The 118,041-nt window shown below is 43.8% G+C and overlaps 1 protein-coding gene across 1 annotated transcript; it reads left to right on the top strand.

The window, feature by feature from the left end:
* Positions 1–50,567: 50,567 nt before the first annotated feature.
* On the top strand, positions 50,568–110,551 carry LOC137376012 (coiled-coil domain-containing protein 69-like). The gene is made up of 9 exons (XM_068043920.1): positions 50,568–51,006; positions 75,249–75,315; positions 89,312–89,523; positions 91,054–91,153; positions 93,683–93,756; positions 101,514–101,615; positions 103,026–103,145; positions 103,270–103,367; positions 108,401–110,551. Exons 1-9 carry the CDS (start codon positions 50,959–50,961, stop codon positions 108,582–108,584), a joined length of 1,005 nt encoding a protein of 334 aa, XP_067900021.1. The 5' UTR covers positions 50,568–50,958; the 3' UTR covers positions 108,585–110,551.
* Positions 110,552–118,041: the final 7,490 nt, after the last annotated feature.

Consider the following 118,041-nt stretch of genomic DNA (forward strand, 5'->3'; position numbering starts at 1 on the left):
ATTGAACAGAAGATGGTTCTTCACCTCAGTGTTATTTTGCTGGCTATTCACTTGTTCTACCAAATAAGAACAGTAAGTATGCAATTAAAGAAACTGTATGTATTCTGTCAGAAACAATCTAAGGAATGTACTTGAAAGTTTGCACTTCAACAAAAAAGAACAGTCAAGGCCAAGGAAAGTCCATTCTGCTCATTGAAGCCTGTTTTTCTGGTATCCAAACTCTTCATTGTACCAACTGGCTGTATGTTTTTCTTTCTGCCACCCTGCCTGACAGATTACTTCAAGCATTTATCACTCTTTGGGGTTGATTTTGAATGCCTTGCCTGGTGTTAAAGGCCTCAAAATAGGATTGGTAGTGATGGGGCCAGCTCCCTTTTCAAAGGGTCCGGTCACCAAAATGCCCAGCTGTTTTTAGACAATTAGGCCCCTTTTTAATGGAAATTGGGGGTCCTATGGCATAAATAGGACCCTGATCACCATATTAGGCAGGAACTGATTTTGGCAGATGGAACAAAGTTCCATTAGCGATGGGAGTGAAGAGGCCTTCTAATGGTAAATCATGAATTATTTTTGTGGGTCCCAGAGAAGCAGGAGTACCACCTCATGACCCCTGTCCCTGCACAGTGGCGCAGTGGTTAGCAACGCAGCCTCACAGCTCCAGCGACCCAGGTTCAATTCTGGGTATTGCCTGTGTGGAGTTTGCAAGTTCTCCCTGTGTCTGCGTGGGTTTTCTCCGGGTGCTCCGGTTTCCTCCCACAAGGCAAAAGACTTGCAGGTTGGTAGGTAAATTGGCCATTATAAATTGCCCCTAGTATAGGTAGGTGGTAGGGAAATATAGGGACAGGTGGGGATGTGGTAGGAATATGGGATTAGTGTAGGATTAGTATAAATGGGTGGTTGATGGTCGGCACAGACTCGGTGGGCCAAAGGGCCTGTTTCAGTGCTGTATCTATAAACTAAACTAAACTAAACTCTGCCACCCCTCCACTCTGACATTACCTTGTTGTCAACTCCAGCCTGATTTTCAACTTAAGCTACGTTGGGATGCCTGTTTGCCTCTCTGCAGCTCATCTGCCAAACTTAAGTGGGACCAGAGCCTCAAAATCATGAGAGCTTCTTTGTCGTGACAATGGCCAGCTGGCCAATGCTGTCCCAAAGGTCAAGAGTTATCCTTTTGAGCAAAGAAGTTCTTCCTCCATTTTATGAAGTTATATTCCTGGCCCAGAGCTTCACACAGCATGAATGCTTAGTGGTAACTTAGTTGTGGAGGTCAGGACACTCGAGATGATTAAAATCGATGCATGTAAAATGTTACTAGCCACACTGAGTGCCTCACTTAAATCCCCCATGGTTGCTCCTATCCAAAGTTCTGCAGTTGGAGTACTAAGTCATAAATCGTATATCAATATCCCTATTCAATTCAATTTTTAACCAATTTGACTTTGTGTCCTCGAGCCTGATTTCCCAATTGATTTTGAAACAATATTTTGGATCTTGTTACGAGACAGTTCATAGCAGGCCATGTGGAACTCACTGCCTGAAAGGGTGGTAGAGGCAGAAATCCTCATCACTTTTAAAAAAGTACTTGTATATGCACTTGAAGTGCTGTAACCTACAAGGCGATCGACCAAGAGCTGGGAAGAGGGATTAGGCTGGCTGGCTCTTTTTCAGCCAGCACAGTCACAATGGACCAAATGCCCTCCTTCTGCGTCATAAATTTCTATGATACTAGGATTGGGTCAGCGATACTTTGTAAATATCCTGGCAAACAGATCTTCAACAGCTTTGTGACCTCTAAACGCTCCAACTCCAGCCCATTTCCCATGGTTATGATAATTTACATTTAGAAGGTGGCTGCCAGGGCCATTTAAGGCATTGCTGGCGCACCTGCCTGAGGGAATGGGATGGAAATTGACATGGGCGTTGCCATAGCACAGCCTGGCTTGCAGTGCCGACTGAAGATTGAAAATATTTTTTTTTTAATTGCTTAACCGCTCTTAACTCTCCTGCATCAGCTGAGATAATAGATCACAAACCTTCCACCTCCTTGGCAAGACTGTGCAAATGATCACAAAGGGACCAGCATTGCAATGGGTGATATATTTCCTTCATTAGCATGGCATTTAGAAGTTCCCACTCAAATATGAGTGAGCGTATTCAGCATCCGCCATCACTGCCTGGAGGAATTCCCTGAAGCAGGGGATCCCAGCACAGGGTCAGGAGCATGGGTCCTGGCTAACCTCCTTCCTTCCACCCTCCCCTCCCACCTCCAAAAGCTAGCATACTGCCTGAAAACAAGGTGGTTAAGGGGAGGTATTGGAAATTTGTTTGTGGTGCTTCACTGAAAATAAATGCTCTATATGTTTTTTATAGCTGAAAAAAGAGACATGCTGGTGAAGCTTTTCATCTTGCACTCATCAGGACTGATGCAAGAATGCCAAATTTCAAAGGGGAGCAACAATTTGCAAAATCATGCAGTACAAACTGTTTCTCCCCTTTGAACTTTGGCATTCTTGCGTCTGTCCTGATGAGTGCAAGATAAAAAGCTTCACCAGCATGTCTCTTTTTCAGTAATATTGAAGTTGTAGCTTACCAAATAACTATTTATATGTTTTACCTCATTTAGAACAGATACAATGTTCAATAGGTACAGGTAACCTGCATAACTTGGCTTTATCTAAACAGGTATCTGGTGCACTAGATCCTGTCTTGTCATAGTCAATTGATGGAAAAATTAGCCCATGGGTGTTTTATGTCTATTGCAATGCCTGCTGTGTATATCTTTCCCTATTGCAATTAATAATCTGCATTCCGTTCAGAATGAAATTGATATTCTGTACAGTTTTGCCCTTTTGGAATGAACATCATGTATGCCTTATCCTGCATCAGCATGGATATCTTTTACATGTCTTAATACATTACACAAAGCTTCCCTGATCATCAAATGAGCACATGTACAATTTGGTATAGTACAAAGTCATACAGACCAGAAAGTCCTAGATTAATTTCCTATTTAGTATTGAGACCACTGGTCTCAGTCAGGTCAACAGTTAGAGCTTCAGTATGAGCCTCTGAGCTCTTTGATAGCAAAGGGACAGATCAATCTCCATTTACTGAAATGCTACTCACTGACTGTGCATGTGTATGGGACTAGGCCCGATGCCCTCCAGAGTCAAATAGCCTGCTGACATTGCGTAGACTCACATATGAAGAATGGATATTTAGGTGACAAGCCAGAGGGTCGCCTATCTGTTGTTGTTCTTTGAGTGGGGAACATTAATGGGATCTAAAGGATAATGAAAAATGTGTTTAATATAAGATCTAGTCTCATTGTCTATGAAAAAGTAGCCAGCCAGAGACTGCCTTGCTGCATCGACTTGTAATCCATTTTTTAATGTCAGTCGTACAGCCTTACCTGGAAAAACTGCGATGGTGATGATCAGCCCATTACATTAAGGAACATTTCAATTCAGCCAGATCCTATTAAAATACCAGGAAAAATCTCAATCGAAGGCTCCGTCTATGTGAGTAAGTCCATTGCACTACCGATGGTAAGTGATAATTCATTGTGTAAACATCGACACATCTGACACCATTGTAAGGAGATCTGTCAGAAAGAGTTTCTGTTCTATGCTGATTGTCAGAGAAAGAAAGAACTTGCATTGATATAGCATCTTTCATGACCGCAGGCCATCTGAAAGCGCTTTACAGCCAATTACATACTTTTGACATGTAGTCACTGCTGTATTGTAGGAGCTACTGCTTAGGCTTTTTGAAAATGTGGATAGCTGTCTTCATACTGCTCAGCTAAGAGAACACATTATCAATTGAGTTCATTGCTTCTTGGTGCAATAGATAGAAGAAAGCAGATATGGATTAGCAATACAACTATTTCTTAAAACCAACAATCTTGAACATTCAAATAAAAGCAAAATACTGCGGATGCTGGAAATCTGAAATAAAAACAAGAAATGCTGGAATCACTCAGCAGGTCTGGCAGCATATGTGGAAAGAGAAGCAGAGTTAACGTTTCAGGTCAGTTCTGAAGAAGGGTCTGCTTCTCTTTCCACAGATGCTGCCAGACCTGCTGAGTGATTCCAGCATTTCTTGTTTTTATTTTAATCTTGAACATTCAACCAGTTCAGCTGGTTGCTTTTTGGCTTTTCTTCCCCCCAGTTGTCAATTATTCTTCTGCCTACAGAATCCAACAACCAACCATGTGGAAGTGAGCTTTGTTTCTTAAAGTTCATAAAACAAAGCCTTGATGATAAAACAGAGACTGTCTGCAATTTTGTACCAGAAAACGGTACATGCTGAACTATGCCATATCTTTGGGAAATTCTGGTATTCCAAGTCATCTCTCAACCATTTCAGTCTTATGAATCTGTCCTTTCCTTCATGCTGTTAGCTTTAGCACTCAAAAATCATTGCATTCTTTCGAGAATTACCCTACTCATTTTGTCTTTGGTCCCACCACATTTAGACATAACATTTCCTTCCAAAGTCCAATACTCTGTAAAAATGGGTCATCTTTCTGATGTAGAGTAACACAATTAATTGATATTTGATGCTATTCGTAAATATATTATCTCCCCTGCTTTCAGTTTCGTTCTGCACTGTACCATTCCCCGCTAGAAAGAATGGCCAAGTGATCTGCCCTAGTCTTCTCCAATACAGTCTGCTGGCAGATGTAATGATTTGCATCACACACTACTTACGTAATAACAGTCAATGCATTTGAAAAGAAAAGTCACTTATTGTGTGATGCGCTTTGTAATGTTTCAATTTAATGTGCTACATGAATGCAAGTATATTACTACCACTAAAGTGTCAGCTGTGGAACAGTTTGTAGCACTCTCACTTGAGTCAAAGGGTTGTGGGTTCACGTACAACTCCAGTCACTTGAGCACAAAATCTAGGCTGACACTCGAGTGTAGTACTGAGGGAGTGCTGCACTGTCAGAGGTGTTGTCTTTCTGATGAGGCATAGATTTTAAAAATCCCATGATGTTATTTTGAAGAAAAGCAGCGGAGTTCTCCCCGAGATTCTGGCCAATATTTATCCCTCGGCCAACATCACAGAAAACAAAAGCAAAATACTGTGAATGCTGGAAATTTGAAATAAAAACAGAGAATGCTGGGAATACTCAGTAGGTCAGGCAGGATTTGTGGAGAGAAAAACAGAGTTAACATTTCAGGTCAATGACCTGTTGCCAGAACAGGAAAAAAGTTAGAGATGTAACAGGTTTTAAGCAAGTACTGAGGCAGGGAAAGGTGGGGTGGGAGGGAGAGAGAACAAAAGGGAAGGCCTGCGATAGGGTGGCAGGCAGCAGAGATTAAATGACAAAAGCAATGATGGTGCAAGGCAAAAGAAGATGGCAATGCATCATCATCACTTTTGTCATTTAAATAATCCTATTTCCATCCTATCACTGACCTTCCCCTTTGTTCTTCTCCCCAGTATCTCTGCCTCTGTACTTGCTTAAATTCTGTTACATCTCTAACTTTTTGCGTTTCTGATGAAAGGTCATCGTCCTGAAACATTAACTCTGTTTCTCTCTCCCCCATTGCCCCCTTATCTGCTGAGCATTTCCAGCATTTTCTGTTTTTATCACGAAAAGCAGATTGTCTGAACATTGACACGTTGCTGTTTGTGGGAGCTTGCAGTGTGCAAATTGATTACTGTATTACTTATATTACAACAACGACTACCCTTCAAAGTACTTCATTGGCTGTAAAGTGCTTTGGGCTGTCCTGAGGTTGTGATAATCACTATATAAGTGTAGTCTTTCTTTTGTTAATGCATAGTGAGGTAACCATTGGTGCTTTATCTTGTAATTGTTTTAGGTTGAAATAACAGTCCGCAAGAAGCTTCTATTTTGGTGGAAACTTCCCTGTGTCGACTCTGACTGTATTTATGATTTATGTGAGCTGCTTCATCTTGGATCATCTTGTTCCATTAGCAGTGTAAGTTGCATCTCTCATACATTAATGCACATATTATCATTTGAGTATTGCTGAAAATAGAGACATGTTGTCGAAGCTTTTCATCTTACACTCATCAGGACAATCCACAAGAATACCAATGTAAGGGAAAACAACAACTTTATACTGTATGAGAAGAAAGTGTTGTTTGGTTGGCACGTGAACTCTGGTTGAGGCATTGCCATGAAGAATGCACCAGTTTATCATGACTGACAGTTAACTGACAAGCTTTGTTTGAAATCTAAATCAGGCTGCTTGACTCTGATTGGTCAAGGCATTGACCTGAGGAATGAACCAGCGAATGGCTGTCACTTATTTTGTTTAGCTGAAATAAGTGCAATGCTTGTACATGTTCTTTCTGTCTGCAAAGAACAGGGCGCTGTGTATTAATATATGTAACTTCGAGTACGCGCAAATGCACCGCACTGCGAACCCTACTGACAATCTTAAACTGGTTGTCAGCGTAATTCTTAACACACTGAGGATTGTTTAGCAAATGATGTCCAATCGTAGAATCACATCTAATGTTGAACACTGTGTTTTGGGTTTTGCAAGCATGGGGTGGTTGGGTGCTGCCTGTACCCAAAAAAAAATCTCCTATTACACAAATGAGTAATGTGATATATGAATTTTAATGCCAGTGTGATGCTAGGTATATAGGCCGTATGCCCCAAAGATTAGCGGATCATATCAAATAACATGTCCCTTCCGCTGTTCACAATAGGCAAGGGTACAGGCTGTACCCAACCACCCCATGCTTGCAAAACTCAAAGCACAGTGTCCAACATTAGATGTGATTCCGCGATTGGACAACATTTGCTAAATAACGCTCAGTGTGCTAAGAATTACGCAGACAACCAATTTAAGATTGTCAGTAGGGCTCGCAGTGTGGCGCCTTCACGTGTACCGGAAGCTACATATATTAATACAGAGGACCCTGTTCTTTGCAGACAGAAAGAACATGTACAAACATTGCACCTGTTTCCGCTAAACAAAATAAGTGACAGCCATTCGCTGGTTCAATCCTCAGGGCAATGCCTTGACCAAGCAGTCTGGTTTAAATGTGAAACAAAACTTGGCAGTTAACTGCCAGTCACCGTAAACTGGTGCATTCTCCATGGCAATGCCTCTACCAATCTGAGATCACTTGCCAACCAATCAGCACTCTCTTCTCATATAGTATAAAGTTGTTGTTTTCCTTTACATTCGTAGTCTTGCGGATTGTCCTAATGAGTGCAAGACGAAAAGCTTTGACAAAATTATGAGGGGCATTGATAGGTTAGATAGAAAATTTCTCCCTTCGCGGAGGGATCAATAACCAGGGGGCATAGATTTAAGGTAAGGGGCAGGAGGTTTAGGGGGGATTTGAGGAAAAATCTTTTCACCCAGAGGGTGGTTGGAATCTGGAAGGGGTGGTAGAGGCAGGAAGCCTCACAACATTTAAGAAGTATTTAGATGAGCACTTGAAATGACATAGCATACAAGGCTACGGGCCAAGTACTGGAAACTGGGATTAGAATATTTAGGTGCTTGATGGCTGGCACAGACACGATGGGCCGAAGGGCCTGTTTCTGTGCTGTATGACTCTATGACTCTAATATGTCTCTATTTTCAGCAATATTCAAATGTGATTTTAACTGAATCCTTAATAATAACTGTAACTGTGCAGAAAAACAACCTAGAAATTTCAGTCTAAACATTTTTCAATAGTTAACACTTTAAAATGGAAATAAATCTTTTTTCTCTTCAATGGCATCTCCAAACCATTTTGAATCTCAATTCTTTTAATCCTCATTGGGTGTCCTCCCGCTGTAGCTCACTAGCTCCTCCTGATGTAGTATTGGGTGACTCGGATGCCTGCTAACCCACAAGGAGGAAAGAACTTACAGTTATGTAGTGCTTTTCACAAACTCAACAGGTCTTAAAGTGCTTTAGAGCCAATTAAGTATTTTTGAAGTGTAGTCACTTCTTTAATGTAGGAAACACGGAGCCAATTTGCATTCAGCAAACACCCACAGACAATAATGAGATGATTTTTTTTGGTGATGTTGATTGAAGGATAAATATTGACTAAGTTACCGAAAATAACTCCCCTGCTCTTCAAAATAGTGCAATGGAAACTTTTACGTCCACCTGAGGGATCAGATGGGATTTAATGTTTCATCGAAAAGATGGCACCTCTGATCGTGCAACACTCCCTCAGTACTGCACCGGGAGTGTCAGCCTAGATTTAGTTTATGGGCTGTGGGAGTTAAGGAAACCCACCCACCATTTGGGGCAATCTATCCTATTGACTGGTATAAAGAAGGTTATGGCCATACATTCACTTTGTGGCCTGTCAGTCTATTAATCAGCCTCAATTTAAAAATTCTCATCCTTGTTTTCAAATCCCTCCATGGCCTCGACCCTATCTATCTCTGTAACCTTCTCCAGCACTACACCCCTCCAAGTCCAGCCTCTTGCACGTTCCCAATTTTAATTGCTTCACCATTGGCAGCCCTGCATTCAGCTGCTGAGGTCCTAAACTCTGGACTATCCTCCCTAAACCTCTCCACCTCTCTATTTTTCTTTCAACCTTTAATACACTAATTAAAAGCTACCTCTTTGACCAAGCTTTAGGTCATCTGCCATAATATCTCCTTAGGTGGCTTGGTGTTTCATAACGCTCCTTTGAGGTGCTTTTGGATGTTTTACTATGTTATAGGTGCTATATTAATGCAAGGTGTGGTTGCTGTTGTTGGAATTAGCATACCCTTTCCCTACTCACAATATTCTCCACGGGAAGAGTGTGAAGATATGGAAACAGCTATGCGGCAGAACCCTATCATTAATGCAAGTCTTATACTGCAAAGCTGCAGCCCGCATTCAATGTATGAGACTAGAAATATGGATGGTATTTTATTTAGGTGACAGGGGTCTTGACCAATGGCTGAAGATTCAGTGAAAGCCCCGCGTTGCCTCTTTTCGGGAAGGCATGCCACATGTGCCAATCAAGCACTTAACTGGACAGCAGCGGCACTTCCCCCTGATTAAGGACCCCAGCGACGGAAGTCCCGCCTGCTGAGAGCTGCTGGCCAATCAGAGGACCCACCTGAGGCCTAGGACCATCGAGGGACCCAGGCCACAGATGAATCACTGGGAGGGAGGGGTTTTCACAGGGTGGGGATAGTGGCGGAGGGGGTGCAGATGGGGTCAGCAGCAAGGGCAGGGGGATAGCCTGCAGTGGGTCCCCCCCCCACCCCCCACTTCCCGAGGAAAGGCCCCTGATCAGGCACTAAGTGCATTTGAATGAGGGCCCCCTTCCCCCGGCCAGGAACTGGCAAGTAACCCACATGGGTTTGCTTGTCATGCTCCCTGTATGGTGACAAGCCCACCCACTGCTGTGCTAATACTGGTGGCTGTGGGATGAGGCCCTTAATTGGGCATCAACTGCTCACTTAGGGCCTCAATTCGCAGCAGGGCAGGAAGGCCTTCCTGCCATGGACTTAATTGGGGTGGAGGTGGGAACGTGGCAGGGTCCTCACCTGTCACCATTCTGCCCGATTAAATGCTCTCCCCACCTTCAAACTCGCTGCAAGAGAGAGCATAAAATCCAGATTTCCCCTTTAATAACTATAATCGTATATCATATTGCCATTGCAGATCTCCAGTGCTACAATGCACAGAAGCCACCTCGCAACAGCAACTTGGGTTGAGGAATGAGCTCTGGTTGGCTCTCCTAAAATTACTCATCATTACTCTTTAGATAATGTCCCTGTTGAAGGCAACGCCAATAGTAATCCTTCTAATAAAACAGTGCCCAGTGACATTACGGTGTTCTGTAATAGCACACAGCGATCATAAATTATCCTTTGAATTCTCCACTACTGGTTATTGGGACTATAGTCCCTGTAATATCTCAGTCACACAAATTTAATGACCTTAAAGCAAAATGAAGTAATCCACCTGAATGTAGCAGGCTATAATAAGGGTAACGCACCATCAGCATCATTGACTACAACAATTTTATTCTGTATGTTGGATAGTTGAACTGGAGTGAATTGTCCTATCAATGGCATGATCTGTGTCCAATTCCAATCAGTTCCAGTAGGTGTCATGTGTGTAATGGAATATCTTTTATTTCAATAAGAAATGCTGGAAATACCCAGCAGGTCTGGCAGCATCCGTGGAGAGAGAAGCAGAGTTAACGTTTCGGGTCGGTAAGTTCCGAAGAAGGGTCTCTGACCCAAAACATTAACTCTGCTTCTCTCTCCACAGATGGTGCCAGACCTGCTGAGTATTTCCAGTATCTCTTGTTTTTATTTTAGATTTCCAGCACCCACAGTATTTTGCTTTTCTTTTATTTCAATGTTGTTCTTCCATCACTTGAGCTCTTCTGGCGATTAGACCAGTGGTTCTCAAAGTATGGTCAGCAGACCACTGGTAGTCTGCAATAGTCCTCCAGGTAGTCCGCAGCTGGTCCAAAATAAAAGTCACTGAAGCTGGTATTCGGCGAAAAAGTTTGGACTTTTGGCTACACGTATGGTCCTAGTATCCTGGACTCACCAACACAGCTCTGAAGAACCTGCTGTCATTCCTAATAACATACAACTGCAAGATCATACTTTTCAACACTTGTGGGGCTGTAAACAAAGACGAGGAACTGGCTGAATGTGGAGCCCGACATGAGACTGAAGTTCTCCAACTTAGAACCAGACATGACTTCATTGGTGTTTCATCAAAAGCAGGGCCATTCTTTCCATTAATTCTGAGTATTTTTGCAGGGGCAAGTGAAAGCAGGTTGGGTAGGACTGGTAGGTGATCCACAGGGTCTTGTGTGCTACCTAAGTGGTCCGCGGCCGAAAAAGTTTGAGAACCGCTGAATTACATGCTGGGAGTATAAGATATTTTAATTACCCTTACTCTGTACTCTGATCCTGTATGAGATTGAGATGCATTTCGCTGACTTGGTGATTTTATATTGCACACAACATTAATCCAGGCTGTGCTTATACTTTATTTTTAGCTCTGAATTCATTATATCTTTGTAATAAATCTACAAAAGCAAATGTAGACCTAATGGCACAATGAAGTGTTAACTATGCCTATCTCTATCTTGGCATTTCTCCGCAGATGAAGATTTTGGGAAGGTTGTAGTCATCGGTTGCAAGCCCACTGGTGGCTAGTCAGGCCTATCCGGCAGATTCTCCCACAGTGGGTACAAGTGAAGGTGTAGTCACTGCTGGGGGCAATTGGATCTATCCTTCTCTTCCTTTTCTCTTTCATGCTGGTTCTTCACTCAGTCTCAAAGGTGTCTGCAGCCCTCCTGATGTAGCATCTCCTGCGCTTCCCACTGGTGATGGTCGATGTGGCACACAGAGGTACTTCGTCAGCGACTCCTTGAAACGTTTGTACGGGGTCCCTCTGTTCCGTTTACCCTTGGTCAGCTGTCCATACAATTCAATCTTGGGCAGGCGACTGTCGTCCATCCAGGCAACATGACCCGTCCAATTCAGTTTGCTTTGCAGGAGGATGGCCTCGATGCTGATGATGTTGGCTGTTTCCAGGACTTCAATGTTTGTGATGCGGTCCAGCCAGCGGATCTTGAGGATGCTGCGGAGGCAGCGCTGGTGGAAGCGCTCTAGAAGGTGTACATGATGGTGGTCTAGGATACATGATTCTGCCCCTCCTTAAGGTCTTACCTTGCCTGCTGCAGCATCATGCTGAAAAAGATGGCGAATAAGTTCGGGGCCAGCACACATCCCTGCTTCATGCCATTGGAGATTGGGAAGGGACTCGAGAGGTCACTGTTTTGCATGACCTGTCCATACTGATTTTCAAGCAACTGCTTCATCATGACCAACTGTGCCTAGAGGAATGAAAACTCATCAAAGCAGGTGATCTTAGCAGTGGATTTGCATTGTGTTGGCTCCAGTCTAACACCCAGAGCATGATAGAATCTATTGCGTATCACGATGTTGGCATCAATGTTATCAAGGAGCACTCCAGCTTACTCCAAAACTGAGAACACCTTCTCAGTAATTCCATGGGATTCAGTGTGTACATTTGGGAGGAAGCCGTGCAGGAGCTACAACCTGCCTGGCACACTTCAGGCATTTTGAGGAATGTTGCCCCAGGATCCATGCTGCGAGGTGATCAGAAAAGAGTAGTGTAGTTTGGACCCAAGCAATGTCAGTTGATATGTGTCTCTTTAACTGGACAGCAGACCTGTAGAGTAAAAGCCAAGACATTCCTCTAACTTATCCATGCTGCTTCCCCCTACTCCCAAAGTGGTTAATATTAAAAAGGAAGAACAATCTCCTAAGCATGAATGTTGCATTCACACATAGCTTCAATCATGTACATGTATACAAGATATATGTGTATATTGTGCAGAATTACGACTGTACATTGTGGAAGTATCTGAACAGGCAGCCACACTGAATCTATGCATTGGTTGTAATCTTCTAAAATTCGCTAGATTCTGGAAAGGTCCCAGCAGATTGGAAAACCACATACGTAACACTCCTATTCAAGAAAGGAAGGAGACAGTAAGCAGGAAACAATAGATCACTTAGCCTAATGTCTGTCATTGGGAAAATGCAGGAATCCATTATTAATAGTAGCAGGATATTTAGAAAATCATAATACAATCAAGCAGAGTTAACATGGTTTTATGAAATGGAAATCGTGTTTGACAATAGCGTATTAGAATTCTTTGAGGATGTAACAAGCAGAGTGGATAAAGGGGAACCAGCAGATGTAGTTTATTTGGATTTCAAAGAGGCATTCGATAAGGTGCCACATAAAAGGTTGCTGCACAAGAGCTCATGTTATTGGGGGTAATATATTAACATGGACTGAGGATTGATGCTCGTTTTCTTGAGGCTGATGGTTAGGCCAAATTTGTTGCATGCAGCCGCAATCCTGTCCATGAGTCTCTGCAGACACTCTTCAGTGTGAAATGTTAATACAGCATCGTCAGCAAAGAGGAGTTCCCTGATGAGGACGTTCCGTACTTTGGTCTTCGCTCTTAGACGGGCAAGTTTGAACAACCTGCCACCAGATCTTGTGTGGAGGAAAATTCCTTCTTCTGAAGACTTGAACACATGTGAGAGCAGCAGTGAGAAGAAGATCCCAAACATTGTAGATGCGAGTACACAGCCCTGTTGCACACCACTCAGGATAGGAAAGGGGTCTGATGAGGCGCCGCTATGCTGAATTGTGCCTTTCATATTGTCATGGAATGACGTGTTGATACTTAGTAGCTTTGTTGGACATCCGACCTTTTCTAGTAGTCTGAAGAGACCACGTCTGCTGACGAGGTCAAAGGCTTTGATGAGATCAATGAAAGCACTGTAGAGGGGCATCTATTGGGTACGGCATTTCTCCTGTAGCTGGCGAAGGGAGAACAGCATGTCAATGGTGGATGTCTCTGCTCGAAAGCCACACTGTGCCTCAGGGTAGACACCAGAAGTCAGGACGTCAGAAATGCTCCATCCATCAATATTGGTGACCCCACTCTGGAAGTGGTTCAAGAGTTCACCTTCCTAGGCTCAACTATCACCAGTAACCTGTCTCTCGATGCAGAAATCAACAAGCGTATGGGAAAGGCTTCCACTGCTATGTCCAGACTGGCCAAGAGAGTGTGGGAAAATGGCGCACTGTCACGGAACACAAAAGTCCGAGTGTATCAAGCCTGTGTCCTCAGTACCTTGCTCTATGGCAGTGAGGCCTGGACAACGTATGTCAGCCAAGAGCGACGTCTCGATTCATTCATTCTTCGCTGCCTCCGGAGAATCCTTGGCGTCAGGTGGCAGGACCGTATCTCCAACACAGAAGTCCTCGAGGCGGCCAACATCCCCAGCATATACACCCTACTGAGCCAGCGACGCTTGAGATTGCTTGGCCATGTGAGCTGCATGGAAGTTGGCAGGATCCCCAAGGACACATTGTAGAGCGAGCTCATCACTGGTATCAGACCCACCGGCTGTCCATGTCTCCGCTTTAAAGACGTCTGCAAACGCGACATGAAGTCCTGTGACATTGATCACAAGTCGTGGGAGTCAGTTGCCAGCGATCGCCAGAGCTGGCGGGCAGCCATAAAGGCGGGGCTAAAGTGTGGCGAGTCAAAGAGACTTAGCAGTTGGCAGGAAAAAAGACAGAAGCACAAGGGGAGAGCCAACTGTGTAACAGCCCCGACAACCAATTTTATCTGCAGCACCTGTGGAAGAGTCTGTCACTCTAGAATTGGCCTTTATAGCCACTCCAGGCGCTGCTTCACAAACCACTGACCACCTCCAGGCGCTTACCCATTGTCTCTCGAGACAAGGAGGCCAAAGAAGAGGACAGAGGATTGGCTCACTAACAGTAAACAGAGAGTTGGGATAAATAGGACATTTTCAGGTTGCCAAGCTGTAACTCGTGGGATGCCATAACAATCAGTGCTGGGACCTCAACTATTTCCAATCTACATTAATGACTTGGATTAAGGGACCAAGTGTATTGCAGCCACATTTGTGGGGAAGCAAGTTGTGAGGAGGACACAAAGAGCTGCTTTTGTTCTGGTGACAGGGGTCCTGGCAGTGGGCCAGAAGGTGAGAAGAGACCATGCCTTGGCCCTCTGGCGGACCTCATTGCTATTTCACTGGGGGCAGGCAATTTAACTGTCTGCTGTCTGGGACACTATCCCTTTAAGGGACAAGCTCCCTCTTTCAAGAGCTGCCAGCCCATTGGAGGCCAGCAGCTCTGCAGTACCAGCAGCACCACCGGGAGTCTGCAAAGCGATATAGATAGGTTAAATAATTGGGCAAAATTTGTCAGGTGGAGTATAATGCAGGAAAATGTGAGGTTATCCACTTTGTTAGGAAGAATAGAAAAGTAAAATATTATTTAAATGGAGAGAGACTACAGAATGCTGTGGTAAAGATGGATGTGGGTGTCCTCAAACATGAAACATGAAAAGTTAGCATGCAGGTACAAGAAGTAACTAGGAAGGCAAATGGAATTTTGGCCTTTATTGCAATAGGAATGGGGTATAAAAGTAGGGAAGTCTTGCTACAGCTATACAGGGTGTTGGTGCAACCACACCTAGATTACTGCGAGAGAAGCAGAGACAACATTTCAGGTTTGTGACCTTTCTCTCTACAGGTGCTGCCTGACCTGCTGAATATTTCCAGCACTTTCTGTTTTTATTTCAGATTTACAGCATCTGCAGTATTTTGCTTTTATCCTACAGCACTGTGTACAGTTTTGGTTTCCTTATTTAAAGAGGGATATAGTTACATTGGAGACAGTTCATAGAAAGTTTACTAGGTTGATTGCTGCAATGAAGGGGTTGTTTTACGAGAAAAGGTTGAGCAGGTTAAGCCTACACTCAGAGTTTAGAAGAATGAGAGGTGATCTTATTGAAATATGTAAGATTCTGAACGGACTTGACAGGGTAGATGCTGAGAGGATGTTTCCTCTCATGGAGGAATCTAGAACTCGGGGCACAGTTTCAAAATAAGGGGTCTTCCATTTAAGTTGGGGATAAGGAGGACTTTCTTCTCTCAGAGGGTCGTTAGTGTTTGAAATTCTCTTCCTCAGAGAGCAGTGGAGGCTGGATCAAGGCTGACAGACAGATTCTTGAACTATAGGGGATTCAAGGTTTATAGGGAACAGGGAGGAAAGTGGAGTTGAGGCCAAGATCAGATTGGCCATGGCCTTATTGAATGGCCGAACAGGCTAGAGGGGCTGTGTGGACTATTCCTGCTCCTATTTATTATGTTCTTACGTTCATTCACATAGTGCGCTGATGATCTCAGCACATGTTAGCTGTAACTAGACCAACTCACTCGAAAATCTGCCCTGTACAAATCTGCTGTAGTATTCAGTGAAGGCAGATTCATTCATTAACGTGATTCCATCTAATCTAAGTCAGTAACGAAAATGGTTATGAGGGGAACTGACTTTCAGATCAGTGTGCATATACAGCCTCCTCTATGCAGTGCTTTGCAACAAATTCTTTATAGAAACCTTTCTAGCATATTTTATGAAACTTTCTAACTCCTTAGCAAAAGAAAGAATAAGGTAATAATTGACTGAAATCCTACTTCTGTGGTTTAGAGAATATTAATTTGTTTTACATTATGTAATATTAACATAGTTACTTATTGTCAGCCTTTAATATATAAAATGTTAAAATTAGCACTTGTCTGCAATAGCTCACAATCTGGATTCATAAAGAAAGAATTTTGCTCACATCAGTCTCTTGTATTTCAGGGATATTTGAATTTTCCACCAACAACATTTGATATTCCACAACAACCCCTCACAGCCTTTTGGACAGATGGCCAATACAGTGCAACAATTCATCTGAAGAGTGACAAAGAGAATGTCGGCTGCATTGAGTTGTACTTCAACATTGAAATGTAATTAGTATTAGTGATTAGCCATTGACTACTGTGCCTTCTGCTGCCTGGGTCTGAAACTCTGTAATTCCTCCTCTAAATCTCTGCACCTTGATACCTCACCCTCCTCATTTAAGACTCTCCTTAAAAACCTCCCTCTTTGACCAAGCATTTGGCCACCTGTCCTAATGTCCCCTTCTTTGGCTTGCATTCAATCTTTGTCTGATTTTGCTTCTACGAAGCACCTTGGGGCACACTATATAAATGAAAGTTGTTGTTGTAGTACAAGAGATAGAAAAGAAAGTGAAGTTGAAGCACCTGTGACCTGGAATCTTTGCTTGTCTCACTGTACTCTTAACAATAATCAATTTAGCATGACTCAATTGTTTCTGTGCTGGTCGACCTCCAATTCTTCACCCTTTGTTACATGCCAGCTCATTCAAAGCACGGCTGCCTGTACCCAATCCCGATCCATGACCTGCTCGCCCATCATCCTTGTCCTCATTCACCTACATTGGCTCCTGGTTCTCCAATATCTAACATTTAAAACTCTCATCCTTTTATTCAAATGCCTTCATGACTTTACCCTTACTTTTCTCTAACCTCCTCCAGCCATACAATCCCCCTCCCCTTGAACTTTGCACTCCTCTGACATGAGCCTCTTAAGTTTCAATGACAACTTGCATTTATATAATGCCTTTAGTGCAGTAAAACTTCCCAAGGTGCTTCACAGGAGTATTAGCAAAGAAAATTTGATGCCGAGCCACATAAGAATATATTAGAACAGATGGCCAAAAGCTTGGTCAAAGAGATAGTTTTAAATGAGTGTCTTAAAGACAGACAGAGATGTCTTGGGAGAAAGTTCCGGAGCTTAGTGCTTAGACAGCTGAAGGCATGCTGCCAATGTAGGGGTGAAGGAAACTGGGGATGCACAAGAGGCTAGAATTGGAGGAACACAGAGTTCTCAGACATTTGCAGGCTATTATCCCTTGTTCTCTTCACCCCATGATTAGTAACTATGCCTTGAGCTGCCAGGGTCTCACTCTCTGGAATACCCTCCTCCAAGTATTCATCACCTTTGAAGATCCTTTTTAAAACTCACCTCTGGCCAAGTTTTGACCACCGCTCCCAATATCTCTTTAATTGGCTCAGTATCTGTTTTTTGTGTATGCCTCTCTGAAGTGCTTTGGCTCACCCCTTAGCGTAAAATTCTGCATAAATGCAAGTTATGGTTATTGGCTAAGATTCTTTAAAATGTTGTTGTAAAATTATTAGAAATTGCTCTCAACTTAGTTTTACCTCCTAGATGAATTCACTTTAAATGTTTATATTCATTGTCTATTACTGCCTGCAATAAACGCATTTACATGCAATGTGGACAGATGTATATAGCTTTCTCCACTGGGTATATCATTTCATTAAAGTGGAAAACTAAACATATTAATCAAGTCACTGGCTCCTTGTGTGTTGGAGATCAATATGTTATGGGTCACTGCTAGTGCACTGTAACATTAAGGTCTGTATAATGACGACTGTATATGCTCTAGAGCTAAAGCTTCTGATGTTAATCCCAAATATTGTGCTGTTATGAAACCCTGAGTGAAAGATTCTGTATCTGTTGCACATTTTTAAAATTGGAATTGTTTTCCTTGGGCTTCCCTCTAAATGACAGATGGGCAATAGATCACTGCTCTCACGGATACAGGAGTGCTGCTTTGAAATGAATTACTATTGGTGGCAAATAAGTCCTGCCCACGGTCAGTGCTTATATATTGGTGATGCAGATTGAAAAGCAAATGTAGGAGTAATGATTATTCAAATCATTCATACAGCTACTTGGGCAAGACAAAGATCATTTTGAAATGCTTACCATACTGCAAAAAATACATTTAAGGCCAATAGAGTGAAAGCAAAACTGTGATAGCTTCAGGGAGCTGGAAAATAACATGTTATCTTTAGCAATGAATCAATAAGATTTGGCAAGAAAATTTGATTATATAGTTGGCTATCCACCCTCCTCTGTAAAAGTACCAAGCTTCTGTGGTAACAACTGTTTAATTTCTTGCCTTGAAAATTACACCTGAGCTACACTGAAGCAAAGAGAGATTAAAGATAACTGGGAAAGTGAGCAGAAATACTCCTGAACAATGTTCTTCATGGCCAATAACAATAGGGCTGTAATGAAACTTTGTGGAATACTGGCGATGTGCTGTAGATTACTCGAAGCTCCAACTGTTAAAATCTACGGATTGTAGAATGAAGAAAAGGCTGAGGGGTGTGAAGAATTCTTTCGTTATGAGGTCTGGGAATGAATGAGTTACAGTAGGAAATGTTGCAATGAGCCTCAATTTCAAAGCAGAGAGGATCAAGTGTGTGTTAGGAGGAACACAAGAGGATAACTCAAAGGACAAATGACCATCATAGTATTGAATAGTTACAGACAGAGAGGTTGGAGGTCAGAGGTGAAAGCAGGTTCGTCTATCAAAGGCAAGCCTTTTCTTGTGTCCTGTCTGGGAGAGGCAGAGAGGGGCTGGGGAGTCTTCCCAGCTATGTGTGAACACTCTGCTGTAAGGAATTCCTTAAGAATCTGTTCCAAATAAAGCATTTAGAACTAGACTCTGCAGTTGTTTTGAATCAGTTTGTTCTTTTGAAGGATTGTCGAAAAAATAGTGCATGTCTGTGTGCTCTGCAATTCTAAATATGCAATCCAAGTTTGATTCCACAACTGAAAGAAATGTGTCAGCTCTCCAAGCTAATTGATTTTCAGCACTCTGTTGAAATGACTTGGGACAGGGCTGTGTTCTATCAATCTGATTGAATGTTGGGAGCATGCAATTCCCAAACGACTAATTAAGTTCTCGAAAGCTAAGGGTCATCATGACCTTGGGGAGTGCACTGCAATGCATGATGGCTAATTTTTACTTATTGAAATAAAAGGTATTTAAGCAACAAAGTTTTAGAACCACACCACCACTAATTGGTGGTAATCAGTAACTTCTCAAATAATTCAGTACTTTTTGACTTCCAGCAAATTTATTAAGTTATTTGAGGTAAGAATGGCTGTTGCTGGCAATACTGCATTTGATTGCATTCCTCTGCTCGCTGCTTTAACAGAAGTACACCATATAAACACAAGTAAAATGTTCACCTATGATTTAATTTTTGAAATTGTGAGACTCTGGTCTGGAAATTTGGGAGTGGTGCATATCAGGGGCTCTGACCTCAGTATCCTGTTCTCCAATCTGTGTTCCAGTTGAACGCGACTCTGAGCCAGGAATGCAGTCTCACAATTTCATAGCTTTAGTATCGTAAGCTGAGGAGTAGCAGTATGTGATACCAGGACGTAAATGCTGAATTCATTCATCCGGAATTCTTTTCTTTGATTTTAACCTGTGTAGTTAAAACAGCAGAATTGTATACTATGTTTATGAAACCACATCCTGGGAGGGTTTAAGCTTTTTGTGTAAAATACAATTGCATATAAATAAAAAGAGTTAAATGAGAAAAGTAGGAAAAAAATAAAGGGTCAGCTTTCCAAAGAAAAAGAAAACAGCAAGGTCCCATGGCAGTATTTTGAAAAAGAGCAGGGGTGTTCTCCCCAGTGTCCTGGTCAATACTTATCCCTCAAGCAAGATCACTAAAACAGATTATCTGATCAATATCACATTGCTGGTTATGGGATCTTACTGTGTACAAATTCACTGCCACATTTCCTGCAATGGTGACTACACTTCAAAAGCACTTCATTGGCTGTAAAGCACTTTGGGAAGTCCTGAGGTCATGAAAGGCACTATATAATTGCTAGTCTTTTTCTTCTGTATCTTAATATAAGTCAATGCCTTCAAGAGGAGGGGAGAAAATGGGAAAAGTAGACTGCTAATACTTTGGCAGCTTTTTCTCAATTAAATTAAAAGGTAATTTTTAAATATCACAGCCAGGAGTGTGGAAAGACTTGCTCTGAATAAAGCTTTTAATCCATTTTAAACATTTCTATTTGTAGTTTCATTACATTTGACCTGTTTGCTAACAATTTAAAAATAAAGCTGTATTAATGTTATCTGCCAGATAGACGGTTTTAACCTTGTAGGAAAATAAATTTGTCTCTGAAATCAATCAACAAGTTAAACATTCCGAGCTCTAAAGAGACTCATAATCTGCTTCTAAATAACAGCTATTTGAACTGTCATCAGTAACATGTGGAAAATATTAAAGGTTTCTCCAGCCTGTTAGAGGAGACAGTACATATTGGCGATATGAGTCTGTGGGTGACCGTTAATAGACTAGTGACTGTTTAAGGAGCTAACAGTCCTGTGTTACTATTAGTGCTATGGAAAGAATTTAATCTTATGCCTGTCTCTCTGGAGGAGTAAGATACAATTGCACTATCAATATTGCTCCACCTACTCCGATAAAAGGAAGCAGATGCCAGGACTCCCATGCCGTCAGTCAGGATAACTGTTGCCTGCCATTAGTCACATGGTCACAGCCATTAGCAGATCTGCTACCTTTTACAGCCTGTGTGTCAGCCCACACCCAATCCAGGCTGGAATGCAGGGAGATGTTGGAGTGGCTCCAGCAGCTAAGAACTGTGCTGAATAGACACCAATTGATACCCTTGTGTAGTAGATGAAAGTGACTTTAGCCTGTAGCCAGCTTGCTCGTAACATGCCTTCCCTTAGTCATTGTTGCATTTTCATACCAGCAGTTAATAACCAGCAAAGATTATGAACAAAATGACGCAATAGGGCAAGCTATAAAAAGGAAGTTAAAACATTCCCAATTTTCATCACTGCACCATTGGTGGCCATGCCTTCAGCTGCCTAGACCATAAACTCTGGAATTCTCTCCCTAAACCTCTCCCTGCTCCTTTAAGGCACTCCTTAAAACGTACCTCTTTGGCTGAGCTTTTTGTCACCTGTCCTAATATCTCCCTATGTGGCTTATTGTCAAATTTGGTTTGATAACATTCCCGTGAAACATTTTGGGATGTTTTTGCTACATTCAAAATGCTATATAAATGGAAGTTGTTGTTGTTGTTTGTGCCTGCTCCAGTTAGTGGTACACTCTCAGGAAAGTTCTGGTACTTTATTTTCTCTCCATTGTTTTCATTTTCCCTCCTTTTGTGCGTTCCCACCCACACACACCGCCCCCCCACCGCCCGCCCCTCCCACCACACCCCCCTCCCCCACCAGATTACAAGAGTTGTCCAGTAAAATCCAACTCTTGGCTTCTGATGTTCATATTTACAGTGATTCTGTCATCCTGAGGTATGTTTCCATGGGAGGAAATGACTTCTCTGTATGTGTGATGCTCTGCTAAGCTGTCTGGCTGGCATAGCTTGTCAGGTGTACAATTCAGCTGTGTGGTACTGGTATGCAGGCAAGCTTTGTGAATGAGAAAAGCTGAGCATAGTCACAGCTGCAGTGCCAAGATCATGTGAACCTAATAAAACTAATTTTGTTTGTGTCATACTACTCGTTTCAAACATTTATAAGGATGAGGAAGCTACTGAATAGCTAGGATACTGGTAGAGGTGTGTATAGGATGTAGCAGACTGTGCTATTCTGAGTCTGATAGACTAGGGTAGTGATGACTGTAGCACTTTCTCAGAGAAGTGCTTTCAGGGGATGCGATCAGAACTAATGATGTATAGGAAAATGTATAGGTTGGAAATACCGATTGGAATTATCAAATACTTTGGCTTTTTCATCCTTCCTTTAACATCCCCACCGTATAACTTTAAAAATAACTTTCACTTCGCAGCTCATTGCATCTGACCCGAGTTGGCAGAAATAGCAATGACTGTGGGAACAAGTGAAATTCCAACAAACAAAGGAGGTTGTTAATGGCAACAGTCTGATCTCAAAATAGGTTGGCATACTGGATATACTCTGAAAATAGAATCACACACTGTACCTCCACTGTACAATCAGGTTGGGTTTTCGAGCAAGAGACAAACTAAGATGCACTGGGCTTTGAGAAAAATGTCACATACATACCTCATTATTTGGTGTGAGCATCACACATTCCTTAATGGGTTGTACATGAGAGTTATCTATTCTTCATGATTTTGAATGTATTGTTGATTCACTGGGACAAACCATTTTTTCTTCCTCCTCACCCACTCCACAAATCCCTTTTCCGTGAAGGTCTCTGGCACCTCGCAAAAATGGCCATTATTGGGGTGCAAACCTTGACAGTGAGTGGTGCCAAGTTATCCAATTGTGAAAAGCAGACAAGCTTGTCCTCATCCAGCACCCCACATGGTCACTTCCAGTGTTTGGGTGGCGAGAAACTGGAATCCTGCATGACTACCTTTTCTGATTGGCAGGATGTGACCACTGGAGCCCCGCAGGGGTCTGTGCTGGGGCCTCAACTTTTTACAATTTAGGTCAATGACTTTGATGAGGGGAGCAATGGCATGGTAGCTAAATTTGCGATGACACAAAGATAGGAAGGAAAGTATGTTGTGAAGTGGACATAAGGAGGTTGCAGACCGATATAGATAGGTTGAGTGAGTGGGCAAAAATCTGGCAGATGGAGTATAATGTGGGAAAATGTGAAGTTGTTCACTTTGACAGGCAGAATAAAAAAGCAGAGTATTACTTAAACGGGGAACAACTGCAGAATTCCAAGGTGCGGAGGGATCTAGGTGTTCTAGTGCAGGAGTCACAAAAAGTTAGTATGCAGCTACAGCAAGTAATAAAGAAGGCTAATGCAATGCTATCCTTTATTATGCGAGGAATTGAAAATAAAAGTAAGGATGTTATAAAAGTAACTTCAGTTATACAGGACATTGGTGAGACCACATCTCAAATGCCATGTACAGTTTTGCTTTCTTTATTTGAGGAAGGATGTGAATGCCTTGAAGACAGTTCAGAGGAGGTTTACTAGATTGATATCTGGAATGAGCAGGTTGTCTTATGAGGAAAGGTTGGACAGACTGGGCTTGTTTTCACTGGAGTTTAGAAGAGTGAGGGGAGACTTGATTGAAATATATAAGATCCTGAATGGTCTTGACAAGGTGGATGTGGAAATGATGTTTCCTCTTGTGGGTGAGTCCAGACCTAAGGGGCACGGTTTTAAAATTAGGGATCACCCTTTTAGGACAGAGACGAGGAGAATTTTTTTCTGTCAGACAGTTGTGCGACTTTGGAATTCTGTGCCTCAGACGGTGGAGTAAGTGGGGTCATTGAATATTTTTAAGGCAGTGGTAGATAAATTCTTGTTAGGCAAGGGAATCAAAGATTATCAGGGGTAGATGGGAGTGTGGAATTCGAGGCAGAAACAGATCAGCCATGACCTCATTGAATGGTGGAGCACGCTCAAGGGGCCGAACGGCCTACTTTTGCTCCTAATTCGTATGGTCATGTGGTCATATGATTTCCTCTTCTCTAGCACAGGGATACTATGAATTGTAGTAGCCCTATTGCTGCCCTGACCTGGCTGAGTTCAGCTAACTTAGCCCAGACAAGCGATCTTCATGGGACCTTCATGGTCTGTCTAGTCTACAGTGGAAGACTATGAGGGTGAAATTGGTTTATGCCAGTAACACAACAGAAGGTCATAGCCATAAGCACAAAATCCAGGCTGCCACATCAGTGCAGTACTGAGGGAGTGCTGCACTGTCAGAGTGCCATCCTTTGGATGAGACATCAATCCCTGTGTGCCCCCTCAGGTGGATGTAAAAATACTCTTGGCTCTATTTTGAAGAGCAGGGCAGTTATCCCCTGTGTCCTAGCTGAAAGTTATTCCTCGATCAACATCGCTTAAAAAAACGGATTATCCGGTCATTATCACAATACTGTTTGTGGGACCTTGCTCTGCACAAATTGATTACTGCATTTCATACATTACAAAAGCAACTACACTTCAAAATTATTTCAATATAGCTGTAAAGTAATTTGTGAGGTCCTGAGGTTGTGAAAAGCAGCACATAAATGCAAGTTTTGCTTTTTTTTTTAACAGCGAATCGGTAGCCTGTTATACATCAAAGTCAATGATAAAGAAAATCAAGAGCTGTGTAAAATGGAGGTGACCAATTTCACCCCTTTATCTCGGAGCCATTGGAATGCCCTTCCTGCCTATTTCATTTCCAGCTCCACCTTTCTCTATATTGCAGCTTAAGGTTCCCCCTATACACCCATGATTTGAATTAGACCATGGCAAAATTCCAAATGAAAATGAAAGTGGCTGCCTACACAGCCATGCTGCATGCTGGTGCAGCTTCTCCGCACTGCCATTGCAACAAAAGGAAGAGCAATGGAGAAACTAACAGAAAATGGCAGTACACAAGGCATGGAAATAAAGGCAGGAGCAGTCATTGAATGTGCAGGAGAGAGGATTGAGGCCTCGATAGGGGTGGCTGAGATTTCAGGCAGATGGGGAGGGAATGAGATAGGAGCTGAAATAGACAGCAACAACTGGGTTGACAGGACAAGGACAGACATCATGGGGCACGAATTCCTCTACTCAGTATCAGTAGTGACAATTGTGAACGAACTTGTGAAGATTTCCTGTGTTCTGTATTTGTAGCGAATCTCTAAACTTTTTCTTTGAAATGGCTAAGTGTGTTTACTCAAAAAATATCAAAAGTTGTTACTGTTCCCTATGAGCATCTAAAGACTCTTTGCAACTATAAAATTCGAATAATTGGGGTGGATTTTGACTTGTACAATAGTGTAAAACAGATGATAGCGAATCAACAACCTTCACAATTCCCTCCCTCATGGTTTTTATTTCCATTGACTCCAAGCTGAGCGTTTCTGCAAGTAAATTAAGGCACAGTGGCGCAGTGGTTAGCAACGCAGCCTCACAGCTCCAGTGACCCGGGTTCAATTCTGGGTACTGCCCGTGTGGAGTTTGCAAGTTCTCCCTGTGTCTGCGTGGGTTTTCTCCGGGTGCTCCGGTTTCCTCCCACAGCCAAAAGACTTGCAGGTTGGTAGGTAAATTGGCCATTATAAATTGCCCCTAGTATAGGTAGGTGTAAGGAAATATAGGAACAGGTGGGGATGTGGTTGGAATGTGGGATTAGTGTAGGATTAGTATAAATGGGTGGTTGATGGTCGGCACAGACTCGGTGGGCCGAAGGGCCTGTTTCAGTGCTGTATCTCTAAAACTAAAAAGTGAAGACAGGTAATGTTATGAAGTTTGAAGCAGGTGGACTTTAATATGGAGCATTTATGGGTGGGAAACTCATTTTGGGGTCAAACAGGAAGCTGCAGTTGCAAACCATTTGGTTCTACATGAGATAATGGACGGGGAGAGAAATGGAATAGGTGATGGGGGTATGGAGTTTGTGGCGGACACCAAAAATGATGGCCAACTGAGAAGAAGTATAATGGTGTGGAGGATGGTGTACTTGACTATGTGAAAAGCTGCAGGAACATTGGAAAGGATGAGTAGGGCTGGTGAAGCATGATCACAGTTACAAATTCACTTGTGACTTTCATTAGGGTTGTTTCAATGCTGTGGCACCTGATTCGAGAGATTCAACCATGGGGTTGTAGAAAGGTGGGCACAGATTTGGGATCTAGCAATTATTGAAGTATTTTCGAGAGGAAAGGGAGGTAGGAGATGGGGCAGTAGTTCACAAGAATAGAGGGGTCAAGGTTGGTTTTTTTGAGAATGTGGGAGTCAGCCGTTCAGTGGAAATGAGGTGAAGGGAGAATGATGTGAGTCTCAGAGATAAGACGAGCTTTAAAAGAAAGTGGGGAGAGATAGGAAAGTGGAGAATAATCTTGGTTTAGGATGGTGAGAACTTTGTGAAAGTTTTGACTCCGTAGGATTGGGGGGAGAATATGGATGAAGCAGCCGAATGGATGGTCTCAATTTTAGAGACAAAGAAGTCCTTGAGCTCCTCACACTTGCTGTTGGATGTGAGGCTGGAAAACAGGGAGAGGCATTACTGAGAGAAGTATGCATGTGAGGGATGTAATGTCCAAAATATTGGTATTGTTCATTTGTAAATGCTACGGGATTGTTGTATTTGTCTACTGTGCTTAAACTGGCAATGATCTACTTTAATACATAACCAATAAAGCAGGATTGTACCTGCTGCAGAGTGAATGTAATTACAAAACTGAACCTCTGTAGCTTGCAGCTTTTGTGTTTACTTTCTAATAAATGCCTCTACACACACAGCTATTATGGGAGGGAGTTTGCTGCTGAACATGTTCAGAGCTCATTGGCTATCTGGGTGATGCCAAAAGATTAGAAAATAGCTCTCAGTTGAGTCTGGAGAAAAAAAAGCCAGGTATTATCTTTGCTTTCTGAGGTGATTCTGCAATAGAGAGCAGCTTTAACAAGGCAAACAAGTGCTTGATGTGATCCAGATGGATCTAGCGATGGATGGCTAGACCAGTTGGCTGCAACCCTTGGCCTTGAAGGAGAAATGTTGGTGGGGACACACCAGGGTGAATGGTTAGGTTGCAAGAGTAAGAATTTTAAAGGGACAAGGGCATCAAAAGCAGAGGTGAGAGAATTGTTGCACAGATATGTGCTGTAGAAGGATTGTGGCAAATGGAAGGAAGAAAGGTAGACAGTTGGGAGTTTGAAAGTGCAGTTGTAAAGAAGCAAATGCAACAGGAAGTGGAGTTGAAAGGGGTGTAGGTGATGATGGATACAAGGAAGCTATCGATGAAGGCCTTGTCAATACTTAAGGTGATGGATGTAGAGCAGGGTTGTCCTACATACAGCCCACGGGCCAGGATCCTGCCCGCCAAATGTTTCCATGCGGCCTGTGGATGTAAACTATTTGCAGGGCCATTCCTCATCCTCACCGTGACTGGAGATGAGAAATTTCCCTTTGTCTTCTTCTGATAGACCAGCCTTTTAAAAAAATCACTGTCAGTTTCACAGCTGACAGCTGCTGACATCGGGAACAGTGTTTCCCAAACCTTGGGATTTTAGACAGATTCTGACTGTTTTTAAAAATAAAATGCCAGAGAACCCCAAGTCTGTTGGGAAATGGCTGTTCCCAATGTCAGCAGCTGTCAGCTATGAAACTGACAGCGCGATATGTTTTTAGAAAGAGCTGACCAACCATCTGCTGAGCATTCTGCTCTCTGCTGTGACAGAGACAGAGAGAGGGAGAGACAGAGAGAGGGAAAGAAGGGACAGAGAAAGGGGACAGAAAGAGAGGGGCAAAGAGAGAGAGAGAGAGAGAGGGGGGGGTGCAGAGAGACAGAGAAGGGACACAGAGAGAGAAAAAAGGGGGACAAAGAGAGAACAAAAGGGGGACGGAGAGGAGAGAGACAGAGAGAGAGGGGGGGGGAATAGAGAGGGAATGGAAAGACAGACAGGGGGTATAGAGAGAGAGCAGAGAACACTGAGCAGGAAGTGGGGAACAGTGATGGGGAACACTGAGCAGGGAGCGGGAAACACTGAGTGGGAACACTGAGCGGGAAATGGGGAGCACTGGAAACACAGGGGTGGAGAGAGAGGGGGAGAGATACAGAGAGAGGGTGGGTGGAGAGGGACAGAGTCCAGGGGATAAGGAGACAGAGAGAGAGGGGAGAAGGAGACAGAGATGGGGAGAGAGAGAGACAGACAGAGAAAGGGGGGGAGAGAGAGAGTCAAAAAGTCATATACTTATGGCACAGAAGGAGGTCATTCTGTCCTATGAACCCATGTCAGCTCTCCACGGAGCTATGCAGTCAGTCCCACTCCCTGGCTCGATCCCCGTAGCCCGGCAAGTCTATTTCTCTCAGGTGGCCATCCAACTTCCTCTTGAAGTCATTGATCATCTCCACTTCCACCACCCTTGTGGGCAGCAAGTTCCAGGTCATTATCATCCGCTGCATAAAAAAGTGCTTCTTCATATTCCCCCTGTATATTTTGCACAAAACTTTCAATCTGTGTTCCCCAGTCCTAGAGGGGAGGGGGATGGAGGGGAAAGAGAGAATAAGACACTCACACACAGAGCGCGGGGAGAGGGGGGAGAGAGATCAAGGTCTCTCCTGAAAGATGGACTTCTATCCAGAATACTCTGCATTGCTTCCTCAAGTGTGCGGGCAAAGATTGACTACTTATGCAAGCAAAAGCAATGTCGGGAATGCCACTAAATCAGTTTTCAATATAGTGACGAGAAAGTAAGTCAATAAATTTGACTTCTCATTTAAAGCTTCTTCACAAATGTGCACATTTGTTGTTGTTTTTATTAGTAAGATAAATTTTTAATGCCTTTATATTTTGTTATTTGCTCACCGGCCCCCTGGACCGAGCAAAAATCGTAATGCAGCCCTCCGCCCAAAAAGGTTGGTTAGAGAAATCAAGTAAGATCGAACGGTTAAAAGAGAGATTGTGTTTTCTAATATACCACTCTTCTTTTAATGAGCTAGACTCATTCTTTAATATGCCATCGCACAAAAATCTTTTTATTAGCCCAATTTCCCATGGAATATATATCATTTTTTAACTTTTGCTATTTTATGGCTAAAAAGCCCTCAAGCCCCCTTAAAGAATGTGTATGAGTAGTGCCAGGTGGTGAGACCATTCTGTCAGCACACTAGGTGGCAGCCATTTTCTTAGTTCTGACACATCTGGATGGCTCAATAATATGACTCAGGCAAAAAGCAATTTTTGTCAGAGTCATAGAGTTATACAGCACAAAAACAGGCCCTTCGGCCCATCGTGTCTGTACTGGCCATCAAGCACCTAACTATTCTTGTCCCATTTTCCAACACTTGGCCCATAGCCTTGTATGCTATGGTGTTTCAAGTGCTCATCTAAATACTTCTTAAATGTTGTGAGGGTTCCTGCCTCTACCACCACTTCATGCAGTGCGTTCCAGATTCCAACCACCCTCTGGGTGAAACTTTTTTCCTCAAATCCCCTCTAAACCTCCTACCCCTTACCTTTAAATCTATGCCCCCTGGTTATTGACCCCTCCGCTAAGGGAAAAAGTCTCTTCCTAACTAACCTATCAATGCCCCTCATAATTTTGTATACCTCAATCATGTCCTTCTTCATCCTTCCCTGTTCCAAGGAAAACAACCCTAGCCTTTTCAGTCTCTCTTCATAGCTGAAATGCTCTAGCCCAGTCAACATCCTGGTGAATTTCCTCTGCACCCTCTCCAGTGCAATCACATCCTTCCTATAGTGTGGTGCCCAGAACTGTACACAGTACTCCAGCTGTGGCCTAACTAGCGTTTTATACAGCTCCATCATAACCTCCCTGCTCTTATATTCTATGCGTCGGCTAATAAAGGCAAGTATCCCCTATGCTTTCCTAACCACCTTATCTACCTGTGTTGCTGCCTTCAGTGATCTATGGACAAATACACCAAGGTCCCTCTGACCTTCTGTACTTCCTAGGGTCCTACCATGCATTGTATATTCTCTTGCCTTGTTAGTCCTCCCAAAATGCATCACCTCAAACTTCTGAGGATTAAATTCCATTTGCCACAGCTCCGTCCATCTTACCAGCCCATCTATATTGTCCTGTAATCTAAGGCTTTCCTCCTCACTATTTACGACACCACCAATTTTCGTGTCATCTGCAAACTTACTTATCATACCTCCTATATTCATGTCTAAATCATTAATTTACACTACAAACAGCAAGGGTCCCAGCACCGATCCCTGTGGTACACCACTGGTCACAGGCTTCCACTCGCAAAAACAACCCTCGACCGTTACGCTCTGTTTCCTGCCACCAAGTCAATTCTGAATCCAATTTGCCAAATTGCCCTGGATCCCATGGGCTCTTACCTTCTTAACCAATCTCCCATGCAGGACCTTATCAAAAGCCTTACTGAAGTCCATGTAGACTACATCAACTGCCTTACCCTCATCTACACATCTAGTCACCTCCTCGAAAAATTCAATCAAGTTAGTTCGACATGATCGCCCCCTGACAAAGGCATGCTGACTATACCTCATTATTCCCTACCTCTCCAAGTGGAGATTAATCCTGTCCCTCAGAATTTTGTCCAATAGTTTCCCAACCACTGATGTTAGACTCACTGGCCTGTAATTACCTGGTCTATCCCTGCTACCCTTCTTGAATAATGGTACCACATTCGCTGTCCTCCAGTCCTCTGGCACCTCTCCCGTGGCCAGGGAGGATCTGAAAATTTGTGTCAGAGCCCCTGCTATCACTTCCCTTGCCTCACACAACAGCCTGGGATGCATCTCATCTGGGCCTGAGGAATTATCCACTTTTAAGCCCGCTAAAACAGCTAATACTTCCTCCCTTTCAATGCTAATATGTTCAAGTATATCACAATCCCCCTCCCTGATCGCTACACCTACATCATAATTCTCCACAGTGAAAACAGATGAAAAGGGAAGTACTTGGGGCAGTCGCTTGATCACAATGCATTAGCACCATCCTAAATATGGTGAAATATTACAGCCATGTTACGACACTCCAACTGTGCCCTGTCTGAGATCAGATCATTTCATCACTGACCGAGGATCAAGCTTGGAATCTTTCTGCTCTATATGGCTGTAACATTCAGTGCACGAATTTGCTGAGCTACAATTGTGTTTCTGGTAGCACCAGACGCTTAATGGTAATTGTGTTTGTTATCACTCTATAAGAGCAAAGTTCAAATGAACTTGTTTTGAATAGTATCCTGCACACAGAAGGTGCTCAACTTTGCCAAGTTGTAATGTTACACTAAACAATTCAGATGATTTCAAAAATTTCTGTAATACAAACCATCATTTGTCTTCAGGCCTGGTAACTAAGACAAACCAAAGTTCAGAACACAATGGTTCGAGACCCTGTTATCACTGCTAACTCCCATATTCTCTATAATACTGCAGCCAGCTAACAGTGGATGTGATACTTAACTCTTACTTATGCTTTAAAGAATGTTGAAGGAAAAGAGAGATAAAGAACAGCTAAGAAAGTCCAGCAAAAATAGAGTTAAAAGGGTTGGCTCTTTAAAATCCAGTTGTCGACTAGACTTCATCATGAAATAGGAGTCTGAATGGTTTACTTGTCATATAAAGTAGATTAAACCCATTACAATTACGTTGGCTGCTGATAGAAAGCAAGGTTGATACTTATGACAACTAGGGAAAATTTTGTAATAAAAACAAAGTTTTGGAAATATTCAGCAGGTCTGGCAGCATCTGTGGAGATAGAAACAGAGTTTAACATTTCAGGGCGATGACCTTTCATCAGAACTCGTGTTCCTTAACACCTGGAAAGAAGAGAGAAAGTTTTTTGTTAAAGCGTCAATTAAGACGAAGGATGAAATAAAACTGCGGAACAGGACAGCTTTGAGATAGGGTGAGGTCGGTGCTGCTGGAGAGAGAGGTCGATTGTATGCATGTGGCGATGCATGGCACTGAGTGTGGATCTCAGGATGCAGCGAGAGCAGCAGTCTGAGGAATGTTGTATGTCTCGGAGATACCTGTAATCCTGGGTGGATTCAAAACATGAAGGATGGAACTTCAATTGGAATCCACGTGGAATAAGTCGGAGCTGGAGACAGTCACTGAGGAAGACGATGTGGCTGTGAAAACAAGTTTTGGTGGACACCTTATTGAACACCAGGAGGGAAATGGAAAGCAATGTAGATGAACAAGATAAAAGAGACAAATGGAAATTCCATTGGAGAGAAGAGCAAAACTTCTTCAAGGTAGGCATTCCTGGAAGAGAAGCGGTGGTGAATTAAACATAAAAATAAAAGCAAACTACTGCGGATGCTGGAAATCTGAAATAAAAACAGAAAGTACTGGGAATACACAGCAGGTCTGGCAGCATCTATGGAGAAACAGAGTTAACATTTCAGGTCAATGACCTTTCATCAGAATTGTGTGGAAATATTTGTATATATATATATATATATATATATATATATATATAGTTAAGTTTAAAAAGGAAGCTGTCTTCCCTCACCACTACTTTATCCGTGGGTCCAGTACATGTATGGTGACTCTGTGTGAAGACAAGCTCGGTCTAAATTTGCCTTTCGTTTCTTTGTACCTCTGGGCCCTGCAGTTAGTTATGCAAAATGCCAGAATCTATCTTTCTCTTTCACAGTGTCAGCCTGGCTCAGTGGTAGCATTCTTGCCTTTGATACAGAAGATCCATTACAGAGGCTTGAAAGCAAAATGACAGCTGACACTCAAATTCAGTACTGAACAAGTGCTCAGAGGTGTCATTTTTCAGATGAGTTCTTTCTTTCTCTTTGCAGACACTAACTGACTTGCTTTGTATTTTCAGCAATTTTCTATTCTTATTTACTATTTCCAAATATGCAGATTTCTTTGTCATTAAACTTTACAAGGAGATTGAGTACAATGTCCAAGGCTGAAAGGATAGTTGCAGAACATTTGACAATGTGAAAAATTGAAGGAAAAAAAGAGCATTCCTCATCAGAAACCTGGGGCACAAAAAAACTGAACACCTCAGGAGATGATATGGCATATTTCTTCTGCCCTGGAATTCTGTAAGTGCAAGGATAGCACACATTATGATATTTCTAGTTTATAGAAAGCATTAAATATTTTCTAACATTCCCCAATAGTTAGTTGGGTAATGGAGCTATGAAGTGATTTATGACTTAAACCCCTTATAGGGACTGAAACAAATCAGGAGTACATCCCTAAAAATCTCCCTTAATCAAGTTCAACCCAGACAAATTCTCAGACACTTATTTGGGTCCAACGAATTGTACAAGCTTTCCCTCAAAGAAAGAAAACCAACAGAGAATATTACCATCTTTTGGATAGCCTATTTTTAATATCTATGGCTAAGTCATAAATATTAGGGGCGGCGCAGTGGTTAGCACTGCAGCCTCACAGCTCCGGTGACCCGGGTTCAATTCTGGGTACTGCCTGTGTGGAGTTTGCAAGTTCTGCCTGTGTCTGCGTAGTTTCCTCCGGGTGCTCCGGTTTCCTCCCACAGCCAAAAGACTTGCAGGTTGATAGGTAAATTGGCCATTATAAATTGCCCCTAGTATAGGTAGGTGGTAGGGGAATATAGGGACAGGTGAGGATGTGGTAGGAATATGGGATTAGTGTAGGATTAGTATAAATGGGTGGTTAATGGTCGGCACAGACTTGGTGGGCCGAATCACCTGTTTCAGTGCTGTATCGCTAAATCTAAATCTAAAAAAATCTCGAAATCTAAAATCTAAATCCCAAATACTATAAGGGTCTGGGAAATTTTCTTCAATACATATCTCTCCACTTAAAGAGACACAGAGAGGGGGTTCTTGTAGTTGTATACAGAATACTACATGAGATTATTTATTAACTTTTATAGATTTATTAAAGAATTTAACATGTTAAACTTAAGTGGATAAGTAGATCACAATATCAAATATTACTGAGAGATGTAACACAAATTCCTATTTTCAACATAGAATCCAAAAGTGTAACTTTGCTAATGTTACAGCAAAATTATCTTAGAATATTCATCAACATTTAAAGTAAACTTTTACCTTAAATCCCCCAAGCAAGGCCTGGGGTGAGGAGTGTTGTTTGAGGATACAACACCCCTAAACTTTGCTTTCAAAACCTCTCATTTTTATGCTATTTCTAAGGTGTCATCTGACTTCCTAGCATATATGTGACCTTCCTGTGTTCCTTTTAAAATCCATATTTGATAGTATCATGAACTAACTCTCCACTTAATGTTTTACTGGAAACCCCCTGTTTTTTGAAGTTGTGAGCTTTTATCTGGTCAAAATGTTTAGAATTGTGTTTAATTGACCTCTTATTCCTGTAAGTCCATTTTCTATAATTGCCTTTTTTGTGGTACATTAAAGCAACCTCCAGAGCCGATTTGTCTGCATCAACAACCCCATAAACTAATTAAGTTTATTGCTACCTCTTACTGAGGTCACACAGTATATTTCAATGTGTGTGTTTATCTTCCAATTCCCTGGCAACAGAAATTCTATTCTAACAGGGACCTTGAAATATTTAACTCTATCTTCTTAAAGGGGAATATCAGTAAGTTCTGAAAACTGATCATTTATTCAATCTTTACTTCTAAAAAGCATGATACACTAACTATTTACAAATGCTACATAGTTAAGCCTAATATACCTATTTTCCAGTGACACATATGCTTGGTAAATTCCTGCTTACAAAGTCCAATTCTTACTGACTATTTCTCGAGTTTATAACTGCTTTCTAAGTCGTTTACCTGACAGTTGGCAGGCGATCTCAGATCCGTGTTATGCTCATCTTGCTCAATGTGGGAGCTCAGGGACACGGCTTATGTCCCTGACTCCTTCACGTGCAGGAAGTGTGTCCAGCTGCAGCTCTTGTTAGACCGCATGACGGCTCTGGAGCTGCGGATGGACTCACTTTGGAGCATCCGCGATGCTGAAGAGGTCGTGGATAGCACGTTTAGCGAATTGGTCACACTGCAGATTAGGATTGCTGAGGGAGAAAGGGAATGTGTGACCAAAAGGCAGAGAAAGAGCAGGAAGGCAGTGCAGGTGTCCCCTGCGGTCATCTCCCTCCAAAACAGGTATACCGTTTTGGATACTGTTGAGGCAGATGGCTCACCAGGGGAAGGCAGCAGTAGCCAGGTTCATGGCACCGTGGCTGCCTCTGCTGTTCGGAAGGGCGGGAAAAAGAGTGGAAGGGCGATAGTCATAGGGGATTTGATTGTAAGGGGAGTAGATGGGCGGTCCTGTGGTCGAAAACGAGACTCCCGAATGGTATATAAAAGCAAAATACTGCGGATGCTGGAAATCTGAAACAAAAACAAGAAATGCTGGATTCACTCAGCAGGTCTGGCAGCATCTGTGGAAAGAGAAGCAGAGTTAACGTTTCGGGTCAGTTTCCGAAGAAGGGTCACTGACCCGAAACGTTAACTCTGCTTCTCTTTCCACAGATGCTGCCAGACCTGCTGAGTGAATCCAGCATTTCTTGTTTTTGCTCCCGAATGGTATGTTGCCTCCCGGGTGCACGGGTCAGGGATGTCTCAGATCGGCTGCAGAACATTCTGAAGGGGGAGGGTGAACAGCCAGTTGTCGTTGTGCACATAGGCACCAATGATATAGGTAAAAAACGGGATGAGGTCCTACAAGCAGAATTTAGGGAGTTAGGAGCCAAGGTAAAAAGTAGGACCTCAGAGGTAGTAATCTCAGGATTGCTATCAGTGCCACGTGATAGTCAGAGTAGAAATGAAAGAATAGTCAGGATGAATGCGTGGCTTGAGAGATGGTGCAGGAGGGAGGGGTTCAGATTTTTGGGACATTGGGACCGGTTCTGGGGGAGGTGGGACTATTACAAATTGGACGGTCTACACCTGGGCCGGACTGGAACCAATGTCCTTGGGGGTGCTTTTGCTAACGCTGTTTTGGAGGGTTTAAACTAATGTGGCAGGGGGATGGGAACCAAATGAGGAGGTCAGTGGATAGTAAGGAGGTAGTAACTAAAGCCTGTAAGGAACTAGATAATGAAGTCAGCGTGACTAAGGGAAAGAGTAGGAAGGGAGCAGATGATGTACGCAAAGGGACTGGTGGTCTGAGGTGCATTTGTTTTAATGCGAGAAGTGTAGTAGGTAAGGCAGATGAACTTAGGGCTTGGATTAGTACCTGGGAGTATGATGTTATTGCTATTACTGAGACTTGGTTGAGGGAAGGGCATGATTGGCAACTAAATATCCCAGGATACCGATGCTTCAGGCGGGATAGAGAGGGAGGTAAAAGGGGTGGAGGAGTTGCATTACTGGTCAAAGAGGATATCACAGCTGTGCTGAAGGAGGGCACTATGGAGGACTCGAGCAGTGAGGCAATATGGGCAGAACTCAGAAATAGGAAGGGTGCGGTAACAATGTCGGGGTTGTACTACAGGCCTCCCAACAGCAAGCGTGAGATAGAGGTACAAATATGTAAACAGATTATGGAAAGATGTAGGAGCAACAGGGTGGTGGTGATAGGAGCTTTTAATTTTCCCAACATTGACTGGGATTCACTTAGTGTTAGAGGTCCAGATGGAGCAGAATTTGTAAGGAGCATCCAGGAGGGTTTTCTAGAGCAGTATGTAAATAGTCCAACTCGGGAAGGGGCCATACTGGACCTGGTGTTGGGGAATGAGCCCGGCCAGGTGGTTGAAGTTTCAGTAGGGGACTACTTTGGGAATAGTGATCACAATTCCGTAAGTTTTAGAATACTCATGGACAAAGACGAGAGTGGTCCTAAAGGAAGAGTGCTAAATTGGGGGAAGGCTAACTATACCAAAATTCGGCAGGAGCTGGGGAATGTAGATTGGGAGCAGCTGTTTGAAGGTAAATCCACTTTTGATATGTGGGAGGCTTTTAAAGAGAGGTTGATTAGTGTGCAGGAGAGACATGTTCCTGTGAAAATGAGGGATAGGAATGGCAAGATTAGGGAACCATGGATGACAGGTGAAATTGTGAGACTAACAAAGAGGAAAAAGGAAGCATACATAAGGTCTAGGAGGCTGAAGAAAGACGAAGTTTTGAAAGAATATCTGGAATGTAGGATCAAAAAGGGCGGCACAGTGGCGCAGTGGTTAGCACTGCAGCCTCACAGCTCCAGGGACCCGGGTTCGATTCCGGGTACTGCCTGTGTGGAGTTTGCAAGTTCTCCCTGTGTCTGCGTGGGTTTCCTCCGGGTGCTCCGGTTTCTTCCCACATGCCAAAGACTTGCAGGTTGATAGGTAAATTGGCCATTATAAATTGCCCCTAGTATAGGTAGGTGGTAGGGAAATATAGGGACAGGTGGGGATGTGGTAGGGATATGGGATTAGTGTAGGATTAGTATAAATGGGTGGTTGATGGTCGGCACAGACTCGGTGGGCTGAAGGGCCTGTTTCAGTGCTGTATCTCTAAACTAAACTAAAATATGAAACGAGGAATTAAGAGGGATAAAAGGGGTCATGAAATATCTTTAGCAAACAGGGTTAAGGAAAATCCCAAAGCCTTTTATTCATATATAAGGAGCAAGAGGGTAACTAGAGAAAGGATTGGCCCACTCAAGGACAAAGGAGGAAAGTTATGAGCTGAGTCAGAGAAAATGGGTGAGATTTTAAATGAGTACTTTGCATCGGTATTCACTGAGGAGAGGGACATGACAGATGTTGAGGTTAGGGACAGATGTTTGATTACTCTAGGTCAAGTCGGCATAAGGAGGGAGGAAGTGTTGGGTATTCTAAAAGGCATTAAGGTGGACAAGTCCCCAGGTCCGGATGGGATCTATCCCAGGTTACTGTGGGAAGTGAGAGAGGAAATAGCTGGGGCCTTAACAGATATCTTTGCAGCATCCTTAAACACGGGTGAGGTCCCGGAGGACTGGAGAATTGCTAATGTTGCCCCCTTGTTTAAGAAGGGTAGCAGGGAAACTCCTGGTAATTATAGACCGGTGAGCCTGACGTCAGTGGTAGGGAAGCTGCTGGAGAAGATACTGAGGGATAGGATCTATTCCCATTTGGAAGAAAATGAGCTTATCAGTGATAGGCAACATGGTTTTGTGCAGGGAAGGTCATGTCTTACCAACTTAATAGAATTCTTTGAGGAAGTGACAAAGTTGATTGATGAGGGAAGGGCTGTAGATGTCATATACATGGACTTCAGTAAGGCTTTTGATAAGCTTCCCCATGGTAGGCTGATGGAGAAAGTGAAGTCGCATGGGGTCCAGGGTGTACTAGCTAGATGGATAAAGAACTGGCTGGGCAACAGGAGACAGTGAGTAGTAGTGGAAGGGAGTTTCTCAAAATGGAGACATGTGACCAGTGGTGTTCCACAGGGATCCGTGCTGGGACCACTGTTGTTTGTGATATACATAAATGATTTGGAGGAAAGTATAGGTGGTCTGATTAGCAAGTTTGCAGACGACACTAAGATTGGTGGAGTAGCAGATAGTGAAGGGGACTGTCAGAGAATACAGCAGAATATAGATAGATTGGAGAGTTGGGCAGAGAAATGGCAGATGGAGTTCAATCAGGGCAAATGCGAGGTGATGCATTTTGGAAGATCCAATTCAAGAGTGAACTATACAGTAAATGGAAAAGTCCTGGGGAAAATTGCTGTACAGAGAGATTTGAGTGTTCAGGTCCATTGTTCCCTGAAGGTGGCAACGCAGGTCAATAGAGTGGTCAAGAAGGCATACGGCATGCTTTCCTTCATCGGACGGGGTATTGAGTACAAGAGTTGGCAGGTCATGTTACAGTTGTATAAGACTTTGGTTCGGCCACATTTGGAATACTGCGTGCAGTTCTGGTCGCCACATTACCAAAAAGATGTAGATGCTTTGGAGAGGGTGCAGAGGAGGTTCACCAGGATGTTGCCTGGTATGGAGGGCGCTAGCTATGAGGAGAGGTTGAGTAGATTAGGATTATTTTCATTAGAAAGACGGAGGTTGAGGGGGGACCTGATTGAGGTGTACAAACTCATGAGGTATAGACAGGGTGGATAGCAAGAAACTTTTTCCCAGAGTGGGGGATTCAATTACAAGGGGTCACGAGTTCAAAGTGAGAGGGGAAAAGTTTAGGGGGAATATGCGTGGAAAGTTCTTTACGCAGAGGGTGGTGGGTGCCTGGAATGCGTTGCCAGCGGAGGTGGTAGACGCGGGCACGATAGCGTCTTTTAAGATGTATCTAGACAGATACATGAATGGGCAGGAAGCAAAGAGATACAGACCCTTAGAAAATAGGTGACATGTTTAGGTAGAGGATCTGGATCGGCGCAGGCTTGGAGGGCCGAAGGGCCTGTCCCTGTGCTGTAATTTTCTTTGTTCTTTGTTCTTTGTTCTTTACAGATTGAATTTGGATAAAAACCACACTGGATTTGACCAAGATGTCTTCAGCAGTCAAATTAGTCTGCCAACATATTATCTGGATTCACACATGAAGAATTTCAACTTGAACAAGGCACAAGAGAGCTGTTAGTATTTGTGGAAACAGAAAGAGTCAGTGCCTTTGGACAGAAGGGAAGAAAGAGGAGTAAAGTAGAAAAAAAAGTTAAACCATTGAATGGCTTACGTTGATTTTTCTTAAATAAATTACTTCAGTTTAAATGTGGCCAAGTAATGTGCCTGCTCATATTGTCTGAGAAGCTTCATATCTTTTCTTCACAGAGACACAAGTACCATTACTGTTCCAATTGGAACATCACACACTATTCCTGGAGTTGAGGGACATTCTAAAATGACATTGACGTGTGGGGGGAGTCTGCACCAGTAAAATGTACATCAGCACAACCAACACCACTTTCACCATCACATAATGAGTACTGTCTATTCACTGAAGATGTTAAACCTCAAATGAAGGATGAACAGGCACAGGATGTCACTCAAGGATGAGTGATGCACAAAAAGAGAACAGTGCCATATTCTCCCAGACAAAGGTTGCTGAGCATTCGGAGATGACTTCGAGTCATAGAGTTATACAGCACAGAAACAGGCCCTTCGGCCCGTCGTAGGGATACAAATCTTGCAATGGATCAATGTGTGCAGAGAGTGCCGTCTAATGCAGATGATACTTAGAATCATATAATCATAGAATGGTTACAGCACAGAGGAAGGCCATTCGGCCCATTGTGTCCACGCCAACACTCTGCAACTCAGCTAGTCCCACTCCCCCACCCTTTCCCCATAGCCCTGCAAATCTTTTTCTCTTCAGGTAATTATCCAATTCCCTTTGAAAGCTATGATTGACTCTGCCTCCACCACACTCTCAGGCAGTGCATTCCAGATCCTAACCACATGCTGTGTGAAAAGGTATTTCCTCATGCTACCTTTGATTCTTTTGCCATTCACCTTAATTTGGTATCCCCACGTTCTCAACCCTTCCACCAATGGAAACAGTTTCTCCCTATCTACTCTGTCCAACACCTCATGATTTTGAACACCTCTATCAAATCTCTCAATCTTCTCTTCTCTAAGGAAAACAGCCACACTTGAATAGCATATGTTATGAAATTATAATGTAATGTTTGTTTGCCAACTGCCCTCACATAAATTTTGGGTAAGCGTTTGCGACATGTGTTGATGCATGATTCTACATGCATTGGAACTGTAGGGCAAAATTCTCTCAGTGTGTTTGGCAGCAGCACTCCAGGATAAGCACAACACACAGGCATAGAAAACGGGAAACAAAGATTGTGCTCTGTTCTCCAGATGGATCCTCTTTGGAAAATAAGGATGTCATCCACATTAATCAGCTGATGTTTTTATGGAAACTTAAGGCTGCGGCAGACACAAGGCTCTGACCCGAATCAGATCATAAAATAAACCTGCACTTCATCTGCTCATATTGTTTAAAGTCAGGCTAGGGCGTTAGAAATTAAATTTGTACCACATATCAGCTAATTAGATTTCTTTGCAAAAAAAAGCAGTAACTGGTTTCTGAATGGAAAAGGGAGAATACAACGACAACTGTCTGGGTTCTGAATCGAATTACATCAAATGTTGTTCAGCTGGGATCATTGTTTTGTTGAAGTTATTGAGATCTGCAAGTTCCTTTTGCCTCTGATCTGTTACTGCCGGAAATCATTCAAGGTTAGGCAGTTTTGCTTAGTATTATCTTCAATTGTGTCAGCTTGCACATCAAAGAAATGAGAGGCAAATAAACTAGGCAGGAACATAATGTTCTTCAGCTTCCTACTTTGTGGTGTACAATACATATTAGGGCGAATACACACACTACGAGAATCATAGAAAGATAGAGCACAGAAGCAGGCCATTTGGCCCATCAAATCAAAGCTTTTATGACAGACTCATGTCCAGGGGTTAATGCTAAAACTTTGTATATTTTATTGTCTGGAAATGAATAAAGAACAATAGCGCAATTATCTTAGATTATCTGTGCACTTATTTTGCTTCTGTATAAATTCCTTTCTGCGGACAAACAATGCAAAGCTTACCCTGAAATATATAGTCAGTCAGTGGTGGTCTTCCATCTACCAGAGGGAGATATGTGGAGATATTCAGCATTACGTCTAGCACAACCCATTTGTCCATTTCTATCTATGGGGCGAAAGCGGGAACAGGTTACTGAGTTGGATGTTCAGCCGTGATCATAATGAATGGCGTAGCAGGCTCGAAGGGCCAAATGGCCTACTCCTGCTCCTATTTTCTATGTTTCTATGTACAAGATAAATGGTCAGACCTGATGCATACTCCACCTTACTCACTGGAGGAAATTTTATGGGACCCGCAAGAGCGACATTCATGGCAGGTAGAGTGACTTATTTAGGTGTGAGGTGATATTTTGCATTCCCACATTAGAGATTAAGACAGCGGCATGTTTGTGGTGGGTTGGGGCTCACACCGTCCTGTGCCGGGTTCCACTTTTCATACATTTGCATGCCATGAATACTCATTACCTGATAATTATTTGACTTTAAGTCCTACCTGCCAGATTCAGTCAGCGGCGCATGGGAATCTTCTGGCATCCAGTTCATGTTTGTTTAAAGGTGGCATGCACCAGTCGGCATTGTGCACTTGAGTCTGAGGTCAGTGATTTTCTTTCTTGAACTCTTTGGCACAAGAAAGAGCAACATTGAAATGGATGTTTGGCTCCAGGCTCAGAACCATCCAGGGCAATTCTTTTGCAGGGGAGGCAGGGAAGGCACGAGCGGGTGGATTATAGGGTGGGGTCTCGGGTGCATGGAGTTGTGGGGGATGGAACGGCACTGCGTTCAGGGTGTGGACTAGGTGCTGTTGGGGGTGGGAGAGGGGTGGGGCTGGAGCAGATAATGAATGGTGGGCCTAAAGGAAGGGGTGAGTACTGTCAACATCAGGGTGCTGTGGGGCAAACTCAGAGTGCTGGCTGGCGGAGGTAACGGTTACAGTCACGGGGGCAGTTAGATTTGGTAGGGGGCAGGTCCAGAGTCAGGGGTGGGTATTGGATGGAATCGTAGGGAGGGGCATAAGATTTGGCGACAACATTGAGGTGGAGAACTGGAGGATGTATGGTGAGAGTGGGCACATCGATAGTCATGGGTATCGGCACAGGGAGGAGAGATGGCATGCAGACGGCAATAATGATGCGGTCCACGGTAAAGGAGGGGAAGTTCACAGAGGGAAGGTTCAAAGTAATGTTGGGTGGGTCAAGGGTGATGAGGGCAGGCCAGAAGGTGGCAGGAAGAGGGTGGAAGGTGGGGAAACGTGCCTCAAATCTGATGTGCACCATTGTCCAAAATGAGATGAGAAATCACATGGGCATGCCAGGGATGCAGATCGAAGTGGGAGGAGGCCAGTATTGGGTGGGTGGATTTGGGGCTGTGTACAATGTCAGGCACATACAAGTAATCTGCTCATGAGTTCAATGGTTGAGCATCGTGAGCGAGCAAGTTTTATTTTAATGCTCGTCTAATTCAAACAGTTGCAAAGCTGCAATAACATGGGTCTCATACACCCAATATTTTTGCTACCTCGGGAACAAAGAACAGAGGATGCAACTGAGGAGGGATCTTGCAGCTCAGCGGCTGATGCCGCAGTGCCAGCAGCAGGCAGCACAAGAGGGGAAGCAGCTCAGAATAGCCTCACAGAGGACGTGTACTGGTGCATCAGCACATCCTCCAGACAAGGACAAATTGCCTTCAGATGTCAGAGAGGCAGTGCCAGAGACCGGTGCCTGAGGGTGTCATGTGAAATGGTCACTGAAATTTGTGGGATCATTCAGCAGGACCTGCAACCATGTGGCTTTGGTGGAAACCCCATGCCAGTTACCCTCAAGGTGACTGTGGCACTCAATGTTTTCACTAGCGGTGCTTTCCAGGGCTCAGTGGGCAACATATGTGGCATCTCACAGGCTGTCACTCACAGGTGCATAAAAGAGGTGACCTATTCCGTCATGCCAATGATTTTGTCTATTTCGCAGTAGACCAGGGCAGCCAGGCAACAAGGTTATCAGCCTTCGATGTCTTCGTTCGTTTCCCTAGTGTGCATGGGGTGATTAACTGTGCTTGTGTGGCCATTAGAATTCCCTAGGACCAGCCAGCTGCATTTGTGAATTGCAAAGGCTTTCACTCTTGGGACATTCAACTGGTTTGCCACCACAGGCGAAAAATCGTGCAGGTCTGTGCTCGTTTCCCCAGGGAGCTGTCACAACGCATACATTTTGTGAAACTCGCAACTACCAGGAGTTTTTGAAGCAGCAGCCAAGTTGACGGCAGGCTCCTGGGTGACGAAGGCTACCCTCTTTGGACATGGTTAATGACACCAGTGAGGCATCCCCAAAGAGCAGCTGAATGTTGATATACTGCAGCTCACATCTCCACCAGACCCATCATTGAGCACACCACTGGCTTGCTAAAAATGGGCATTCGTTGCCTTGATCGGTCTGGAGGGGTTCTGCGTACGTACCACAGAGGGTCTCACGAATAGTCATAGTCTGCTGTGCGCTGCACAACCTGGAAATGCAACACAGATATATTTTGCAGGAGGAGGAATGGGAGGAGCACCACTCCTCCTCAGATGTGGATGAATTGGAGGAGTCTGAGGAGCAGGCCATTAATGGGGGAGGTGGTGGCTCATCCCCCTCTCACTTAGGCACTGCGACACAGAGCCCATGGCTACAGCGATGGAATGTAGGTCAGAGCCCATATGGGTCAAGTGCTCAACCACCCTCTCCATGGAGGAAGGCATGCACTCGTATGCCTGGGACATGGCTGATGTATAACTCATTGATATAACGAACTTGATTGAGTTTTTTGAGGAAGTGACAAAGATGATTGATGAAGTAAGGGCAGCGGATGTTATCTATATGGACTTCAGTAAAGCCTTTGACAAGGTCCCTCATGGCAGACTGGTACAAAAGGTGAAGTCACACGGGATCAGAGGTGAGCTGGCAAGATGGATACAGAACTGGCTCAGTCATAGAAGGGTGCTTTTCTGAATGAAGGGATGTGACTAGTGGTGTTCCGCAGGGATCAGTGCTGGGACCTTTGCTGTTTGTAGTATATATAAATGATTTGGAGGAAAATGTAGCTGGTCTGATTAGTAAGTTTACGGACGACACGAAGGTTGGTGGAGTTGCGGATAGTGTTGAGGATTGTCAGAGGATACAGCAGGATATAGATCGGTTGGAGAATTGGGCGGAGAAATGGCAGATGGAGTTTAATCTGGACAAATGTGAGGTAATGCATTTTGGAAGGTCTAATGCAGGTGGGAAGTATACAGTAAATGGCAGAACCCTTAGGAGTATTGACAGGCAGAGAGGTCTGGGCGTACAGGTCCACAGGTCACTGAAAGTGGAAACGCAGGTGGATAAAATAGTCAAGTAGGCATACGGCATGCTTGCCTTCATCGGTCGGGGCATAGAGTATAAAAATTGGCAAGTCATGCTGCAGCTGTACAGAACTTTAGTGAGGCCACACTTAGAATATTGCGTGCAATTCTAGTCGCCACACTACCAGAAGGACGTGGAGGCTTTGGAGAGGGTACAGAAGAGGTTTACCAGGATGTTACCTGGTCTGGAGGGCATTAGCTATGAGGAGAGGTTGGATAAACTCAGATTGTTTTCATTGGAACGACGGAGGTGGAGGGGCGACATGATAGAGGTTTACAAAGTTATGAGCGGCATGGACAGAGTGGATAATCAGAAGCTTTTTCCCAGGGTGGAAGAGTCGGTTACTGGGGGAGATAGGTTTAAGGTGAGAGGGGCAAAGTTTAGAGGGGATGTGCGAGGCAAGTTCTTTACACAGAGGGTGGTGAGTGCCTGGAACTTGCTGCCGGGGGAGGTGGTGGAAGCAGGTACAATAGCGACGTTTAAGAGGCATCTTGACAAATACATGAATAGGATGGGAATAGAGGGATACGGTCCCCGGAAGTGCAGAAGGTTTTAGTTTAGGCAGGCATCAAGATCGGCACAGGCTTGGAGGGCCGAATGGCCTGTTCCTGTGCTGTACTGTTCTTTGTTCTTTGTTCATTGGTTAGGCCACAACTTGAGTACTATGTGCAGTTCTGGTCACCTCATTACAGAAAGGATGTAATTGCACTCGAGAGGGTACAGAGGAAATTTATGAGGATGTTGCCAGGACTGGAAAAATGCAGCTATGAGGAAAGATTGGATAGGCTGGGGTTGTTCTCCTTGGAACAGAGGTGAAGGGTCTATTCACCTTAGCAGAGAGGTCAGTGACGAAGTGGGTATAGATTTAAGGTGATTGGTAGGAAAATTAGAGGGGACATGAGGAAATACTTTTTCACCTAGAGGCTGGTGGGGGTCTGGAACTCACTGCCTGAAGGGTAGTTGAGGCAGAGACCCTCAACACATTCAAAACGAGTCTGGATATGCACCTCAAGTGTTGTAATCTGCAAGGCTACGGACCAAATGCTGGAAGGTGGGATTAGAATAGGTGAATCGTTTTTCAGTTGGCACAGACATGATGGGCCAAGTGGCCTCTTTCTGTGCCTTAAACCTTCTATGATTCTATGTCATGGCTTGCGTGGACTCCTCCATGGCACGCGCAACGCTACACATGATTTCAAGCATCTCTGGCATATTTTCCCATGTGCTCTCTGCACGTCCAGCAGACTTCTTCTGGCCTCGAACAGAGGATCATCATCAGCGTGGGGCTCAGCAGGGGCCTGGTCCCCAGCAGTCCTTCGAATGTCAGGAGACCCGACTGTAACATGCTCCATCAGCTGCTGGGACGTGTCTGTGGCGTCCCCACTCGAATGTGACCCTGGTTCTACACTCAAAGCCCCCCGCAGATCATGTGGATGTAACTGCGCTGGCAAAGGTTGCAGAAGAGGCAGGTGATGCTACACCCTCTGGGCATTGTCTTCACCTTCCCCAGAAGCGAAGTCATCGTCCTTCTGGCATCCTGTCATGTGAGTGAGGGCACCTGTAGTGGAGAACAAACAGAAGCCCATTAAGCATCATCACTGCATGAGCTCATCACATGTTCACATGATCCTCCTGTGTGCCCATGCTGCATCAACAGTAAGGCTGATACTTCATCCTTACACTTTAATGATCCTGCCTTGCCGTCCGCAATGGCTCTAGCTCTCTCCTCTCTGGCAATCTGCAAAACCTCCTCCTCTGCTGCGGTGAGGCGTCTGAGATCTGGGACTGCAGCCCCTGTCCTGGTGCACTCCCTCTCATTGTGGGTCTGCTTATCCTGCACGAGAAAGTGCTGAGTTAATGATATGTCAAGTGACGCCTAACACCCCTTGTCTATATGCATCGACATCACTCATTCTGACCTGTCAGTCACATGCTGCATCCAAGTGCTACCAGGCGCCAGAGTTGCACATTCTCTAGATAAAATTGGTATGTGGCACCAAGGCTGATCATGCATTCAAATGCATGGCATGGCTGCCTATTGACAGATGGCCTGGAGGAGCACCTGCTGAGAGGTTGGTTGCTGCCTACTGTCTGCCATTATAGTGGTGGTGGGGATGGTGATGGCGTGGGAGGGGTTGAGAAATGGATGAGGGTGGGTAACAAATTAAAATGATTGCAAGTCAATAACATAGAAATGTCTGCATCAGTTGTAAAATCAGCCAATCTTCTGATCCTCCATGATTGCAACCCAGAATAATTTATAGCCGGGGTGTTAATGGTGCTTTGCAGACTGATGGTGGGATCCACCAATGAAAAGCCGTCCCTGCCACTCAATCGTATGTGTCTCCCATGCCTGCTGCCAGAACTTAGATTTTACATTATAATTGCGGGGCAATCGGCAAAAAGGGCAGGAGCAGAAATGCTGCTAACTTCTGGTTCTGCCGTCGGAAATTCCGTGAGATGCGTAAAATACCGCCCCTTGTGTGCAATAAGCTAAAGGGGGAAAGGGGCCTATTTATAGAAGCTACATTCTGTTGAGAGATGGCTCAAATTGTAACAGGAGGGTTTTCTACTTTGATACCAGGCAGATGGCACCTTAAGAATGTTTTAATAATTTTAATAAATAGTTCAGCACAGTTTAGGTTACAAAGGTAAGTCAAGGACTCCGGCTGCTATACTATCTATAAAGGCTTATGTGGAGCATAAGCACTGGCATGGGCCTGTTGGGCTGAATGGCTGGTTTCTGTGCTGTAAATACTTTGTAAGATAATGCACACTGCAGCCACACTACACAAGTGATGAAGGAATTGAATGTTGAGTTCAGTGGTAGGGGACCCAATTAGGCAGACTGCTCTGTCCTGGATGGGGGTCAAGTTGCTCCATGTCATTTCAGCTGCACCAAACTGAACAATTGGTGATTATTCTATTACATTCCTAATCTGAGCCTTGTAGATGGTGGAAAGGCTTTGAGGAGTCAGGAGGTGAGCTACTCATGTCTCTTCTCTGGTCATGTACATTTGCTGTTGTCATAGCTGCTCCAGTTAATCTTCTAGTTAATGGTGACCCCACTCCATCTACTATCCCACACCTACCAGACCCTCAACCCCAGGGATATTGATGGCGGCTACACAGCAAAGGTGATGCCATTGACTTTCAGAGGAAGGTGGTTGGGCCTATTTTGTGGGAGATGGTCATTGCCTGGCACTTAAGTGGCTCAAATGAAACCTGCTGCTTTTCAGCCCAAGCTTGAATGTTGCCCAGGTCTTGCTGTCAGCTGACATGGATGTTTCATGGTTGGAAAAATTGGGAATAGAGCAGAACACTGTTGAGTCATCACCAGACTGCCACCCTGCTGCCCTTATGATTAGGGATGTAAGGATATATCATTGATGGAGTAGCTGAAGATTTTTGAGAACGATCTTCTTCCTCCCAACATCTTCATTCTGCTGAAATCAAGATGTATTGCTTATTCTTCTAAACTGCAAAACTTCAGTTGCTCTCAATCTTTCTTTCTTTGGAAACCTTTCAAACCCAAGTTTGGTAACACTTCAACATCACTCCCTGATTTGCCTCAAGTTCTACCTTGCTACACTATGGACCTAGATCCTGCACTATAAAAAAACATTTTCTCTTTCAAAATATCTGTATGGCTTTTGGGGGATATCCAATGGAGTATGCTGAACACTATAAATGTTTTATATAACTTTTGAAGTGCATGAGATCACCTTCAGAGTGATCAAAATCATGGAACTTAAGAGTGTTTTTCCCATACCTTTTGTTACAAGGATTTTCTTTTTGTATTAAAAACTTAAGATTCTGTGTGTTTTAAAAAAACTGAAACAGGATTTCAATGGAAATTGGGACACCTGCAGATAGCTGAAATTTATGAATGTTTTGAAAGGAAGTTCAAAACAAAAGCTGAACTTTATGGGTGTTTTGAAAGGAAGCTGAACATGTACACAAAAACAGGAAAGCAGGTAATTTCAAGGAAACCAGCATGGGGTTTGACCGCTTGGCTACTCTTTGAGTGACAAGAGAGAATTTATGACTGGACATGTGATTTAGTTCTGGAAGTTTTAGTTTCACTTTGGACCTTTTAAAAAACCAGCGAGTTGGACGAAGAGCAGGCATTTTAAAATTTGGTTTTGACTTGCCTGGAAATCAGTGAGGAAGACCCAGAAAAAGTGTGACCTCTCTCTGTAAAGGAATCCTGCATCTCTTGAGAAGAAACCTTGTATTTCAAAGGTAGCAGATTCTTATTGCCTTCTTTCTCTGAAGAATCCCTGCAACAAGTGTGGTTCCTGTTGCCTCCTCTGTTTTACGAAATCCTGAAATCTGAAGAAATCTTCTACTGCTATATTGCTGCTGTAAAACCTAAGAAGACCAGTTGCTGCACACCTGATGGAAGACCTATGTGAAGCCTGCTGCAGTTGAATTGACTTGAATGCCTACCCATCACAGACTGTTCATCAACCTCGCCTGGAAAGACTTCAAGTGGCATCCAACTATTCGACTTTGGGACACCTCACCAAACCGAAGAACTTCCTACCAGAACATGACATACTAAGTTATTTTATTATTCATTTTATTCCTATGAAATAGCTGTAAACCAAAATCTTATTTTTCCCCAGTTAACTTTTTTTTTTGGATGTATGTGAATGTGCATGAGGGCTAGGGAAATAAGGAGCTTTTTGCATATAGATTTACTTTATTATTGGTTTAGACTTAGTTTTATAATAACTAGTTAATTTTGTTGTTGATTAAAGAAACCTGGTGGTGTGCTTTATTCTGGGGACGAATAGAATATCTAATTGGCTGCTCTTCAGTAAATGGGAAAATTTATTGATATGCTATGACCCATGGAGAAGTGGGACTGAATGAACAGTGCATTCCTCCCGCCTCGGTCATAACACATTTTATTCTCGTGTTTTTTCGATGTTTCTGATATAGCCATGGCCTTCACAAGAAGCATTTTATTCCTGCAGTCTCCTTAGTCAAAAGAGTCTTCATAAAACCAATAATTTGAAAATCACAGTAACGAAAAATTGAAATCACATGCTAGAATTCATATTTGGCATTTTAATATAGCTGTACATTGAAATAGTGGTATCTTTTGTAACAGAGGGAAGAAATGTGCCTGTGTATTCTTAAATAAAATGAGTTTAGCCCACCACTCCAGGAACATAGAAGAATCCAGCAATGACATGGAATCATTGCTGCATAGCAACCTGCAGCTCTAGTGACTTGAGGAGGTGAATGTAATGCTTGGATCCCTTTCTCGTCAGTATAAGCAGCTGCTTACTAGCTAACATTTTATATGGCTTTAACCTTATTTATTTCTTATCTTTTGTCCAAATTCCTTCACTTTCCATGATATTTGTGATGGCAACCGTCCCGCCACTCCCAACCCTTACAGATATCTATTTCCTACCACAGGAAGTCTCTTTTTTTCCATAAACCTCCCACTTCCTGTAATGTATCGTGCACTATTTCCGCTTCACCTGCAGCTTCCCTTCTCACTTGCAGTGGTATTTGAGTCTAGAGATCTCCTTTCAGGTTACTGTTTTCTTATCACCAACCTCATTCTCCCTCCTGGCCACTAACAACCCCCACCCCCTGACAACACCGCACCCCCGACCCCCACCCCACCACTGCTCCATGTATCTTCAGTATTTCTCGCTGGAGACCAATTTCAACAACTTTCACCTTGCTGAAATCCTTCTGCTCTCTCCTCTCAGTCAGCAACAATCTTTCTCTGCTTGGATTCAAATCTTATCCCAGCTCACTTGATCTTTAACCTTACCATGGCCACTGTTGGCTTATGTATGTTTTCAGAAACAGGACAATTCACATATTTCTAAATGTTACATCATTGTTGAGCCGATATTAACCCATAAATTCCTAATCCTTACTAAGCTTTTGGATCTGTATGAATTGATGCTGAAAACACACTTTTAACTGTAAAAGTGTAGCACAGTCCCCTACACCCTTCACATTATTCATTATTATTTAATCTTCAGCAACAAACACCTTCTGAGCTCTGAAAGGCACTTCCCACAATCATTTCCTGTAACTGGAGTCATATATTAAATAAACTGCGTTTTTAACATTTATTCAAAAACAGTTCTGCTCCCAAAAGGATGAAGATAACATTTCACTTTTGTGTATTTTAATTCTTTAGTTTAAAGCTGCAAATCAACTAAAGGCTGTAGCAATGGGACATCTGTAGTTTTATAGCTTTCTGAAGGCATGTGGATTACAGGAAATACGGTAACCCTAACTGCAAACCACAAGTTCAAACGGCAGACTCTGGCTCAGTTCAAACCAATTGGGTTACTAAGTGCTGAAGGTTTAATGTTTCGCCGCCAGTGTTACATTCAGCAGGCTTTTCACAGGCAGTTATCTGGCAGCCAGTGTGGAGAATGGGCAGCAGCAGCAGCAAGTTGTGCTGCAGTAAATCGAGAAAGAAGGTAAGCTTCAAATTCCTTTATTCTGCAAACTTTTTTAAATTGAGGAAGCAGAGCAAGCAAGCATGTTGTTGGTCAGCTGAATGCACCTCGTTACACTTCTCTGATTTCAGTGACCAACGAGTGGAAAATCTATGACAAATGTTGTCTTAAATCTTCACAGATCTGTCTGCATGTTATCTGTCCGCCTAAATATATAGACCCTCCGTAGTACTTTTGGGTGCCATACACAATAGGAAGGAATGTGCTAGCTGCAATATTTCACATGTTTCTTTGACAGTGAGCAAGCCGAACACTACAAGGTGCATCAAAGACAGTAATATAAATTTGGCAAATGATTTTCATTCACACTGAGGCAATTTTTCATCATAAAAATATCTAGAAATAATAATAATAAATAATAATAGGTATAGAGTACAAAAGCAGGGATGTAATGCTGGAACTGTATAAAACGCTGGTTAGGCCACAGCTGGAGTATTGCGTGCAGTTCTGGTCACCACATTACAGAAAGGACATATTCGCTCTGGAGAGAGTACAGAGGAGATTTACAAGAATGTTGCCAGGGCTTGAAGGTTGCAGCTATGAAGAAAGATTGGATAGGCTAGGGTTGTTTTCCCTGGAACTAAGGAGGCTGAGGGGTGACTTGCTTGAGGCGTACAAAGTTATGAGGAGCCTAGATAGAGTGGACAAGAAGGACCTGTTTCCCCTGGTGGGGAGGTCAGTTACCAGGGGACACAGATTTAAGGTGCTTGGTAGAAGATTAGAGGGGACATGAGGGGAAACTTTCACCCAGAGGGTGGTGGGTGTCTGGAATTCGCTGCCAGGATTGATGGTGGAGGCAGAGACTCTCAACTCTTTTTAAAGGTACCTGGACATGTACCTGAGGTACTGTAACCTGCAGGGCTACAGACCAGGTTCTGGAAGGTGGGATTAGTTTGGGCGGTTATTGTTTTCAGCTGGCACAGGTGGGCTGAATGGCCTCCTTCTGTGCTGTACTTTTTCAATGGTTCTATGGTTCTAAATGGATGCTGGCATTTGAAAAGATTTCACTTGGATTCAACAATGATTGTGAATGTTTCCTGTTTGTAGAGATGTTGAGCAGTACAGAGTTCACTAAGTACAGATAAATAGCGGGGCCAAATGGATCTATCATTGTCCCATTCATTCAAACAGATCTTGAAATTGGAGGCGAGGAACCCATTAGTAAATGGTGATGGGAGGAGGAGGGAGTTTCTTCAAGTTAAGTATTAGATTGCAACTAAGTCAGGTATGCTTGTGACAAGGGGGAAGGAAGCTATTGGACTGATTTTAAAAAATGGAGAAAGAGGGGACGTTGAGTTAAAATCAAATGGGAAGCAATAAAGAGTGAGAGATATACTTAGCAATCACAGGCAAATGGGCAGAGATGGGAGCAGGAATTCCATATTTGTACCATCAGGTTTGCAACAAGTGCTTCCTTGAAATAAATTCTATATTAACATTACCATTTGTTTTCAAATAAAGATGTACCATTTCCTTGTAACTAACTAGCTCTGAAGGATTTGAACTATTGACGAAATTATTTCATGGGGAGGCATTTATTATTTTCTCCTCATAGACTCTCCTGCCCCATGAACCACTACAGCTGACGCTCACACCTTTGACAATTCCGCAGTACCATTAGCTGGCTGTCTATCATACTTACTATCAGGCCTACTCCGAAGGCATGAAACCTTTCAAATAGAAAATGCTGGAGGCACTCAGCAGATCAGACAGCATCTGTGGAGAGAGAAACATGGGGATAGAGACTATTCAAATGACCTCTTGGCTGGCCTCATAAACCTGAGCTCATCCAAAACTCTACATTCTGTGTCCTAACTTGCACAAAGTCCCATTCACCCATCATCCCTGTGCTCGCAGACCTACATCGGCGCCCAGAATGGCAACACCTCGATTTTAAAATTCACGTCCTTGCATTCAAATTCCATCATGGTTTTGCCTCTCCCTGGGGGTTAAATCGATTAACTTCCCAAACCAGATACAGGGATCACAAAGCGCAAATAATCCATACCCATTGATTGCACTGCAGACAGGATGCCAACTTCATGCTGCCTGCTCATTCCAAGATAGCTGTGTGCATTCAGTCAGTGCCCCTTGCATTGTCGATTGGCTACAAGTATCAGCCAGGGGGTGGGGGGCGGGGGTGGAAATATCATTAGTGCTTCGCACCGCTTGAAGGGGAGGTGCATTGTGGCTGCTGGAGGTGCTGTGATCTTTCTGAATATTGTGCTGCGGAAGCATCAACAATGGTTGACTGGAGGAGAGAGCGTTCACCAAGGTTTTCGGACCTTGGCAGAAGAGATGGAAAGGAGAGAAGTCGTCAGGAAGGGCCAGCAACATGTTCAGAGGGCAGTGGCAAGAGAAAGTGGTGGAGGTCAATGCCAGGAGTGTAGCCTCCAGGCCCTGGATGCAATGCAGTAAAAAGTTCAATGATCTCACATGATTTGTCAAGGTCAGGAGTGCATCTTCACATGGCATATACTACCAACTATACCACTAGCCTCATCCACTGCTCAGTTCATTACACCCTCATCACCCACCACCACCAATCTCTCTCAATCAGGACTCACACCTACTACTCATATGTTTTATCTCATCCTTGCATCCACATCTCACAGCTTGCACACACTGGCAGCTATTCAACCATGACAGCCACATCGCTCAATTATATTGAATGACACTCACTGACACACTTCCTTCTTTTTTGCTGGAGAAGATGATGCACAACAGGAGACAACAGGAACTAATGAGAGGGTGAGAGGCACATGCATGTTTTACCCCCTATGGAGGAGACAGTGTTGACCATTTTGGGAAGGGACATTGCTGAGAACCCATCTACCCCTCCTCCTCGTCCCTCTTCTAGAAGCTTGTCCTGTTTTGTGTGGCGTCTGCTCATTCTCCCAGTCATGCTCAATGCCAAGAAGAAGCCCTACTCATTACCCATGTCTGGAAGCAACTGTTTTGTATACAAGTTTGAAGTCATCAAAAAACTATTTCAGCACCAGCCAGATCCCTGTAGATTACTGAAACTTTAAACAAGTATGGAAAAGTACCCCAAACTCTTAGAATTGCAGCAATAACAGGTAGAAATAATCCAGCAACAAACCGATAAGTAGTTGATGATCCTTTTAAGTAGTGCTGGTGGTTTTGGTTGGGGGTCTTCATACCATTGAACTTTGTTCATAGATTGAACCTGAAAACTGGCGGTTACATGCTGATTGAAGTCATGATATGCCTGCTCTACAGGTTAGGTGGGAACGCATAAAGCCCTTTATAATATGGCATCCAATGCACTTCCTGTCGGAAGTGTGCATGCACGTCAAGAATGCTATTTTGGTGCTTTAAGAGGCCTCATAGGGTCCCAAAAAATGGGCACTACAGAGCCCAATTTTAACCCCCATCTCGAACCTCTTCCATCCCCTCAGTCCAAAATCTCTGCATTCCCCCAATTCTAGCCTCTTGCTCATCCCTGATTTTCTTTGCTCCACCATTGGCAGCTGTACCTTCAGCTGCCTAGGCCCGAAGCTCTGGAATTCCCTCCCTAAACTTCTCTGCCTCTCTACTTCTCTCTCCTTTTTAAAAAAAAACTCCTTAAAACCTAGCCCTTTGGTCACCTGTCCTTATATCTCCGTATGTGACTCAGTCTCAAGTTTTCTTTGATAACACTGCTGTAATTTTTGGTTTAGGTTATTATCTCTTTGGCCTCCTTATCTCGAGAGACAATGGATAAGCGCCTGGAGGTGGTCAGTGGTGTGTGGAGCAGCGCCTGGAGTGGCTATAAAGGCCAATTCTAGAGTGACAGACTCTTCCACAGGTGCTGCAGAGAAATTTGTTTGTCGGGGCTGTTACACAGTTGGCTCTCCCCTTGCGCCTCTGTCTTTTTTCCTGCCAACTACTAAGTCTCTTCGACTCGCCACACTTTAGACCCATCTTTATGGCTGCCCGCCAGCTCTGGCGATCGCTGGCAACTGACTCCCACGACTTGTGATCAATGTCACAGGATTTCATGTCACGTTTGCAGACGTCTTTAAAGCGGAGACATGGACGGCCGGTGGGTCTGACACCAGTGGCAAGCTCGCTGTACAATGTGTCTTTGGGGATCCTGCCATCTTCCATGCGGCTCACATGGCCAAGCCATCTCAAGCGCCGCTGACTCAGTAGTGTGTATAAGCTGGGGATGTTGGCCGCCTCGAGGACTTCTGTGTTGGAGAAACGGTCCTGCCACCTGATGCCAAGTATTCCCCGGAGGCAGCGAAGATGGAATGAATTGAGACGTCCCTCTTGGTTGACATACGTTGTCCAGGCCTCGCTGCCATAGAGCAAGGTACTGAGGACACAGGCCTGATACACTCGGACTTTTGTGTTCCGTGTCAGTGCGCCATTTTCCCACACTCTCTTGGCCAGTCTGGACATAGCAGTGGAAACCTTTCCCATGCGCTTGTTGATTTCTGCATCTAGAGACAGGTTACTGGTGATAGTTGAGCCTAGGTAGGTGAACTCTTGAACCACTTCCGGAGCGTGGTCGCCAATATTGATGGATGGAGCATTTCTGACGTCCTGCCCCATGATGTTCGTTTTCTTGAGGCTGATGGTCAGGCCAAATTCATTGCAGGCAGCCGCAAACCTGTCGATGAGAGTCTGCAGGCACTCTTCAGTGTGAGATGTTAAAGCAGCATTGTCAGCAAAGAGGAGTTCCCTGATGGTTATTAATTATGGAAAAAAGGACTATTTTCTTGTTACAAGAGGAATTTTACCTGGGGAACTAAGTCAAGTATTTGACACTGTATTCGACAACTACACTGAACAGGTGATTCTGAAATCAGGTGCTCCTGGTGAGAAGCGACACTTTTAGGAAGTGCTAGCTCTACAGTTTGTGATGGTCTATCCATGTCAAATCACTGACTAAAGGCCCAGAATTTCCTGACCTTGCCCCTGCATGTGTTGCTCCTCAGCTGAGATACCCCAGTCAGAGAATTACACCTTATATTAGTGCTTGGATTTTATGCAAAAGCATAACTTCAATATAAAAGAAACAACCAATTAAAGTACATAGAGTTTTATAGCACAGAAATAGATCATTTGTCCCAACTGGCGTTTGTGTTCCGCTCAAGCTTCCTCCCACTCTATTTACTTCACCTCATCCTAATGATAGATGCTTCTATTCCTTTCACTCTTTTGCACTTTCCCTTTAAATGCACCTATGTGCCGTAACCAATGTCTCTGTGACTCTGTCATGTTAGTAACAATCTTGCTATTCTATTTGTTACAAAGTAGGCTTTAACTAAGAAACAGAATGTAGTTCTAAATGGAAACTGTTTTGATAAGGATAAGCTTGGGGCTACACCCTTCCTAATAATTATGTGCACAGATAAAAGCAGATCAACATGAATTTTTTCAGCTGATATAAAATTAAATGTAGCCTTAAGAAACCAGACACCCTTACCCAAGAGCATGGTTGTACTGCAGGTAGTGGCTTGAGACCGGCATCTGCCTGCAGTGATGAGGAACCTGTATGCAGAGGGTATCTCTCAAATGACGGGTGCATTTTAGTATTAACAACTTTCTATTGGACATTCAATGGACTGTTTCTATTGAGATTCATTCATGGGATGTGGGCATCGCTGGAAAGATCAGCATTTATTGCCCATCCCTAATTGCCCTTGAGAAGGTGGTGGTGAGCCATCTCCTTGAACCACTGAAGTCCATGTGGGGTAGGTACATCACAGTGCTGTTAGGAAGGGAGTTCCAGGATTTTGACCCAGCGTCAGTAAGGGAATGGTGATATAGTTCCAAGTCAGGATGATGTGTGGCTTGGAGGGGAACTTCAGGAGTTCCCATGAGTCTGCTGCACTTGATATTCTGGGTGGAGACGTTGCGGATTGCAAAGTGCTGTCGAAGGAGCCTTGGCGAGTTGCTGCATTGCATCTTGTAGACGGTACACACTACTGTCTTTGTGTGTCAGTGATGGAGGGAGTGAATGTTTAAGGTGAGGAATGGGGTGCCGACCAAGCGGGCTGCTTTGTCCTGGATGGTGTTGAGCTTCTTCAATGTTGTTGGAGCTGCACTCATCAAGTAAAGTGGAGAATATTCTATCAGACTCCTCACTTGTGCTTTGTAGATGGTGGATGGACTTTGGGGAGTCAGGAGGTGAGTTACTCCCTGCAGAATTCCCAGCCTCTGACCTGTTCTTGTAGCCACAGTATTTATGTGGCTGGTTCAATTAAGTTTCCAGTCAATGGTAAAACTCAGGAAGTTAATGGTGGGGGGATTCAGCGATTGTACTGCCAATGAACATCAAGGAAGATGGTTACCTTCTCTCTTGTTGGAAATGGTCATTGTCTGGCACTTGTGTGGCATGAATGTTACTTATCAACACAAGCCTGAATGTTGTCCAGGTCTTGCTGCATGCAAGCACAGACTGCTCCAGTATCTGAGCATTTGCGATGGAACTGAAAACCATGCAATCATCAGCAAACATCCCCATTTCTGTCCTTATGGTGGAGTGAAGGTCATTGATGAAGCAGCTGAAGATGGTTGGGCTTAGCACACTACCCTGAGGAACTCCTGCACTGATGTCCTGGGGCTGAGATGATTGGCTTCAAACAACCACAAACACCTTCCTTTGTGCTAGATATGACTCCAGCCAGTGAAGAGTTTTCCCCCTGATTCCCATTGACTTCAATTTTGCTGGGGCTCCTTGATGCCATACTCAGTCAAAAGCTGCCTTAATGTCAAGGGCAATCACTCTTACCTCGCCTCTGGAATTCAGCTCTTTTGTCCATGTTTGACCAAGGCTGTAATGAGGTCTAGAGTCAAGTGGCCCTGGCGGATCCCAGCATTGATGAACAGATGAATTGCTGATGATTGAGAGTAAACTGACGGGGTGGTAATTGGCCAGCTTGGATTTGCCCTGCTTTTTGTGGGCAGGACTTACTTGGGCAATTTTCAGGTATATGCTGGAGCAGCTTGCCTAGGGGATTGGCCAGTTCTAGAGCACAAATCTTCAGTACTATTGCTGGAATGTTGTCAGGGTCTATAGCCTTTGCTGTATCCAGTGCCTTCAGCCATTTCTTGATATCACATGGCATGAATCGAATTGACTGAAGACTGGCATCTGTGATGCTGGGGACCTCAGGAGGAGGCCAAGATGGATCATCCGCTTAGTACTTCTGGCTAAAGATATTTGCAAATGTTTCAGCCTTGACTTTTTTATGGACATGCTAGGCTCCTCCATCATTGAGGATGTGTATTTTTGTGGAGCCTCCTCTTCCAGTTAGTTGTTTGATTGTCCATGATCATTCACGACTGGATGATGATAGAACTGGAGAGCTTTGATCTGACCTATTGTTTTGGAAACGCTTAGCTTTGTCTATAGCATGCTGCTTCCACTGTTTAGCAGCATATAGTCCTGTGTTGCAGCTTTACCAGGTTGGCACCTCATTTTTAGGTATGCCTGTTGCTGCTCCTGGTATACTCTCCTACACTCCTCATTGAACCAAGGTTAATGCCCTGGCTTGATAATAATGGCAGAGTGTGGGATATGCTGGGCCATGAGGTTACAGATTGTGGTTGAATACTATTTTGCTATTGATGATAATGCCCAGTTTTGAATTTCTAGTCCTGTACCTATCCCATTTTGGACGGTGGTAGTGCCACACTACATAGTGGAGTATGTCCTCAGTGTGAAGCCAAAACTTAGTCTTCACAAGGACTGTGTGGTGGTCACTTCTACCAATACTGTCACAGACAGATGCATCTGTGACAGGTAGCTTGGTGAGGACGAGGTCAAGTGGGTCTTCCCCTTGTGTTGGTTCTCTCACCAACTACCGCAGGCCCAGTCTGGCAGATATGCCCTTCAGGATTCGGCCAGTAGTGGTGCTACCAAGCTGCACTTGGTGATGGATATTGAAGTCCCTACCCAGAGTGCATTCTGTTCCCTTGCTACCCTCAGTGCTTCTTCCAAGTGGTGCTCAACATGGAGGAGTACTGATCCATCCGCTGAGGGAGCACGGTAGGTGATAATCAGCAGGAGGTTCTCATGTTTGGCCTGGTGCTGATGCTCAACTATGGGGCCATCAAAGGAGGACACACACACACACTAACTCCTAATATTCACCTTAATTGAAGTTGATGCAAAACTGAAATGAATGAAATGGTCCTGTTGATGTTACCCCATCATTTGGCTGAACTCTGTTTCAGCAATATTACACGTTGAGTTGCGTAAACAACCTGCATCAATTTTAAAGAAAGACTGTGCAGTAAATCCAGTTTAAAACAGCATTATTATAACATACAATCATAAACTCATAGGATCATAGAATGTTTACCGCACAGAAGGAGGCCATTTGGCCCGTCGTGTCCATGCCAGCTCTCTGCAAGAGCAACTCAGCTAGTCCCACACCCCCACCTTTTCCGCAAAACCAGGCAATTCCTTTCTCTTCAGATAACTGTCCAATTCTCTTTTGAAAGCCACGCTTGAATCTGCCTCCACACACTCTCAGGAAGTGCATTCCAGATCCTAACCACGCGCTGCGTAATAAGAGCTTTTCCTCATGCCTTGCCGTTGCTTCTTTTGCCAATCACCTTAAATCAGTGTCCTCTGGTTCTTGATCCTTCTGCCAATGGGAAAATTTCTCCCTATCTACTCTGTCTAACCCTCTCATGATTTTGAACCTCTCTATCAAATATCCTTTTAATCTTCTCTTCCAAGGAGAACAGCCCAGTTCTCCAATCTATTCATGTAACTGAAGTTCCTTAACTCTGGAACCATTCTCATGAATCTTTTCTGCAGCGTATCCAATGCCTTAACATCCTTCCTAAAATGTAGTGCCCAGAACGGGATAAGATGCTCCAGTTGAGGCCGAACCAGTGTTTTATTCAGCTTTATTATTACTTCGTTGTTTTTGTACTCTATGCCCCTACTTATACAGCAAGGATCCCACATGCTTTGTTAACTACTTTCTCAATCTGCCCTGCAGCTTCAATGATCTGTGCACATATACCCCCAGGTCCCTCTGCTCCTGCACCCCTTTTAGAATTGTACCCTTTGATTTATATTGCATCTCCTCATTCTTCCCACCAAAATGAATCACTTCACATTTCTCTTTTAAACCTCACTTGCCACCTGTTTGCCCATTCTACCAGCCTGTCTACCTTCTCTTGAAGTTTATCACTATCCTCCTCATAGTTCACAATGCTTCCAAGTTTTGTCATCCGCAAATTTTTAAATTGTGCCCTGTCCACTCAAGTCTCTCTCTTGTCATTTCTTCACGGACAAAGATTTAGGAAAGTTGCACTCATCGCTTGCAGGCCTGCCAGGGGCTAGTCAGGCCTATTTGTGACCGGCAGATTCTCCCACAGTGGGTACAAGGGAAGCTGGAGACAATTGGATCTATCCTTCTGCTCCTTTTCTCTTTCATGCTGGTTGTTCACTCAGTCTCAAAGCTCTCCGTAGCATCTCCGGCATCACGATCTATGGCCTGCGCTTCCCACTGGCGATGGTTGATGTGGCACACAGAGAGGGACTTCATCAGGGAGTCCTTGAAATGTTTGCATTGGGCCCCTCTGTTCCGTTTACCCGCGGTCGGCTCTACACACAACATGATCTTGGGCAGGCAACTGTCGTCCATCCGGGCAATGTGACCCGCCCAATGCAGTTGGTTTTGCAGGAGGATGGCCTTGATGCGGGTGATGGTGACTGTTTCCAGGACTTCAATGTTTGTGATGCGGTCCTGCCAGCAGATCTCGACGATGCTGCAGAGGCAGGGCTGATGGAAACACCCTAGAAGGCGTACATGATGGCAGTGTGGGACCCATGACTCGGTGCCATACAGCAGGGTGGTGAGGGCTATGGCTTTGTACACTTTGAGTTTGATCTGTACTCTGAGGCTGTGGTTGCTTCACACTCGTTTGTAGAGTCCGTGGAATGTGCTGTTTGCTTTTGAATGCCTATTGTCCACTTCCTTGTCTATGGTGGCATCAAACGAGATGACGCTCCCCAAATAGGGTGCAGGCGAATGCAGGACTTCAGTTTTCTTTAAGCTGATTTTTAGTCTGAAAAGTTGTACCACCTCTGAAAAACATGTAGTTATATGTTGCAGGTCTGACTGACTGTGGGCCAGAGAGTGCAGTCATTGACGAAAAGAAGTTCACTCAAGCCTAGGTCATTAATATATGTCAGGAAAAGCAGTGATCCTAACACTAACCCCTGGGGAACCCCACTGTAGATCTTCCTCCGGTCTAAAAAACAACCGTTTACCACTACCCTCTGTTTGCTATCACTCAGCCAATTTTGCATCCATACTGCCACTGTCCCTTTTATTCCATGGGTTCTAACTTTGCCAACAAGCCTGTTATGTGGCTCTTTATTAATTGCCTTTTGGAAGTCCATGTACACTACATCAATTGCATTACCCTCATCAACCCTCTCCGTTACCTCATTAAAAACTGAAGCAAGTTAGTAAAGCATGATTTTCCCTTAACAGATCCATGCTGGCTTTCCTTAATTAATCCACATTTGTCCAAGTGACGGTTAATTTTGTTCCGAATTATCACTTCTGAAAGCTTTCTCACCACCAAAGTTAAACTGACTGGCCTGTAGTTGCTAGGCTCATCCTTACACCCATTCTTGAACCAGTGACAATGTCGAAATAACTCAAAGAGGGCACATTGCACATTACAGCAATTGTGGTGATGATTGGAAAGCACAGTGCATAATTTGGCACCGCAAATGTTTTAAATCTAGTATTGCGCTAAAAGTGCATATGAAGCAACAGCACACTCCATGTAACCAGAAGTGTAAATATTTTTTTGTTTCCAGGCAATGGTTTTTCATTTGTCTCTATTGAATTGATATCATGTTTGTGCACATTTCGGCTATGCGATTGTGTCACTGCATTGGAATTACGTCTGGAGTGCCAGAGAGAAATTGGACTTACATAAGTAGAAATAGGCATTTTCATACTGCCATGAAGAAACTGGCTTCCTCCCTCCAAAGGAGGGTCAGGACAGCGTTTCTGTCTGCGACTTGACCCCGCCATGACTCCGGTCCATTTTGCTGGGTCAGAGGCAATCATCTATGTAGAAAAGGCTCCCAGCACCCCATCACCAAGAGGAGGCTGACATTAAAGCTGTGATGGTGCAGAGTACCAGAAGAAAGGAAGCCTATGTTAAAGAGAAAGAAGTACCCCAAAGATCAAAAATCTGAGTTGAGGCCTTAATATGGTACCTTTGTGAGGCCTAAGGAGAGGAAGAGGTGGCCACTATTGGACTGTACCCTTCAAAAGGGACATCATTGGGCCTTCCACCTCAGTGAATACTGCCACCCCAATTCTGCTGGTCCATGGGGTCAGCAGTCTCAGAAGTGGAAGGCAGGGAAATTATGCAGGTTGCCAGTCTCCACCTCCTTGCTATCATTTGCAAGGGGTAGGGTAATGGGTGAAGTTATGGCTAATGGCCATCGCTATTAGAATGCATGGATTAAAATCTAGGTTGGGATAAGGACACAGCCCAATAATGTCCCTTTTTGGTGGAAGACAATCCAGTAAATGACCACCTCCCTCTCCTCAGTTTTCTAATCACTATCTAGCAGAGCTGAAACAGCATTGTTTTCAGAGTATAAATTGAGGGGACTCTAAGTGCTGCTGGGGGGCACAGAGTGTGAAGAAGGGAGTTTGGTAATTGAGGGAGTTTGGTAAGGAGGGGAACTATAAATTAAGAAGAAAATAAATTTGAGTGCACAGAGTGTAAAGTGGGAGTGTGGTGCATGAGGGAGGGGCTCCTTTCTTGCTTTTTTCTACCTTTTTTCAGCCTCCAGTAGCTGCCTCTCTCTTTGGTACAGGGGAAGAAGTTGATTGGTGAGTAACTGGTAAGTTATTTTACTTTGCATTGTAATAAAAAGTTTTTAAAGTTATGTTATGGCAGGTCAGCTCAGCCAAGTGGAATGTACGTCCTGTGGTATGTGAAAAGTCATGGAAGCACCATATGTCCTGGACGAACACATCTGCAGAAAGAGTCACTGGCTGCAGAAGTTTGAGCTCCAGGTTTCAGAACTCAAGCGGTGGCTGGAGTCACTGTAGTGTATCCGCGAGGCAGAGGATTACATGGATAGCACCTTTAGGGAGGTGGTCACACCACAGGTTAGGAGCATGCAGGCAGAGAGGGAATGGGTGACCGCCAGGCAGCCTAAGAGAACCAGGCAGGCAGTGCAAGATTCCACTGAGTCTATCTTGCTTGCTAATCGGTTTTCCATTTTGGATACTGGTGAGAGTGATGGTTCCTCATGGGAGCGCAGCCAGAGCAAAGTCTGTGGCACCACGGGTGGCTCAGCTGCACAGGAGGGAAGGAAGAAGAGCGGAAGTGCAATAGTGATAAGGGATTCGATAGTCAAGGGATCAGACAGGCATTTCTGCAGCAGTAAACGTGACTCCAATATGGTGTGTTGTCTCCCTGGTGCCAGGGTCAAGAATGTCATGGAGCGGCTGCAGGACATCCTCTGGGGGAGGGTGAAATGCCAGAGGTCGTGGTCCACATTGATACTAATAACATAGGTAGGAAGAGGTATGAGGTCCCGAAAGCAGTTTTTAAAAATTCATTCATGGGAAGTGGCCGTCACTGGCTATGCCAGCATTTATTGCCCATCCCTAATTGCCCTTGAGAAGGTGGTGGTGAGCTGCCTTCTTGAACCACTGCAGTCCATGTGAGGTAGGTACACCCACAGTGCTGTTAGGAAGGGAGCTCCTGGATTTTGACCCAGCAACAGTGAAGGAACGGCAATATAGTTCCAAGTCAGGATGGTGTGTGACTTGGATGGGAACTTGCAGGTGGTGATGTTCCCATGCATCTGCTGCTCTTGTCCTTCGAGGTGGTAGAGGTCGCGGGTTTGGAAGGTGCTGTCGAAGGAGCCTTGGTGCATTGCTGCAATGCATCTTGTAGATGGTACACACTGCTGCCACTGAGCGTCGGTGGTGGAGGGAGTGAATGTTTGTGGATGGTGTGCCAATCAAGCGGGCTGCTTTGTCCTGGATGATGTCGAGCTTCTTGAGTGTTGTTGGAGCTGCACCCATCCAGGCAAGTGAAGAGTATTCCATCACACTCCTGACTTGTGCCTTGTCGATGGTGGACAGGCTTTGGGAAGTCAGGAGGTGAGTTACTCGCTGCAGGATTCCTAGCCTCTGACCTGCTCTTGTAGCCACAGTATTTTAGGGAGTTAGGAAGGAAATTAAAAAGCAGGACCTCCAAAGCAGTAATCTCAGGATTACTCCCAGTGCCACATGCTAGTGAGCATAGGAATAGGAGGATTGATCGATTGAACATTTGGCTGGAGAATTGGTGTCAAAGGGCGGGCATCAGATTTCTGAGGCATTGGGACCAGTTCTGGGGCAGGTGGGACCTGTACAAGATGGACGGGCTACACCTTAACAGGACCGGAACTAACATCCTCGCAGGGAAATTGCCAGTGCTGTTGGGAAGAGTTTAAACTAGCTTGTCAGGGGGATGGGAACCTGAGGAGTAGCTCAAATTGGAAGGAAGTAAAGCTGGTAACAGGAGGTAGAAAAGTAGCAAGTGACATTAGAAGATAGACTTAACTAAGACAAGCATCAACTGGGCTTAGAATGCAGAATGTCAACAAGACAAGGTTAAGGGCACTCTACCTGAATGCATGCAGCATTCACAACAAGGTAGATGTCTTAAAGGCCCAAATAGAGGTAAATGAGTATGACCTAATTGGCATAACAGAAACCTGGCTACAGGGTGACCAAGACTAGGAACTGAATATTAAAGGATATTTAACATTTAGGAAGGACAGGCAAAAAGGAAAAGGAGGTGGTGCTGTGCTGATAATAAGGGATGGGATCAGTATATTGGTAAGGGAGGATCTCAGATCGGAAGAACAAAATGTGGAATCTGTTTGGGTGGAGCAAAGGAACAGCAAGGGGCAGCAAACATTGGTAGGAGTTGTTTATAGTAGTGGTAGTGTGGGGCATGGCATTAATCAGGAGATGAGAGAAGCATGTAGCATGGGTAATACAGTAATCATGGGTGACTTCAATCTGCATAGAGACTGCGTAAACCTAATGAGCACTAATGCTGCCAAGGATGCGTTTCTGGAGTGTGTTAGGGGTGGTTTTCTAGAGCAGTATGTTGAGGAACCGATGAGAGAACAGGCTATTTTAGATCTAATGTTATGTAATGAGAAAGGGCTAATTTATAATCTTGTTGTAAAAGAACCTTTAGGGATGAGTGCCCATAATATGATAGAATTTACATGATGTTTGAAAGTGAGATAGTTCAATCTGAAGCCAGGGTGTAAACTTTGAGCAAAGGAAATTATGAAGGTATGAAGGGCAAATTGGCTGAGGTGGATTGGGAAAATACATCAAAAGGTATGACCGTACATAGGCAATGGATAGTCTTTAAAGAAATATTATATAGTTTACAGCAACTATACATTCCTTCAAGGCACAAAAACCCCAAAAGTAAAGGCAGTTAACCGTCGATAACAAAGGAAGTTAAGGATTGTATAAGATTGAAAGAAAAGGCCTATAAATTTGCCAGAAATAGTAGTAAACCTGAGGATTGGGAGGATTTTAGAATACAGCAAAGGAGGATGAAGAAACTGATAAAGAAAGGGAGAATAGAATATGAATGTAAGCTAGCAAAAAATATAAAAATGAACTGCAAAAGCTTCTATAGGTACGTAAAAAGGAAACGTTTGGCTAAAACAAATGTTGGTTTGTTACAGGCAGAGTCAGGAGAATTTATAATGAGGAATAGAGAAATGGCAGAGAAGCTAAATGATTACTTTCTGCCTGTCTTCACTGAGGATGATACAAGAAATCTTCCAGAATTAGAGATCCAAGGGATTAGGGAGAATGAAGAATTGAAAGAAATTAGTATTAGTAAGAAGGTTGTATCGGAGAAATTAATGGGGCTGAAGGTTGATATGTCACCAGGACCTGATATTCTACATCCCAAATTGTCGAAAGAGGTAGCAATGGAGATAGTGGATGCATTGGTGATCAGCTTCCAAGGTCGTAAGTGTCACCCCTCTATTTAAGAAGGGAGGGAGAGAGAAAACAGGGAATTACAGACCTGTTAGCCTAACATCAGTCGTTGGGAAAATGCTAGAATCTATTCTAAAGGATGTGATAAATGGACATTTGGATAATAATGACCTGATTGGGAATAGTCAACATGGATAATGAATGGGAAATCATATTTGACGAACCTGTTAGAGTTTTTTGAGTATGTTATTAACAATTGATGAAGGGGAGTCAGTGGACGTAGTATATTTGGATTTTTAGAAGTCTTTTGATAAAGTTCCCCCACAGGAGGTTGGTTAGCAAAATTAAAGCACATGGGATAGGAGGTAATATACTGGCATGGATTAAGGATTGGTTAGTAGGCAGAAAACAGAAAGTAGGAATAAATGGGCCATTTTCACATTGGCAGGCTGTGACTAGTGAGGTACCGCAAGGATCAGGTCTTGGGCCCCAGCTGTTCACAATATATATCAATGATTTGGATGCGGGGACCAAATGTAGTATTTCCAAGTTCGCGGATGACACAAAGCTAGGTGGGAATGTGTGTTGTGAGGAAGATGCAAAGCGGCTTCAAGAGGATTTGGAAAGATTTAGTGAGTGGACAAGAACGTGGCAGATGGAATATAATGTGGAAAAATGGGAAATTATCCACTTTGGTAGGAGGAACTGATGTACAGAGTACTTCTTAAATGTAAGAGATTAGAAAGTGTAAATGTACAAAGGGACCTGGGTGTCCTTGTCGATAAGTCACTGAAAGCTAACATGCAGATGCAGCAAACAGTTAAGAAGGCTAATGGTATGTTAGCCTTTATCGCAAAAGGATTTGAGTAGAGGAGTAGTGAAGTCTTGCTTCAATTGTATAGAACCTTGGTTAGACCGCACCCAGAGTACTGTGTGCAGTTTTGGTCCCCTTACCTTAGGAAAGATATTATTGCCATAGAGGGAATGCAATGAAGGTTCACCAGACTTGTTACAGGGATGGCGGGAATGTCCTATGAAGAGAGATTAGGGAAACTGGGCCTGTATTCTTGAGCGTTTCAAAGAATGAGAGGTGATCTCATTGAAACCTACAAAATACTTAAACGGATAGACAGGGTAGATGCAGCTAAGATGTTTCCCCTGGTTAGGCAGTCTAGAACCAGGGGACACAATTTCAAAATAAGGGGAAGCCACTTAGGACAGAGATGAGGAGAAATTTCTTTACTCAGAGGGTTCTGAGTCTTTGGAATTCTCTATCCCAGAGGGCTGGGGAAGCTTAGTCATTGAGCATGTTTAAAGCAGAGATTGACAGATTTCTAAATACAAATGATATAAGGGAATATAAGGATAGTGTGGGAAAATGGCATTGAAGTGGATGATCAGCCATCATCATATTGAATGGCAGAGCAGGCTCGATGGGCTGAATGGCCTACTCCTGCTCCTATATTCCTTTGGGGCACTATTCTGTCGTTAACCTCGGACTCCTCTTTTCTGGTGTCCTGCTGCAGCACCACTGCACATTCCTCTTCAACCCTCACTTGATTTTCCTTCATTTTTGCATAGGTCATAGGTTTTATGAAGGATTGAACTGCAGATATCCCATACAGCCAAGCAGATCCATCTTATACACCCATACTAACATACACACAAAATTATATACATCATACAAACAGGCATCTTATACACCCGAGGGCCAATATTGTGATGACTCAGAGGCAGTGGGCATAGATCATTAAACTCTGGTGCCTGTGCTTTGGCATGTGTGGTCCTCACTGCCGTAAGTAAATTGGTACAATCAAATCTCATGAACTATGCAATCTGTTGCAGCCAGTCAAGAACTGGCACAATTTTGATATAAAAGCAAAATACTGCAGATGCTGGAAATCTGAAATAAAAACAGTAAGTGCTGGAAATACTCAGCAGGTCTGGCAGCATCAGTGGAGAGAGAAGCAGAGTTAATGTTTCAGATTTAGGTCAGAACTAAGACAATTCTACCTGTTGTTGTCAAGGTCACCAGAGCATTAAGCTTCCATGCAAATGTATCTTCTCAGGTCAATTTAAGGGGCATCTGCAGTTGCTTCCTGCATAAAGAAAGTGACTGATTCTTATAGTGACTGATTCTCATAGAAATCATAGAAAATTTATGACACAGCCCATTGTGTCTGTGCCAGTTGACAAAGAGCTACCCAGATTAATCGCACCTTCCTACACTAGATCCGTAGCCCTGCAGGTCGTGGCTCTTCAAGTAGATATCCAAGTACTTTTTAAATGTGGTGAGTGTTTCTGCCTCTACCACCCTTTCAGGCAGTGAGTTCCAGGTCCCTACGATCATCTGGGTGAAAAATTGTCGTCTCATTCTCCCCTCTAATCCTTCTACCCCACAGCTACGGAAAATAGGTCATCCCTATTTATCTAGATTCCTCATAATTCTATATGCCTCAATTAAGACACCCCTCAGCCTCCTAATTTCCATAGAAAACAACCCAGCCTATCTAACCTTTCCTCGTAGCTAGAATTTTCCAGTCCTGGCAACATCCTTGTAAATCGTCTCTGCGCCTTCTTGAGTGCAATCACATCTTTCCTGTAATGTGGTGACCAGAATTATACACAGTACTCAAGCCATGGTCTAACTAGTGTTGTATACTGTTCTAGCATAACCTCCCTGCTCTTATATTCTATGTCTTGGCTAATAAAGGAAAGCATGCAATATGGCTTCTTAACCACCTTATCGACCTGTTCTGCTACCTTTAAGGATCTATGAACATACAATCCAATGTCCCTCTGCTTCTTCACACTACTCAGTAACCTCTCATTTATTGTGTATTCCTTTGCCTTGTTGCACCTCCCTAAATGCATGACCTCATACTTCTCCAGCTTGAATTCATTTTCCATTTTTCTGACCACCAGACCAGACCATCTGGTTCTACCTGCTCACTATCAACCACATGGCTAATTTTTGTATCATCCCCAAACTGGGGAAATGGTGAAAGAGTCATCGAGAGATACAGCCCTTTGGCCCACCAAGTCTGTGCCGACCATCAACACTAATCCTACATTAATCCCATATTCCCTACCACATCCCCACAATTCTCCTACCATCTACCTACACTAGGGACAATTTACCTTGCAACCTGCAAGTCTTTGGCTGTGGGCGGAAACCAGAGCACCCAGCGGAAACCCACACAGTCACAGGGAGAACTTGCAAACTCCGCACAGGCAGTACCCAGCACCGAACCCAGATCACTGGAGCTCTGAGGCTGCAGTGCTAACCACTGCACCACTGTGCTGCCCACTGATATAGTGGTAATATCACTGGACTAGTCCAGAAGCCCAGGCTAATGCCCTGGGAACATGGATTTAAATCGCACATAGCAGCCAGTGGGAATTTAAATTCAGTTAATTAATAAAAAACTGGTATTGAAAATTCCTCTCAGTAATGGTGCCATGAAGCTATCATCAATTGTCATAAAAACCCATCTAGTTTACTAATGTCCTTTAGGGAAGGGAATCTGCTGGCCTATATGTGACTCCAGACTCACAGCAATGTGGTTGATTCTGAACAACCCTCTGAAATGGCTAGCAAGCCACTCAGTTCAAGGGCAATTAGGGATGTGCAACAAATGCCAGTCTTGCTAGCAATGCCCACACCCCATGAAAGGATAAAAAAAACTTCTTTATCATGCTGCCTATATCGATTTTAGCAAAGCTTTTGACAAGGCATTCTGGTCAAAAAAGTAAAAGCCCTTGGGTATTATTCATGCCTTTGCTTCTCTATCACTTCCCAATGGAAAGGAGAAACCACCTGGAAGAGACGCACATATTTAGCTCAGGCAGGCTTCACTTTGATATAGATTGCAGTCAAAGTGTAGCGTACATTATATTTGATAGATTGTTGCAGTAAATGAGTTTTTTTGGGTGACTGGGGACAGACTTGTGCATTGTTTCTAAGTAATGGCAGTGTTATGCTTGGCTGCAGCATCAGTGCCTGGTGGGATTTAGTTGGGCCACAAGGGGTCAGATAGTTAGCCTGGTCAGATGGGATGGATCATGCTCCAGGACCACTGTGTACAACCTTGGTGCCCACTGCTTTTGACTGGCCAGCTAGCTGCTGGCAATGGATCAAAAATTGGAGTAGATTTTGAAGAACCTGTTTTGGTAGTGGGGTCCAGGCGACGGTCAGCTCAACTTCAATGAAGAGTTTAGCAATTTTAAGAATATCATGCAGCATCTTCTGCCAACAGGCCTGAATATTTGGCAGCCTAGGCAAATGAAAGGGAGGGTCCTAAATTGTAAAATTCACCACAGCCTATTCTCCACCCTAGAGCTACCATTATGACTGCATCAACACCAAAGGCATACATAGTCCAATTTTTCCCAGATTGCTAAATCAAGGCTCGTATATACCTCTGCTACCACATGCAAAGAGTCTTATATGTCCTTACAAACAAGTACATAGTGTCTTGTACACCCCTATAGCAACCTTATAAACTCATTAAACAACTCATACCACCTACATATGCACACAAACGCACACGGCACGCAAGACATGTATATCATCTTGTAAATGTGTAAAACTATGAACATGGCAAATTGTGCAAATATGTAATTGATGTCAGCGTCTCTTTCAATCTTTGATTAAAGGCCATTGACCTGGAAGCCTCAAGATAGCCCAACACCACTCATCTCCCTCCTATATGATCTGCAATCTCAGCTGTCTCCCACTGGCTGTTTCTTTTGATGCCAGTGATGCAAGTTTCCATTGGTTGTATGTGCAATCTATCGGTGGCCATTTGTTGAAAGTGACCAAAGCATTGTAGCTGTCTTGTCTCTGTCAACAGCCTTGTTTCTATATTTAATTTTGTCATCTGATCTCCTCATTCCACTATTGTTGCAGTTGGCTTATGCACAACTGATTTTGCGAGACTACTGCTGGCAGTGCAGAGCCTAGATGGACGCAAGTAACAGTTCACAAAATCCAGATATATATGGACCTTTGTGGGGCAAGTACAGTTCATAAATCAGGTGATACAGAGCCAAACCCAAGCCAAGAAGGGGTCATAAATTTACAGCATGCCATATTTCATGCTGAAGTAGAATGCCTGTATTTTGGAGTCTGCATTAGTGACTCTAAGTGCAAGTCCAGGGGTAAAGACAGATGTGCACATTATACCTGTAGATTTAATGCAAATTGATCCTTTTCTGGATCTGGATCTCACACCTTCTCACCAGAGCATCACATGTGCATTTTGAACTTGTGCAGCTGCACCTGGATGACGGCCTGCAGAGTAGGCTTATTAAACGTTTTTGCTTGACAGCAGAGTTTTTCTTTTTGATTATATAACTTTACCTACATTTTATCGATGAATGAATTTTTCTTCTTTAGGGCTGATTTTTGTATTGGTAAAGCTTGGTATACACCTTTACAAATGCTGAAACAATATTTGTCCCCAATTATAGCCACTTACCTTTAAGTGTGCCTATCCCTTTAAATTAAAACTGACTGCCAGATTGTTTGCACCTCTTTTTAAGCTAGCTCCCTGCATGAAGTCAAAGGTGCACAGCCAGCTTTTAAAAATTATTCTATTGAGGAGGCAAAACTGCATGCTTTTGGCCATTGTCTAGCTTTGTTCCAGAAACTGGGATAAACAGCCTAATCTTGACCTTAACTACAACATTGACCTTAATATTTGCTCCCATACGCAGCTATATCCCTTCAAATTCGAGATGATGGTAACATTTCCACCTGCCCCATTAAATTGCCTGCTGGCTCTGGAAGCTTAAGCAAATAATTCAAAAGACCCGACGCCTAAAATTGTGCGCAGTTATCCCGGAGCGCTATGGCATGATTTGGCGGCTCACAACACACTGAACTGGCTATATGTCAATTACAACACAGATGTTGTTTGGAATTGGAAAATCAAGGCTAATATCTTCCAGAAGCTGAAAATCTCATGACTGAGAATCTTTTGTGTGCATTCCACTTTTAATGTTTGTGCGTCACTGCCAATAAAGGACGACTGGGACAATGCAATACTGATAAATCGCTGACTCGAGTTGCACTGTTATTGCTTTGATTTTCAAACGGTCCAGAGGCAATTGAAATTTTCTGCTTGATGTCTCCTGAGCATCAACAAACTAAATTAGCCTCTGTAATAGATTGTTAAAATATATAAGCTTATAAATATAGCTCTTTGTACAAAAGTAAATGCTGTACACAAATAAAACCTTGGATATATCTTGTCCAAACATACCCCCAAAGTAATTGTGCCTGTACATGCAGCTGTTGTTAAACGATGGGAAGGATTCTATTTTCTTTGCTCTTCATTTTGTGGTGCAGCAGATTTTCATGACATAAAGTTCGATGCACATGAAGTTTGTAGGGCACAACGAAGGAGGGGGTGGAGCAGTGTAGAAGTGTCTTCTGGGTTGTTGCTGACTAGTACCAGGCAAAGGGAAAGTTTACAATAAAACTTTAGTATTGGTCCAAGTACACACACATTTTAAGTGACACACATACTTCATCCATCATGTTCCATAATATAACTGACTGAACTATATATGGTCACCAAATGTTAGCTAAGTGGCTCAGGTATTTCCAAAAATCATTTATTTATTTAAAACACTAATTTCTGCTGCACTTCCATACTGGGTGAAATTGGTGCGCTTTTTTATTGTGTCATGTAAAACCATTTTCTCCCTGGATCCCCAGACATACGTCTATTGTAATGATATGAAAGCATATAAATGTGATCATGTGGATTTATTCTGTGAAGTAAAATGGCTGATGACAAATGTGTGGATAGATTAGAGTTTATAGGAGAGTTCTAAGTATTTTAGAGTATGCTGTGAAGGTTTGAGCATTTTAGAATTTTCTCTGACTCTTAAACATCCCAGATTTTAATTGTTCCACCATTGGTGGTCAAGCCTTCAGCTACCAAGGCTTTAAGTTCTGGAATTCCCTCTTCAAAGCTCTCGGCCTCTCTTCCTCGCTTTCCTTCTTTAAGGCACTCCTTAAGGTACAAACTCTATGACCAAGCTTTTAGCCTTCTGCCCTAATATCTTCTTATGGGGCTCAGAGTCATATTTTGCTTTATAGTACCTCTGTAAAGCACCTTGAGATGTTTTATTATGTTAAAAGCACTATATAAATACAAGTTGTTATTGTTTGTTGCATATTACATGTATCAGAGAATTTATAGGGAAGATTTGGCTATATTTGGTATCAGACTTGGTTCGGTGCTATCACTCTTGCTTTTGGGTCAGAAGGTGGTGGGGTTCAATTCCTACTCTAGGGATATGAGCACATAATCCAGCTGATACTTCAGTGCAGTACTGAGAGAGTGCTGCAATGTCAGAGATGCCCTCTTTCAAATGTCTATCCTCTCAGGTGGATGTGAAAGCATCCATGACAAAGAATAGTATACAGGAGTTTTCTTTGGTGTCCTGGTCAACATTTATCCCTCAACCAACATTATTAAAACATATTGAACGGGTGAGAGGAGGGTGCAGCCAAAGATCCAGGATATCGCAGAACAAAGCAGAGAGTGGGATTGGGTATGGATGGTGACAAAGGATGTCGCAACTTTTCTTGAGGGCCCATAGGAGCACACCTGTTCCTTGTGGTCCCATAAAGGCTTTTATTTTGACTTGCATGGAAGGCATCTTCAAACTACCCACCAGCCTCCAATCTACTTCAGCCTGGCAGGATAAAGATAGCTGCTTCTTTCTCAGGCCTTGCTGAAAGTACCATTGGGGTCCTTTTGATGTAATAAGACCCTGAGGTGCATAAATTTATTTGGATCCCGTCTGCTTCATGTGGGTGCTTCATCCACCTGCAGTACCCTGCCGGTGAATATTGGAAAGATAGGAAAGTTCCATATTAGGGTGGCGCAGTGGTTAGCACCGCAGCCTCACAGCTCCAGGGACCTGGGTTAAATTCTGGGTACTGCCTGTGCGGAGTTTGCAAGTTCTCCCTGTGACTGTGTGGGTTTTCGCCGGGTGCTCCGGTTTCCTCCCACCACCAAAGACTTGCAGGTGATAGGTGAATTGGCCATTGTAAATTGTCACTAGTGTAGGTAGGTGGTAGGGAATATGGGATTACTGCAGGGTTAGTATAAATGGGTGGTTCTTGGTCGGCACAGACTCAGTGGGCCGAAGGGCCTGTTTCAGTGCTGTATCTCTAAATAAATAAATAAATGTTGGCAAGTAACCTGCTCATTTTTAACTAATTCCTTCCTGGTTTTTTCTGGGCCGTTAGGGGTTAAAATTAAATACATTGCATTCATAGTGTGGAGTTCATGGTACAATGCAGTTGTGAGTGAATTTTACTGAGTGCCTGGGGTTGTGAATATCTATGGGGACAGATTCCAATTGTGGCTGTGTAAGGCTTGATCATAGTGTCCATATCTGAAGTTGACTACCATGGATTTGACAGTTACCCTCTTCGAGTTGGATGGAGCACACTGCAGTTTTATGGTACATCGGTGCTGCTGGCCTTTGACAACGTGCCGGAAACAAATCCAGATTTCAAAGCATTTCACTTGGCTCAGCCTTTGGAATTGCCTACATTGGAATCCAGGGGAAGACCCAGGAGACATGGCACTGAGTCTGCTCCAGTGAGATGGTTGATTTTTTTTTTTTATTCATAAAAATCTGTAAAAATTACATTGCCAAACAGTTTCCAAACAGCACCAAAAAATACAACCATTGCAAGGGAGATCAGTTTCCTTCAATACTGTCATGAGTTTCTTCACAACCCTTCCATTTCACAATTGTCATGTCAATTACAGTTTTACATTTACAGCAATTGAGAGGTTGATGTGTTGTTTAGCCATCATCCTGCATCCTTTGGTAGTGGGGGTTGAGTTTTTTTGGCAAGACCAGTAAATATGGAGGATGGTGCCCTCCCTGCTAAAGCCTCTGTGACACTTGAGCAATGCTCCTGAGTTTGCCCATGCAGGCAGGCAGGCAGAGGGCAGTGATTGTGTGACATGTATGACAAAGGCAAGTTAAAATGTATATGTTAGATTGTAGTTACAAGGAGAGGTAACCATATTTGATTGTTGTTCATTGCTGAATCTTACAGCCCATTCTGAATAATTCTGAATGAATTACTGTCAGTATTCTGCTCATAGATTGCAAAGTAGATGGAAAGAGTAAATAACCCATTTTTGATTTGAACAGAAAGAAGCTCCATCAAAGCAACACAAGGAATTTTCTCAAGAATTAACCGCACTTCATGGAGATGGTGGTAAGAAACTGGCAGTAATTTAACTTGGGGCTATATTGCTGTAGTATGGAGGGATTTGTTTGAACATTAGAAGATAAGAAATAGGAGCTGGAGTAGGCCATTTGGCCCACCATTCAACAAGATCACGGCTGATCTTCTACTTCAACTCCACCTTCCCGCAATATCCCCATATCCCTTAATTCCCTTGGTACCCAAAAATCTTTTCAAAACCTGTCTTGAATATACTTAAATATAGTTCGATGGGCCAAATGGCCTTGCTCTGATCATGAAAATTCTTGTGCTTGTAAACTTATTGATAAGGTGCTACTAGGAGTTTAAGCAGATTTGAGGTTAATTTGCCCAGATGCTTTCAAATGGTCTTCTAATAATAACCTTGTGCTTTGTTCCACCTTGTGATTTCTGCTTAAAATTGATTCAATTATTCTACTTCCAAGAGATTGTGATGTTATCTGTAAAATATTGCCCACTGAGATGGGATAGGACTGGTTTGCACGGGATGGAACTGGCCATCTATTGTTGTATTCCATTTGCTCACCCCAGTGCTGTTGGATTACTATAGATCTTTGATATGTGGTACTGTATTAGATTTTGCCCTCTCCAATGCTATTGAATTTTGTTACCACCCCATACTCATGGGTTGTACAAAGATGATTGCCCTTTATCCTGCAGTGTCCACTCACGTCTCTCTGCACTCCCCCATAGGGGGAGTATAGAAAGTGGAGAGGTGAAATCAAAAAAGAAATTAGAAAAGCAAAGAGAGGGCATAAAAGAAGATGTTTTATCAATACATTAAGAGTAAGAGAATAACTAAGGAGAGCGTAGCGCCCATAAAAGACCAAAAAGATAACCTATGTATGGAGGCAGAAGATGTGGGTATGGTTCTGAATGAATACTTGTGTCTGTCTTCACAAAAGAGGGGGACATTGCAGACATTGTAGTTAAGGAGGAATAGTGTAAAGTATTGGATGTGATAAACATAGGGAGAGACGAAGTATTAAGGAGATTAGCATCCTTGAAAGTCGATAAATCACCAGGGCTGGATGAAATGTACCCCAGGCTGTTAAAAGTAGCCAGGGAGGAAATAGTGGAAAGTCTGACCATCATTTTCCAATCCTCACTGGAAACAGTTGTGGTTCCAGAGGATTGGAGGTCTGCTTAAAAAGGTTTGTTTAAAAAGCAAGGAATAGACCAAATAATTACAGGCCAGTCAGTCTAACCTCAGTTGTGGCAAATTATTGGAATCAGTTCTGAGAGACAGGATAAACTGTCACTTAGAAAGGTACAGATTAATCAAGGATAGTCAGCATGGATTTGTTGAGGGAATGTTTTGTCTGACCAACTTGATTGAATTTTTTGAGGAAGTAATAAGGAGGATAGTGCAGTTGATGTGGTCAACATGGATTTCAGCAAGGCTTTTGACAAGGTCCCACATGGCAGACTGGTTAAAAAAAAAAGCCCATAGGATCCAGGGGAATGTAGCAAGCTGGATACAAAACTGGCTCAGTGGCAGGAAACAAAGGGTAATTATTGACGGATGTTTTTTGTTACTGGAAGGTTGTTTCCAGTGGTGTTCCACAGGGCTCAGTACTAGGTTCCCTGCTTTTTGTGGTATATATTAACAATTTGGATGTAAATGTAGGAGGAATGATCAAGAAGTTTGCAGATGACACAAAAATTGGCCACGTGGTTAATAGCATGGAGGATAGCTGTAGACTGCAGGAAGATATCAATGGGAAGATATCAAGGTGGGCAGAAAAGTGGCAAATGGACTTTAACCCAGAGAAGTGTGAGGTGTTGCATTTGGGGAGGTTAAACAAGGCAAAGGAATGCACAATAAATGGGAGGATACCGAGAGGTGTAGACGAAGTGAGGAACATTGGAGTGTATATCCACAGATCCCTGAAGGTAGCAGGCCAAGTCGATAAAGTCGTTAAGAAAGCATTTGGAATCCTTTCCATTATTAGCCAAGGTATAGAATATAAGAGTAGGGAGGTTATGCTGGAACTATATAAAACATTAGTTAGGCCACAACTAGAGTACTGGTGTGCAATTCTGGTTACCTCATTACAGAAAGGATGTAATTGTACTTGACAAGGTACAGAGGAGATTTACGAGGATGTCGCCAGGACTGGAAAATTGCAGCCATGAGGAAAGGTTGGATCGGCTGGGGTTGTTCTCCTTGGAACAGAGGAGGCTGAGGGGAGATTTGATTGGAATGTACAATATTGTGAGAAACCTGGATAGAATGTATGGGAAGGGCCTATTTACCTTAGCAGACAGGTCAGTGACTAGGGGGCATAGATTTAAAGTGATTGGTAGAAGGATTAGAGGAGAGAAGAGGAAACAAATTTTCACCCAAAGGGTAGTGGGAGTTTGGAACTGACTTCTTGAAAGGTGGTAGAGGCAGAAAACCTCATCTCATCTAACAGGTGCCTAGATGTGCACCTGAAGTGCCATAACCTGCAGGGATATGGACCAAATACTGGAAAGTGGGATTAGGCTGGGTGGCTCTTTTTTTCTGGCCGGCACAGACATGACAGGCTAAGTGGCCTTTTTCTGTTCTGTAAACTTGCTATGATTCTATGATAGTGCTAGATTACAGATGCTGTCTCTGTAGTTTAGGATTACATGTTCTACAGGAATCCTGGGTATTCCTTGTTACATTACAGGAGGGCAGACCCCGTCATTGGCCCAGTACAGGAGGGCAGATGCCTCCTTGGGACAGTGCAGGAGGCCAATGCATGAGCTGTAGAAAAAACATTTTGTGAAGATGGATTATCTATTTGTGTAATAAAACAAAAATAAAAATAAAGATTTTTTATAAAGGAATAATTATTAATAGATAAGCAGAGCAGGTGAGATTGATGGTTAGTCACTCATTGACCTAGTTAAACCGAAATGTTTAATGCTTAAATGACTGCAGCAGCAAGTGATACTTAGGCGTAGGAGGATACCATGGAGCTTGTAGTCACACATGTACAAAGGAAGATTTAATAATTCATGTAGCAGTGTAATGGTTTATTTTTTCTTCCTACCATGGAGGACAGTTACGCCTCACCAAATTCATAGCATATGTAAATTCCACTAATTTAATGTTTCCAGTTATCAACTCCCAAAGTGATCATTTTCAACAAAGTGACAAACTCGCCACAGAACAAGCTGCAGCGATTTAGTTTTAAATATGAACTTGGATGAATATCAGAAATGTCGTGCCACGAGAGTGGAGTGAATGTAGGCAAGTTTGATAGCAACTGATAGCGAAGGGAATAAAGGGATGGATGCAAGTTTGAACATTTAAAAGCGATACTGGTGTTAATGTTGACATATTTTGATAGTGAGAGTGGAGTGAATGGCAGCAGCTTGGAATGAAGGGTGGTAGACTTGCTAGTAATAGTGGTATGGACCCAATATAGGCCTGATTATCCATTCCACTGAGCTCCTCATTTCACCATTGCAATTGTGGAGCGTTGCTGAGCAGGTGCTTGGTAACTCCCTGTAGAGGGAATGGAAGAATGGAAAATCTTCACTACACCTCTCTGCCTGCAGGCCAAGAATGGCATTGATGGTGGTTGTGGGGCAGGTCACTCTCACTGAGGTCTTAGACTCAGTGGGCTGGATTTAATGGTCCTGCCCAGAGAGGGGCTAGGAGGCCAGGGGGGCCCAAAGAATTGCGACAGGAGATGAGTGATGGAGGACCGGTCACCTTCCCGTTACCACTGCAATAAAGTCGCGGGGCCCCTCTCCTCTGTTGGTAATTTATCTCCCTGAACTCCTCACCCCCCTGCACACAACACCCCCCCATCGCAGGTCCTGCCGGACTGACCCCAGCGACCACACCTCACTTCCCTGAGGTCCAGGTTTTCAGTGCTGGGCCTGGTTCCAAGGCCTCCTGCAGTACCAGCAATGACCACCACTCTTGGTGACGCTGCTGATACTACTGAGCTGCCAGCCCTCTGATTGGCTGGCAGCTCTTGGAGGCAGGATCCCCATCATAAAGGAACAGGGACTCCAGCGCCAGGCAATTAATTGCCTCAGCACCGTTGAATAGAGCCTGGGGGGCTCCGAATGGCTGAGGTGGGATTCCCACTGACTTTTCAGCCTGGCAGCGGGATACCTGCCGACTCCAGTAAATCCGGCCCAGTAAGTGCATAGTCTGAAGCAACAGAAACCAGCGAGGTGAGAAAGCGTAGGAAGAGATTTGTAGCAGCTGGAAACAAAAATCAACTCTGACTGAACAGCAGCTGTCATCTCAGGAATGTGCTTCTTTGTCAAATCTGGTGTGTTCATTGAAGTTATATGGGACTGTTTCTTCATCAGTGATGAAGTATTGTGGTGGTGTATTGCAAAAATGTTTTAGTGTTTGAGTAGTCTGTGTGACAAAATGCAAGCTTTTACTTGGTCTGTGTGAATTAATTGTGTGCATTCCATCTTCGGACCCATGCCATTGGTTTAAAGGCAATATGCTAATTGTGAAGTTGCTGCATTTGCACAATAACTACCCATTAAACTCAGCACAAAATTAAGTCTATTAATATTAGGATGACTACCCTTTTAACGACATTGTTAATTGCCAATCAACTGCTCCAGCCCATAAAGTGAACAATTAGAAGTGTGAAATCTCATTCTTTCAGGTAGTGAATTGTTGCAGAGTTCAAAATTGTCAATTAAAAAAAAATCTTACTTTAGGATCTCTATTTTTCTTGCTCTCTTCATCCAATTTTTGTTTCGCTCTCTTTAGTTCTCTGTAACTAATTTGACATTGAATTCACCGTCTCTAATTCACCCTCATTCTGTTTATTTCTTAACCCTTAAATCTCTTTGGTTGAGGCGATACACTTTCAGTGCTGTTGTTCACCAAGGTACCAAATGCCCCAGTGCCCTCAGCACACCGTTATCAGCTCACACTTCCAGGGCAAACATTTGAGCTGATGGGTGCCGTAAAATGTGTAACTAACTGAGAATGCCACAAGATGCCCTGCTCCAGCAAAATCATACGGGGAGACGGTGGTGGAGTGGTAATGTCACTGGACTAGTAATCCAGAGCCCAGGTTAATGCTCTGGGAACATGGGTTTGAATCCCATCACAGCAGATAGTGAAATTTGAATTCAATTAATAAATCTGGAATTAAAAGCTAGTCTGATAGCAACCATGAAATTGTCGGTTTTTGCAAAAACCCATCTGGTTCACTAATGTCCTTTAGGAAAGGAAATCTGCCGTCCTTCTGGCCTACCTGGCCTACATGTGACTCCAGACCCACAGCAATGTGATTAACTCTTAAAATGCCCTCTGACATGGACTAGTAAGCCACTCAGTTCAAGGGCAATTAGGGATCAGCAGTAAATGCTGGCCTAACCAGTGATGCCCACATCTGGCAAATGAATATAAAATAATAAAACCTGTGCTACATGAACAAGCCAAATCTGCCGTATGTAGCAAATCTGGGCTAGTCCCAATGTACGAAGGCTGTGCCACATTAAGTTATCCCTACCATACACCAAGTATTCAGTGCAGAAGAAAAATACCAAGACTGTGCCTATATGTACAGCGATTATAGGGGGTGAAATTGATCTATAGCCAAATTTATGTCAATCAGCCACAGTATTCACTCTGAAAGCAATACCTGGACAGGAATTGACATTTAAAGGAAGAGTTACTGAGATCACTGTGGGAAGCAAAACAATAAATGCATTCAAAAAGAGCATGTTAACTACAGATAGTGACCAGCATAATTTCCCACCCCCCTCCACCCCGCTTAGTGCCTTAGAAAAGCTAAGCGTCAAAGCTTGCAAATTTGTTTATTGATTTTGCACCATTGTTTTAAATGTCAGTCAATTAAATAGCTTGATATCTCTCTCCCCCTTCAAACTCCTGAACTTTGAGCACTAAAAAAAGTGCAAAACAAATAAATTACTGATGAAATGTTGGAAATTGGCTGCAATTGTATTTGGACACTGATGGGTCATGTTAAGTGTGACAGCTGGGGGAAGGGAGTCGTCTTTGAGAGCTACTTCATGATAGCAACTGGAAGGGAGCGGTGCTTCCAACATGTAACATTCAGGATGTATGGTCATGGTTGCATTCACCTGGGTTTAGTAGGTGCTTCTCATGATCATTGCAGCACTAAACCAAATAAACAAGCAAAATTAAACTTAAGTTGACTTTATTCACTATTAACATCTGAGACACTCATCAGTCTCATTGTTTGGCTTGACTCGTTCACGTTGATGAGAATATCCACAGGCGATACAATTTTACAGCCTTGCTGAAAAAACTGTTTGCTAAATTATCTCAATTAGCTACAAAGGATAGCCTGCGGTTTTCAATGTTAGCTCTCATCATCTCTTGGCTGCATAATAAATTATTCCTTTCATTATCTATTCGCTTCAGCTCATTCTTGTCACTGTCTTCTAACTGTCCTGATTTGGTCCCCTTCTGCACTAGTCTAAGTAAAATTGTTTGTGCTTTCAGGAAACCACGCATTTTAATTTTGACCCAACTAAGGCACTTATTTGAATCATGTGAATGCTTACCCTATTTTATAAAGCAAGTATTTTTTTTAAAGATTCTGTGACTCTGTATTCAATGCATGACCAAACAATCTAGTTGGCTGGAATCCTGAAATGCCAGTAAAACGCAGCTGGTATTTTCTCAGTGCTTTGGAGACAGGCTGGGAGTGGGGGGGACTGAGGGGGGGAAGGGTGGTAAAATGGCAGTGAAAGGTGTCAGGAAGGGAGCCTGACATGTTTACATCTGAGCGCATATTATCAGAGGCGGCCTGGGCTGACAGGAGGAGGTCGTGCTGGAACTCGGAGGGAAGGTAATTAAACCTGAACAGCAATTTTACCAGGATTTTTCCATTTTTCAAGGAACGCACAGGAACAATGGAGCTTCAAAGCTTTGCCAGCTATGATGAGGCGGAAGCCCAGTGAAAGGTCAGTGTTGGCTGTAGTTAACAGCCATTGTGAGAAGTAGCATGGCTTGCTAGGGTGATACTGAGTAGACAGCAGCAGAAGCAATTGGGAACAAAGACAAACTTGGCTAGCAGGGCGGAGGCACTTGTATATACAGAGTAAATGGGGGTGAGACACATTGAGAGTGCAGCTATTTACCATGGTCCTCATTCACTCAGCTTTCGAGACCTCCAGTGAGGAGGAGCATCAGAGAGGGAGACAACTGCAGCCACAGGCAGTGGGGCAGCAGCACTCAGATGGGCACCAGGATCATGAGCCTGCAAGGGGCCATGGACAGGGAGGGCACAGGGGAGCACTCAACTGGCCTCTTGTGCACAGGCAATGCTACCCACCAGAGAGGATCTACCGTCAGAGGCTCGGCTCCCTGCAAATGTCGGAGCAGCAGTGTCGACGAAGACTATGCCTCACCAGGGAGGTGGCCACCCAGCTGTGTGCCATGGTGGGGGAGGAGCTGAACCCTGTGGGAAAGGCAGGCACCCAATGACTGTGGTGTTGAAGGTCACCCTGGCACTGAATGTCTATTCCTCAGGATCATTTCAGGGATCGTCTGGAGATAGTTGTGGAATATTCCAGTTTGCAGCACATCACTGCATCAAGATGGTCACCAGTGCCATGTTCAAGAGGGCCAGCCAATACCTGCGCTTCCACACCGATCCAGACAGTCAGGCTGAGAGAGCTATAGGATTTGGGGCCATCGCTGGATTCCCCAAGATGCAGGTGTTGTCAACTGCACACGTGTGGCCATCAAGTCTCCCACAGATCAGGCAGCAGCCTTCATCAACAGGAAGAGCTTCCACTTGCTCAACGTACAACTGGTTTGTGACCACCACAAGTGGATCCTTCAGGTCTGTGTAAGATTCCCTGGAAGCTGCCACGGCGCCTACATACTAAGGCAATCCCAGGTGCCCGACCTTTTCAGGCCCCCTGTGCCTTCAAGGATGGAAACTGGGTGACAAGGGCTTACCCACTGAAGAGATGGCTACTGATGTCTGTGAGTAAACTAAGCACAGATACAGAGGAGAGATGCAACAGCTGCCATGGGACAGCTCAAGTGACCATTGAGCAGGCCATAGGCCTTCTGAAGATGCAGTTTAGATGCCCGGATAGATCTGATGGTGCTCTTCAATATACTCCAGCAAGGGTCTCGCATATCGTGGTGGTGTGCTGTGCTCAGCATAACCTGGCGCGACAGAAGGGAGAAGCTTTGAACAATGAGGACATCCTGGAGTGTGATGCCTCCTCCAAGGATAAGGATATGGAGGGGGAAGGTGACCAAAGGCAACAGCATGAAGACCCTGAGGGACAGCAAGCAAAGCACAATGTGACACGCGCAATGGAGGCTCGTAACTTGCTAATACATTTCAAATGAGCCTTAGATACACAACCAGTCAGTCCAATAAATCCTTCACCTTCTGCAGGCCTGTTGTCGTGTCCTTCATTGTCCTTACCATTTCCCTGGACCCATCATCACATGAAACAACAGCATGAGAAATGCATTGCCCTCATTCAGTATGGTCATTTCCATCACACCCTGTGCGGGAGCCAGCGAACTCTTAATGGCCCAATAATGTGTAAAGGATTGAAGGATTCTTTTAGTGATGCACCATGTGAGAATTCATTGAAGACACATACACAGTAACATGACATCTATCAACAAAATATAACCCCGTGAAACCCAAGTGCAGCTAAGTGGACTTCTTCACACGCTTGCGGGTGCTCCTATGTGGTGCTTCCCCTGCAATGTTAACAGGTGGCTGGCATTTCTGTTCCATGGCTTTCGATGACCTTGGTGGTTGCCCTCTAGTTGTCTGAGGCCTGGAGGGTGCTGGCATATTGAGGGCTTCCTGCATAGGTCCAGGAGCCTCTTCTGTCTCCATAGTTTCATGAGGCACTAGTGTCACCATTGGAAGGGACGAGGAATCACCGTCCACCCCAAGGGCGCACTGAGAGGAGATCTGAAATGCTACAGACAATCGCTCCTCTACCCTTTCATAGCACACGGCCCTCCCTGCTCTCTCGAGGAGTCTGAGGATCTAGTGATTACGCCAGGCATCTCAACCCCTCTCAACTAGCTATTGCTCTACAGAACTCATGGAGGTGGCAGGCCCACGCGCATCTTCAGCATCCACTGGGTGGTCTGCTGGATATGGCTCTCCATGAGGGTCACCAATCTCTCACTGGAGGAATCCATATGCACATACACCAGAGTCATGGCTGCACTCACAGCCTGGATGGATTTCTCCATCATTCGCACATGGGTGTGCAAAGCCTCTGGAGGCTCTGCCAGATGCTCACGCTCCTCAAGCTGCAGCTCCAGCATCTGTTGCCTTGTTGATGACTCCAGAGTCATGTCATCAGCCTGAAGATGAGCATTGCTGGACCCTCCCATAGTCCTCCAAGTGTGAGTAACATCAGCTGTCACTGCCTCCATCAGCTGCTTGGGCACATCTGTGCTGTGCATACCAGATTATTATTATTTATTATTTTGTGAATGCAAATCCCCAGAGCCAAGCGATAGCGTCCTCATTTGCTGAAATTAAGGTGATTAGTCCACCACTTAGCCTGAGGGGACATTGCTCAGTAATATGAAGCAATGTTTGTGCCTCTACACAAATGCATAAGGGTTTTGTACTGAAGCCCCAGCGGTGGAGGTTTGGCTGCGCAGGGCTTGTCCTAAATCTGTTTAGCAAGGACCACTCTCGCCATGGTAGTCCAAAGCCTGCCATTCAACAGATGGGGTTTGTCACAAGGAACCTGTTAGTGAATTTCTGTGTCTCCCATTCCTTGATCTAAAGGATCTTTGCTCAGGAAAGTTGCTCCATATGGGGCGCCGAGATGGAAGGCGGGCAGTAGATGGATTGAACATGTAGGTGGTAAGTGAGGTGCAGCACAGATGGTTTCAACCAGCTTGTGGGTCTTTGTCTGTTGATGGATGTGTGGGGGAGTGATGTTTGCGAAGACAGGCAGCCGGGGAGGGGTATTGAGCGGAGAGTTCCATTTATAACGCGCATTGTTGCATTCAATTGAGTATCAACAAGATGTGTGTGTGATGACCTATGCCAGATGGGTACACAGTGCTCTGCTACTGAGTATGATAGGGAAAGTGCTGAGGGTTATGGCAGCAGCACCCCACGTAGATCCAGCAAGTTTGTGTAATAGTTTGTTTCTGGTTTTGACCTTCGCTGTGGTTTTCTTCAGATGCTCCCAGAAGGACAAAGTCCTATCCAGAGTCACTCCCAAGTATGTTGGGATGGGATCATGCTTTAGTCTCTGACCATCCATGTAGATATGCAATTCTTTTTTGGAACTGGCATTGTGGAGATGGAATACACTGGATATGGGGGATTCACAGTGAGACGCCATGTGCTGCAGTAGTCCGTTAACTTCGTAATGTCTTTGTTAAGGATCTGGTCCAGGGCGCAGAAGGATGGAGCTTGGGTAGCACAACGGATGTCATCAGCATAGATGAACTTGTGAGACATGGTTGTTAGAAGGTCATTGATATATACGTTGAACAGCACTGGGGCTAACACTGAGCCCAGTGGTAGTCCATTGGCCAATCTTCGCCATGCACTTCTCCCTTGTCCAAGATGGACTCTAAATCGTCTGTTGTGAAGGCGAGTTTCTACAACTGTCCCGACCCAGGTTGGAAGAACTTTGGACAGCTTTAGGATCAGACCCATGTGCCATACTGTATCATAGGCAGCTGTGGGCTCCAGTAGCACTATGCCTGTCTTCAGGTTCTTTTGGAACCCATTTACGATGTAGGGGTGAGTGCCAGAACTTGATCCATTGTCCTCCCTCACCAGATTGTGATCCGGTAACTACTCGCACAAGACTACCCACCGATGTGAGAGTATCTGTGCTGGTGGAGAGTACGGGGGGGAATGATGTGACAGGATGCACCATCTAAGGTCTCCTCCTCCTCCTCAGAGGTTGGGGGCTGTCACACAGTCTTGGTGGCCGGCTACTCTTGTCTATGACCTGCAAGAGGGAGAAGTGATGAGAGGGCAATACACTCTCCAACATAATAATACAAAAGCAAAATACTGTGGATGCTGGAAATCTGAAATAAAAACAGAAAGAGCTGGAAATACTCAGCAGGTCTGGCAGCATCTGTGGAGAAAGAAGCAAAGTTAACATTTCAGTTCTGTGACCTTACATTAGAACTGGCAAAGGTTAGAAATGTAATAGGTTTTAAGCAAGTAAAGCAGGGGTGGGGAGAAAGAGAAAACAGGAGACGGTGTGTGATAGGACAGAGAGCCGGAGAGATTAACTGACAAGGAGGTCATGGGGCAAAGTCAAAGAGAATGTGCTAATGGTGTGGTGAAAGACAAAGCATTAGTGCAGAGAGGGTGTTAATGACAGAATAATCAACAACGCTAGTCAAAAGCACAAACATGAAAAACACAGCTTAAGGCAGACACATGGTAAAAAAAATGATAAAACAAAATAAAGTAAAATAATAATTTAAAAAAGGGCCAGTCATGCTCTGAAATTATTGAACTCAATGTTCAGTCTGGAAGGCTTTTGAGTGCCTAATCGTAAAATGAGGTGCTGCTCCTCGAGCTTGCGTTAATGTTCACTTGAGCACTGCAGCAGGCGAAGGACAGAAATGTGGACATGAGAGCAGTGAGAGGGGGGGGTGGGGGGTGCTGAAATGGCAAGCAACCAGAAGCTTGGGGTCATGCTTTTGGACTGAGCGGAGGTGTTCCGCAAAGTGGTCACCCAATCTCCAATCTCATATCATCTTCAGTCACATTTAAGGCTGCACTCGTGATATTATGCATTGCACTCACCTTGCCACAACGCATTGAGGCCATTGACCCTCTTTCAGCCAGCTACAGGGCACAACCCCACGGCTGCTGACCTCCTCTGCTATCTCCATGCAGGCCTGCTTGGTTTGCCGGGCCGGTCTGCTCCTGCTGTGCCAAGGGAACAAGACTTCCCTCCATGCCCTTACAGCTTGGAGGAGTACCTCCAGGGAGGCATCAGTGAATCGTGGAGCGACCCTTGATCTGCGTTCTGTCATTTCAGAAATTTGTGCAGTTGCCAGGATTCCCTCACTGTTGCCCCCGGGGCTGCAGCATGAACAAGTGCTGCTGACTGCCTTTTAAAGATGGCGGCAGCAATTCCTGAGCTGGAACATGCCCCTGCCCACGCTGCCTAACTGACCGGTGCCCCCGCCTGCTGGCAGCCGGATATCGCGTTTGCAACTCTGTCCCCCATCCACGGCACACACTTTTAGTCCCGATGTCGGGACTTGCTCGCTTCCAGTAAAATCCCGGACCATATTTTTTAAACATAGATTGTTCAGGCAAAATATCAAAGAACTAAAGTTTTAATGACTTCACTTGTGACATACAGCTCCTTTACTCTCCCTAATACTCTCCCTAATATTCTAGCATCAGCGAATTTACTCATTTTCTGAGCAATGTTGACTTCTCTTGCTTTTGTGCTGCTTTGAGTCCCTATTTCATGACTGTATTCACTCAGTTTGCCCTTCACAATTTGATCGCTTGCTGGTATTCTAGTACAAAAGCTTCTTTCTATTTCCTTATTATCCTTAAGTCCCTGATGGTTTGCCTTTGGCTCCTCAGCTTTCTGCTCTAGTCCCTCACTTTGGCTTTACTGCTGTCAGTTTTAGATTCCCCAAAACTTCTTTAATTGTCTGCCTCTTAGTGTTAGGAATTAAGATTGAGAAATAGTCAAGAAATTCATTTTGCACAAATCACTTATACTGTATACTCTATTCCATTTTTAGATTATTTGCATAGTTTTGAAAAACACTAAAATTGAAACAATGCCAAAAGGCTGGAAATGTGTACAGAGGTCGTGTGTAGCCTGCATTCTGGGCCAGCTGCTGCATGTTTACATTTAGACTCGGTTCATCACAACAACTGGAGAGTCAGTTCTCTTTCTATGCCTCGCTAATCCAAACACATTTAGCAGGCCTAAGGCCATACTGATGTAACTGGTAGCAAAAGTTGGAAAGGGTTTATAGAATGCGGTTCTTTGTGGAGCAATACGGCGAGAACCAATACGAATGTGGTAAAATTGTAGCCATAGCTTGGGAGTTGAAGAATGGAGACATCTGCAGAATTGAGCTCACTCAACTGTAATGAGTGCCTTTTCTGCAACAAAGCATCCTTTGTAATCTCAATGTTGGTTGTCAGCATGTAACATCTAATCTTTAATAAAAGGCAAGTCTTTGAGTCTGTGTCCAAGAATCGATCCTTGACATATTGACACATGACTGAAGTTTTTGTCTTTAATTATTGCAAGATTCACATTCCTATCGATATGGCCTAAAACCTATTGTTTAGTTGCTAATAGGCCCAACTTATCATCAATTAGCATCTTAACTTCAGTAGTTTTCTACTTGGATTATGAAAACTATGTTTTGAAAGGACAGGTAGAACGACACAGCTTAATGCTGAACGGTGTTTAGCCATCTCATTGAAATGATGTGAAACTACATCAAGACTATAGATAATTAACATTCTTCCTAGTAAAGACATAAGTATAAAAGATACAGGAATCTCCCTCTGAGTTTATAATAATCAATCCTAAAGCTCTGCTCCATTTAACATGACTACATTCAGTGCAGCAGCACCATCACCACACTGGTGTCTAGACTCAAATTCACCATTTGCATTCATGTTTCTATCTTCCAGTCGCAAGAAGAACATTGGCCATTTCATAACGAACATAGAATGTGGCCGAAATGTAAATGCATTAATCTTCATATAGGAGCAAGTTTTGCACTCCTCACCATCAGTAACTGAGACTCCTACTTCATTGGGTGGGAATCCCTTGGGTTTGGATGGAATGCTGGTTTCACCCCCCCACCCCACCCCAACCACCCACCCCAGTAACCCCCCTACCCCAGCCCCATTGACTTCAATGCTTGGATTGCATATTGCGAAATGACACCACTACAGCCCAAGATTTGCCGTCCATTAAAATCTCTTCTCCAATAGCTTTGAACATTCAATAATCATTTTTTTTCCTCCCCCTTCAGACTTATGTGGAAATGTTTCTGATCAGCTGCAGAAAGCAGAAGCAGACCTTCTGGGGAGACATGAGAAAGCGCTGCAAAGGATCAGAGAGGAGCATGAGACGGAACTTACACGACTTAGGGAAGATCTATGTTCAACCCATAGAGCAGAGAAAGAACAACTTCAGCATCTACATGCAGAGGACACCCAGAAACTGAAACAGGAACTGCAAAAGGTTTGAATTACAAATAAAGGCTAAACACTGGTGAATAGTTTTAGTTTATTTTCCCAATAGATTATTTTTTTATTTATTTTTAGAGATACAGCACCAAAACAGGCCCTTCGGCCCACCGAGTCTGTGCCGACCATCAACCACCCATTTATACTAATCCTACATTAATCCCATATTCCTACCACATCCCCACCTGTCCCTATATTCCCCTACCACCTACCTACACTAGAGGCAATTTACAATGGCCAATTTACCTATCAACCTGCTGTTTGGCTGTGGGAGGAAACTGGAGCACCCGGCGGAAACCCACACGGTCACAGGGAGAACTTGTAAACTCCGCACAGGCAGTACCCAGAATTGAACCTGGGTCACTGGTGTTATGAGGCTGCAGTGCTAACCACTGTGCCACCCAAATGGATGTCATGCAAATGGCTTATGGACAACATGCAAGTTTGTAGCTGCTACCCAATTGTATAATCTCCAAGAGGTAAATTTTAATTAATTTATCCTGTAATGAGCAGGAAATTGGGTGCCCTGCAAATTGAGCATGCTGATTTCCATATCCTATTTTTCCAAATATTTAGCTGGAGGAGAATGTGGTTTATCCTAAACTGGACATCAGGGAACTGATTTGACAGGACAGAAGTTGAGAGAGGGGCTTAAGAGGTAAAGTTCAACAGGATACATGTGAAAGCTGCGCCAATAGACAAAACTAAAACTTGCATTTATATAGTGCATTTCACAACCTCTGGATGATCTCAGAGGTGAATGATGGCCAGTATCTCCCCTGATCCTTCAAAATAATGCCATGGGATCTTTTACATCCACCTGAGAAGGCAGACAGGGTTTCCGTTTAACATCACAGTAAATCAGGAGACAAGGACAAATCCAATGGGGACTTGGCGATAAAGATGCTTTGGCTATGATTAGATAGTAAAGAGAGGTCAATTCCAGTGATCTGGACAATGGAACAAAGGCATAGGAGGAGGATAGTGTAGTTGACCATGTCAAAGGCTGCAATGAAGTCGAGGAGGGCCAAGGAGGGATAATGCACCATAGTCATGGTCATGTAAAGATGAACCCATCTGTGTGTTCCATCAGCAACCATATGAGTTCTCAATGAAGCTCTCGCTGTCGGTTTTACTGATTTGTTGGACTAAAATTTATTCGCATGAAATAACCCACAAATGCAAGAGCTTGAAGTAGTGAATGCTGGAAAAGCACAGATCCAACAAAAACTACTTTGGGTATAAATCATTCAATCAAACTTTGCTTTAGAAGAGTTTCACTAATGCTAAAAGTCTTGGAGAAAACCATCAGCACTTTAAGTTGTCTTCCATTGTTCAAGGATTTCAGTCCTGGATTTAGATTTGTTCGCAAGAGGTATCCAAAGCTCACCTCTTTTGAGAAGTCCACGTATCTTGATCCGTCAACTGGTTATTTGAATAACATTTATGTCATATTTGCACCTTGGCAACAGGCAAGTATTTGTTTAAAAGTTGATGATTAACAAATTGTTTGTATATTCTTTAGAAAGAAGCAGAGCAGTCAGACTCCAGAATAGTGGAACTGAAAACCAGTCACTCTGAATATATCAAAGTCCTCAGGGAGGAATGTGAGGCTGCATTAGCAGGTAATGATTTTATCAGAACTGCATTTATACTCTTCTGAATGAGGGCAAGGTGACATTTATTCTACATGTGAATGATATTCTTAAGTGGCCTCTACCTATTCAAAAAGAACACATTTGAAATTCAAGACAAGTATTTGCAATTTTGAAAAAAAAATGAAAAAATATTAGACCTAATGTGTGTTGAAGAAAAAAACAAAATGAATATTGCATGAGGAATAAACTGAAAAGTGATCTGAACACTAGCTTTGGAAGGAGAAAAGCCTATTGATGTAATCCTGTCGAATAAAAGCTGCTTTAGCAATAGTTTCCATAGCAATAGTAATCTGTTGGTCCATAATATTAGTTTACATTTATCTGAAATAGGTCACGCCCTTATGCAGGTTTTTTTGAAGAAAGGTTACTGCCCTGAACTAGATTGAAGCATTCACATTTACTGCCTGGACCAATTGTACTCACCGCCTGTCCTTTGCTGACTGTCTTTCACCCTGATTCCTTGCCACAAACTCATATTCAATCAAAAGACTCCCCTTCCATGACTAGTATCACTTGCACTTGTGAGCACCTATGCATCACTCATCACTTTCCTGTTTTAAAAATTGTGGCGCTCTTGCACGTTTCCAGAGTTAAGTTAAAGGAATCTACCCATCAACATTATGAACCATATTAATGATCCTACTAACATTAATCTTCCCTGTTAGCCTCTCCTTTAACATAAATAGAATTTTTTGTCCAAGTCATCATAACAGAATTGGTTTGAGTCCAGAAACGATTTAAGCTTTTCTATGTGCTGCAGGTGTACTAGACTCCATTGGAACAGAACCAAATACAATACCTGGCTCTATGATTACTGATTCTAATGCTTCAAAGAACATTGTGTGAAGAACCAAGTTATCCTACTTCAGTGATTATTTTTCCTTTTCTAAGAGGCAATCACTGAGAGTACATTGAGGCTGTGTGCCCTAAAGCCATAGATAGTCAACATTCCAACACCCGAACCCTATCTTTACCCTTAAATTTCCCCCTTCCCACACAAAAGCACCATGATCCCCCATAAGGAAATATTTTCCCAATTTGCATCTGTGGACAACAACAAGCATCTGTGATCTGGTACTGTTTTGTGAAATCTTAAACTTTATGATATCTTGGCCACTTATTATAGAAACTGCCCAATTTTCATTGAATCAATGAAAGTGAAAATAGGGCAGTTTCTGTTATGTTAATTTTACAATCGGATGGCAATTTAAAAATCTTGTTTCCCCACCAAATAATTGTACGCAGGCACCCAGGGATCATTTTGGCAGGTTCAATTGAAGCATTCAAAAGGGAATTAGACTGTTCCATGAAAAGAAAGAACTTGCATGGCTATAGGGAGAAGGTGGGGGAATGGAACTGAGTGAATTGCATTTTCGGAGAGCTGGTTTGGACACGATGGGCTGAATGGCCTCCTACTGCATTGTAACAATTCTGTAATTCTGTGAAATCCTGAATGCAGAGTCTGAACTCGATTGCTAAAAATTACAAAATTGCAAATGACCTCTTCTGATTAGCTAGACCACCTTAGCATCACATTGACTACTGTCTCCTAGCATCCAATCGAGTTACTGGGATCCTTGCTCGGCTAGAGGCTGGTGTGCCATTAAACATTCATGGAAATTTAAAGAAAAGGTGGTCATGGAGTTTGACTAAACCTGCTGTAGGGTAATATGGATAAAATTCAAAAGGACTGATGCTCGTCCCTTACCTCTTTTACCTGATGTCAGTTTATCTCAGATGAAAGGAATGAACATTACTTCCCTGTAATGGGGCTTAGGTGGCACATTTTGCTCAGTAGTAACCTGTCAGCTCTGAATCTGAACCTATCTCACCTAAATGAGATGAAGTTCTTCATCCTCTTTTGGAGGATAGAGTGTACTCAATATTCACCTACTAGGTCTGGGAGATGGGTTCAAGTTAAACCACACAGAAGCGGCGCAGTGGTTAGCACCGCAGCCTCACAGCTCCAGCGACCCGGGTTTAGTTCTGGGTACTGCCTGTGTGGAGTTTGCAAGTTCGCCCTGTGTCTGCGTGGGTTTCCGCCAGGTGCTCTGGTTTCCTCCCGCAGCTAAAGACTTGCAGGTTGATAGGTAAATTGACCATTGTAAATTGCCCCTAGTGTAGGTAGTGGTGTGAGAATTGAGGGAAGTGGGTATGTGTTGGGAATATGGGATTAATATAGGATTAGTATAAATGGGTGGCCGATGGTCGGCGCAGACTCGGTGGGCCGAAGGGCCTGTTTCAGTGCTGTATCACTCTAAGCAAAAGGGGAACTAACTGGCATTCCCCTTTGTGGGCTGGGATTGAACTAAAAATATAGCACTATAACTCACTGTATTCCACTCTACAAATTGTTAGATTCAGAGATTGATCAAAAAAGTTATGTTTATATCAGGGTCAATAATATAATAGCTTGAATCATTATGTTTAAAATTGAATGCTATATTTGCAATGTTGCTGACCTATAATCTGAGGGACTGTTCTTGTTTTTACTAGGGCTCATAAAACTGCATAAACAGGAGCAGAAATCATTGACTGAATCCTTTGCGAAAACTAACACGTGCCTTCAGGTTAGTTTATTTTTTAATCTATCCATTTTCTCATTGTTTTTCTTCCCTGAATGGCCCTGCCCTGCTCTCCTCTCCTGGAGAAGCCAGTTTTTTGCTGGGTTACTATTCCATGAGCCCAGATTGCCATCAAGTAGCTTATTCAGGTTCCCATTATTCATGTGTAAGCTGAGAGAGTGAGTGCTGGAAGACAATGGGCTGAATTATGTTCGGGTGCCGCGCTCTGCGGCGGCACCTTTCAAACTCAGCGCGGCGCCCAGATTCAGCGACCACCGAAGAGCCCTGCGATATTATGCGCGGGGGCTCATTTAAATAGTAGGGGTGGAACGATAGCCCCCGATGACGTGCGGGGTGGGGGGCAGCCGCCACGTCCCCAGCAATGGCATCCGGTGCCATTTTTAAAGGGCTGGAAGCTCTTAGGAGAAATTTAAATTTTTAAAGGTAAGGCATGAAGAATTACTGCAGAGAAATTACAGACATAACAGAGGCCCTTTCCCATCCCCTCCAATGTTCTTTTAAGGGACATCGGCAGAAAATGAAACTTTATTACCAACCCGCACTTGCCCCCCCAACCTCTTTACATTTGCCCTTCAACTCCTTCCTACCATGCCCACATCCAATTAAAATTGATTTCCCCGCTCCTCCACTCCTCCCACCCTGAAGATTTTATTACTCCCCCTCCCCACCAGGTCCTCGCCCGGAACTCCGCATGGAGTTCTGAAGGCACGCGGAGCACGAACGGCAGCCATAATATTGGAGTGGAACGACCGCCACCTGCAGGTAAGTTTATTTAAATATCTTAAATGTTTATTTGCATATTTAGATGAAGGGCCCGCCGGCATGCAGCGGGGAGGGCCGCACCAAGGTGTCGCGAGGTGGCCCATGTGTTCATGCAGGAATCAAAAGCAAGGAAGATCCTCTCCTCATTCACTATGCACACTGTTACGACCAAGGTGGGAGGAGTGCACTGTTAATTCAGTCCCACATCTCCACAGGTCACAACATATATTTAAATCTTCTCACTTACCAAAACAATCAATCATATACTCTACTTTTCCCCAGAATAAAGCACACCAGCCAGGTTTCTGTAATAAATAACAAAACTATCTGTTTATTATAACCCAAGTCTTAACCAATAATAAAGGAAAGCATAAAAACAAATGGAAATATTAAAGTCCCTTATTTATCCTAGCCCTCACACACATGCAAAGATAACCGGTTAACCAGGAGAAAAAAGGAATTTTTGTTTACAGCTGTTGCAAAGAAATAGAAGGAATTTTAAAAAAACACTTAGACTGAAAAGAAGGCATGGAAGTTCTTTGTTTTGGCGAGGTGTCCCAAAGGCGAATAGGCAGCTGTCAATGGAATCTTCCTAGAACAGTTCTTTCCAGGCGATGTTGATGATCAGTCTGGGTAGGCATTCAAGAGATGCAGCTACAGAAGGCTTCACATAGGTTTTGCATCAGATGTGCAGCAACAAAGGTTTAAATATTCACACATTCAATGCAAAGTTCCTTCAAAGATGCAAGGTTTCTGCAAAGATGCAGGATTTCTTCAAATATAGGAGGCAACAGGAAGCACACGTGACACAGGATTTGCTTTTCAAGAGAAGGATGGGCTGGCTGGGTCGTCTTCTGTTCTCCTGGCAGATCAATCAACAAACTCCAACTGACTCTGGCCAAACACCAACTAGCTTTTTTAACAGTTCAAAATTAAACTAAAACCTTTCTAGAGGCAAGTCATGTGACATCTAATAATCCTGGCTTGTCACTTCTTTGCAAATATCCCTTCAGGTCAAAACCCGGTTTCTTTACAAAAGGTGCCTTCCAGTAAAACTTGTTTACATTCAGTGCAAACCTTCTGGTAACTTCTTTTAAGAAAAAACACCCAAAGTTCAGCTTCTTCAAGATTCCAGCATCCATGGAATCCCTTTTCAGTTTTAAAATATAGATTCTCAAGTTTCAACAAAAAAACGGAAACCCTCGTAACAGCACATACCTGCACGCTATTGACAGGGATTACAGGTAGTGATCAGAAGTGGAAACCTTGGCCGGAATTTTTCGCTTACCGGTGGCCCTGGGGCTGATCCACCTGAAGCGGATCAGGCCCCCAATCCCGCTCCGCGTCGCCTGGCCGCCGGCATCCCGCGCTGATCAGCTAATCAGCGGGCCCGCGGCGTAAGTCGGAAAAGAAATGGCGCGCGCGGGCGAGAACTTCAGCATCATTGGGGGTGGGGCCATATACGTGGAAGGCTGATTGTAAGCCCTACATAAAAGATTACTGATTTGAAACAGAGCACTGAGTTCCGCATTTGATCTAAAGGAAGATACAATTGTCTTAAAGTCTGGAGATTTCAAAGGCTCCATTCATTGAAACCAAGAAAGACTGGGAGACAAAAATATTGCTGTTAGAGGTGATGGTGGGCAGAAGCAATTGCGTTGCCCCCCGATTTTCTGATGACTCACTGCAGGTCCTCCTCCAGGCCATTGAGGAGAGGAGAGACATTCTGTTCAGCTCAGATGGAAGAAGGAGACCGTCCGAAGTGACCAAGAGGGCCTGGCTGGAGGTTGCAGAGGAGATCAGCAGCCGAGGCGTTGTGAGACGTACATGGATGCAGTGCCACAAGCGCCTCAGTGACCTGCTTCGCTCTGCCCGGGTAAGGGGGCATTCCTCATTCATCTAATCTGTTATGTGCCGAGGGAGGTTTTTTGTGTACCCATGATGCAATGTGGAAGCCCTGTATGATCAATGCCTGGCTGCTGCCTTGAAATGGGACGCATGATGGGCAAGTCTGAGATGAACGCTGATGCTGTGGTGCTAAAGTTGCGCCCAACACTGTCACAGCAGTGAAATCCAACGCCAACCCTTTGGGTGACAGCGACATAGGCCATTGACTATGTATAAAATAAGTATCTTTATTTATTCAGGAAAAGAGGGCACACAATGCCCGGGACAGGTCACGTACTGGTGGCAGCGAAACCACCCAGGCATTCCTCACTAGAATGGAGGAGGATGTCTTAACTATAGCAGGGGAGGAAGGAGGATGCGCCGTGGCAGATGGCGAGGCTGGTGTCCCTGGCCATGAGAGTGACTGTTCCAGAATGTGGTGTAACACTTCATTATGGGGGGGTGGGTGGTGAGGCTGCGCTACTGTGCCAATGATTTGGTGAATGTCAAATGCACTGAATGTGGCCCTCAATTGTAACATCACCCAGATGTAACCATGCTGGAGGCACAAACTTGTGCTTAACTCTGATTTGATGATGAAACTGATCATAGTGCTTTTCCCAACAGGTGAAACCCAGCATGTGCCAGGAAGCGTTTCCGTTGCCTGACCATCCACCTTTGAGGTGGAGGAGGGCGCCTCAGAGGGTGCACCGTCACATCATCGCGACGCACCAAGTACCACAGCAGATATACTGACACTTCGGTTGGAATGACTGTGTCTGGGGAATCAATGTCACAGACTGGTGTGAGCACAGCACAGTTGCCGGGCCAGACACCAGAGGCAGAATCGGCCGATCCATCACACACCCGGAGGAGAGTGGGATGCCAGGCCTCTGCAGAGCCACAAGCTGATGACGTGCCTCTGAGATCGTCCTTTCATCGGGCAATGTTGCAGGTGCAGAATGCAGTCCATGGGAATCTGGCAGAGTTGCCTGAGATGCTGCACGCTATGACTCATACTCTGGAGACATCCATTCAGAGTATGAGTTCAGCAAACTCACAGGCATTTGAACATCTGGCTTCCTCCGTTGATAGACTGGCGGCTGCAGTGGAGGGACCAGCTCTTCATGCAATTCGGGACCTCAGAGCGACTGTGGCCTTCCTGGACCAGAGCATCAGAGAGCATAATCTGATGCGACTGTGCCAGGTTGAGGACACTCAGCGCTCTGATGCCACCATTGAGGACCACCAGAGCCTCACAACGGCACAGGGGCAGCAGATCGCATATGGGAGCTCCTCTCACTGTGCCTCTAATGCATCCTGCAGCTCCTTGCTCCCTACGCCAGGGACATGTGAACCACTAAATCCCGGGGTGATAGAGGGTGCTCATGATATTTGTCATGAGAACCCTGAGATGCCAGGGCCCTCACAGCCGCGAGCATGCAGAGGACGTCCGCCCAAGTCATCAAAAGCAGGGCGGTAACAAGATCAGCCACCTGCCTCTGGTAAGTCTGGTGGCGAGGGATCATGCACATGAATGAGCACGTGTAAACGGATTAAGAAAACACTTTAATTTCACTACTGGTGCATTGGGTGACTTGAAGTACATTTATTTGATTTGTAAAACAATCGTGTTTGATTAAATTGGAGATTTTATCATTGAACATGTCATTCCTGAAGTCAGATATTACATAGTTAGTCAACTCAAGTTGTCTCAAATGTGAGGCCACACACTTGGGTCGTGTCCCTCATGATGCGATGGATTGGTTATTTGCTTTGTCTTACCCCCTAAAGGTTAAAGATTTTGCATAGTCAGATCCTCACAATGATTAATATCATAAATCGGATTGAAATGTGTGAAGATTTATATCATTTCAACTGAAACGTGTTCCAATTAGAGATTCCCTTGTTTCTCTAGCAGTTAGAGCCAAGTTACATTCAGCTTCCTCTCCCTGATCATCATTAGACTGATGCCCATCTTCCTCATCAGAAACGTCATCATCATCTGATGACACATCGCGCTGACATTCATCATCCTCTAGGGCATCTCCATGTTCAATCGCCAGGTTATGCAAAGCACAGCAGACGACAATGATTCTGGAAACCCTCAACGGTGCGTACTGCAGTGATCCACCAGAGCGGTCAAGACACCTAAATCTCATCGTTAGGAGGCCTATAGTTTGCTCGATTGTCACTCTGGTGGCCGCATGGCTGGCGTTGTATTGTTCCTCCACCTCACCCCTTGGGTTCCTCACTGGTGTCATGAGCCATGTCTTCAGAGGATAACCCCTGTCGCCAAGTATCCATCCCTCCATTCTGTGTGGAGGACTGAAAATTACAGGCACCTGTGAGCTGTGGAGAATGAAAGAATCATGACAACTACCAGGGTAACGTGCACACACCTGCATGATTCACTTCCAATGATCACAGATGAGCTGAACGTTCATTGAATGGAATCCCTTGCGGTTCATGAATGCCCCCGACTGTCCAGCTGGTGCTCTAAGGGCCACATGAGTACAGTCTATCATGCCCTGTACCATTGGGAAGCCGGATATAATGCTGAAGCCTCTGGCTCTCTCAGCCTGACTGGTGTTGTCCGTCTTGAATGTGATGAAATGGTCGGCATGTTGAAACAATGCATCAGTCACAACCTTTATGCAATGGTGCGCTGCTGATTGTGAGACACCGCACAAGTCTGCAGCTGAGGCTTGGAAGGAGCCAGACGCATAGAAGTTAAGAGCTACTGTGACCTTTAGAGCGACTGGCATTGGATGGCCACCAAGACAGTTTGATGCAACATCCACTGCCAGCATCTCACAAAGAGATGTGACAGTCTCCCCTGACTGCCGCAGTCGTCTTCTGCTCCAGCGTTCTGACAGCTGCAAGTAGTTCAGACACGTTCGGTATGCCCTTACGACTGGGTAGGTACGTCTCCTGACATTTGGTCACTCCCGGGCGACTCTGCGAATTACTCTCCCTCCAACAGCACGAGGATGCACTGGTGTAGCTTGCTGTACGTTCCCCTGACCATTTGTACTTCTGTCACTCATTGAATCATTGTCCTCCTCAGCTGATGATCCACCTCCAGAGTGAACAATTCCCATTGTTGAACAGCAAAACAAATGCTTTGACCACAGGTAATAGCTTCCAGCTTTTGTGACTGGCTCACTTCAGGTACTTCCTTCAGGCAATAACTAATATTACATGGGTCCCTATCAGCAGTGCATAACATTCAGATTAAACTTTCTGCACAACCTGCAAGTTACAACCCTTGTTAGGACACACAAATAACATCAGCATTAATAAAGTTCAATAAATTCATTTTTACCTCCAACTCCTTCATGAATCAATGCCTGCCGCCCTTTTGAACCTGCTGGGTTCCCAACACGCCCCACCACCCAATTAACGGCCGTAAAATCAGATACGTAGCGTAAAATCTCTGTCAATTGAATTCTGAATTACCTTAATTATTTCTCAATTGATATAGGTCGGGCGGCGAGCACAAACTCGATTGCGCCCGACTTCCCACTCTGGTTAAATTGCATCAGCGCATAATGACTCCGGGGACCCGGCCCGACGCCTTCGCGTGCCATTTTTCCCTCCGCACGACCCCGACGGGAACCGATTCTTAATGGTAAAATTCCGGCCCCTGGATCAGGCGTTAGCAATCTTAAAGCAAGAAGAGCCATTTTTAAAAATTTTGTCAAAAACGCAATATCTTAAGAGCTGCAATGCTGTTAGTCAAGTGCCAATAATAATGAAAAACAGGACAGACTCAATTCAACTACATTTTAAAGGTTTTTACAAAAAAAAATTCATTGAATTATATTTTCTCATAAGTTCATTGTTGATAAAATTTTTTTAAAAAAAGCCATTTACTTGCTATTAAAATGGGTTCGATCGATCAAGATCAGGAACCACACGAGTCCTTAATGAGCAGCATGCAGTTCCAGAACCGTAGGTTGCAAACCCCTGCCCTAGATGATATTCCCCTCCTCAATATAAGGGCATTATGGTCAATTGTAACACACCTACCTCTGACTAGATGAAGTCAGCTAAATCAGCACATAAATCAAATCAAACCAGGAACTTTCCTGAAATAAAAATAGAAAGTGCTGGAAATACACAACAGGTCTAGCAGCATCTGTGGAGAAAGAAGCAGAGTTCCTTTCATCAGAACTGGCAAAGATTAAAAATGTAACAGGATTTACGCAAGTAAAGCAGGGGTGGGGGGAAAGAGAATAAAAGGGAAGGTGTGTGACAAGACAGAGGACCGGAGAGATTAACTGACAAGGAGGTCATGGGCAAAGGCAAAGAGAGTGTGCTAATGGTGTGGTGAAAGCCAAAGCATTAGTGCAGCGAGGGTGTTAATGACAGAATAATGAACAGCCCTAGCCAAAAGCACAAACATGAAAAACCCAGTTTATGGCAGGCACATGGTAAAAAAATGATGAAATAAAATAAAATAATAATTAAAAAGGGCCAGTCATGTTGCGAAATTATTGAACTCAATGTTCAGTCCGGAAGGCTGTAGAGTGACTAATCGGAAAATGAGGTGCTGTTCCTCAAGCTTCCGTTGATGTTCACTTGAACACTGCAGCAGACCAAGGACAGAAATGTGGGCATGAGAGCAGGGGGGGTGGTGTGTTGAAATGGCAAGCAACTGGAAGCTCGGGGTCATGCTTTTGGACGCTTTTGCAAAGCGGTCACCCAATCTGCGTTTGGTTTCCCCAATGTAGAGGAGACCACATTGTAAGCAGCGAATACAGTATACTAAATTAAAAGAAGTACAAGTAACAGGAACGTTCCTGGTTTTTTATAGTTCATCTAATCAATGTATAAATTTACTGAGCTATTGGGGGTGGAAGGTTGGGCGTTGGGGGGTGGGGGGGGGTCTCAAGTTGGTTCCTATTGGAAGAGAACAAGCAAGCAGTCAGATCAGGGTGATACTTCTGAGCAGGATTTAATCAAAATCAGAAAAAATATACAAAGTATTCATTCTAGTCTGAACATCTTAAATATTCCTACACTAGTTATTTGGTCTCAATAATGACATAATTCTGATCCAGTCCACTATTGATGTTTCAATAAAGGAAAGGATAGAAGAGCTTACTGCCCAAGTCAACTCATTTCAAAAGAAGACAAAGAAAATTGAGGATGCAATATTTAGAAGAGATCTCAGCAAAGACAATCAGGTATTTAGAGTTTTAAGCATGTGAATTCAACAAATCTGATGAGAACTAATCGTACATCACAGGGTAAAACTTCTGATCAGCTAACTTCATGTACAAACATTTAACAATGCATTACCTTTCTTTATGTTCTAACTTTGTCTGATATTAACCTGTTTATTTTAATATTATGACTGCCGCACATTGAGAATGCCTCTTTACTGTGTTCTCAATGCAAAAGAGAAGATTGAGTAGTGATATGATCACTGTTTTTAGAAATCTAAAGGGACAATGTTGACCATGAAATGTTATTTCTCCTTGTCCAGAACAGTAGAACCAATGGGCATGGCCTCCACTTCAAGGGAGGGTAAATTTAAAACGAATCTGTGAAAACAATAATATTTCAGTGAGCGAGTGGTCAATCTATTGAACAGAGTTCTTAAGAAGACAGTGAAAACAGTTAGTACTGTTTCATTCAAATGCAAATTTGGCAGATTTTCAGATACAGTATATGGGTATATTGAGACATTGCATATGCTAAATGTAGCATGCTTGGGAGTAACAGGTGACTATTATTACCACCACCGAGGGTTTTCCTTGCTTCATGTCAGAGTGTGGATCAATTGATGAGGATTGATAGCCATGATTAGTCAACAACTCCATTATCGTTGCATCATGTGACTGTCAGAATGGTAGAAAGTGAACTAGATGGATTTTGATCCTTTTTCATCCAGCAATTCCTATGACCCTATGTTCCTATCTCTGTTGCAAATGCACAAGTAAATTCACCAATTCCATGACGTCCGTGGGAAGCCTCACTCAAAGGAAGCAGAAGTTTGGCGATAAGTCTGCAATGGCCTTCAAATGAGGAATTGTGAATTTTCTCTTGTACTCATACACAGATTGATGGGCGGCAGAGTGGCGCAGTAGTTAGCAGCCTCACAGCTCCAGGGACCCGGGTTCAATTCTGGGTACTGCCTGTGTGGAGTTTGCAAGTTCTCCCTGTGACCGCGTGGGTTTTCACCGAATGCTCCGGTTTCCTCCCACCGCCAAAGACTTGCAGGTGATAGGTAAATTGGCCATTGTAAATTGCCCCTAGTGTAGGTAGGTGGTAGGGATTATGGGATTACTGTAGGGTTAGTATAAATGGGTGGTTCTTGGTCGGCACAGACTCGGTGGGCCGAAGGGCCTGTTTCAGTGCTGTATCTCTAAAAAAAAATGATCAGAGGCTCACTGCTACAAGCATATGGAGACATAGGCAGACAGGAGCAGTAAAGATCTTTCAGGCTTCACTAAAGGAATGTTCACCCAAGAAACAATTCTGCTTTGCAATTTTCTCTGAATAGATTAAAACAGGTAAAAATTCACCATCTGTTTCCTTTTAATCTCAAAATGACCACCTAACCCTTTAGAGCTCTGTACTTTAAACTGCAGGACTTACACCCACCAAACTTATTCTGGGAACAGGAACTGGAGAGTTTGCATTTTGTGGTGGAAATGAAGAATGAACGAATCCATCAGCTGGATAAGAAAGTGTTACAGATGAAGAATCTGGTACATTCATTTGTTTGGCAGTACAGACAGAACTACAGTTTGAGATAAGAACTGATTTTTCTTGTAGCTGCTGTTTGATTTTGTGACTAACACAAAGATTTTTTTTCCCTTGACTGTTCATTAGGTTGAAACAAATATCTTACTTCAGGAGAAAGTTAAAACCCTTCAGCAAGAAAATGAGGACTTGAAAGTTCGTCTGACAAATCAACAGGCCTTGGCAAGGTATTCCCATAACTCCAGTGGTATCACAATGTGCCTGTTGCAGTTGGCATGTGAATTCTCAGAAAGTACCCAAGAATGGGTATCTTGATGTAGTTGACAATACCCAGGAATCTGATAAATTTGCAATAGCAAATAATGTGCTTGGATTCTCATTTGTTTGGTGACTGGGAAGCTAGTTCAGCAATGTCATGAGAATTGTGCAAAATGGCGTTTTTTATTTGTTCATGGGATGTGGGCATTGCTGGCCAGGCCAGCATTTATTGCCCATCCCTAATTGCCCTTGACAACTGAGTGGCTTGCTAGGCTATTTCAGAGGGCAGTTAAGAGTCAACCACATAGCTGTGGGTCTGGTGTCACATGTAGGCCAGATCAAGTCAGGAGAGCAGATTTCCTTCCCTAAAGGACATTAGTGAACCGGATGGGTTTTCATGACAATCAATGAGAGCTTTGTTACACCATTACTGAGACTAGCTTTCTATTCCAGATTGTTATTAATTGAATTTAAATTCCACCAGCTGCCATGGTGGGATTTGAACCCGTGTCCCCAGGGCATTAGCCTGGGCCTCTGGATTACTAGTTCACATGCCACAATAGTGGTGATAACAGAATTGAGATGGTGCAATTATCAGGAATGATTGAACAGGCTGGTGATTCTTTCTCTAGCTAAGAGAAGATTGAGAAATAACCTGATAAAGGTCTTTAAAATTATGAAGGGATTTTGATATGGTAGATGTAGAGAAGATGTTTCCTCTTGTGGTGAGTCCAAAACTAGAGGTCATGAATATAAATAATCAGAAAAATATCTAACAAGGAAATTAGGAGGAATTTCTTTACTTAATGAGTGGTGAGAATGTGGAACTCACTATCATTAGAACATAAGAAATAGGACCAGGAGTAGGCTATTCGGCTCCTTGAACCTGTTCTGCCATTCAATAAGATCATGGCTGATCTAATCGTGGCCTCAATTCCATTTTCCTCACTGTCCCTCCCCCGCCCCCCCCCCCCCAATAACTCTTTACTTCCTTATAGATCAAAATCATCTGTCTAATTCAGCCTTGAATATATTCAATGACTCAGCCTCCATTGCTCTCTGGGGTGGAGTGGTTGAGGTGATTATGATAGATGCATTTAATGTGGAGCTAAATGTGTACATGAGGTATAAAGGAATAGGATATGTTGATATGAAATAACTTAGGTGTCGCCTCATGTGGACAATGAACCCTGGCATAGATCTGTTGGGCTGAATGACATGTTTCTGTGCTTTAGAATTCTTATGCAATTCTATGAATTGCCTTTGGCCATCACTGTCTGACCACTTCTTGTGGTGCTGAAGCATTTATACTTTTTTGGCCAGACTCTGATAGGCTCACTTGTGCTGGTGGGAATCTTGCTAGAAGCCCACCATGCATAGGGAACCTAGGCCTGGGAAAATAAATTGAGGTTCTGATGGTAATGGAGGAGTGGACGGAAATGGAACACTGTTGCTGAGAAGGCAGTAACAGGTTTGATTGAACTATTCACAGCTGGTGTTGAAGAATGGGCACTACTGTCAGTCTCAGTGTCCCCATGGAAAAAGAACTCCCCATTCCTGATTGCTATCCGGTGACTCCTGTTGCTATTATGTGCAGACAGATCAGGATAGGATAGGACTTTCTTGTGCTTTCCTTCCCTTCTCAGTTGATAGCCTGTCATTAAGCAGTGTCCAGGATCAAATATAAAGTATGGTTATTTGAGGCACTGGAGAACTGTTGGCACCAGGTGAGGAGAAAAGGAGAGAATCTAAGAAACGAAGGAATAAAAAAGCTGTTCCATGCCACTGCAGCTGTTTGGATGGGAATAAAAAATATATATAGACAAATGAAGTTCATACTAAATGGGCTGGGTTTTAAGAGAGCACCACCGGTCCTGGCGGTAGGCAAGAAAATGGCAGCCCACACATGTGGGCCGCACGCCGCAGAGCCGCCAAGGCCTCCCACATGGCAGCTCATTTAAACTGCGCCCCCTACCCCAAATCACATGGAGGGGGCGGGCTGTCCGACACCGGCAAAGGCACCATTTTTAAAGGGCAGCCAGCCATGCCGGTAAATTTAAATGTTTAAAGAAATAACAAATACCCACACACCCCCTACTGTTGTAATAAAAATTCTATTGCCCCTTTCCCACCCCCCAATACCAATGACATTAAGTATCTGCCCTTCCGTTTCCCCCAAAACACTTACATTTGAAATCTGACCTTCCGCCCAAGACTGTACAAAGTTTAAAGCTCACCCCTTCCCACCATCCCCTATACTCATTACAATTATTTGACCCTGTTCCCCTACCCCTACACTAACTCTTCCCCATTCCCAACCAGTGCCACGCCTGCTTTCCCCAGATGGGGAATTCGGGATAGGCACCAACGCGTTGCACCACGGACACTTGACAAAATTATTGACTCAGCCACGGACATAGGGGCAATTAATCTGTACATAAATTATACAACCAACCTAATGGCATTAAAACACAGTCCAATTTAAAACCCATTTCTCCCTATTTAGTGAGTACCTGGCATTGTTTTTGCTTGCACAAGCAGTCAGTGTCTGCCCACACACTTGATGTCGCAATGCGGAGAATCGGATAGATGCCCATCTGTCAGCAGTGACCTTGATCTCTTTCTCTCCCCCCTCGCTCTTTCTCTCCCTCTTTGTGTCAATCCCTATTCCCTCTCCGTGTCCATCTCTCACCTCTCTCCCCTCTCTGTGCCCATCCGTCTCCCTTCCCAATCCCATCTCTCTCCCCTCTCTCTCTCCCCCTCTATCTCCCATTCTCTCCCTCTGCCCTCTCACTCTCTCTCCCCCTACTCTCTCTCTCCCCCTCTCCCCGCTCTCTCCCCCACTCTCTCTCTGTCCTCTCTCTCTCCCTCTCGCACCCTCTCTCTCCTTACCCCTTTCCCCTCTCTCCCACTTTCTCCTCTCTCTTCCTCTCTCCCACCCCCCCATCCCTCTCTGTCCTCTCACTCCCTCTCTCTCCCTCCCTCTCTCACCGTCTCTCTCCTGCTCTCTTTCCCTCTCTCTCCCCCCCCCCGCTCTTCCTCCCTCTCTCTCTCCCTCCCTCTCTCTCTCCCTCTCTCTCTCCCCTCTCCCCCACTCTCTCTCTCCCTCTTTCTTGCTGTCCCTCTCCCTCTATCTTGCTCTCCCTCTCTTCTATGCCCCCCTCTCTCTCTCCCTATTTCTCTCTCTCTCTCTTCCCCTCTCCACTTCTCTCCCTCTCTCTGTCTCTCTCTTCCTCTCTCTCCGCCTCCCTCTCTCTCTCCCCCCCTCTGTTCCTCTCTCTCTCTCCCTCTTTCTTTCTCTCCCTCTCTCTCCCCTCTCCCTCTCTTCTTCGCCCCTCTCTCTCTCCCTTTCTCTCTCTCCCTCTCTCTGTCCTCTCTCTCTCCCTCTCGCACCCTCTCTCTCCATACCCCTTTCCCTTCTCTCCCACTCTCTCTCTCCCTCTCTCCTTATTTCTCTTTCTCTCCCTCTCTCTTCCCCTCTTCACTTCTCTCTGTCTCTCTCTCCCTCTCCCTCTCTCTCCCTCTGTCTCTCTCCATCTCCCCCCTCTCCCTCTCCCCTTCTCTCTCTCCCCCCTCTCCCTCCCCCTCTTTCCCCCACTCTCCCTCCCTCTCTCTCTCTCTCTTTCTTTCTTTCCCTCCCTCACCCTCTATCTCGCTCTCCCTCTCTTCTTTGCCCCCTCTCTCTCTCTCTTCCCTCTCTTCCCCCTCTCTCTGTTCTTCCTTTCTCTCTCTATTTCTCTCTCCCCTCCCGCTCTCTCTTCCCCTCCCTTCCCCTCCTCTCTCCCCTTTCATAGAAACATAGAAAATAGGAGCAGGAGTAGGCCATTCGGCCCTTCGAGACTGCTCCGCCATTCATTATGATCACGGCTGATCATCCAACTCAGTAGCCTGTTCCCGCTTTCGCCCCATACCCTTTGATCCCTTTAGACCCAAGAGCTATATCAAACTCCTTCTTAAAAACATACAAATTTTTGGCTTCAATTGCTTTCTGTGGTAGCGAATTCCACTGCCTCACCACTCTCTGGGTGAAGAAATTTCTCCTCATCTCAGTCCTGAAAGGTTTACCCCATATCCTTAGACGATGGCCCCTAGTTCTGGACTCCCCCACCATCGGGAACATCCTTCCTGCATCTACCCTGTCAAGTCCTGTTAGAATTTTATAGGTCTCTCTCTCTTTCTCTCTCTCTCCCTGTCTCTCTCTCTCCCTTCTCTCCTCTCTCTCCGTCTACCTCTCTCTTACCCCTCTCTCTCTTCCTCTACCTTTATCTTTCCCCTCTCTCCGTTTCTCTCTCCCTCTCCCCCCAACCCCCGTTCTCCCACTCTCTCCCTCTCCTTCTCTCTCATTCTGTGACAGCTGCAGAGAGCAGGAACTCTCCCCAGAGCAGCTTTGTGATTTGTCAGTTTTTTTTTAAATCACAGCCATCAGTTTCACAGCTGACAGGTGTGGGAGCAGGAACAGCAGCTTCCAAACCTCAAACAATTCTAGGTTTTCCGGCGGGCTTTTGAAAAAAATCAGAACCCGTCGGAAAACCCCGAACTTGTCCTGAGTTCGGAACCGGTGTTACTGCTCCCAGGACCTGTCAGCTGTGAAACTGACAGCTATGAATTTTTTTAATGTCTGGAAAGGAGAAGTCAATGGGAAATTTTTAATTCCTGAAAGTACCAGTCACGGACCTCAAAATCATTTAATACGGACACTGACCGTTGCTGACCCCTGTGGGGAAGTGAAGGTGCGTGAGTGCGGGCCGCTGCTCCAAAGGTCGTGGCCGTATTCAGTTTATTAATTCAAATATTTAAATCCAGGTCACCTTAATGATGGGAGGATCGTGCCCGGCCCTCCCAGCCTCGAGCTCTGTGGCAGGCCTCTGCCGGAACCATCTTCCGGCCCACCCCGACCATGAAGCCTGATGTTGGGGCCTGAGTAAAATCCAGCCCAATATGTGAAATGCATATTTTAAAATGTGCCTCAATGCTAAAATTATTGTATATAATTTTACTTCAGGCAATTATCCATAGAGCACGAGGTCCTGCAACAGACATTGGAGAAAGAAGCTATGGTTAAGGAAAGACTTTGTCAGGAAAAAGACGAACTGGTCTGGAAACTGCAAAATGGAAATGCATCACCTACTGTAGAGGCTTCATGGAGACCACTTCACTCAGAGTCATTAGAAACATCATTAAGGTGACAGTGCGCATTGGAAGAACAGGAACTTAACAACAGAACTCAACAACCTTGATAATGTCCTCCTCTGAAACGATTTGGAAGCATTTACCTCAGCATGCTTGGTTTTGGTTGTCTCTCAGTGGATTTGGGCACTGAGCTGATTGGAGACATCAGTTGATTTTTAAAATAGAAAGCCGCATTGCACTTTTAAAGCATGCATCGCTGAAATGTTACCATTCTACAGATGAAACATTTGTAAAATCAACAACAGGCTTGGATGAGAGGATAATTGAACTTGGTTTTATATGGTCCGTGTCTTCTACATTTAGGAAACTGTGTTTATCAAGAGAAAGTGCTCCAGAGCTCTGCTCTGAGACACTTTATTAAAGGGCATTTGGTGTTTGTCTTCTTTCTTCACAATTTCAGGTACCTACAGTGTTCTTGGTTTTATCAAAATGGCACCATTTTGTGCTTCTTAGTTCGATTAATCTTCCTTGACACAAATTCTTACATTTAAGAAAAAGAAACCTGAGTTTATTTTTACGTATGTTACAGTTATTCCCTGTAATCAACAGTAGTCGTGCAGACCATGACACTAGTTTGCAATTCATCCAAGTAGAGTCCGAAAGTAATGATGATAATTAGGAAACCTATAGTCAGCTTAAATAGGAGAAAGGTTGTCTCATTATCAAGAAGTCAAGAAGTATGACAGTCAGATGTGAAATTGTTAAATATTACAAAGTGAAAAATGGCATTATGCACAAATATAAATAGGAATAATCTCAAGGTTTTATTTGTGAGTATATCATGTCTTGTAAAATATAGAATAAGCTGTTGTACCAAAGCTTGATGCATCAGCTGCAAATTATAACTTCTGCTTACATCTCAAAACACAATTACAAGCAGTCTGTAGCATTACAATTGTATTTACAATGAACACTTTGATCAGTTAGTTCAGAATCTCAAGATGGCTTCAACTGCTACTGCAAAATGTCATCTTCAGTCTTCATAGTTTCCACGAAGAATCGTTTGTGCCTTCAATGAAACTAATGGAGCTTCTAGGGTCCGCAATAATTATAGACAGTGCATAGAGATTACAGAGGACAGTCCCTCACAAGTTAGACAGCCCACCTTATGCTCGGGAACTACTGAAGACAGCCTATGATGTCTATGGAAATTACATTCATCCTCACAGTTGCCATGGGAAATTCAGAGGACAGCTTCCAATCCCTTAGAACCTGCAGACATGCGAACTATGAAGTGCAAATTTCCATTGGCTATTGCAAAAATTAGCATAAAACTTTCAAAGATCTTTACAATAAACAAACTCAGGGTAGTGCAAATGGTTCTGTAAATTACTCACACAATACTCAAGACAGGATTTGAATATGGATCATGCAACCCTCCAAGTTGTGACGAACACAGTGTCATTCAGTAAGATAAATAAACAGTAGAATGTTAAAAACAAGACAGGCAATCAGAAAGTGCCGAGCTGGAATTATTAAAATTATATAATGCAGATAACGATAAAATAATAGCACTTTATTGCCTTATAGAGAATATTATGTTGGATTTTGATTGCCACTGATATATATTTTAATAAATGAATATCAAAAGATTCAATGATAATGTTCAGTGCTGCATTTGTATTTTATTTAGGTTTGTGCAGCCTTTAAATAGACCTGACTGCCCTTAAACCCCAATATTTCTTGATATAGGCAATACCACCCATACCAAAGAAGTTAGTTATGGAAGCTCAGGGATGTTGGGACTCACCAGAGATCAGTTTACTTGGCAGATTAGCAGAAAGAGTGAAGTGCATTCAGTATATGATTTGTATATAAGCCCCCGCCACGCCCACAGCAACAGTGGTGCAATCAGCAACATCCCCTGGGAATATACTGGGCATGCATGAATTGTGAGAAGGTGAGAATATGAATTGATCTGATTTTTTGTAACAGCACACCAATAAAAAAAAAAAAATTTTAAGTTGATGTGTCTCATTTTCTCGGGCACTTTAAACTGAAAAGTTATTTGCAAAATTCTTGAAGCCAGAAATTGAATACTAAACACTGCCAGATATTGAAAAAGTTAGTTGTGTCAGTACAAACTAACATGCTTCGATTTTTACAATGGTATACTTTGAACTGTTCCATAGACTCCATTTTCTAAAAATAATTCACTGGGATTATTGTAGACTACGTGATAGAGATGGATTGCTATGATTAGTCAACAGCTCCTTTATCATTGTATTGTGCGACTACCAGGATAGCAGATGACACACTAGATGGACTTCTATCTTTTATTGTCTAGCAATTGCTATATTCCTAAAATGAGTAGGTGGAGTTAATAGAGAGCAACTATGATCCAGTTTGAGTGCTGGACCAGGCTCGAGGGGCTGAATGGCCTCATGTTTCTACGTTTCTAATTATGGGCATTTCTTCTTACTTCCGATGCTGGAGTTTAATCCCTAAAAGCAATTGTGTTGTAATAAAAAGCGAACTGTAATCATCCTCTGCCTTTGGAAACATACTAACCACAGTGCAAGGCACAAATCCCTCAGCAGTGAGTTAGAACACCATGCGTTCAAGCCCACTTGAGCATGTAACCTGGCTGAAACTTGAGTGCAGTAGTCAGACAGAGCTTTATTATCTGATGTACCATCCTTCTGATGAGACATTAATTGAGTTCTTGTGTATTGGTTCGGATGGACATTAAGGATGTCATGGGACTGTTGAAAGAAAAGCAAAAGAGTTCTCCCAGGGCCCTGATCAACATCCCTCTGTTAACCAACACCAACAAAAACAGATTAACTGGTCATTCATCACATGTTCATGTAGGGTCTTGCTATGTGCAAAATGGCTGATGCAATTAACTAAATACCAGTCACTGGATTTCAAACTAACCTAATAGACAGGACACACTTTGAGACATCGCTGAAAGAAAGACGATCAAAGCATTACATAAATGCAAGTTTTCCTTTTAACAGCAAGCAAGGCACCAATTGCACTTGAGTCACATCTTAAAGTCAGCTAAAAAGACAAAAATGTTAGCCCCTATTGAATCCTGAATCCATCACACATGTACATTTACAGCTCTCTCTCCTCCTTTAAGACACTTCTTAAAACCTAGCTTCTTAAACAAGGATTTGATTTCCTGTTCTAATGTCTCCTCTGTCTGATTGCACTCCTGTGAAGAGCCTTGGGACATTTTGCTACATTAAAGATGCTTTATAAATGCAAAGTGTTGCCCTAAAAGTGTCTTCACTCATTTGAATCTGTGTTCCTTAATTCTAACTTCCACAGTTTAACTTAAATTAATATTCCAGGTTAACTTTGCCTGTATCCTTAAAAATCTTATATACCTCTGTAAGATCATCTCTCAGACACTTTGGCCCCGATATTACGGGAAGATGGGGAGGGAGTGGCGACGCTTCTCAGCAGCAAATATTGGGAGGGCGGAGGTCCTACTGAATTTAACAGCAGGGCGTCATTGGAATTTTTTTTTTTTACTTCATTTCCCAGCTGGCAGCCAGCCATATTGGAGCTTGACCAGCTGCCAGGTGGGAAAGCCTGAGCCGCAAAGCAGCAGCCAGGGCCCACTGGGGATAGTCCCCAGCAATCAAGAAGATCGGGGTTCGGTGGGGGGGGCTCAGAGCATGATAAAGGGAGGAAGATCGGATCACAAGGGGAGGAAAGCACAGGGGTGGAGGGATTATGGGGAGAAATTACGAGACAGATGCTGGGGGTTGACTGCAGGCGGGGAAGACCAAAGGGAAGGGGCCAGACCCTGGGGAGGTATAGAGATTGTGAGGAAGAGATCAGATTGCAGAGAGGGAGGCAGCGCAGAGGGGAGAATGCAGGAAGAGATTCTGGGGGTGGGGTGAGATGGTCACGAGTTTGCTCAGTGGGCTGGGGTTGGAAGATTTGCATTGGTTGTGACATGCTTCATGTCGAGTCTAATAAAACTCTCTGGTCTCTTTCAATTTCATCCTCAGCTAATTCAACCCCCATAACCCACCCAACCCCCATAACATTCATTGAGTCTGTGCATCATCTGTATTTTTCTATATATGTGCAGCACTTTACATTTTTCTGTGTCCCACGAATGCAAGACATAGACCATACAGCTCCCTCTGCTCTTATATTTTTAAATATAGTAACATTAGCTCAATTCATATAGTTTCCTCTGCTGTGCTCTTGTACAAATACAGTCCTCAACCCATGCAGTTCCGTTGTCCACCCACATAAAACAGTAACACACAGCTCCAACCATCGAAAAGTTGCCTCCCAATGTAATACAATGCTCAATCTAACCAGCTCCCTCTGCTGTCCCGCCATATAATAAGAAGCTCAATCCACGCAGTAACAATGCTCAATTCACGTAGCATCCTTTGCTGTGCTTGTACAATATAGCAAGAAAGAATTCAATCCATTTGGCTCCCTCTGCTGTCACCCATTTTATGCAGCACTCACAATTCCCACAATGTCCTCTGTGTAAACATAGTAATGTAGCAACATATCGCCTCCCGCCTCTGCATCCTGTGTAAAACATAATGCTGAGCATTGAATTCAAACTTGGCTACATGCTCATAGAGTCATTACAACACAGAAGAAGGCCATTCAGCACATCGAGTCCATGCTGGCTCTCTATAGAGCAATCCAGTTATCCCCATTCCCCAGCTCTACCCCTTAGCCCTGTAAGTTTATTTCCCTCAATTTCCTTTTGAAATTATTCATCTTATCTGATTCCACCAATGCTGTAGGCAACAAGTTCCAAGTCATTACCACTCAGATCCCCCTTCATCTCTTGCCCAAAACCTTAAGTCTGTGTCCCCTATTCCTTGTAACATTAGCTAATGGGAACAACCTTTCTTTGCCTACCTTATCTAGACCTATCATAATCTTGTACACCTCTATCAAATCTCCCTTCAATCTCCTTTGCTCCAAGGAGAACAACCTCAGCTTCTCCAGCCTACCCTCGTAGCTAAAATCCCTCATTCCTGGAACCATTCTGGTAAATCTCCTCTGCACCTTCTCAAGCACCCTCACATCCTTCCGAAAGTGTGGTGACCAAAACTGGACACAATACACTAGCTGTGGCCTAACCAGAGCTTTATAAAGATTCAGCATAACCTCCCTGTGTTTGTACTCAGTACCACTATTTATGAAGTCTGAGATCCCATATGCATTGCTAACCACTCTCTCAATGTGTCTGGCCACTTTCAAGAATCGATGCACATGCACCCCCAGGTCCACCTGTTCCTGTACACTCTTTAGAACTGTTCCATTAAGTCTATATTGTCTCTCCCTATCCCTTCTGCCAAAATGCATCACCTCACACTTCCCTGTATTAAATTCCATCTGCCACTTGCCTGTCCATTCTGCTAGCCTATCTATGTCCTGTTCCAGTTGATTGCAATCCTCCTCATTGTTTGACAAACTGCCAAGTTTGGTATCATCATTCCAATATCCAAATAATTTATATATATATATATATATATATATATATACACACACACATCAAAAAAGCAGTGGGCCTAGCATTGCCCATTGGGGAACACCACTGTCTACCATCCTCCTGTATAAAAAACAGCCATTTGCCACGACTCATGTTTGCTCTCCTTAAGCCAATGCTTTATCCAAAATGACATTGACCCTCCTATAACATGAGCCTCAGTTTTGTTCATTAGTCTTTTATCTGGTACTTCATCAAATGCTTTCTTAAAAATCCATATAGACAACATCCGTTGCTTTCCCTGCACCACCTCCTCTGTTACCTCATCAAAAAATTGGTCAAGCACCATCTACCTTTTACAAATCCGTGCTGCTATCCTTAATTAACTCAGACCTCTCCAAGTGCCTGATGAATTTTTCCCCTGATTACTGTTTCTAAAACCTTCCCACCATTGATGTTAAACTGACCGGCATGTAGTTGCTAGGACTGTCTTTACACCCTTTCTTGAATAAGGGTGCCACATTTGCCACTCTCCAATCCTTTGACATCTCCACCTCCCCCCCGCCAACCCCCGTTTCTAGGGAAGCTTGAAAGATGATGGCAAACCCCCTCGCTATCTCCACCCCCACTTCCTTTAGCAACCTGGGATGCAAGCCATCCAGACCAGGCAGCTTATCAACTCTAAGCAGTCAGCCGTTCCAGTACATCCTTCCTGTCAGTTTTCACGCCATTCATTACCTCTATCATCTCCACTTCTAGTGATATTTTGTCAGCATCCTCTTCCTTAGTCAACACTGATAAAATGTACTCATTATTTATTCTAGCCTTACTGTGAATCTCTAAGCATATATCACCCACTTTGTCCCTAATAGCAACCACCGCCCCCACCCCCCCAACCCCACAACCTCTTACTACCTTCTTACTATTTACATGCCAGTAGAAGATTTTGTTTTTTTTATGTTTACTGCCATTCTATTTTCATATTCCACCTTTGTCAGTCTTGTTTTCCTCTTGTATTTGGCCTGGTTCTCGTTTGAAGAATTCACCTGACATGCATTTTACACCCTCTTTTTTTGTTTCATCATATTCTCTATCACCCTCATCATTCAAGGAACCCTTGCTTCGGTTCTCCCTACCTTTCGCCCTTGTTGGAATGTACCTAGCCTGTACCTGAAACATCTCCTCCTTAAAGATCACCCATTGTTTCATTAGTTTTTCCTGTCAGTCTTTCATTCCATTTTGCCCTGGCTAGATCCCTTCTCATCCCATTGAAAGTTTTACTTTAGATTGTTCCTTGCTCCATTACTAATCTAAACCTGATGATAGAATGACCACTCTTGACCAAGTGCTCCCCCATTCGGCCTGCCTCATTCCCCAGCACCAGATCCAGCAATGCCTCCTTCCTGGTTCGAACAAGAACATACAGCCAGGGAAATTCCCCTGAACACATTTTCAGAAATTCCTTCCCCTTCTTACCCTTTACTCTAAAATTATCCCAATATCCCCCAATATCACCAATCTATAATTCTTGCACATCTCTGTGATTTCCCCCTGTAGATTTTCTTCTCTATCTCTCTCTGTCTCACTATTTGGAGGTCTATAGAATACCCCCCGGAGTGTAATCATACCCTTTTTGTTTCTGAACTTTAACCAAATGGATTTTGTCTTTGCCCCCTCATGGACACCCACTCTTTCAAAACTACAATGTCTTCCCTAATAAGTACTGCCACCCCACCTCCCTTTTTGATCTCCCTATCTTTTCTGAACACTTTGTATCCTTGAATATTAAACACCCAGTCTCATTATTTTTAAGCCACGCTTCCATTATTGTCACTACATTATAGTCCTGTACAGCTATTTTGCTTTTAGCTCACCAACCTTATTCACCACACTTTGTGCATTTACATACATGCATTCTTTGTGCTCCTCGTAGTGCTTCTTAGTCTGCTCCTATCTAATTCGATAGCTCCTTCTTGAGTACTATCCAATATTCTTATTCCTTTATGCACCTTATTCCTCTATTCTACTTCTATATGCTGGTGCCCATCCCCCTGCCAATTTAGTTTAAACACTCCCCAACTATACCAGTGAACCTCTCCATGAGGAAGTTAGTCCCAATCCTGTTGAGGTGCAACCTGTCCCTTTTGAATAGGTGCCTCCTGTCCCAGAACTGGTCCAAATGTCCCAAGAAATTTGATGTCCTCTCTCCTGCACCATGCCTCAAGCCACGCAGTGATCCTCCCTATCTTCCTATTTCTACTCTCGCTAGCACATGGCACTGGGAGAAATCCAGACATTACTGCCTTCGAGGTCCTACTTTTTAACTTAGTTTCTAGCTCCTGAAATTCTGACCGTAAGACCTCAATATTTGCCCTCTCTATGACATTGGTACCGACGTGTACCACAACTTCTGGCTCAGTCCCTCCCCCCTACAGATTATCCTGCACCCTTTCCATGATGTCCTTTACCCTGGCACCAGGGAGGCAATACACCATGCGGGACTCATAATGACAGTTGCAGAAACACCTGTCTGTCCCCCTAACTATGGATACTCATCTAACAACTGCATTTCTACTCTTTGCTGTTCGCTCCTGTGCAGTCCCTTGCCCATTGGTGCCATGATCTGGACTGCAAACCTTCAAGGTGTTGGCACTCCCAGCAATCTCCAATGCTGAGTACCGGTTTGAGAGCAGCACACACCCCGAAGACACCTACACTTCCTGCCTCTTCCTATTCTGCCCGATGGCCACCCATCTACTATTCTAAACTCTCACTGCCTGTGGGGTGACCACCTCCTGGAATGTACGATCCAGGAAAGTCCCATCCTCCCTGATGCTCCGCAGTGACTCCAGCTGCCCCTCAAGTTTGGAATCCCTGAGCTCGAGCTAAAGCAGCTGGAGACACTTCCTACACACATGGTCCCCCAAGATACGTGAAGTGTTTTGAAGTTCTCATATGACGCAGGAATTTCAAGGAACAGGTCTGAGCTGCCCAGCCACGATCTAAACAAATCTCCATTCCCTTTTCTAGAATCTAGTTATTGCCTTGTTTAAACTATAAATTTTAATTAATGTGTCTAGACCTGCTCTGTGTTAATATTCCTATTATTAATTTATTCACTTACTGTTATACTTACTACGATTGAAGTTTTTATTTTCCTGGCTCCTAGTTCAGAGAGAATAAACAAGGAATACTCACCAAATGATTGCACTTGGCTGCTTTCCTGTGATGTCATGTTTTGATTCTTTTTCTCTTTTTTTCGAACACGGTCGATCTGCTCTGAACCCCCAGCTCTTTATTCTCCCAACGGACTTGCTCAGCTCTTGCTCTCACTCTCGCTGCTGGTCTCGTCCTGCTCTGCCACAGCTCTTTATCCCCCCGCCGGCCTTGCTCAGCTGTTGCTCTCTCTGCTGGATCCTACTTGATCACATATATCAAACTGTGAAAGATTATTAAAGGGACAATACAGCTGCACCAGGAAGCTTATAAGGAAAGCAAGAAAAAAGGACTTCCATTTATTTAGCACCTTTCATTATCTCAGGACATCCCAACGCTTCACAGCCATTGAAGCACTTTTTGAAGTGTAGTCACTGTTGCAATGTAGCAAATGCAACAGGCAATTTGTGCACAGCAAGCGCCCACAAACAGAAATGTGATAATGACCAGATAATCTGTTTTTGTGATGCTGGTTGAGGGATAAATATTGGTCAGGACGCTGGCAATATCTCCCCTGCTCTTCTTCAAAATAGCATCACAATATCTCTTACAACCATTTGAAAGAGCAGACGGGGCCTTGGTTTAACATCTTCTCACCAACAGCATACTCCCCCAATACCACAGCAGGGTATCAACTGAGACTTTCAAAAACAAGTGGGATTTGAACTTCTGAGGCAGGTTCAAGAGTGCTAGCAACAGAGCCACAGTTGATAGCTGCTCTAGCTTCTCAATGAAACAAAAACCCACTGTCCCTGCTGTCATATTAGCCAACAGTGCAAGATTGCAATGCAGTGTTTTTTGTTAAC

Source organism: Heterodontus francisci, chromosome 12 (genome assembly GCF_036365525.1).
Source record: "Heterodontus francisci isolate sHetFra1 chromosome 12, sHetFra1.hap1, whole genome shotgun sequence".
NCBI classification, from domain to species: domain Eukaryota; kingdom Metazoa; phylum Chordata; class Chondrichthyes; order Heterodontiformes; family Heterodontidae; genus Heterodontus; species Heterodontus francisci.

Excerpts from the sequence above, each read along its gene's own strand:
- LOC137376012 (XM_068043920.1), top strand. The coding sequence starts at position 50,959 with ATGGGCAGCAGCAGCAGCAAGTTGTGCTGCAGTAAATCGAGAAAGAAG. Across the intron at positions 51,007-75,248 it reads GCAGTAAATCGAGAAAGAAG|AAAGAAGCTCCATCAAAGCA; the intron begins GTAAGCTTCAAA and ends TGATTTGAACAG. Across the intron at positions 89,524-91,053 it reads TGAAACAGGAACTGCAAAAG|AAAGAAGCAGAGCAGTCAGA; the intron begins GTTTGAATTACA and ends TATATTCTTTAG.